The sequence below is a fragment of the Somniosus microcephalus genome, chromosome 8 (assembly GCF_052327205.1).
Source record: "Somniosus microcephalus isolate GS21.2 chromosome 8, FLI_Smic_1.0, whole genome shotgun sequence".
Lineage (NCBI taxonomy): Eukaryota > Metazoa > Chordata > Chondrichthyes > Squaliformes > Somniosidae > Somniosus > Somniosus microcephalus.
Window position 1 is genome coordinate 226,210,721 of NC_140994.1, and position 144,179 is coordinate 226,354,899.

Sequence of the window (144,179 nt, forward strand, 5' to 3'; positions counted from 1 at the left end):
GTCTCCACGGGTGAGTACGCACGGGGTACTCACGCGTGGGTCCGATGGAAGTGCCAGTTTCTTGCATGCACTGCGCATGCGCGGGAAACCGGCACTTCCGTTCCTCTGAACGAAGGGGTTCAGAGGTCGAACGCGTGCGCGCGGGAGTCTGCGCGTGCGCTTTGAACTTACGTTTTTTTTACAGGTTTTTCCATGAGGGTAAGTCTTTAGATTTTAGAAATGTAAAAACCAGGCGTAAGGCCTGCATTTTAAAAGGTAAGTGGTCAATTAATTAAAATTAAAACATTTTTTCCACAGGTTTATTATTTTTAAATACGTTAAAGCAAGGTAAGTTTATTTTTAGCCTCGTTTGAATATAAAATTATTTTTTTCAAAAATTTAAATTATTGTTTAAAATAGTTATTTAATGTAATTTATAGTTTATTTAAAAAGTGTGGTGATTTTTAAAAATTTATTTGAAGGTTTACTACTATTTTGGGGCCGTAGTATTTATAAGTTTTGACAGGTCTTCCTGTCACTACTTATGAATGGGCTTTTCCCTGCGCCGATTGGCTGCCCCTGGCCCACGTGATCCCAGGGGACGCATCGCACTAACTACGCCCCTGGGACACGCAAGCACAGCGCGCCGGCAACTGGGCCAGGCCCCGGAGCGGAATTCCACGGAGCCCTACAGCTCAACTGCCGGCGCGCAAGGTAAGTGCAGGTCGGGGGCTTCCACCGGCGGGAAGCCCCCGACCCGAATTTTTGGGCCACTATGTTTTGGAAGTCACATTCCCATGGTGACAACACCCCCTCCAGAGATCCAAGTATTACTGATTTGAGCGTTGAACTGATTCACACACTTAAAATATTCTAGATTTCAGTTACTTTTTCAATTTGAAAATCGAGCACTATTTTAGTTCTTGATGACACAATTTTGTGTTATGCTGTTACAGTTTTTCCATAATAAACACACAGGGTACAGATTTAACAATGTTACCTTGAAGTACATAGAAATTACAGCACAGCAATAGGTCATTTAGCCCAACTGGTCTCTGCTGGTGTTTATTCTCCACACTAGCCTCCTCCCACTTTACTTCATCTAACCCTATCAACATATCCTTCTATTCCTTTCTCCCTCATGTACTTATCCAGCTTCCCCTTAAATGCATCCATACTATTGGCCTCAACCGCTCCATGTGGTAGCAAGTTTCACATTCTAATCACACTCTGGGTAAATAAGTTTCTCCTGAATTCCTTACTGGATTTATTAGTGACTATCTTATATTTATGACCCCTAGTTTTGAACTTCTCCACAAGTGGAATCATTTTCTCTACCTACCCTATCAAATCCCTTCAAAATTAAAAAAAAACCTCTAATAGGTCAGCCCCTCCTTTTCTAGAGAAAAGGGCTCCCACATGTTCAGTCTTTCCTGATAGTTATTAGTAAAAGTGGCCCCAAAAGATGAAAACAGCGATGATGGGATATAACGATCTCAGTTTGGAAACACACCTATTCTGTTTAATTCAACATTTCACCGTGACTCGGGACTACAAATCCCAGAGCCCCATTCCAAGGCCGTCTCCTCCCTTTAGTTCTCACTTGCACGTAATATCTGATAATCTCTCCGGCAAACAAGCTCGTGTTCCGGAAATAACAGGTAGTGCAGGAGAGACAGGACTCGGAGGGGAGAAGGCAGCGTCGAGTCGAATCAGTTTGATGACAGCAGTTTCAGGGCAGCGCACTCCCTTTGCACAGAGAAGCGGAGGGGGGATCCCGTGGGGAATGGAGTGATTGCCAGCTGGAGGTTTTGTTTTCCATTAGCACAGGTGCAGGGAGAATGGAGCCAATGCTAAGCCAGGAGGTTGTGATCAAGTTTCTGGTGGAAGCTGGAGGCAAAGTGAAGAACTCCGAGCTGCTGTATAACTTCAGGAATGAGCTGGCGCAGAGCGATGCGCAGCGAAAGCGAGAAGCCCGAGAGCTCTTCAAAAGGTTTATTAATAACGTGGCCGTGGTGCGCGAAGAGGAAGGGGTCAAGTTTGTGGTTTTAAAGAAAAAATTGCAGCACCTGATAACTACTCAGCAGGCTCTCTCTCCAGCTGTGCGGCAAGAAAACGAGGAAATGAAGGCAACGAAGGCGTTGGGAAAGGTGGAGAGTTTGGAGAACTTGGTGGAAGCTGGCGAGGCTTTGGGGGGCTTCCACGAGAAGGGGGCTCGGCGGAACTCCGCGCCTTCTGCACTTACACCAAGCGAGGTCAGATCCCTGACCGGCTCGTCGGATCACCTGGAAAGCGAAAGCAACGTTGACACCGCGGCCGCCCTCCCTTCTCCAAAACATGGTGATTCAGTGGCGCAGGGGAGGGAGAGCTTGACCGAATCCCAGAGTCTGCCCCGTACCAACAGTGAGAGCCTTGAACAGATCACGGAGAAACAATATTTGAAATCCGAGAATCTCCCCTTGGAACAGCAAGATCCTGCTGGCGAGGGCTTATCGAGGGAGAATGTTTCAGTCTCTGCATGCCCTATCCAATCTGAAGAAGTGGAGTCTCTGACTGGTACAGGCAAGGGTAATGCTGTGCCTCCCGCTGACGTTGTTCCCGAACCTGAGCACTTGACTTCTCCTCCTCCTCCTCCTCCTCCAACAGAATGCAACCCCAGCGCTTTAAGTTTTGAACAAAAAATTGGAAACTATGAAGCCAAGTCCAATGATGTCAGTCCTCAAGGAGTTCCAAAGACAACATCAACTCGGAAGCCCAAACCATATATGTACCCACTCCGCCTGCCTCCAGACTCCAATAGATATGGCATTTGTCGCAGCCAGCAAGGCGATAAGAAGAAAGATTTGGAAGATGTTATTCAAATCCAAAATATGTGTCCATCAGTTTCAGGTGACCAAGATGCTCCTAAGATACCCAAAATGAAAAGGAGTCAGCCAACGGAGATAGGCGCCAGTTCACCTAATTTAAAGAGAGCTTCAAGGCTTTTGAAATTTCCTGAAGATGCTCGTTTCTCTGATCAAGTTCCCCTGGATCCTGTTGAACACGAGTGGATCGTGAAAACTGCCTTGGGCCACTGGACCCAAGTGTCCGGACTGCTGCTGAGAGACAGTTACTTGGCTGAGAAGAAGGACTTCATGTCCGGCTTCACAGCTATCCACTGGGCAGCGAAATCTGGCAACAGTGAAATTATGTGTTGGATCATTGATACCGCAGAGATAAATGGTATCAAAATGGATATCAACTCCAAAGCATATGGTGGTTACACTCCCCTGCACATAGCTGCTATACATGGCAAAGAGAATGTCATCGTTGAGCTGGTACTAAGCTATGGAGCAAAAACAACTCTCAGAGACTATAGTGGCAAGAGGCCATACCATTACTTGAATAAGGATAGCTCCTTCAAAGTGAGGCAATTGTTAGGGGACCCGGAGACTTTCATCAGTGAACCTGTTCCTCCTAAAAGGGGATCAAAGGTGGCTTCATCCATCCTGAGCAGCACTAACAATCTTCTGGGTGCATTAACTGATGATATAAACTTCCAAGAGTTTTCCAAATCATTGAAGAAACCAACTAATCTAAGCAAGTTCTTTACTGCTCCAACTGGACACAAGAAAAGAGCTAAAATGCGCATGTACTTTACTTCACTGAATGAAGAGCCAGAAGAAGAGAGAGAAGAGATTGTTCTAAAACCCCGACCGGTGACTGAAATATTCTTCTGAAGTTTTTTTTTGTAATTTAAAAAATGAACATAATGGACCAGTGGAGAGCTGTGTTAATGCATTAGGTGATCTTCTCTGGGAGATTTTGTGGGTCAAAATTTAATCTGATGCACTAACCAAGTTTTAAAAATTAATATAGTGCTGCTATATATGCGCAGCAGCTGATAATAAAATTGTTAATTTCTAGAATTTTTTTTTTTATGGTCAACTGGATACCTGATACATGTGAAAACCCCAGAGTAGGAATGCTGCTCCTGTGCGAGGGGGGTCAGAATTCTGGAGGTGTTACAGCAGAGAGGTTACAATGTAGCCCCACAAATTGCAGTCAAGGAGCAGCTGCTGCTTCCTAACCCCACTGCCATTATGGCCACAACTTGTATTTGGGCGTCTCTGGCATTGTTTCCAGGTGACCCTGGGAATTCCAACCAGCTCGTCCATTAGTCCCGGTAGGTCCCCAGCATGAGTTCTGCTGTGGGCCTCCTGAAGGCCACAATGATGGTAAGGACCCAAGGTAATCAATCCCAGAGTGACCTTACTTCTGGCCCACCATTCCTGGTGGGGAAATATTTTGTTAAAATTTAAATGTTCAGTTGAATAGCGACCTGTGCTCACCGCCCCAAATCCATTTGCAGCAGTACTGACGTGGCAAGGTGATTTAAGTTTCTGGTGGCAAAGTGGGCAAGCGCCCAGAATATTCAAATGAACATATCCCTACAGTTTGGGCTGGGAGAGTACACTGGTGGGCAGAAGTCGTCTCTTCCCCCCCCCCCCCCCCCCCCCCCCCGCTGCCTTTTCACCATCCTAAACGGTTTTGAGGAACTTCTAGCCTCCTATGTTTAAGAATCTTCAACTCAAAGCAATTGAGAAATCCACAAAGTAGAGTTTCAATTTATTTGATTCTGCGGTACACTCTCTCTCTGTCATTAGGGACACACCTGACTCACACAGGTCCAGAGAGCTTAGGTCCAAGTTGGCAATAGCCCAAACTTCTGGACCCCAGACATGCTCAGATGTAACTGCTGGTGTTTAACCAGGTAAAACCTCTCGGCTTACCAGCACAGAGCACTTGTGAGCTTCCTGCTGCTTGTCCAGTTAGGACCACCCTACCCCTTAGGTCATTGCTTGCAAGGTTATCCTGAGCTGAGTAGGAATAATTCTGGTCCCATTGATGAGTCAGTGCCCTGGAGTGCTGCGGATCAGCCTGGCTTGCATTGAATTACTGAACCCTCCAGAGAGCGTTGATTTAATTCCAATCTTCTGTTGTAAACTCTGTCATTTTGATGGTACCTTAATCCCAAAGAAGGATATGTATTAGACAATTGACAAGTGGAAATTAAAAGTGGAGCTTTTGCCTTTTAATGGTATGCACTGATTTTTGTATCATACCAAATACTTCTTTGAATACGTCCCACTCTTAGTCTGTGGGTTTATCCGTTAATAGTTCAGCCCAGTTTACTGTGGTCAATTTATTTCTCAAGCCTTCAAAGTTTACTTAAATTTAAAACCATGGTTTGTGACTCTCCTCCCTTCTGCCTCTCAAACCTAATATCAAATTCAATCATATTATGGTCATTATTTGAAAGATTCTCCCTTCCCGTCAGATTACTCACTAACTTTGGTTTGTTACTCATTGCTAAATCCAGTATGCTCTCCTGTTCCCTTGTCAGTTCTAAAACTTATTGTTTTAGAAAACATAGAAAAACTAGAGGACAAATTTTTAATTCAAATAAAGCTTACTTGTATTTTATTTAACAGTATGGCTGTGAATGTACGAGAGAGAGCCATAGAGAGAAATCCACTTCAGCTATGGCAGACAATGCATATTACATACTTGTGGCAGCTTTATTTGAATCCACTGAGAAAAGTGAAATTGTGTCTTTATTTTATTTGTTCCTGGGGATGTGGGTGTCGTCCTTGGATGAAGCAGGGTTAGAGGGCAGGGTGTAATTGTACCAGCATGTGTAGACATAATTCCCATTTTTAAATCATGCATTCCTCTATTTAGGAAAAATATTCCAGTGATGTAAGCCCCCAAAGTGTGGACTGAGTGATATACAAAGTCGACAACACTGGCTTGTTGTAAGAAAGACAGACCCAATAGTTGAAGTAAAAACGGTTTATTCAGGCCTGGGGAGCTATGGCTCTTGCGTCCCAACACAAGGCTCCAACTCCCCCGAATCTCTTGAGGTTTACACAGTTATACACATATTCCGAGACCTCCTACTCCAGAGGTCCAATCGATTTTAAAAGTCTATACATTAATCACTAACTAGGTGTGCCTAACTTCTACAAGGTAACCAATAACATAAGTTTCACTTTTCACTGTATGGGCCTGTGGCCCCTCTGATTTCTTGGAAATGAGTCATCAGGTCATGTGATTTCTGAGAAACAAGACCCTCTCTCTCTTGACCACTACTAAGTTTCGTTTTTCCAGAAAAGGGTTATGTCAGTGTCTCTTTTTGTAAGTTTCATCTCTCTAAACTGGTATGGTCATTTCTGCAATTAAACATACGAATAATTAGTACATTTCATCTTTAAACATTTTGCTGCGCAATTGCGTTCTACTAAACGTGCCCTGTTACGCTCATTTTTAAATCTTACTTCAGTCCCTCCTTTTGACCTTTTGGGCAATTGTTCCAAAACAGGTCAACATGTATTTCCACTGCCTGGTGTCTGCCAAAGCGTGCACTCCCTGGCCTTCTACCAGTCTAGGTTATACATGTATATGTCTTATTAATTTGGAGGCCGACTTCCCCCCTGTGGTATGGTGATCTTTCCTTTATGGTGGTCTTTCCTTTAGGGTGGGCTTTCCTTTATGCACTCCTTCCGGTGTAACCATTCCCGGGGCCCCTTAGACCCTGCACTAATGGTTGAGGCTTTTCTGCTCAAGCCTGTCCCTCATTCCCACGTGGGGTGTGTGACGTGCCAATTCGAGACTGTCATCACACACCAATCCTCATTCACCACCCTCCTGCCACCCTCCTTCTGCCACCTCCATCTTACGGTTGGCCGGCCCGGTCTTTCATTACCATGCCCAATTAATCCCATATAATTTCAGGGCTTCCCATCGCGTCTTACACCATTTGCCTTGGAGAGGCGGGGGAGTTGTCCATTCTTAACATCGCTACCTGCCCCTCCTCAGGCTCTACTTCCTTCACCGCACCAATTTCGGCCTTACTCGTTCTGGCACAAAGGCACTGGAGAAATAAAAATACACAATATATCAGAATAACAATCAAGAGGAATATCATTATGCCTTGTACCACCGAGGCGCCCAAAGTCCCCGACCATCCTGATCCCAATTATCAAAATATGAGGAAGTGGGTGAGTTTCCTCTAATGTTGTACTAATGTCTTTTTGTTGTTTCTTTAAGCCTTCTTCTATTTTATGATAGTACTTTAAAATTTCCTTCGTTTCCTGCCGTAACTTCTGGCAAGCTTCCTCTAACTTAGGAATTGCCTTGGGCTCTGGTATGACATAAGTTTCAACCCTTTTTAGTAAGTCTCATATTATCAAATGACCAGGTTTTCCTATCTGTGTAGGTATCTTTAGACCAAAACAACGGTTTGGTTGGGGAATGGTATAAGCCATATCTTGATATTCATATTTCTGTTCAATTGTGGTGACACAACAGGTCCCATTGTTCCTTGATGCTACCCAGGTCCGGTGTATCCCCTTGGGTGAACCTCGAGGGTGCAATTGGTAATTTTCGTAAATCCGTACTCGGATGTGTCTCCCTCGGTGGGGGGGTGTGTGCACACCCATGTCCTTCCCTTGTGGTGGCACCCGTCCACTACCACCCCCCTATAGGTTTCATTCTTCTGTTTATTATCTTCATCCCTTTCCCAAAGCACCTTGGTAGGGACATCATGATATTTAACCCACTTTCCCTTTGTACTTCTCCTATATTAATCACATCGTATCGGGGTTGTCCCCCTTCTGGGAATTGTGGGATGGCCAGTACAAAGCCAATCACCTTAGTCCATGGGGTCAGACAATCGCCTGCCCGGTATACTTGTCCCATTTTACATTCCTTACATAGGCTTTTATTTGTGTCAATCCTAGGTTCCAGATCCTTATTAGTAATCCAATCAGGGATCTGTCCATTATTTATTTGCCTCATGTTATGCTGAGCATTCGACAATATCCATGAGCCCTACGTGGCACATATTAGTTCCTTATCGGTTTGGCGAGAAGCATTATTAAGTCTATCAATAATTGTATTGATTGTTTCTGCATGGGGGGCTACTATCTCTTCCACCCCCGACAATTGCATTATTGTTTGGTTTCCCTGCCAGTGTCAATTGCCGGCTATTTCAAGTAGCTTGTTTTAGTAACTTCTCTATTTTTGCTTGTAATTCTTCTACTCCTTCGTTTACTCCTTCTATGTCCAAGCTATTAACTGTTGCTAACCCGGCCGCATACCCTGCTCCGGTCGTTTCCAATACTCCCCGTTTCTTACATCTTTGTAAGATAGATTTTTTTTCTGTGGATCCTCTAATTGTTTTACCCACAGGGAGTTCCAGGTTTGTTTTGTATCTCAAAAGTACTCATATTAATGGCAAGCTTAGTAACTCTATGTGCTACACTAAAATACACCTCATCCTGTGTTCTCCTTATTACTAATCCCCCTTGATAATGGCAATACTTATGTTCATCCCTAGAATCAAGGCGAGGACCCCCCATCTCATTCCGGACGTCCAATGTTCCTGTAATTACAAAAAGGGGCTGGTCGTCACCAGCCAGTTAGAATTATTCTGCTCTTATCCATTTTATCAGTTCAAAATGCTGTACATCTGGTTCATTTCTTGTTCTGTGGCTCTGTCCCCAGACATACCTGAAGATGCAAACTATGGCATATAATATTATCATCATACACAGCCTATTATCATCATACACAGCCCTATCATTGATATATGTAGTAACTCCCCTTCCCATTCTTTATATCTTCTAGTATACTCCTCACTCTGTCAAAAAGGGCACCATCTCTGGTTTACTCATTGTCTTTCTTATATATTTTTAACTGAGTCCAGTGTTTCCACCTTCCTTTACCCGTTCCAGACCCATCTACATGAGCACATGTGTCATTATTCATTAATACTTCATAAGGTCCTGACCATCTGGGTGCTAGCCCTGGTTTGGCTGGTATTATTTCTGCTATCACTTTGCTATCTATTGCTAAGACCTCCTTCTGGTCGTCCCGTGTATCCTGTTCTCGATCCTGTATAATCTGTTGGTCTTTGGCCTCATGTCTCTAACTATCTGTCCAGATTTATCTTTGGGTAACTGGACAGCCTCCCCAGCAGTCTCCCGGCCGTTTGAGACGGTGCTGCAATTAGTTTATAAGATAACTTCCATTTATCAAATCCTAATTTTCCTTCTATCACTGTGGGGAAATACTAACTCAACATTAAGAAATTTACATTTAATAATGTCCAATATCTTTTAAATTCTGTTCAGTAATACTGAAGTTGTTACTTGGTGAACTCAAACAGCTGTCAGTGGAAAGGGTTAACTCCTTCGCAGGCTTTTGAAGGTGGAGTTAAACATTATTGCGTCACTTCACGCAACCCAAAAAAAAACATCCCTGACTGAAAGACAGTTGTGGTTTCACACTTTGATTCAACATGAACATTTGGGCTTCATTGGTCAGATTCCCTCTCTCAATTGCTCGTTTAGCTGCCCATCCTCTTGTGTGCTTTAATTTATTATTATGCACTCTTTGGGTAGGAGAGAGAGGTTCCTACTAATTCCTTGGTTATATTCTTGTCTCTTACGGGTCTTCTCCTGGTGTCATATATCCCTGCCTACTCCCGCTATCATGTAATCAGACACCACCCCAAAGGCATTCCGACTATCTATATAGGTTTACACATTTTCCTTTGGCTACCCCCCTTTGATCAAATCCTGTATAGGCTGGGCCATTTCTACTTTGTTTCCCGGGCCTGCCTGTTTGTTTGACTTATAATCTGGGGGCCAGTACACTTCACTCGCTTTAGGGTCGACTAAAGCTCCTACTTCTCGCAGTATATCTATCCCTAGGATTGTTCCTTCGGTGTTCTCGCATACCCACAACTGTGTAGGTATTATTATACATCCAATTTCTAGTAAGACTGTTTCGCTCTTATAAGCCCTGATTCTTCGTCCACCGATTCCTGCTATACTAACTGAAAGTTTCGTTCGGGGCAAGGGTAAGTCTGTCAATGAGATTGTGGCTCCTGTGTCTATTAACATTTTGCCCTGTCGGCCCCCTACCAATGCATCAACAAACATCCTCGGATCCCCCTCCCCTCTCTGGCGCGGTCCCTTCCTGCTGCCATCCCGAGAAGCTTGCGAGCAATCAAAGCACGCAGCCAGTCCTAATGCCCCTCCCATCTGTTTTTGGGCATTTGTCTCTTCCCTTGTGTCACTATGTATCCTAGGTCGACTACTTCATCCTTCCCTACCTATACCTTTCTAAGGTTTAACTCTAGTCCCGCCTTCTATAAGGCTTCCAGTACCATAGTCAATTAAATATTGTAAAGGGACCTGCCGCTATCAGATATTCTTGCGGAGTGGAGTTATCTTATTCAATTCGGACTACACCAATTTACATCAACCAGAATTTCACTGTGGCCACAATGAAAGTCTGGTTTTAATAGGTTAATTTACCTCATAACTTCAAGGTTAGATCTTAGACTGAAACTTAATCTTTCATTAAACAAACTTTTTGTTGCTCTTCTCAGTTTTTACACTCCAGCTTAACTTAAATTGTAATAGGTTTTTTTCATTCTGAGGGCACAATCTTATTTGCACATTCTTAAACTTCCAAAATCCCCGACAAGACAAAGGGGTTAAATGCTTTTACTTTAACACAGAGAAGTGGGTGGAGCTACAACACACAGCAGACAGTTCTTTTTCTTAACGGACAGATTTTCAGACAAAGGAATATTGAATCCTCTTAAACATTCCTAATCAGGAAAACATCCACACTCACACATTTTTATACAAACTGTAATTTCAGCATATGTCTAAGGTTCCTTTCACTCAGCAAATCTCGTGTTTTACTTGTCTTGGTACAGATGCTAATAACTTCCATGTTGGTAAAGCTTTAAGTTTATCTTTTCCTTCCTTTTTAAATCTGTGACTCAACAGCTTTCCCTAGTTTCCAAATCCCTGTTTGTTTGTTTTTTTTTGCTGGGGTTTCAAATTGGTTCGCCTGCAAATTAGATCTTTTTCCTTCTTTATCTCTCCCTTCTGTTTCAATTCCTTACATTATCTGTTGCCTCTTTATCTTTAGCTCCTCCCCACCAAGCCTTTGGCTCTCTGCACTGTTTCTTTTTATTTTCCAGGAGTCGGGTTATAGAATCCAGGTCCCTTGAGGATTCTTCTTCCACCCTCTTAGTCATAACTAACTGCTACGTTTAATGCTTAATTCACGGTATTGGTGAATTAGGTTTGTACGCTACGTTGTTCGCCCCTATAGCGTCACCTTAGTTAGTTTCTTGCTTTCTGTTAGTCACTTCGTTTCGTTAGACACACACCAACCCTTTAGTCCCGAGGTTTCGGTACTGTGGGGTCTGTAGCTCCCGGTGTCCTATTTGATCCTGGCCGTCACGTGGGACTACTGTCCTCTTAATTCAGGCTAGGTGCTGGGGACAGACCTCACCCTTGTCCGTTCTAACCTCTTTATGACCGTAGGGTTTTATCTCATTCACTCACCACGGTGCACCCATTCATTCAATTGTTGAGATTTCGCCGTCTCACGGATAAAGAGGATTTCCCGCCTCCCCGGGGTAGGGGTCTTTCCGCCCCTGTCGGTTCGCCTACACACGGCTAAATGAGGACTTCTCTGCCTCCCGGGGTTTTTCCGCCCCTGTCGGTTCGCCTACCCACGGCTAAACATAGAAACATAGAAACATAGAGATAGGAACAGGAGTAGGCCATTCGGCCCTTCGAGCCTGCTCCGCCATTCAATGAGATCATGGCTGATCTTCGTCTGAGATCATAGCTGATCTTACCAGTTCAGTACCCCGTCCCCGCCTTTTCTCCGTAACCCTTAATCCCCTTAGCCTTCAGAAATATATCCAATTCTCTCTTGAAAATATTTATTGAATTAGCCTTCACAGCCCTCTGTGGCAGGGAATTCCACAGGCTCACCACTCTTTGAGTGAAGAAATTCTTCCTCATCTCTGTTTTAAATGATTTGCCCGCTATTTTTAGACTGTGGCCCCTGGTTCTGTGCTCCCCGGCCATTGGAAACATTCTCTCTGAATTCAGCCTGTCCAGGCCTGCCATAATTTTATATGTTTCGATGAGATCCCCTCTCAATCTTCTAAACTCCAGTGAGTACAAGCCCAAACTATTTAATCTTTCTTCGTAGGTCATTCCCGCCATTCCAGGTATCAGCCTGGTGAATCGCCGTTGCACTCTTTCCATGGCAAGAACATCCTTCCGCAGATGGGGCGACCAAAACTGTACACAATACTCCAGATGCGGTCTCACCAGCACCTTGTACAGCTGTAGTAAGGTATCCCTATTCCTATACTCGAACCCCCTTGATATTAAGGCCAACATACCATTTGCCTTCTTAATCGCCTGTTGCACCTGCATGCTCTCCTTCAGTGACTGGTGCACAAGAACACCCAGGTCCCTCTGCACTTCCCCATCTCCCAATCTATTGCCATTTAGATAATAATCTACCCTCCTGTTTTTACCCCCAAAGTGGATAACCTCGCATTTATCCACATTATAGTGCATCTGCCACGTATCCGCCCATTCCCCCAACCTGTCCAAATCGCACTGTAGCCTCCTGACATCCTCATCAGAGCCCACCCCTCCTCCTAGTTTAGTGTCGTCAGCGAATTTGGAAATATTGCATCCAATTCCCTGATCCAGATCATTTATATATATTGTGAACAGCTGGGGTCCCAGGACAGATCCTTGCAGCACCCCGCTGGTCACTGCCTGCCACTCCGAAAACGAGCCGTTTATTCCAACTCTCTGTTTTCTATCCGCCAGCCAGTTCTCTATCCACGTTAATACTTTGCCCCCAATCCCATGAGCCTTAATTTTGCATGATAATCTTTTGTGTGGAACCTTATCGAAGGCTTTCTGGAAGTCAAGGTACACCACATCCACTGGCTCTCCCCCATCTATTTTACCAGTTACTTCCTCAAAAAATTCCAGCAGATTAGTCAAACACGATTTACCCTTTGTAAATCCATGTTGACTCTGTCCGATCCTTTCCCCATTTGTCAAGTGCTCCGCTATTTTATCCTTAATAATGGACTCTAGCATTTTGCCCACAACCGATGTAAGGCTTACTGGTCTATAATTCCCTGCTTTCTCTCTACCCCCCTTTTTAAATATTGGGGTAACATTAGCTACCCTCCAATCCACGGGTACTGTTCCCGAGTCAATGGAGTTCCGGAAGATGATCCTTAGAGCATCTGCTATCTCCAGGGCCACCTCCTTAAGTACCCTAGGATGTAGTTTATCAGGCCCCGGGGATTTGTCGGCCTTCAGTCCCCTCAACTTACCCAACACCATATCCCTAGAGATACTAATTTCTGTCAGCTCCTCCCTCTCATTAGTCCCTATGTTTGTCGATATTCCTGGGAGGTTATTTGTGTCCTCCTTTGTGAATACAGAACCAAAGTATGAGTTTAATTGGTCTGCCATTTCCTTATTCTCCATTATATATTCTCCCGAATCGGACTGCAAGGGACCGACTTGGGATTTTACCAGTCTTTTCCTCCTGATATACCGATAAAAGCTTTTGCAGTCTGTCTTTATGTTTGCTGCAAGTTTACTTTCGTATTCTATTTTCCCCTTCCTGATTAATCCCTTTGTCCTCTTTTGCTGTATCCTGTACTGCCCCCAATCTTCCGGTCTGGTGCTTTTTTTTGCCAGTTGATATGCCCTTTTTTTTGATTTTATGCTGTCCCTAATTTCCCTCGTTATCCACGGTTGAGTCACCTTTTTAGGTTTATTTTTATGCCAAACCGGTATAAACATGTTCTGGAATTCTTCCATTCTATCTTTGAATGCTTGCCATTGTCTATCCACTGTCAATCCCCCCAGAAACACCACCCAATCAATCTTATCCAATTCCTGTCTCATACCCTCGTAATTCCCTTTATTTAAGTTCTGGACCTTAGTCTCTGATTCAATTTCCTCACTCTCCATCTCGACTGAGAGCTCGATCATATTATGATCGCTCTGACCCAAGGGGCCTCGTACAAGAAGATTGCTGATAAGTCCCTTCTCATTGCACAATACCCAGTCTAAAATGGCCTGATCTCGAGTCGGCTCCTCGACATATTGGTCCAGATAACCGTCCCGAAAACATTCCAGGAATTCCTCCTCCTCAGAATTTTTACTAATTTGGGTAGTCCAATCAATATGTAAATTAAAGTCACCCATGATGACAGCTGTGCTCTTATCGCACGCTTCTCTAATTTCCCTTTTTATGCCTTCCCTCACCTCCATATTACTATTTGGAGGCCTATATATCACACCCACTAACGTTTTCCTCCCCTTGCTATTTCTCATTTCTACCCATACAGATTCCGTTTCATCCGAGTTAATATCCTTCCTTTCCATTGCATTAATCCCCTCCTTTACCAGCAATGCTACCCCACCTCCCCTACCTTTTTGCCGATCCTTCCTAAATATTGTATATCCCTGGATGTTAAGTTCCCAGCCTTGCCCACCCTGCAGCCACGTTTCTGTAATCCCAATCAGATCATACTTGTTTACCTCTATTTCCACAACTAATTCATCCACCTTGTTCCTAATGCTTCTAGCATTAAGATACAAAGCCTTCAGGCTTGCTTTTTTCACACTCTCATTATGAATTAGTTTGGCCCTTTGTGTTTCTCTCCTTTGCTTATTGCTTCTCACCTTTCTACCATCTATTTCTAACTTCATATGACTTCCCTCTTTTCCACTACCTAGGTTCCCATCCCCCTGCCAAATTAGTTTAAATCCTCCCGAACCGCCCTAGAAAATATTACCCCGAGGACATCGGCTCCCTCACAGTTCAGGTGTAGACCGTCCCCTTGGTACAGGTCACTCCTCCCCAAGAACTGGTTCCAATGCCTCAAGAATTTAAATCCCTCTCCCTTGCACCACTGCTCAAGCCACGTATTTAGCTTATCTATCTTACTCTCTCTAAACTTATTAGCTCGTGGCACTGGTAGCAATCCAGAGATTACTACCTTTGAGGTCCTACTTTTCAATTTAGCTCCTAACTCCCTAAATTCAGCTTGTAGGACCTCCTCCCTCTTTTTACCTACATCGTTGGTACCTACATGTACCACGACAACTGGCTGATCCCCCTCCCCCTTCGGAATGCTCTGCACCCGCTCCGAGACATCCTTGACCCTTGCACCAAGGAGGCAACATACCATCTTGGAGTCTCGGTCTCGGCCACAGAAACTCCTATCTATCCCCCTTACAATTGAATCCCCTATCACTATAGCCCTATCCCTCTTTTTCCCGCCCTTCTGTGCAGCAGAGCCAGTCATGGTGCCCTGAACCTGGCTGCTGGTGCCTTCCCCTGATAAGTCATCTCCCCCAACAGTACCCAAAACGGTAAACCTGTTTTGGAGGGAGATGACCGCAGGTGACTCCTGCACTACCTTCCTGCCTTTACCCTGCCTTTTGGTCACCCATTTACTGTCTGAGCTAGCCTTTACCTGCGGTGTGACCAACTCACTGAATGTGCTATCCACAACATCCTCAGCATCGCGTATGCTCCAGAGTGAGTCCATTCGCAGCTCCAGCGCCGCCATGCGGTCCGCTAGGAGCTGCAGCTGGACACACTTCCTGCACACATAGTTGTCAGGGACAGTGTCCCTGATTTCCCACATGGCACAGGAGGAGCATGACACGGGTCCGAGCTGCCCTTCCATGACTTAACCCTTACAATACCCTTTTATTTACTACGATTTAGCTTAATTATTGAATTCTACTTAGAATAAGTTTGTGAAAGTACTCACCAACCAGTCACCTACCTGTTTTCTGGTGTTGTATTTTCACTGCCGCCTCCTGTCCTGGAACCTTTTCCACCTAGGTTAGGCTCCTGAAATAAAATAAATTGAACCCACCTTTTCAACTTCCCCTAACCCCTAAAAGGTTAGAGGAGGTGGAAGGGTGGGAGACACTACACTGTAGTGTTTCGGGTTTAGCAACAGCTCCACCTATATAAGAGTTACTGGCCTCCTGCTCTCCCGACTGCACCAGCTGCTCCCTGGTGACGTCACACACTAATTACTTTTTACCTCTCTCCTCTGCTGTTGATTTGGTACGCCTCGCAACTGCCGCCGGTTTTTAAGCCGGGCTCCTCCTCGCTGCTCCCTGCTGCTCCGAGTGGTCGGGCCTCGCAACTGCCGCCGGTTTTTAAGCCGGGCTCCTCCTCGCTGCTCCCTGCTGCTCCGAGTGGTCGGGCCTCGCAACTGCCGCCGGTTTTTAAGCCGGGCTCCTCCTCGCTGCTCCCTGCTGCTCTGAGTGGTCGGGCCTCGCAACTGCCGCCGGTTTTTAAGCCGGGCTCCTCCTCGCTGCTCCCTGCTGCTCCGAGTGGTCGGGCCTCGCAACTGCCGCCGGTTTTTAAGCCGGGCTCCTCCTCGCTGCTCCCTGCTGCTCCGAGTGGTCGGGCCTCGCAACTGCCGCCGGTTTTTAAGCCGGGCTCCTCCTCGCTGCTCCCTGCTGCTCCGAGTGGTCGGGCCTCGCAACTGCCGCCGGTTTTTAAGCCGGGCTCCTCCTCGCTGCTCCCTGCTGCTCCGAGTGAGGACTTCTCTGCCTCCCGGGGTTTTTCCGCCCCTGTCGGTTCGCCTACCCACGGCTAAATGAGGACTTCTCTGCCTCCCGGGGTTTTTCCGCCCCTGTCGGTTCGCCTACCCACGGCTAAATGAGGACTTCTCTGCCTCCCGGGGTTTTTCCGCCCCTGTCGGTTTGCTGCTATACGGCTTAGGGAACACCTTATCCCTATCTTTTTAACCGCCTTCAATTAAGGGTGTCTTTCTCCTTATAGTTCTTTTATACATCGATTCTGACTCAATGTCTCGCCAGCGATTAACCCCTAATTTTACAGGTGGTAATTAAAACATACTCACCCGTCTTAGGTTAACGCTGTCCGAGAGTCTGGTTCAGAACACGCATCCCATCCTCGTCGCCAATTGATGTAAGCCCCCAAAGTGTGGACTGAGTGATATACAAAGTCGACAACACTGGCTTGTTGTAAGAAAGACAGACCCAATAATTGAAGTAAAAACGGTTTATTCAGGCCTGGGGAGCTATGGCTCTTGCGTCCCAACACAAGGCTCCAACTCCCCCGAATCTCTTGAGGTTTACACAGTTATACACATATTCCGAGACCTCCTACTCCAGAGGTCCAATCGATTTAAAAGTCTATACATTAATCACTAACTAGGTGTGCCTAACTTCTACAAGGTAACCAATAACATAAGTTTCACTTTTCACTGTATGGGCCTGTGGCCCCTCTGATTTCTTGGAAATGAGTCATCAGGTCATGTGATTTCTGAGAAACAAGACCCTCTCTTGACCACTACTAAGTTTCGTTTTTCCAGAAAAGGGTTATGTCAGTGTCTCTTTTTGTAAGTTTCATCTCTCTAAACTGGTATGGTCATTTCTGCAATTAAACATACGAATAATTAGTACATTTCATCTTTAAACATTTTGCTGCGCAATTGCGTTCTACTAAACGTGCCCTGTTACGCTCATTTTTAAATCTTACTTCACCAGCAACACAGCTGACTGGTACTGATGCATCCTGGAAAATTAGGCACACCAAAATACTTAGACAACACAAAGAAAATTCAACTCACCAAGTTACAGCTCTAGGCAAAAAGTATGAACTATACCCAGGCTTTCAAGTAAAAACTATAACAAAGGAGCTAAAATACATGAGGGACAATACAATGGCTAAATTTAATCATGATTATGTAAAAAAAAAAGTATAATTTTTTTTGAACTTAGTCACTTTCAACATTAAAAAGGTGGGTCAGCTGTTAAATTTGCAATGATTGACGGCGGGCTGTAAACCCGCCGCGATCCCGCCTCCGTGTGAGTTTCCAAAGTGTTGGGTCTGCGATCTCAGAACAAACCCGCCACCAAGCGGCGGGTGAGGGATTTAAGACACTTAACTCTTTGTTAAGTGCTTGTTAAATGCTATTTTGACAGCCTTTTCCTATTTTGCTGCATTTTAAACGAGTTTCATGATTTTTGGAGATCACGGCGGGAGTAGTAGCGAGTTGCATAGTTCACAGCTGCAACTGCAGTATTAAAGTTGAACTCTCGCATCTGTTCACTTTTAAATGTCAGAGGTTGCTGATTTCAGGATTTGGAAGACATATTTGATCAGTCTGGAGGCTGTAAGTGTGTGGTGTTAACTCTATATGCACTGTCACCTCCTTGGAGCAAGCTCTCTCACCACTGACAGATTGCTTCTGCCATCTCAACTTCAGCTATCATCTATTCCAGCAACATCGGTGCCCTTGGAAAAAATCTCACCTTGGTTCTCTGAATCCCTACATGATCAGCCCCAACACCAACATCGCCAGGACCCCAGCAGGGCAGGCTTAACAAGGCCAATCTATGGAAAATCCTTTTCACAGAGCGGCTGCAGCCGGGAGCAGGACCAGAACCCGCCAATCAGCTCTCCTACCACCATCCCGCCTCCACTGGGAAAATCCTACCCTTAATGTGGCACACAGTATGACACCTTTAACATTGAAAAGGCCTATCACAGGAGTGTTTTTTTGATTATATTTCTGTGAAGCACTTTGGGTTGTTTTTTCTGTATTAAAGGTGCCCTATAAATGCAAGAAGTGGTAGTAGTTGTTGTGACAGGTACTGCAGGTTACTTAAGTTTTCAATGACAGGGTAGATGCAGGGAGGATGTTTCCCCTGGCTGGGGAGTCTAGAACCAGGGGTCACAGTCAAGGGGGGTGGCCATTTAGGACTGAGATGAGGAGAAATTTCTTCACTCACAGTTGTGAATCTTTGGAATTCTCTACCCCAGAGAGCTGTGGAGGCTCAGTCGTTGAGTATATTCAAGACAGAGTACGATAGATTTTTGGACTCTAGGGATTCAAGGGATATGGGGATAGTGCAGGAAAGTGGAGTTGAAGTAGAAGATCAGCCATGATCTTATTGAATGGCAGAGCAGGCTCAAGGGGCCAAATGGCCTACTCCTGCTCCTATTTTTTATGTTCTTATGAAATGCCAGCCCCCTGTTTCAAACTTAATATGTAATAGATGGATAGATATTGGTTTAATGTTTGACATGCTTTAGGACCAGGGCTTCTTTAGTTTAAATCTATTGATGAAACTGGTCTTTGCATGGAGGATAGGAATGTCACAGATCTTGTTTTTGGTTTCATATTTCTGGGTGTGCTCCTATTACTCTGCCTATACAAGCAGCACCAAAACACGTGATTGTACCCTGGAGACATCTTCAGTAGCTGTATACTTTCCAGGTATTTAATGGGCTGATAATCTCCATGGCAGTGAATTTAACATCAACCATTTGGATGATGTTTGATTTAAATGCAGCTCCGGCCCATGTAATATTTTCAGCAATCATTTTCTTTTCAATGCCAGACTCTTAATCTGGCTTTTCACTTTACAGGTGCTTAATATTTTGGGTGTAGCCCAGTCTTTTCACTTTAGGGATTTGCATTTCCAGCATTTGCAGTTTTTTCCCTCTCTTGTTGCCTCTTAAGGTAGTTTGCTTCTTGATCTGCCTATAATGTGTCTGAGAGAGCAACTAGGGATGGCCTATAAATGCAGCCTTACTAATATTCTGTGAACAAATAATTAAAAAAAAACACCTGGTCAGTTTAACCAATTCATTAAAATTGCATGTTTTACATCAAAGAGTCAGGAAGTTATGTTCAGAGCAGTAGACTGTAACCAAGTGCTGAGAAAGGTGCTCTCTACCTTTTGGACCACCTTCAATTCTGACAAAATTGCTGAATGGTTAAACTAATAAAAGATCGTAGTACAGTGTCAGAAAATGGTTCCATGGCATCAGAAGTCAGCCAATGAGAAGATTACAGTCAACCATCAGGCTCATGGAGGCACCAGAAGAAGCTCCGACACCCGCGGAAGACGCTGTGGCTCAACATTTTTTTTTCTTCTCCAGCTTCCCTTCCAAATAACCCCCCTTAACTCTCTTCTTCTGAAAGTGGCAACTCAGGCTGGAGCACAGTTCCATCAGCAGCCCTTTGGCCATTCTTCCTATATGAGGCTTAATGATGACTATTAGAGTGTGGGTGCCATCATACCCGAGCCCACTCATGTACATTTCCAGCAGGGGACACTGTTTAGAGCTGAGAAATGGAAACCAACACCAATTTCTCCCTCCCTAGATCAGTGACACTGATGTCTGGGTGACGATTGGCTAATTTAATATGACTAGGAATCAAACTGGGACCTTCTGGGTCTGTGCAGCTCAGTGTCACATCATGCAGTGCATTTGCCGACTGAGACATTGGAAAACTGACTAAAATTGAGACGAGGGTTTTGTTGAACACAAGGGTACAAAAGCTGCCAGCAAATGATGATAGTATCTATTATGTCCGTGTGTAATTGAGACACGGACTGCAGGAGCTGGTTACAACAGGTGTTTACTGAGTGGAGACAAAACTGGAACTACTATGCAAAGTTACTACACAGGCTTATATACAGGGGTGGTCACTACTGGTACTGCAGTATACAGGGGCTGCAGAATATAGTTCCTTCTGCAAGTACATACACTACAATTCCTCCCCCTTTAGCTAAACAGTACATAACATTCGATTAATAATTAAATAACATATTTACAATTACAGTTGCTAGATACATTAGCTGAAGTTAAGCAATTATAAGTTCAGTCTTTGAGGAGGCTTCCTGATTCTGTCTGGATAACGCCTCTTTGGGGTTTCAGGTTCTTCTGGCAAAGTTGATTCGGGATCAACGTCGTTGTTTGATTCGTCTGCTTCCAATATCACCGATTCTGAGGTAGATGCAATTGGTACTTCGGTTTCATCACCAGATGTATCGGATCGTGGTGTGGAATTGACGTTTTCCAGTGACTCTAGAATCTGGTCAGCATGGCATCTTACAATGCTCTCTCCAACATCCACGGTATACATTAGGGGTCCTTGCCGTGTGCAGATCGTTCCTGGCTGTCATTTCTCTGTGCGGTAGTCCCGGGCCAAAACTGGTTGACCTATCTTAAAACTCCTGGTCGGCCTTTCATTCATATTCTGAAACTGCCTGTTCTCCACATCTCTTCTGATGTTTGGCTTAACCAAATCCAAGCGGCATCGTAGTCTTCGATTGAAGAACATCATGGCTGGAGTTTGGTTGGTAACCGCATGTGTCGCATTCCGGTAGGCAAACAAGTTATCCACCTTGTGTTGTAGGGGTATGTCTTCATTACACATTGCCTTGATAGCCTTCTTGAATGTTTGAACGAACCTCTCAGCCAATCCATTGGTGGCTGGATGATATGGGGCGGATGTGTAATGCTTAACACCATTGTTCTTTAAGAACCTCCGGAACTCTTCAGACACAAACTGTGGTCCATTGTCGGAGCAAATCTGTTCAGGCAGCCCATTTCTGGTGAATATGGTTCGTAAGACTGTGATAGTTTTTTCTGTGGTGTTTGAGGACATTTTTATTACCTCTGGCCACTTTGAATGTGCATCCACCGCAATTAAAAACATCGAGTCCATAAATGGACCAGCAAAATCAATGTGCACCCTTTGCCATGGAGATGAGGGCCACTCCCATGGATGTAGAGGGGCTTGTGGTGGGGCGTTTTGGACCTTCTGGCATCCTGTACAGCTCTTGGTCATCTCTTCGATTTCTCTATCAATTCCCAGCCACCACACAAACGCTCTGGCTAAGTTCTTCATTTTTACCCCTCCCAGATGACCCTCATGAAGCTCATTGAGCACTCTATCCTTCAATTTGGTTGGAATTACTACTCTGGATCCACACATCAAGGTTCCTCTGCACACTGACAGCTGTTCTCTTCTCGGCGAGAATGCTGGCAACAGTGGTTCGCCATGTGCTGGCCATCCCTTCACCGTTAAATCATAGACCCTGGAGAGTGTCGGGTCATTTCGTGTTTCCTTTTCTATGTTTGCATTCGTCACAGGTAGACATTCGACTATGGTCGAGTGGAATATCTCCACAGGATCCACTGCAGGTGCTTCTTCCACCGTCGGCAACGGTAGGCGCGACAATCCATCAGCATTCCCATGCTGTTTAGTTCCTTTGTACTCGATGCCATATTGGTGTGCCCCTAGGAAAAGGGACCACCTCTGTAGCCATTGTGCTGTCATTATCGGGACGCCCTTCTGAGGGTTGAAAATGGAGACAAGAGGTTGATGATCAGTTAGTAGAGTAGATTTCTGACCGTGCAGGTAGTGATTGAACTTCTTCACCCCCCACACCAGGCTGAGGGCCTCTCTGTCAATCTGGGCGTAGTTACGCTCGGCTGAAGTTAACGAGCGTGACGCAAAAGCTATCGGCCTCTCTGAACCATCAAGGAGTTTATGTGACAGTACCGCTCCAATGCCGTAGGGAGACGCATCACACGCCAGTCTTATCGGTAGTGATGGGTTGTAGTGAGCCAATACTTCTCTTGAAGTGATTAGGTCCTTACTCTTCTGAAAGGCCCGCTTACATTCATCGCTCCATTTCCAAGCTACTCCAGTTTGTAGTAGGGCGTTCAGTGGGTGCAGAATTGTGGACAAATTCGGCAAAAACTTATGGTAGTAATTCACCAATCCTAGGAATGACCTCAGTTGCGACACACTTTCAGGCGCTGGAGCCTTAACTACCGCTTCAATTTTGTCAGGGGACTTATGTAACCCCTTTTCATCAATCACGTGGCCACAATACGATATCTGTTTCTTAAAAAACTCGCACTTGGGGCGATTGGCTCATAGCCCGTGTTCTCTTAGTCTAGTGAGCACCTGCTCTAGGTTGGCAAGGTGTTCACTGTCATTTTCACCTGTCACTAGGATGTCGTCCAAGTAACACTGGGTCCCTGGAATCCCTTGCAGGACTTGTTCCATCGCTCTTTGCCATATCGCCGGAGCTGATGCTACTCCGAATACCAGTTGATTATACTGGTAAAGACCTTTGTGTTTATCGTGAGATACTTCCTAGAGGATTCTTCAACCTCCATCTGCAAATATGCTTGTGCTAGGTCAATTTTTGTAAAACGCTTCCCGCCAGATAGTGAGGCGAAAATATCTTCTATCCTCGGAAGAGGATACTGTACTGTGTGAAGGACTGGGTTCACCATCACCTTGAAGTCCCCACAGATGCGAACCTTCCTTGGCTCCTCAGACTTATTGTTTAACGTTTTTTTCATGACAGGAACGATGGGTGTCGCCCACTCGCTCCAGTCTACCTTAGATAACACGCCTGCATTCTCCAGATTCTCCAGCTCTGCCTCGACAGCTAGGCGAATTGCATACGGTACCGGTCGTGCTTTGAAAAACTTGGGGATTGCGTTCTCTTCTATTTTTATCGAGGCGGTTACGCCTTTAAGACTTCCCAGTCCTTGATGAAATACCTCTTGTGGTAAACCACTGTTATTGTTACACTGTTGTTATCACCTACACAAGGTTACCTCTTGCCTCGCACGCTGTTATACCTAGGCATACCTCAGCTGACTCCGCCCATGGCTCCGCCTGCTTGCCCAGGTATAAAGGTGATTGCTTGGCTAGTATTCTTCCTTGCTGGAACCGATCACCCACGAGGGTGGGCTCTGTTATTTAGCCAATAAAAACCTATAGTTACTATCTTAACTCGTCGCTTTTCATGAAATGAATTGATAGGTATATCAATTTTATTGGCTAAATTTTGAAATGACTGACCAGCCCCAGCAGCCGACTTGGCTGCGAGCCCTCCGACCGCCGTACCTGGATCTAAATCCACAGGCAGCGAATTCAGCCCTCGACTTCGCTGACTGGCTGAGCTGCTTTGAATCCTACCTGGTAGCCTCCGGCGTGCCATCGGAAGCCGACAAACTAAGAGTTCTGACCGCCCAGGTGAGCCCTAAAGTATTTGCACTCATCCGGGACCTTACTACATACGAGGAGGCCCTCGACCTGCTAAAAGAGCAGTACCGGAGCCCAGTAAATTCAATGTATGCCAGACATCTCCTAAGATCCCGCTCGCAACAGCCAGGAGAGTCTGTAGATGAATTTTTACGGGCGCTACAAACACTCGGCAGGGACTGTGACTTTAAAGCTGTATCGGCTGCACAACATGCTGAAGGAAATATCCGGGATGCCTTCGTGAAAGGCCTTCGGTCCGACTACTCACGGCAAAGACTGCTTGAATCAAAGGACCTCGACTTGAAAGCAGCTACAGCCCTCGCTCGCTCCCTGGAAGTGGCCCATCGGGACCTCGAGGCGTACTCCGGGTACAGTGCTGCGCGACCGTGGGACTCGGGCCCGACTCCGGCCGCAATACCCCTCGCACCGCCGCCCCTGGGACCTACTACGGCGTCGGTGTCCCGGAATCGATCGGGACCGCCACCCCCGGGACCTGCTGCGGCAGCGGAGCCCCGCAATCGGGCCGCCAGCTGCTATTTCTGTGGCCAGGCGAGACATCAAAGGGTGCGCTGCCCTGCAAGGAACGCGACCTGCTCCGGCTGCAGAAAAAAAGGCCACTTCGTGAACGCCTGCAGAGGGAAAGCCACAGACGCCAGCAGTGCCTCATGTGAGTTGTGGGGGTGGCCATCTTTGATCAAGGCCACAGACGCCAGCAGTGCCTCATGTGAGTCGTGGGGGCGGCCATCTTTGATCAAGGCCACAGACGCCAGCAGTGCCTCATGTGAGTCGTGGGGGTGGCCATCTTTGATCAAGGCCACAGACGCCAGCAGTGCCTCGTGAGTCGTGGGGGCGGCCATCTTCTCCGCCATTTTGTTCGCCGCACTCGGCCGCCATGTTGTCTCCAGACCCGACCACCGCCTCACCTGCCGACGACAGCAGCACACTCAGCCATACACTGGCCTCCGTCACGCTTGACCAAGCTCTCCCGCATCATCTGTCCAGCTCCATGATGGACATCGAGGTCAACGGCCACACCACGACCTGCCTGTTTGACAGCGGGAGCACGGAGAGTTTTATTCACCCAGACACGGTGCGCTGCTACTCCCTCACTGTCCGGCCAACGCGCCATCGGATCTCGATGGCGTCGAAGTCCCATTCAACAGACGTCAGCGGATAGTGTGTGGTGACCCTGTCGGTTAGGGGCACGGAATATAAAAACTTTAAACTTCTCGTCCTGCCCCAGCTCTGCGCTGCCGTCCTACTAGGGCTGGATTTCCAATGCCACCTCCAAAGTGTCACTTTGGCATACGATGGATCCCTCCCCCCACTCACAGTCTACAACCAGCAGTTTTTAAACTGCCCGCCGCATACCACCTGCGGCCTCTCCACTCTCAAAGTCCCGCCCCCCTCCTTGTTCGCTAACCTCACCCGTGACTGTAAACCCGTTGCTACCAAGAGCAGGCGGTACAGCGCCGGGGACAGAGCTTTTATTAGCTCTGAGGTGCAGCGTCTCCTGAAGGAGGGCATCATCGAGGGGAGCACCAGCCCCTGGCGTGCCCAGGTCGTAGTCGTTAAGACTGGCAATAAAAACCGCCTGGTCATCGACTACAGCCAAACCATAAACCGGTACACCCAGCTGGACGCATACCCCCTTCCCCGCATATCTGACATGGTCAACCAGATTGCACAGTACCGGGTATTCTCCACCATCGACCTTAAGTCGGCCTATCACCAACTCCCTATCCGCCCTGAGGACCGCCAGTATACCGCCTTCGAGGCGAATGGCCGCCTCTACCACTTCCTTAGGGTTCCCTTCGGCGTCACCAACGGGGTTTCGGTCTTCCAAAGGGAGATGGACCGGATGGTTGACCAGAACGCGCTGCAGGCCACGTTTCCTTATCTAGATAACGTCACCATCTGCGGCCACGACCAGCAGGACCACGATGTTAATCTGGAGAAATTCCTCCGTACGGCCCAACGGCTGAATCTCACTTACAATAAGGAGAAATGTATATTTAACACCTCGCGCCTTGCCATCCTCGGCTGCGTAGTAGAGAACGGAGTCATCGGCCCCGACCCCGAAAGAATGCGCCCCCTCATGGAGCTTCCCCTTCCCCACTGTCAAAAGGCACTGAAGAGAACCCTGGGGCTCTTCGCTTACTATGCCCAATGGGTGCCCAATTATGCGGACAAAGCCAGACCCCTCATGAAGTCCACCTCCTTCCCCCTGACAGCAGAAGCATGCGCAGCCTTCTCCCTCATAAAAGGAGACATTGCGAAGGCCACAATGCACGCAGTGGATGAGTCCATCCCTTTCCAAGTGGAGAGCGATGCATCCGACTTCGCCCTAGCTGCAACCCTTAACCAGGCGGGGAGACCTGTGGCCTTCTTCTCAAGGACCCTCCAGGGCCCTGAGATCTGACACTCTTCTGTCGAGAAGGAGGCCCAGGCGATTGTGGAAGCGGTACGACGCTGGAGGCATTACCTGGCAGGCAAACGATTTACCCTCCTCACCGACCAGCGTTCGGTTGCTTTTATGTTTAATAACAAGCTGAGGGGCAAAATCAAGAACGACAAGATCTTGAGGTGGAGAATTGAGCTCTCCACCTACGAGTACGATATCTTGTACCGGCCTGGTAAACTCAACGAGCCCCCAGACGCTCTATCACGAGGTACATGCGCCAACGCGCAAGTTGATAGACTGCGGACCCTCCACAACGACCTCTGCCACCCCGGGGTCACTAGACTTTACCACTTCGTTAAGGCCCGCAACCTGCCCTACTCCATTGAGGAGGTCAGGACCATGACCAGGAACTGCCAAGTCTGTGCCGAATGCAAACCGCATTTCTATAGGCCGGACAGAGCAAGCCTGATCAAGGCCACCCGCCCCTTCGAGCGCTTGAGCATCGATTTTAAGGGACCGCTCCCGTCCTCTGACCGTAATGTGCACTTCCTCAACATTATTGACGAGTACTCCCGTTTCCCCTTTGCCATCCCCTGCCCAGACATGACCAGTACCACGGTCATCAAATGCCTGAACGACCTCTTCGCCTTGTTCGGGTTCCCGAACTATATACATAGCGACCGGGGCTCATCCTTCATGAGCGAGGAACTTCACCAGTTCCTGCTCGCGAGAGGTATTGCTGCGAGCAGGACCACCAGCTACAACCCCCGGGGGAACGGCCAGGTGGAAAGAGAGAACGCAACAGTTTGGAAGGCCGTCCTCTTAGCCCTAAAGTCTAAGGGCCTCCCAACCTCTCGCTGGCAGGAAGTCCTCCCGGCAGCACTCCATTCCATCCGGTCACTGCTTTGTACTGCCATTATCGCCACCCCTCATGAGCAAATGTTCGTTTTCCCCAGGAAGTTGACTATGGGAACCTTGCTACCAACATGGCTGACTTCTCCAGGGCCTGTCCTGCTGCGGAAGCACATGAGGACCCATAAAATGGACCCCCTGGTCGAGAGGGTGGCCCTCCTGCACGCCAACCCCCAGTATGCCTATGTGGAATACCCAGACGGGCGGGAGGACACAGTCTCCTTGCGAGACCTTGCACCCTCGGGCACCCGAGACACCACCGTTATCCCCCACCACTCCCCCAAATCCAGCTCCTGTAGGCGGCATGCCGGAACCCCAGGGGCCTTCGTCGACCACGCAGACACCAGCATTAACATCGGATACTGCACCACCGCCGCCGCTGCTGCACCGGTCAGAATGGCTTACGAGGCCTCCTGAAAGACTGACATACACGAACTAGTAGTACACTTCACCCCGCCGGACTCAATTTTAAACAAGGGGTGAATGTGGTAAACCACTGTTATTGTTACACTGTTGTTATCACCTACACAAGGTTACCTCTTGCCTCGCACGCTGTTATACCTAGGCATACCTGAGCTGACTCCGCCCATGGCTCCGCCTGCTTGCCCAGGTATAAAGGTGATTGCTTGGCTGGTATTCTTCCTTGCTGGAACCGATCACCCACGAGGGTGGGCTCTGTTATTTAGCCAATAAAAAGCTAAAGTTACTATCTTAACTCGTCGCTTTTCATGGAATGAATTGATAGGTATACCACCTCTTTAGCGTTAGCTAAAATTTTTGACAATCGTCCAGGTGTGACGTCGTCATCCTTTTTACCAGCCACAGTCAGTGCCTGAATGGAGTGCCAGTCTAAACTTATCTTTCTGATCCATTCACGTCCCAATAACAGTGGTCCACCATCTTGCAGTATGTACAGATACAATTTCTGTATTTCTTTGCCGTTGTATTCGACAGGCACCCTTATTTTCCCTCTGGGGTATACTTTCTGCCCCGTATATGTCTTCAAGACAATGGATGTGTCTTTCAAGGGTATGTGTGAGAATAGCCGCTCGTAGTCTCGTCGATTCATGACGGTCAGGGCTGATCCTGTATCCAATTCCATTTTGACTTGGGACCCTGCTATCGTGAGGGTGACCCAAATGGTTCGGTGATCCTCTTTTGCGATTACGTTGTGAAGTTTGAGACAGCTTAGTCTCTTGTTCCCGGATTCACTATCGCTCTTCTGGTCTTCGGAACTACTGTCCATCATCTTTTGTACTTTCCTGTACTGTTCCTTAGTAGCCTTTTTGTTGTCGTTAGTCTTCTTTCCAGACCTGCAAACTCGTGCAATGTGTCCCATCTTTCCGCATTGCCTGCATATTTTGTCCTTGGACCAGCAGTCCTTCTGGTCATGGGTTGTTCTGCCGCAGCGATAACATTTTTCAAATCCCCGTGTCATTTCATGGGTGCCGTATTCCTGTGGCTTTTGCTGTATTTCCACAGCTCCCCTTGCTGCTGCTTCGTACGATACTGCCAAGCTGAAAGCCTTATCCAGCGTCAGCTCTTTCTCTGAGAGTAACCTCTTCTGGGTTCCTTCACTCAGGAGTCCACAGACAAATTTGTCCCGTAGAGTGTCTGTCAGTCCTGCTCCGAACTGGCAGTGCTTTGATAGCTTGCGTAGTTCCGTAAGGTAATCAGCATTGCTCTCATCTTTATGCTGATTTCTCCTGTGGAATTTAAATCTTTCTGCTATCAGCAGCGGTGTAGGATTTAGGTGTTCCTGTAGGATATCAACAATTTTGTTAAAACTCTTCGCCATCGGTTTGGCTGGAGTGATCAGGTTCCGCAATAGGCCGTACGTTCTTGCGCCCATTAAGTTTAGTAGTACGGATGCCTTTTTCTCATCGGCTACTTCATTTGCCTTGCAATATACTTCGACTCTTTCCACATACGTGGTCCAGTCTTCTATTGCATTATCGAAGGCAGTGATATTGCCAGTCTTCGGCATCTTGGGAATCTAAGATGGCGCCTCCCGTGCTTTGCCTTCTTCCCCGATTTAACAAAATGGCGCCTCCCGCGCTTTGCCTTCTTCCCCGCTGGATTAAGATGGCGCCTCCTGCGCTTTCTGTCTTCTCCGCTGCTGCTAGCGCTGTTGCTGGCGTTTTTATGCCTTGATGGTGACGCCCTATGGTCTTCATGCACTCCCCCCCCCCGCGCTGCTAACGCCGCTCTCCGCGGTCCCCGTGGCAAACTGCAGCTCCTCGCGGCTTTCTGTGCTTCTAATTTCTTTTATTTTCCCGTCATCAGAGCAAACCCTACGGGACACTTTCCTCCCTCTTCTCGGGTCTGTACGCTGCCCGGCTTCGTAGCACCGGCCGCGCCCTGTGTGCTCCACCCTCTCTCTCTCTCTCCTCTTCCCGACAACGCTGCTCGGCCCCGTTGAAAAGCCACCTGATCGAGCTCTAGCCCGCCGCAGCCCAGGAAGGATCAGTGTACTACCTGCCACCAGCCCGATTAGCTGGAACACCATAGACAGGATAACCAAGCTCCGCTCTCGACAGCCTCTCCTTCAAATCCGATGAATCAGAGGCGGTTGCCCACGGTCGACGCTCATTTCTTGTTTTTTTTTTTCTTTTGTTCCTTCTTCCTTCTGGCCTCGACCTCTGACAACTTCACTTCAGGGATGGATCCCCATGAGGTGGTGCAGACTGTAGGTAAGTTCGGATCTGCTCGTCGCCAGTATTATGTCCGTGTGTAATTGAGACACGGACTGCAGGAGCTGGTTACAACAGGTGTTTACTGAGTGGAGACAAAACTGGAACTACTATGCAAAGTTATTACACAGGCTTATATACAGGGGTGGTCACTACTGGTACTGCAGTATACAGGGGCTGCAGAATATAGTTCCTTCTGCAAGTACATACACTACAGTATCAAGCAAGGATTTTTGGATCAAGTTGAAGCAGGTTATTGGTGGAGCAATTCCACGTCAGTTGATTATTAACTGGGATCTGACTGCCGCAAATACTGTTCCAATTTCTCAATGGATAAAGCCAAACAGAATTTGTGAGCTCGATGACAAGCAAGAAATGATCAACTTATTATGAATCACCATGGCTGATAATTTGCTGCCACTGCAAGTCCTCTGTGCAGGTAAAATAACAGCCCACCCCCACCCAAATTGCGTTTCCTGATAACTAGTGTATTGCACGTGAATAGAATGATTGGACTAATGAGACTATGATGAACAAATATATAATGACTTGATTCTATACATCAATAGGAAGTTAGAACAATTAGAAAACCAAAATCAGTCAGCTCTAGTAATTTTTGGTGCTTTGGCTGTTCTCAATACACAAGGCAGAGAAACCCACCTGGATTTCCAAATTCTTAGACAAGTCGGGTGGGATTGCGATGGAAACTGTCAGAAATTGTGGGCCTACCACTGCCTCACTGCCCTGACTGGGATTTCACCACCACTGCCCACTCGTTCCCCGTTCACCACATGCAAGTACAGCAGGGACCAGGTCCCACTGCAAAATTTCCTTCTCTCCACCCCAGTTATTGCTGCTTCCCTGGGCCGCAATAATGGAAGGCAACAGTACGGGCCCAGACTTTACCCAATGGAGGGAGAATGCCTTGTAGCGGCCTTCACTCTCTCCAGTCAGCCTCAGAGACTTACCTGTTTGAAGACCTTGGTCTCCACGAGGCCTTCATTTCAGATCTTTGGGGTGTTTCTGCTGGGATTCTCTGCTTTTGCACTGGCGGGCTCCCTTTTGTTAGCGGGAATCCCGCTGGGAGCCCAACGTGCATATTTAATGGGCCCCTTTATATTGGAGCTGAGGTGGATATGGCTCCACCGCAACTCTCCCACCAAAGAGGAGAAATCCCCTCCCAATCTTGCATATGTCAACACCATCACTCTGTTGTGGGTATGGGGTTACTATGAATAGCCTAGAAAAGGCAGAAGATAATCAAATACCAGTTGTAGATATAAAGTCCCAAATTCCTGAAAGTATTGTAAAAACATGTACAGGTTGCACCTGTTTAAAAGGCATAGTGATCTAAGGCTGTTCACATCTGTGCACAAATCAAACCCCCAGGTTTACAGGGAATTATAAGCACAAGAAACTATGCAGTGGAATTCACAGTAATTTCTCTCTTGTACGGACATGTACGTAAAATGATACACAAAGCAGACCTCCCAATTCACACTCATTTTAAGGATGACACCACATTTCAGAAAAACCACGCATACACCCATGTATTTATCTCATTATTGGGTATTTTCTATCAGAATAAATAAAGTTTGTAATATTTACTTATTATTTGATAAATGTTTTACTTTAGAACTTATTTGTTTCTTACATTTGTTCTTTTCACTGGTAACATGAACCTGATTTTTGTTTCCAAGCTGTTTCCTTTAATCCATTGCTTATTTTTGATTTCTTTGCTGTCAGTTTTTTTTAGAAGTGCTGTAACATGTGATTTGTGATTTTGGCTATCTAGCATCCATACAGGAAGCAAAAGAATGTGGTGGACCCATGAATATCCCAGCATCTATATCAATAGTATAAACAACAGGCTATATTGTTTTAAGAAGCTCACTAGTGATATGGTTCCATAACATTATTTTGCTCTCCAGTGAAAGAAAATCAGAGTTGGACGCACTTGTACCCATAGCAAGGTAGTTAGAGAAATAGATAAATGGTTAGCAAAGAAGGGGGGGGGGGAAGAGGTCAAGTGTGAAGAAAGGACTGAGAGGAGAAAATCAGAAAAAAAAGTAAAATTAGATAAAAAGGGAATGAAACAGCAGAGGACAGACAAATGTTACTATATGTTAATACTGGACTGGAGGCTGGAGTATTGGTTCAGTATTTACAGTGGTGCAAGTGGGATCCACATTTTCACTACCTGTTCATGGCTGCGAAGTTAGGGAAACCAAGGCTCCACAATGGGACTGAAATGGAGATCTGCTTGCTACCCTCCTACCTCCAGCATAACTTTTAATAATTGATTTGAACTGCCTATTTTTAGCTGTTTTGAATGAATAAAATATAAATAGTGGTGTGGCAGGCCACTGTAGTTTGTTCTAACTTTCAAAGCTTACTTTTTTGGCAAGGTGTCCCACCAAATTGCTTTTATGCCAATGACAATGGTTCCCATTGCAAGACTGCATCTTCCAGGTGATTTCCGATAGATTAGCTGCTCCTGTATGCATGTGGGTCACTCTAATTAGCTACATCACCAAAGCTGCTGAGGAGATGAACTGTAACTCTGCACGTGACGCAGCTACCTCCACGGTATGAGTTGCACAGTACACTCCAATGCCAAGTTCTTGAGAGTGAAAAAAAGTCAATAAAATCTTCGAGCCAAATTATTTTTGTATCTCTTCCCCTTTTCTCCTCTTCAGATTCTCATGTTTATGCTTTAAAATAAATGGAGAAAAAATTGCGGACCATCAGTTGGGCTGAAAAATGGTACTCAGTTATCTAACAATGCAGCTCAAAGTGCTCTCTCTGATGACTCTCTGTGTGATTTATTTCCCCCAGGACCAGCTATAAGTATGTGTGTGTACGTATGCGTGTGTGTGTTTTATGTTCTTCTGGACTGTCTATGACATGTGCCCAACTGTGGGGGCAAAGGGCGTGAAGGTTTGGGATGAATCCACATTTTGTCACTCTGAAGCACAGTCTGTGAGGACAAACCTTTTTAATTATCAATACCATCACCAAAACAATTGGAACCACTAAGACATTCCACATGCTTTATCAGCATGGTTTTCTTTTCCACTTAACCAGCAGCACTTCATTATCCTCCAGTCATGGGGCCATTAAATAAAACAGCAATCATTTTATCACAAGTCAGTTGTACGATATGGATTTTATCTTAAAACACAAATATACATATACTAAATTACACAACATCGGTGAAGAGCACAGTCTAGTAGGGTCCCTTTCTGTCAGTCTAGAGATAGAACTGATGTACTTCAAAATATCATAATCTTTGCAGAACTTTCTCTAACACAGATAATAGCAACTCATACAGTATCTCTCCCAAATGGATTTTAAAATTGTAAAGCATCACTACCACGGTCTTATTTTTCTCAGTCCACTTTCTTTCATCCTCTCCCCTCCTCTCTTGAAGGCTCCCCCTGATGGGTGTAGTTCTGGAAGTGAAAGTTGTCCTTCGGTTTCTTGTTCAAGTGGGCATTATTGATGTACAAGCCACGACTATATTGGCAAACTATTCAGCATGCGGGTCATCACTGCTGAACCTGATCTTGTCCTCACTTGACATCTCCACACAAAGGGGGTCAAATTTTGACTTTGTGTGATAGTGCAAAACGGGTGATAACGAATTGGCAGCTGATTCACTATCACCTGTTTTACACAATTGCACAAAGTCAAAATTATCCTCAAGCACTTTCAGAAAGGAAGACATTTATGTAGCGCCTTTCACGACCACTGGACATCCCAAAGCGCTTTACAGCCAATGAAGTACTCTTTGAAGTGTAATCACTGTTGTAATGTAGGAAACGCAGCAGCCAATTGCTCACAGCAAGCTCCCACAAACAGCAATGTGATAATGACCCAATAATCTGTTTTAGTGATGTTGGTTGAGGGATAAATATTGACCAGGACCCCAGGGCTAACTCCCCTGCTCTTCTTCGAAATAGTGCCATGGGATCTTTTACGTCCACCCGAGAGAGCAGACGGGGCCTCGGTTTAACATCTCATCTGAAAGACAGCACCTCCGACAGTGTAGCACTCCCTCAGTACTGCACTGGAGTGTCAGCATAGATTTTTGTTCTCAAGTCTCTGGAGTGGGACTTGAACCCACAACTTTCTGACTCAGAGGCAAGAGTGCTGCTACCCACTGAGCCACAGCTAACACCTGCAGGGCTCTCTGTATAGCAAACAGGAGTGGAAACTCTAACCAACTTTACTTTCCATAAGCCAGGGACCTAAGGCTCCCACCATTATCCTAACTGAGAGTACCTAACTTGGGGATTGAACATTGTCTCTACTGCTACATTGTCTCGACTGCTCAGTAACTAAACTCAGTGAGGCATTAGGGGAGACCCCCAGCATTCATTTTTGGTGAAACTGGTTAGTAGCAACGATTGGCATACATAAATTCCGGCTAGATGTTTGATAATTTTTTACAGATCAATTGGTAAATGTACTGAAACCGTACCATGCAGACCAAGAGGTTTCAGGCTTGATCTCCAGCTATGTTGTGTTAACTGCTCTCAGTTACAATGACAGCAATTGAATTCAGCACCCCTGAATTAGGGAACAGAAAATTCATCTACAGTTCTATCCCTTGATTGCTGTCCTGTGTGCCTTCTGCTGGAAAATGGATGTCAGATGGGGTCAGAAGAGGCCCAGCTATCTGATGTTCCTCCTCTCTCCCTGCCCATAGGAAAATCACCTACTAGATTTACTGTCAGACATGTGAAGAATGATTTTCCCTAGTTGCCCCATTATGTGGCTGAGCAATGAATCCCATGCAGAGGCCCAACGTTATCTATCATTGTAGTTGTTGCCTTGCTGCAGAATAAATGTATCTCCAATGAGGGAAGCATTAAGCAATGTTTGGCGTCACTGGTCCTTGAGAATCCACAGGCAACGTGGAGACAAAAATGATAAACTGTAACAAGTAAATAAAATCTGCTTACAATAACTGCCGTATTACTTCATTGTCCTTTCTTCCCTCCACATTTTCTCCCATTCTCTCCTGAAGGCATTGGGGTACAGTTTCACAAGCACTGGTCATACTCTCGTACCTCACCTAAGTGGACGTTCTTTACAGATGTGAAGAACGTACAATTAAGCTGTTGTAAGCAGGTTACGTTCTGCTTTTTTTTTAATTTACTTGTTACAATTTGTCATTTTTGGCTCCATGCTGCCTACGGATTCTCAAGGACCAGTGACGCCAAACACTGCTTTATGCTTCCCTCATTGGAGATGTGTTTATTGTGCAGCAAGGCAACAACTACAATGATAGATAATGTTGGGCCTCTGTATGGTAGTCAATGCTCAGCCACATATTGGGGCAACTTTGGGAAAATCACTCTGAACCTGGGTGGTACATTTAAATGTTGTGGACTACAGGGAATAAACCCCCATGCTGCATCAACATGCTGAACCAATAAGTCAATTAGAAGTTGTTTGATTCATTTTCTTTGAAATATACCTTCCACTGACTGACAAAGGAGGCTGTCTCTGTTAAAGGGGCACAGCCTTCTTCATAAAATATATGGCAAACCTGTTTTTTTTTTACTTGTTTGCCATTACACAGGAAGAATGATTGTTTGTGTGTCAGAACACATCATAACATCAAAAAATGTCACCCTATCACTGGCAAGTGCCATCATGACAGAATATGGTGAATGGTTTTTCAGCTCTTGTTGCTCAAAATAAGAGTGCCCCTTTAAGAAAACATCACTTAGTGCTGAAATATATGGATGTAAAATGTACTTTTACATATATATTACACTGTACAAAATTTAATTTATGACAGTATGATCGTTCAGTATTAGAAGATAATGCAAGAACAATAATTACTATGTACAACTTTTTTTACATTGATATAAAGGATAACAGATACCCAGAAGTAATTACAAGCCAGTAATTTGACTGCTAAATCAGTTTCTAACCTTCATCAAAACTCTGAGATGAGGTTACAGCTTTAAAATCACAGAGTATTTTTTATAACATGAACTTCATGAGGGTGTTTGATATATCATTTAAAACAGATTAGATTTCTGCTGTCTGTGAGATTGCACATTCACACGAGCCTCCATCTGCACAATAACAAATGAATATGCCCTTCTTTGTAATTGTGTGTAGTTTCTTTTGCGGGCCTGAAAAATACCGGCAGTTTACTAATGACATCTTCACAGCAGTAGACTCGACCATTATTTCCTGACTTCATGTCCCATTCGTTTCACTGGGGAGCAAGTGCACTGAGTTTGAAATGAGGCTCCACCTGGAGCTCCTACCTTCAGAACAATACAGCAACTACATGTGGTTCTAAACATACGGTGGAACCCTGCCATTAAAAACTCCTTTTTAATAAACAAGCTTCCCCTTCCCACCACCACTTCCAGCAGAAGCTCGATATCTGTTGAGCGAGGAGCTCAAACCTTGAGGAAAAGAATCCTTGGTAAAAATAATTACTTTGCTGCTGGTACCCTGTGATGCTATAATATATGAATGATCCGGACTGGTATGGGGGGGAACAGATGATACAAAAATAGTGAGTGTGATTAAAGTGTGAAAAGGAGTGTAAGTGACTTCAGGAGGATACAGATTAATTAGCACGTTGGGCAGATAGATGTCTGATGACATTTAGCAGAGAAATATGAGGCGATACAAGTTTGGAAGACATACATACTAAATGGTAAAACTTTAAAAGGTGTAGAGGAGCAAAAAGACTTAGGGGTTCAGATACATTGATGGGAGGACAAGTTGATAAAGCTGAAAAAAAATGAGAATTAAGATCTTATTAATTGGCACATAGGGGTAGAAATGTCCTCGCGTTTTCTGGACAAAAAACAGCAGCAAAAAAGATAAATTTTGGGGTGCAACATGCTGTGCCCGATCTGCGCCGGTGTTACAGGTGCTGCCATATTGGTAAAGGGAGCTTTACAGGCATTCTGGACAGCCACGAAAAACAGACATTAGGCCCCTTACATACATAAATGATTGAAATGAGGCCTGCAGACAAATTTAGCCCGGCCTTGGGCCTTCTGGTTGGCACATGCACTGCCTACGCAGCCCCGTTTCCCATTTCTACCCCATAGAATACAAAAGCAAAGAGGTAATGTTCAAGCTAAACAAAGCATTGGTTAGGCTGCAGTTAGTATATTGTGTCCCATTTTGGATGCTTTACTTTAGCAAGGATATCAAGGCTATGAAGACTGTGCAGAAGAGATTCACAGAGACAATTCCTAGGATGAGAGACTTTAGTTATAAGGGCAGATTAAAGATACAGGGGCTTTTCTCATTAGAACAAAGAAGGTTAAAAGGAGATGTGATACAGCTGTTCAAAATCATGAAGGGTTTTGAAAAGATACATTGAGGGGAAAAAAAGTGAGGTTGATTTTAAACCAGAGCTGGTTTTGGGCAGATGAGGAGCAGGGCGAGTGTGACTCGCTAGCCTAAGTTTCAAACCCGGGCTATTTCAACTCCCGGGCTTCATTTAAATGCCACTGCTCCATTTCCAAAGAGGATGCAGAGCGGTTGCCAGCAGGGAGAGTAGCGGGGAGGGGGTCTTGGGAGGCTGTCTCAGGAAGAAAGGGGAGAGGCCAGGGCAAGAGAGCCTATGACCTTCCTTGTGACAATGTAGCCATTCTACATTGAGATGCGAAAAGGAAATAAGCCAATTTAGATGTCACAACACAATTACCTGAGGGATTCAACTGGTCAAAAGATGAAAATAAAATGAATGAAGGGGGCGGGGTTTGAACTTTGAAATGTGCTTACTCCTGCTATTGGCCAGGCCAGTAAGTGGGGTAGGGGAGTGAAGATGGTTGTGGTCAGACCACTTGGATGGAGGAAAGGCACTTCCCGCTGGCAAAAGAAAAACATTGGAAGATTGGCCAACATTGGAGCACTTTCAGGCTGGTTACTATCTCTTGGTTGGGTGAATGGTGAGAGGGAGGGGCCATCCAGAAAACTAACAGATTATAAAAAATGAGTAAGAAAATAAATATCAGCAGATGAAGAATTTGGAGCAGTTCTGGGCAAGGATATATTGTATAGGCTTGCACCTATTAAATGTTAATAAGCTATATTGTGATTGTATACTAATGGGGAATTATTGCCACTTTGAGCAGAAATCAACCTAAAAGAGTTGGACATCAAGGTGATGTCACTGCAAAGGCATGTTGTGACGAACTTAATGTTTTTGCAATGAAAACAGTATCACATGATTATGAGTGATACTGTGTTTCATGTTCATCAACTTAAACAAAAAGCTTTTAGTTAATTATCCAGGAGCAACAATGTGCCATTAGCTGGTTCTATAATCCTAAAGAACCAGCTTCTATTACTACAACATAACCCCAATTCACTTTATGTAATTATCTATTTAAGTTACTTCACGTGCAAACAATAAGAAATGTACAGCTAACATTTGCTGGTTTTGGAATGATTGTTTTAACCCACCTTGTGACCTGAATTACTTAATCTATTTTAGACTTTAGAGGGGCCTTTTTGGGAAACCAAAGAACAGGTTTTTTTTTTAGAAAGAAAGCAAAATGAAATTACTATAACTGAAGGCTGTTTTCGAGAAATTCCAGTTGCTCCTCAGTCAGTCTGAGATTCTCTTCAAGTTCTTTTTGCTTGATTAATAAAGCTTTCTTCATTTGGACAAAGTGTTGACAGTGTTGAAGCTGCTTCTCAGTGAGGTAGTTTGTGAGGACACTGAAGGTCACTCGCTCCCGGTGGTCTTGATGTTCCTTCAGTCCTCTGGCATCTTCATGCTGGCGGGAGAGGGTCCTGTGTCTTTCATTCAATGATTGCTAAACAAAAAGAACATGTATTATAACTAGCAAGCCTTCTGTGACACTGAAGTCAGAGAATGCGCTATTTTATAAGGGCAGGAACATTATACCATGTAAAACACAAGGTATTATTCAGCCTTTAAAGAGTAGTTGTCTTAAAATTTGATGTCTCACTCGAAGACGGCACTGCTGACAATGTAGTACTCCCTCAGCACTGCGCTAATCCTGAATATTTACCAAACATATTGCTGTCAGAAGTTTGATAGTAGTTCACTGGGATTTCAGAAAATGGTGGGGGTTCCAAGGGTTTAGTAGCACTGCAGAGGGGGATTGAGGGCTTGGCAGAACAGGGGTTTGCAATGTGGGGTTGGGCTGATGACGAAGCTTCCTGGGGTCTGGAAGTACCGAGCCAGATGTTGAGATGTAGTAACACTAGGTGGGGTACCAGGGTATGGCAACACTGTGATGGAATCCCAGGATTTTTCCACTGTGCAATGGTTTCCTAGATTTTGGCAATATTGAGAAGGGACGTCCCAGATTCTTTCAGCATTGGCGAAGGTACTTGGATGTGGTCAAACTGGGGGGAGGCGTTCTCAGGGTTTGGCAATACGGGGTTTTCCAGTATTTGCACTCCATGCTCTTTAAAAAAAAGTGCCATGGAATCTTTTATGTCCATTTGAACAGATAGACCTTGTTTTAATGTCTCATCCAAAAAATGACATCTCTGACAATGCAACACTCTCTTAATACTGTACTAACGTTTGAATATTTACCAACCATATTGGTGATGTTGTAACTTTACCCACCATAGTCAGTGATCTGTGTTCTGAGATCTTCAAGAGTCTTAAATATAGTTTCTTCCAGCTGTGCAGCATATTACACCTGGATTGTTATAAACTTCAAGAATCTTTCAACTGAATCCCCAATTCTTAACACATATCTAATGTGCTGGCCAATGTGAGAAAGACCAGAAGTGCAATAATTGAATTTGAATTCAGTTTGTTTTACTTCTCATTTAGTCTTGTCATTAGATTTTCTGGTGATCAGCGGAATAAATTTATCATAAAAGGTTGACTAAAGAACTCAGATTTCCTCAGCCAGCATTTCTAAATTTGGCAATAGGCTCTGATTCGCATGAATCAAATCAGCTGATGAACTCTAAGCAGCCTAAGATTGTGCCACTTTAAGGTGACCTTTTTGTTCATTATTGCCATGGAATGTTAATCCCTTCTCTGCACAGTTGCTGCAACATAATTGAGATCTTTTCTCCACTAAGATTCAGCATTGTACTGTTCAATAAACTTAGGGGAATCAAAACATTCAGTTGGGTTTGATGATGAAATAGAAGCTTGTGCTGATTCAGCTTGAATATCACGTTCAACTCTGTCTAAACAAGTAATGATGGCAGCTTCCTCAGACATAGACGATGAACCATTATTTACTATCAAAAACCATCTATATTGCTCTTCTTTGTCATTTTCTTTTTCTTAATGTACTTTGCAGTTGCAGGTAGTTGGGGCTGAAGCATGTTTTCAGTTCAGCTAGAATGCAGGGGTAAAATTAATTTCTTAATAATTTAACAACTCATGTTCTTCATGTCCAACCATGGTAGCAGCCATGATTGATTTATTCAGTTGGTGTGACTTATGCCATTTGACTCATTAACTTCTTTTATACCATTATTGAATCTTCCAAGCGTGTGAAAGAGAAACATGTTATTTTAATCTTCTATGTTATATCTGCAATTTTTTTTATCATATCAGGACAAATGCTACTGTCATTTGTCACTTGCATGTATGAAACAATGAAAGTCCAATACTTTTCATATCTGCCATATGTTCATGTATTCTGCTGCATGCTCACATTGGCCCGGAATTTGCGGTCAGCGGCGAAGCAAAGACGTTCGCTGCTGGCCCCGATGTAAGCTTTGCATAAGGATCTCGCAATCCCTGTGTCGAGAGGTTTGGGTTTTCCAACGTTCAATTCAAGTCAATGGAGTATAGTGGGGATCCCCTAGTGCGATGCTGCTGTGACATCAACAAGCTGACTAAGCAGCCAATCAAAAGGCAGAATTCTCAGCGACTGCGAACAAGTGGGTAAGCTCTTAAAATTCTAACTTTTCGAAAATGTTAGAGAGAGTAAAACAAAAGTGGGGCTCTCACATGGGGAAAAGGCAAACCTGAAATAAAGGTAAACAAACTTTAAAAAAATTAATTTAAAAACAATTCTTAAATTAAGTTTTTGTTAAAATAGATAAATTTCACACTGCACAAAATTAAAATTAGCTTTTCAGGCCCATTACCTTTGTTTAGCAGTCAATACGCTGTTAAAACCCCAGTTACACCTAATCCCTTTGGGTCTAACTTTTAGTGGGGAATTTAACAGTGGTATTACTGCGGAGGAGCCGAAGTTTTTGTCAGTTTCCCTGATTTGAGAGATTTCACTGATTGCCGGCTCTGGCAGGGGGCATAGCACAGCCTGTGTCGGAGCAGTGAATGACAGACCGCAACTTCAGGATTTCTGCATGTGTTGCGCATGCGCCAAATCCCGAAGTTGCGGTCAGTTTCAAAGGCAGAATGACAGCGAACGCTGCCAGTTTGCCATCATCCTGACTGCAAATTATGGGCCAATATTTTTGGGAGGCTACAACATCCAGCCTGAAATGATTCCTAATTTACGTACCTACGGCAACAGAGTAACAAGTCTGACCACAATGAAAACCATACAAAATTGAAGTAAAGTTCTTTTTTCTCCAATAATCATTTCTACTTTTCTGTTGTTCTTGAAACATCAGCAAAAACATATATTTCAGTTATCTGTTGCGGGGTCACAAAGCACGAGAACCTTGTTGCAAAACCTGTCAGTGAGTGTGGGTGCAGTGCTTGCTGTAAATGATTAGCCAAACTCACATGATGAGAAGGCAAATTAAGATTAAAGTTCACAGTCTGTAAACACAGATTCCTGTAAAACCTCTGGATCCACACCTCCCATCAAATCTTGCAACCAAGGCAGAGGCAATGCAATGCAGCAGTGAAACCCGTCTTTTTCCTGCCCCCTCCCCAGAACTCATAAGGTAAAGTGCATTTCACAAAATCACAAGATAATTACAGATGAGGAAGGCCATTTGGCTCATTTTAATTCATTCATCCAGAAAAATCTAAAGTCCTCTCATTGTAGCATCCAATTGTTTCTTAAATAATTCCAAGGTTTTTGCCTCCACTAGCCTATCTGGAAGTCTATTCCAAATGTTAATCGCTCTTTGTGTGAAGAACATCCTGATATCAGTCCTAAACTTACCTTTTATAAGTTTGAACTCATGTCCCCTTGTCCTACTCTCACTATTTAATTTAAAATACTATTCTGGATTTACTTTTTCCATTCCCTTAACTATCTTATACTTCTCTATAAGATCAGATGTCAAATGCTTCCTTTCTAGGCTGAAAACCTGAAGTTTCTCCAAACTTTCCTCATAGTTCAGAGCTTTGACAATCGGGATCAGTCTCATGGCATATCTCTGAACTGCCTCCAGCGCTTGAAAGTTATGATGAACCTGTATAAAACACTGGTTCGGCCTCAGCTGGAGTATTGTGTCCAATTCTGGGCACCGCACTTTAGGAAGGATGTGAAGGCCTTAGAGAGGGCGCAGAAAAGATTTACAAGAATGGTTCCAGGGATGAAGGACTTCAGTTACGTGGATAGACTGGAGAAGCTGGGGTTGTTCTCCTTAGAGCAGAGAAGGTTGAGAGGAGATTTGATCGAGGTGTTCAAAATCATGAGGGGTCTGGACAGAGTAGATCAAGAGAAACTGGAGCCAGAGGACACAGATTTAAGGTGACTGGCAGAAGGACCAAAGGCAACATGAGGAAAAACTTTTTTATGCAGTGAGTGGTTAGAATCTGGAATGCACTGCCTGAGAGGGTGGTGGAGGTAGACTCAATTGTGGCTTTCAAAAGGGAGTTGGATAAGTACCTGAAACAAAACATTTTGCAGGGCTACGGGGAAAGGGCGGGGGAGTGGGACTAGCTGAAGTGCTCTTGCAGAGAGCTAGCATGGGCTCGACGAGCCAAATGGCCTCCTTCTGTGCTGTAACCATTCTGTGTTTCTATTCTACGAATGTCTGCCTTGTGTCTCAGTGACCAGAACCGGAGGCAGTATTCAAGATGCTATCTGACCAAAGCATTGTACAGTTTGATCAAAACTTCCTTTGACTTGTATTCTACTGATTCAGCTACAGAGTTATCATTCTATTTGCTTTGTTAATTGCTGCTCTATATTGGTTGGATATGTTTAGTATTGAGTTTACTAAGGCCCCTAGGTCTCTTTCCGCTTTATCCATAGCGATTGCAACACCATCCACATGTGTCACCTAATTTTCCTTCCTGCGTGCAGTACTTTGCTCCTGTCCACATTAAATCTGATCTGCCACTGTTCTGCTCACAGGGATATTTTGTCCAACACATTCTGAAATTTCGGAGTTCCCTATTCTGATTGCACTGTCCTGATTGCACTGTCCCGCCTAGTTTGGCATCAACCAAGAACTTGCATTTATATAGTGCCTTCTCATATCCTGAAAATGCCCCCTCATATCCTGAAAATGCCCCAACAGGCTTCAGGGCCAATGAATTAATGTTGTAGTGTAGTCAGTTTTTAAGTGAGCAAATGCAGCAGCCAATTTACACACAGCAATGTCCAACAAACAGCAAATGAGATGCATGGTCAATTGATTTATATTTTGCAAGTGTTGGTTGAAGCAGAATTGTTGGTGCTTTTCATGGCATCTTTTACGTCTACGTGAGCAGGTAGACCGGGCCTTAGTTTAACATTCAGAAGTGAGTGTGTTACCAACTAACGTTTGGGCTAAATTTAGCTATTGACAGTACACAGGAAATTCCTCTCAGGAATAAAACATTCTCTGTGATACACTGCTTCGTCCCCTATTTCCGGGGAGGAGGGGTGCTTCCGCACCTGAATGTTGTTTCCCTTTAAGTGCAGAATCCCTGGAAAGTTTTCTTCTTTTTTCCTAAAATGCAAGTCTGCATTAATGAGTAACAATTAGAATATTTTACACCCCCCCCCCCCCCACCCTGTTCTCTTCAGTAATGTCAGCACTGGAAAAGTGCCAAGCTGAATATAGCTGAATTATTGGAACAAACCTTCTCTTCCAAGTCAGTGGCATCGTTGACTTTACTCAGGGCACTTTCCACTCGCACCAGACGGCTTGATAGGCACAGCAGCAAGTTCATGACCTTGTCCAAATCCTCAATGAAGGTCTTGTATTTCTGGATTTCATTAGGTTTGCAGACATCATTGACCCAGGCCTCGATGTCTTCACCCAGCGTACTATTCATTTTGATATCTTCATTTAGGCCAGCTTTAGCTTCCTGAAGCTTCTGAAGCTTACACTTAATTGTGTTAATTAACTCCTTCTGGAAATTAAAGCAAAATAACCATCAGCTCCTTAACACACACATTGGCTGGAATTTTGCCGACCTCGGTGAGTCCGGTGTGGGCGGTCGGTGTGGCAGGTCGCGGCCCCGCTGCTGTCTCCATCCCGCTGCTGAAAAAGACTTTCCCTTAATAGGGCCTATTAAGCCCACCCAGCGCATTATCTGGCCAAATTAAATGGAGTGAGTCTGGTGACATCATTCAAGATGCGTTTTCAGCTTGGATCTTTAAAGGGACCGTGGCCACATTACATTTGACGTTTAATCTAACATAGTGCTGTCAGTGCACTACAGCATTGGAGTGCTGCAAACACTGACAATGATTGCACAGCAGCAGAGGGCTGCACCCAGGTTCTCCGATGACACACTCCATATGCTTATGGAGGGAGTCAGAGCATGCAGGGAGGTCCTCTTCCCTTCTGATGGGTGGAAGACACCTCCCAGGAGACCAAGACAGCCTGGTTGCAGATTGCAGAGGAGGCCACAAGCCGGGATGTGTTCAGGAGGACCTGGGTGCAGTGCCGCAAACGTTTCAATGATCTCATTAGATCAGGAAACGTTAGTACAAAGCCACACTCAACTGCATCCTGCTGTGCCTCTCATCACATCCCCATCACTCTGCCTTCCCTACCCTACTCCTGCACATCCTTACTCACACCAACATACCTTGCACCTCCACCCATCCCTCTCTCTCCAACTACATTATTACATCCCCATCTCACTAGCCACCCCTCAAACTCACCCTCATCCTAGTGCAATCATACCAACTAACAACACACAAGGGTAGCCAGTTGGGTGTTTTATCCAATGTTTATGTAAAGTTTCTGTTAAGGTAGTGTCAAACATAAAAATCTTTATTTTCAACACTTTCCAGTCTTGGACAGATTTGTGTGCCCCTTTGGAAGTGGCTTAGTGAGTTGCAGTGAATGGTGAGACATAACGGTACCCCCTGCAATGGTGATGAGTGTGAAAAGAATGGCTTGGGCATTGTAGGGATGCTATATGGTGTTGGTATGGGGTGGTGCCAACCTGATGCATCATGTGGCAGCCAGGGTGTACAGTGTCAAGTTAACTAAATCTGGCTATGATGAGGCCATCCCTGGCCTCCCGGGCAACAATGTGCTCGGGTGCTGATGCCCTCTGTCCTGTGCAGCATCAGGTGATTGCGGAGAAGTTTGGTGTTGTTGTTGGTACTGCTGGTGTGCCTGGTGCTGCTGGTGTTGGGGCTCATTGTGGTCCGATTCTGAGGATCAAGGTGAGCCAGTATAAATGGCACCCATGTTGATGGAATAGATGGCAGGTGAACTGGAGATGACAGAAACATTCTGTCAATGGTGAGAGAGTTCTTCCAATGAGGTGAGACTGGATGGAGACTTTGCTGGAAAGACTTGCAGCCTGCAGAATCTGTGCTGGAAATGGACTGAGCAACAGCTTCTGCCTGAGGAAAGTGAGCATCTGTCAGGTGGGAGCTTTTACTGAACATTTGATGCTGTCAAGCAATCAGTTGGAGCAATGGCCACAGAACTCCCGCCTCAGGTTGACAGACGTGGTTCCCGAGCTGCGTGAATCCCGTGGCCATGCAGGGAAATTTAAAATATAGGGGGGAAAAGGCTCTTAAGTGCCTGTAAACTACCTGATAGTGATTTCAATTGGGTCGCCCGCCGCTGCTGGTCGGGTCGGCTCAGCGATGACAGACGTGCCTGGGAGAAAGGCGCGTGGGGGCAGGATGACAGCAGTTTCCCGACCTACTGTCAAAAATAACAACTTTCCCACCCAACCCGCCACCGATCGCGTCCGCTACCACCCCGGAAAATTCCGGCTATGCTCTTTAAACACATTAGCAGTTTTATGTCTGCCTGAGAGTCGGCAGGCCCAATTTTAACTCGGGGCATAAGAGCGACATGGGGGGGCCAAGGCGGGCGGCGAACCGTGCGATTCCCGCCGTGTGAGGCCCAGGAGATTTTAACTCCCAGGCCTCATTTAAATGATCAAACTCTGACTCCTGCCTGAACCCGGCAGTTAAAATGACAGAGGGTGGGAATGCATCAGGAACGCAGCAGGAAGCACTCGGCCACCATTTCAACCACCCGCCTGCCCTGTTCCTGTCGGGTGGGCAGGGTTAAAATTGGGCCTTTTAAAGCACATCCCTGCAAGAGGCAATAATATTGGGTGAAGATGTCCTCTCTGTGTTATGTGTAACGCAATCATGAACCCACTTATAAAGAACAGATTTATGATTTTATTATACAAAGGATATCTTCTCTCACTGTTTGCAGCACACATTCAGGAGTGTGCTCATACTGCCCAATATTGAATTATACACATAGAAATACATAGGAATTGCAAGACAAAAAAAGACTACTATCGATTTAGTTCGCCTTCTACCAAACTGGAAGTCGCATGATACAATAATAATGGAATTGTTGGCTAATCATAGAAATCAATCTCTATTAATTAGTCTACAACAGACCCAGACATGACGCAAGGAAAAGCCCAGTGGAGGAGAGCTTTGGGAACCATAGATCCAAAGTCAGCTTTTTCCTCCCACGCTTGCTACTCTCGCCACATATCATGTCTCAAATTACTCATATACTGTAATAGCAGAAAATTTTATTTTCTGAAAGAAATCTAATTTTACATTGAATGAATCAATGCTAACTGCTTCCACTATCTCGCTAGGGAGTCTGTTCCATAGATTGTTCCATACGTAGAAGGCACAACATAGAAACAGGTTATTCGGCCCAGCCAGTCCATGTCGCTGTTTACCTTCCGTGTGAGCAAATAGTTTTAATCAAAAATACCTACACTGTACCCATGTTCTTTCAACTCCCCTTCCTTCATCCACCTATCCCATCTGATCTTGAATAGTTTGCGCCTCAGCCACTAACTCTGGAACTGACCTCCTGGACGCTGCTGCTGGCAACCCGGGAGAAAAGTGCTTTGTGCAGTCCGCACCTGCACGATTTGACTGTCTCTATAGCCTGTATTCTGAATTCCCGTCCCACACCTTTCTACCGGCCTCCCTGGCACTGTCCACCTCCAGCATCAGCCATTCCCTGCTGGAATTTCCTCACTGCTGGTCCTGCCCCACGTCAGTAAATTCGCCGAAAATGCAGCTTGCCGCACTCTGGTGAAGTCACTGTGGCGGAGCGGGACCAACCGTGAGGAAATTCTCTGTGCCTGTGCAGCCTGCTTTGATTTCTTTCTGATTGAGGGAATTCATTTTCAGAGCAATGGAGGAACTCTCATCTCTTGTGTAACCAGCTTGCGAGTGATAACTGATAGAAACTGTGCAATCCAGTATTGAGAGTATTTTGTTAGTATAGTGTATTGAGCAGTGGTGCATGTTGTTTTAAAAAAAAAAAGTACTCATGCATTATTAAATGCCTCAATGTTCATCAATGTGCAGGAGCTGTTTGGTGCATTTACTACTTTATACAGTCTGGAGTTCCAGTTTATTGCTTAATTGAGATTAGAAACTTCAGTGCTCGATTCCTTCTCGTTTCTTGTGATGAGAATTGCTGGGCCACCAGAGAGGTTGGTGTTCTATAATTAACTTGTTTTAAACTTTGGAAAACCAGGATTTAAGAAATGTCTACGGGTTACTAAAGTAGATTAGGTCTCTTGAGATCTGACATCTGTTAAGTGCTACAAGCCAAATAAGTTACTATCTTGGTATAATCCCAGCACTGATGAATGCACGGCACTTTATTTAGAATCTCCAACCCTGATAGACATGTATGAGAAATCTATAATCTTTTGAGTTGGAGGTCAAACTTTGAGGCAACATTGGGAAAATGTGCAATACTGTGGTGTTGCTGACCATGAGTATTATACATGCTTGTAGTAGTGGCATACATGAACTACTGTGAGGTAATGTTCCAAAGCAGGAAAAACACGTCGCAGTTGGCCTTTTTCTTTGTTATGCTGAAAATTCCTTGAGCGCTGAAAATCCAGTGCTGTCTAGAAATAAACTAGACCTATTGCCAAAGCTACAGTAAATGAGGAAGTTGTCGGGATACTGGATGAGATAAAAATATATAAAGAGGAGGTACTAGAAAGGCTGGAAGCACTTACAGTAGATAAGTCACCCAGTCCTGATGGGATTATTCTAGGTTGCTGAGGGAAGTAACAGCAGAAATTGTGGCGGTGCTGACCACAATCTTCCAATCCTCCTTAGATACAGGGGTGGTACCAGAGGCCTGGAGGATTGCAAATGTTATACCCTTGTTCAAAAAAGGATCCAAGCAGAGGACATATAATTTGGCCAGAAAAAGCAGCAAACCTGCGGATTGGGAGCAGTTTAGAATTCAGCAAAGGAGGACAAAGGGATTAATTAAGAGGGGGAAAATAGATTATGAGAGTAAGCTTTCAGGGAACATAAAAACTGACTGTAAAAGCTTCTATAGATATGTGAAGAGAAAAAGATTGGTGAAGTCAAGCTTAGGTCCCTTGCAGTCAGAATCAGGGAAATTTATAATGGGGAACAAAGAAATGGCTGACCAATTAAATACATACTTTGGTTCTGTCTTCACAAAGGAGGACACAAATAACCTCCCAGAGATGTCGGGGAACATAGCGTCTAATTGCTGGTCATCTTCTAAAATTCTACAGACTGTGGCACAGTTCCCATGGATTGGAGGGTAGCTAATGTAACCCCACTATTTAAAAAAGGTGGTAGAGAGAAAACGGGGAATTATAGACTAGTAAGCCTGACATCGGTAGTAGGGAAAATGCTAGAGTCCATTATAAAAGATGTAATAGCAGAGCACTTGGAAAACAGTGACAGGATCGGACAAAGTGAACATGGATTTACAAAAAGGTAAATCGTGCTTGACTAATCTACTGGAATTTTTTGAGGATGTAACTGGTAGAATAGATAAGGGAGAACCAGTGCATGTGGTGTATTTGGACTTTCAGAAGGCTTTCGATAAGGTCCCGCATAAGAGATTAGCGTGCAAAGTTAAAGCACATGGGATTGGGGGTAAGGTACTGACTTGGATAGAGAACTGGTTGGCAGACAGGAAGCAAAGGGTTGGAATAAACAGGTCTTTTTCCGAGTGGCAGGCAGTGACTAGTGGGGTACCGCAGGGATCGGTGCTAGGACCCCAGCTATTCACAATATATATTAATGATCTAGATGAGGGAACTAGATGTAATATCTCCAAGTTTGCAGACGACACAAAGCTGGGTGGGCGTGTGTGCTGCGAGGAGGATGCCAAGAAACTCCAGTATGATTTGGACAGGTTGGGTGATTGGGAGATGCATGGCAGATGCAGTATAATGTGGATAAATGCGAGGTTATCAACTTTGGTGGTGAAAACAGGAAGGCAGATTATTATCTGAATGGCAATAGATTGGGAGAAGGGGCAGTGCAACGAGACCGGGGTGTCCTTGTGCACCAGTCGCTGAAGGTAAGCATGCAGGTGCAGCAGGCGGTTAAGAAGGCAAATGGTATGTTGGCCTTCATAGCGAGAGGATTCGAGTACAGGAGCAAGGATGTCTTGCTGCAGTTGTACAGGGCCTTGGTGATACCACACCTTGAGTATTGTGTGCAGTTTTGGTCGCCTTATCTGAGGAAGGATGTTCTTGCCATGGAGGGAGTGCAGCAAAGATTCACCAGACTGATACCTGGGATGGCAGGAATGACGTATGAGGAGAGATTCGGTTGATTGGGCTTATATTCGCTGGAGTTTAGAAGAATGAGAGGGAATCTCATTGAAACTTATAAAATGCTAACAGGACTAGACAGACTAGATGCAGGAAGGATGTTCCCAATGGTGGGGGAGTCCAGAACCAGGGGTCATAGTCTAAAGATAAGGGGTAAGCCATTTAGGACAGAGATGAGGAGGAATTTCCCAGAGTGGTGAACCTGTGGAATTCTCTACCACAAAAGGCAGTTGAGGCCAATTCATTAAATATATTCAAGAAGGAGTTAGATATATTTCTTAAGGTTAAACGGATCAAGGGATATGGGGAGAAAGCAGGGACAGGGTACTGAATTTGGATGATCAGCCATGATCTCATTAAATGGCGGAGCAGGCGCGAGGGGCCGAATGGGCTACTCCTGCTCCTATCTTCTATGTTTCTATGAAATATCATGAACAAACTTAAAATAATTTTTTTTAAAGTTTTTTTTTAATTGTAATTTTTATCATAATGGAGGAATTTGACACTCCACAAATATAAAAATTGGTTTTGCAGGGCCAGAACATTTGTTTACCAGGCAATACGCTGTTAAAACCCCAGTTATACTTATTCCAACAAGATTTAACATTTAATAGGGTATATAACAGCGATATTACCGTGGCAAAGCCCAAATTTTCATCAGTTCCACTGATTTCACTGATTGCTGGCTATGCGGTGGGGTGGGGGGGAAGGGGTGGGGGGGAAGGGGCGGGGGGTGGGGGGGAAGGGGCGGGGGGTGGGGTGTTTCTATAACGCAGCCAGTGTCGGAGCAGTGAATGACTGACCGACTTCTGTTTTTCAATGCGCATGCGCTAAATCCTGAAGTTGCGGTCAGTTTCAGAGGAATATTACCCATCGCAAATTCGGGGCCAGAGAGTTGTGGTGAATGACTGTTTCTTGGACTGGAGGGAGGTATACAGTTGGTGTTCCCCAGGGTTCAGTACTTGGACCACTGCTGTTTTTGATATACATTAATGACTTGGACTTAGGGTTACAGGATACAATTTCAAAATTTGCAAATGACAAAACTTGGAAGTGTAAACAGTGAGGAAGATAGTAATAGACTTCAAGAGGGCAAAGGCAGGCTGGTGGAATGAATGAATACATACAGATTAAATTCAATGCAGGAAAGTGTGAGATGATACATTTTGGTAGGAAGAATGAGGAGAGACAATACAAGCTAAATGGAACAATTTTAAAGGGGGTGCAAGAACAGGGAGACCTGGGGGTGTTTGTGCACAAATCTTTGAAGGTGGCAGGACAGGTTAACAAAGCAGTTAATAAAGTATATGGGATCCTGGGCTTTATAAATAGAGTACAAAAGCCAGGAATTTGTGCTAATCCTGTATAAAACACTAGTTCGGCCTCAGCTAGAGTATTGTGTCCAATTCTTGGCTCCACACTTTAGGAAGGATGTGAAAGGCTTTGGAGAGGGTATAGAAGAGATTTACTAGAATGGTACCAGGGATGAGGGATTACAGTTAAGTGGATAGACTGGAGAAGCTGGGGTTGTTCTCCTTGGAGCAGAGAAGGCTAAGAGGAGATTTGATCGAGGAGTTTAAAATCATGAAGGGTTTAGATAAAAAAGAGCAATTGTTTCCAATGGCTGAAGGGTTGATACCAGAGGACACAGATTTAAGGTGATTGGCAACTGAACCAGAGGCAACATGAGGAAAAACCTTTATGAGAAAAGAAACAACGGGAAATGTCATGTGGTCAAATGTCACATGATTAAGCCTCCAGGAATATGTCCAACCAGAGTTGGCAATGCTATAACTTAGGGTTGTATCAATAGCACCCCCTTGTGGTCTGAATTGAATAGACACGTGCTTTTCCATACTTTCTGAAGGCAGACTGAGAAATACCTGGTAAGACAAGGCCAGGGACGGATTGTTAAGCTGCTTCATTTCACAAATGGCCAGTGATCATACAAAGTCACAGACAAAGAAAATTCCCCTTCACTCAATCTCACTTCTCTCCTCGCAAAATGGGAAAAATAATCCTGTTCCTTTCAGGGGCAGACTCACTTATTTTTTTTTCTCTAGGTAAATATCAACTGCAAAGCCTAACTTCCTGAATTGTTGACTTTGCAGTTCAGGGCCAAGAATGTGCCTGACAGTCCTATGTTCAAAACGCAACTACATAAGATTACTTAGGATATACGGCACAGAAACAGGCCATTCGGCCCAACCGTTTAGGCTCCACACGAGCCTCCTCCCGTCTTTCCTCATCTAAATCTATCACCATAACCCTCTATTCCCTTCTCCCTCATATGCTTGTCTATCCTCCCCTTAAATCCATCTATACTATTTGCTTCAACCACTCCCTGTGGTAGCGAGTTCCATATTCTCACCACTCTTTGGGTAAAGAAGTTTCTTCTGAATTCCCTATTGGATTTCTTGGTGACTATCTTATATTGATGGCCTCTAGTTATGCTCTTCCCCACAAGTGGAAACATTCTCTCTGTATCCACACTATCAAAATTTTTCATAATTTTAAAGACCTCTATTAGGTCACCCCACAGCCTTCGTTTTTCAAGAAAAAAGAGACCCAGCCTGTTCTTCCCGATATGTATACCCTCGCATTTCTGGTATCATAATTGTAAATCTCTCTGCACCCTCTCCAGTGCCTCTATATCCTTTTTATATATGGCGACCAGAACTGTACGCAGTACTCCAAGTGTGGTCTAACCAAGGTTCGATACAGGTTTAGCATAACTTCCCTACTTTCAATTCTATCCCTCTAGAAATAAACTCTAGTGCTTGACTTGCTTTTTTTATGGCCTTGCTAACCTGCATTGCAACTTTTAGTGATTTGTGTATTTGTACTCCTAGATCCCTTTGTTCCTCTACCCCACCTAGACTCGCACCCTCCAAGTGATAAGTGACCTCCCTATTCTTCCTACCAAAATGTAATACCTCACGTTTATCTGTGTTGAACTTCATTTGCCAATTATTTGCCCATTCTGCAAGTTTATTAATGTCCTCATGTAATTTGTTGCAGTCCTCCTCAGTATTGACTATCCACCCGAATTTGGTGTCATCCACAAATTTAGAAATTGTGTTTTTGATTCCAAAGTCTAAATCGTTAATGTAAATTGTGAACAGCAGTGGTCCCAGCACTGATCCTTGTGGAACACCACTACCCACCTTCTGCCACTGTGAATAGCTACCCTTTACCCCTACTCTCTGCTTTCTGTCCTGCAGCCAGCCAGCAATCCATTCTGCTACTTGTCCCCTGACCCCGCATTCTCTGACCTTGTTCATCAGCCTATTATGGGGTACCTTATCGAAGGCCTTTTGAAATCGAGATAAATTACATCTACTGCATTACCATTGTCTACTCTCTCTGTTACCTCTTCAAAAAATTCAATAAGGTTGGTCAAGCAAGACTTTCCCTTTTGAAATCCATGTTGGCTATTCATTATTGAGCCAGAAATTCGGGTCCCCATGGGTGAGTACGCGTTGTGTACTCACGCGTAGGGCCAACGAAAGTGCCGGTTTCATGCATGCACTGCGCATGCGCTGGAAACCGGAACTTTCGTTCCCTTGAAGGAAGGGGTTCACAGATCAAGGCCTGCTTTTAACAAGGTAAGTGGTGAATTAAGTAAAATTAAAACATTTTTTCCACAGGTTTATTATTTTTAAATACTTTAAAGAAAGGTAAGTTTATTTTTAGCCCCATTAAAAACTGTAATTATTTTTTTCAAAAATTTAAATTATTGTTTAAAATAGTTATTTTATGTCATTTATCGTTATTTTAAAAATGTGATGTTTTAAAAAAAATGTATTTGAAGTTTTAGTTATGTTTTGGGGCCGATCTCTATTCATAGATTTGACAGGTCTTCCTGTCAAATCTATGAATAGAGATTCCCTGCTATGATTGGCTCTCCATGGCCCACATGATCCCAGGGGACGCTTTGAACTAACTGCGCCCCTGGGATATGCAAGCACTGCGCGCTGGCAGCTGGAGGAGGCCCAGGATTGGAATCCCACGCAGGCCACAGCACAATGGCAGACGCGCTAGGTAAGTGCAGGTCGGGGGCTTGCACCCGCGGGAAGCCTCCGACCCGAATTTCTGGCCCATTATATTTTTGATTTCTAGATGTTCTTCTATTTTCTCCTTTAGTAGGGATTCCATTATTTTTCCTACCACCGATGCTAAGCTGGTCTATAATTCTCTGGACATGTTCTATCTCCCTTCTTAAATATCGGTATTACATTAGCTATCTGCCAGTCCTCTAGCACTATACCTTTTTCTAACGAATTATTAAATATGTGTAGTAATGCCTCTGCTATCTCTTCCCTAGATTCTTTTAAAATGCATGGATGCAATCCATCCGGACCAGGGGTTTCATCCTCTTTGAGTTTGATTAATTTATTTAATATATCCACTTTTTATTTTAAATGCACTTATCGCATTACTAATTTCATCATCCAATGTCACGTCCACCTGTTCTATCTCCCTGGTAAATACCGAAACAAAATAATTATTTAATATTTCTGCTATCTCTCTATCGTTACCTATGGTATTGTCCTGACTATCCCAACCTTCCTTTTTTTATTGATGTGCCTATAAAATATTTTACTATTTTGTTTTATGTTCCTTGATAATTTAATTTCATAGTTCCTCTTTGCCTCCCTAATTGTTTTTTTTTACTTCTCTCCTAATCTTTGTGTATTCTCTCTTATCATGCACTCCCCTGCTGTCTGTGTACTTAATGTATGCCTCGTTCCTTACCCTCAATTGTTCCCTTATGGCTTTATTAATCCATGGAGTCTCATTATTGTTTAGTTTGTTCTTTTCTTTTAGTGGAATATATTTTTCCTGCACTCTGTTGAACATCATTTTAAATGTTTCCCATTGCTGTTCTACATCATTGTTTGCCAATATTGTTGCCCATTTTTGTTTCACAAGTTCTATTCTCAGCCCCTCAAAATCAGCTTTTCTCCAATCTATTAACCTGGTTTTTGTCATACTTATGTCCTTCTCAATTATCATCTTAAAGCGTATTATATTATGGTCACTATTGCCTATATGTTTCCCTACCTTTACTTCTCTTATCTGCTCTGGTTCATTCCCCATTACTAGATCCAACAGCGAATCCTCCCTTGTTGAGCTTTTTACATATTGGGTTAGAAAGGAATCCTGTACACATTGTAGGAACTCCATTCCCTTATCCCCTTTACCTACCTCTTCTGTCCAATTAATATCACAACAATGGGTTTCCCTTCTAATTTCTGTTAATTCTGACCCCAGGAAGCAGGTGGTGTCTTTGCCATCTTCTCATGCAGGGATTCTTCAGCATCCCTGTCAACCAAACCAACTGCCCACTCTACCAGAAGTATATTCTCCACAAACACCTCAGGCCGTGGCCACATGAACAGAATTGTCCTCCTACAATGGTGGGAATACTTGTTAGCCATCTGGGATGAGATAACTAATTACTTAATGTCCCCGGTCATCCTGGTAATTGGACTATTAGAAAATAAATTAGAAATGAGAAAAAACTCAAAAAATAATAAATGTGACAATACCACGTCCCTGAAAGGGAGTAACAATGTGAAGATGTCCTCTGTGTGCAACAACATTTTAAGCCCATTTATAAAGAACACATTTATGATTTTGTTGCACAGAAGACATCTCTCTCACTGTTTATAGCATATTGTTGCAAGAGGCAGTAATACTGTTGCCTGAAAGAGGGCAGTAATATTGTATGCATTAGAATGTACCAACGTATCTCCCACTAGTAGGCCATTACACAGAAGCAGGGCATTGAAAGATTACCACCCGCTGAAAGGGCATTAGCCACTGTTGTGAAAATTCTTCTTAAGCACAGATGTGGGTAGTACATTTTCTTTAAAGCCATGGATTACAAAAAATAGCATGTTATATTGGAGATGGCAATAGTTAAAGTGCATTGAGCATATATGATACTGGAATACAGTGTAGAAAATGGGTTAACCAGTGCATGTAGAACCCCCAGCTGGCAGCTCACCCCCAAAGCTGGCTTTAGAGGAACTGAGCTGTACTGGGATCTTATCATTAAACAACAACAATGTGTATTTATATAGCGCCTTTAACGTAGTAAAATGTCTCAAGGTGCTGCACAGGAATATTTTAAGACAAAAAAAAAATTGACACCAATCCACATAAGGAGAAATTAGGGCAGATGACCAAAAGCTTGGTCAAAGAGGTAGGTTTTAAGGAGCGTCTTAAAGAAGGAAAGAGAGGTGGAGAGGTTTAGGCAGGGAATTTCAGAGCTTAGGACCTAGGCAACAGAAGGCACGGCCACCAAAGGTTGAGCGATTATAATCAGGGGTGCTCAAGAGGGCAGAATTAGAGGAGCGCAGATACCTCGAGGGGTTGTGGAGCTGAAGGAGATTACAGAGATAGGGAGGGGCGAGGCCATGGAGGGATTTGAAAACAAGGATGAGAATTTTGTAATTGAGGCGCTGCTTTACCAGGAGCCGATGTAGGTCAGTGAGCACAGGGGAGATGGGCGAACGGGACTTGGTGCGAGTTAGGACACGGGCAGCAGAGTTTTGGAATACTCACCTTCTTCTCTGTGACATCACTTGGAAACTCCGTTTCACTTTTGACGCTTTTTTGTGTCTGATTAATTTTGATTGGTATTTCAGATTGGGAATCTGCTTTTGGTGAGGATGTGAATTGAGTATCTTGCTTGTCTCTAATGAAAAGAAATGGAAAACAGAACAGAGATTACGTTTCCAGCGGGTTGTATTAACACTGCGGAATATCACAGCATCAACAAGACCAGCACTATTCCATTCATTCTTAATATGTGATTCTACCACTAGCAAACTACCATTTAAAATATATCAGTTGGAAAATAAGGGACTGGGTGATGCAGTGACTTAGCACAATACAACTCTGGGACCTGGGTTCAAATCCTGCTCAAACTGTGGCAACCATATATCCTCCCTCAGGGGACACAAGAGTCTCAGATTAAATAAATCTGAGGTAGTCCCAACCTAGTGTTTAATAGGTACGAGTCCACAGCATAAAACTGTTGGTGAGTCACCACAAATTCACAAAAAGAAATGCCACAGGCTGCATGTGGCCTGCCTGCTGGCCCATTCGCTCCCCAGTCAGCCCCTCGCTCCCCAGGACCTATAGCACTTAACCTGTGCTGCATATCATATCCCTGGATCCCCGACAGTGGACCCCTGCCGTTTGATTATAACAGCCGACTGCCCGGCCATTTTGGTCAGGAAGTCGGAAAGTGGAACGCTAATGAGCCCCGGCTTTTAAAATCGGCCGAGCCTCCCTGCTGCTGCTCAACCGGCCGTTCGCTTTGCTGCATCCCCATCTGGGAATTAAAATTGAGCCTGTAGTGTGAAATTGTAACATCACGTTAGTGCAGAGGGATGTACTCTTCTGGGGCTAAGGGCAAGGCACATTGCTGGGGTGGTGTTGAGAGTTTTACACTTTAGCCATTTTGCACTATATCTGACCTGAGAATGCTCTTTGATGACAACTGGTGCTAGAAAATGAAAAGCTGAAATCCTGTATCTTGACATTGAACTATACAAGCTCAAGAGTATATGGGAGGATATAACACTTTTTTATACAGTGCTCTGGTCTGACCACACCTTGACCTTTATATCCCTGTGACATAAAGGTGACATTCAAGCCCTGGAGATGATGCAGAAAAGAGTAAAGAGGCTGATCTCTAGCATCAGAGAACTGCATTATTACACAAAGATAAGTGCTACAAATTTAGAGTCTGGGTACAGCAGTGCCAGTCACCTCCATAAGTGGTCTGAATGTTCTATGTCCAGGAGTATGCCCAATATCTAATTTTATGATAGCAGATGTAACAGTAGGACCCCCTTGTGATTTGAACTGGATATCGTGTCTTTCACATGTGCTCTCACATGAACTTCTCCAATTTCAGAAGCCAGATTGAGAAACACTATAGCGAGACAAGGCCTGATGTGAATTGTTAAACTGCATTATGTTACAGACAGCAAGTGAATGTACAATGTGACAATTATAAACAAACCTAACTTTCTTCGCTCATTTTCACTTCTCCCTTCAAAAATTGAGAGAAAAATAAATAAACCGAGCTAATTCAGCCTGGAAAGGAAGCAACTTTGAGGGAACCTTGTAGGGGTATTTAAATAGTAAACAGGATGGGAAAGGTAGATCCAGAACACCACTTCAAGTTAAACCATGATAATAGGTCAGGGGGCTCAAGTGCTAGCTGGTAAAAGACAAATTTAGGACTAAGAAAAGGAAGCTCTTTTTTGCACAAAGATTGATCAATACAAGGAAGGGACTTCTGGGTAGGATAGTGGAGGCAAAAATCCTGGAATCATTTAACAAACAAATGTTGTGCTGAGGGATGAGTTATTTCTGGATGGATGAGATTAGATGAGCTAAATGGCCTTCCTCATCGGCATCTATCCTGCGAGTAGCCAAAAAATTCACTAAAGAATGATATATTTAAAATAGGATTGTCTGCTGGGGTGATCAGCAGACTGCAGCTGCATGTTTATGCCCACTTGTTGCAGCCTATTGCCTCGGCAGCATATCAGAGAGTGATACAATCAACCAGGTCAATGTCACATCTGTCTCTTCATTCACAGTGGAGCAAATTAAAGGAACACGGGGGAATTGCTGATGGATCCAAAAATCAATGGTATCTGACAGTTTTATATTAAATTCTTGACGTTAAATAAATCAGAATGTTTGTTATTACTCCTTGCTGTGCACCATTGTGTGAGTAGCATTTTTGCCACGTCTTTCCTCAAATGTATGTGATGCTATATGCCAAGTAGCACACAATATCACTGCTGGCTCCCCTCACCCCCACCACTGGGTCAGCCTGTTGCAGCAGCTGGTCTTTAGAGCAGTTGGGGCACCAAAGTACTATTTTTTCCAGTTGTTCCCTGGCTCACAATACATATTTCACTGTCACATTCGTAGTATTCAGAAAACAAAGTTCAGTGTAGAAGAGACAGTGTGAGGTTTTCTGTATGGCCCGGGGACTAATCAATAATCATTATGCATTTGAACAATTTCAATAGAATTTTTAACACTGGAACAAAAAAGGTGTTACCAGTATGAAAATTACTTAAAAATATAGCAGTACGCTTTTGCCAGGTGTTTACCAATTTCCATATCATACAAATATAAACTGCTGCTATTGGATGTCAGTGGTCATCCCAACTAGCCATTCTTATTCTGAACCCATTTTGTAATGCATCAATACATGTACCCACTGTGCCACTATGCCCCATGTATAGTTAGCCTCTTTCCTGCCCCCTGATCTTGATCTCACCCATGGCACTGTGAAGAGGTATCCAGTGGCACTTGACTATTTCCCCACAGAAAGGAAGTAAAAAAATTGGAAGGAGAATCATTCTTGCAAAGTTCAATGCAGCATCTCAGAATAAAATTAACAACTAAAACCTCTTTTCTGACTACATCAAGTATGATGGAATGTGTTCCAAAATCATTATTAACAGATTTTGAGACCTTAAAGATGTCACTTTGCTCATGTCACTTGTCAATTATCCTTCCACACTATTATTTATTGGCACAGTACCTGCGAACAATCCAGCAGAGTTTTGGTGTACTTTGTCTACTTACTTGTTCTCAGTTTCTGTCTTCATTGTCTGACTGTATATTTGCTTTATCCTCTGACAAGCCTCAAGCAGCAAGGTATCCTCTTGAAACAACCCTTCCACAAGATCCATTATAGTTTTCCTTGTGGGGCTGGGATCCAGGACATCTGCTAGCGATTGATCCTCATCTATAATCTCCTTCATAAGCTCCTCCATTCTTAGGTCTTCAGGAGACTTTGTCTTCCCCCTCAGGTGGACAGAGGTGGTCCCTGGGTCCGTTGAAAGCTGCTGAGATGTTTCTCTTCTGTTATCTTGGTGGTCTTTTACTGGCAACGTCTTACTGTTCTCACTTTTGCCCTCAACAGTCTTTGCAACTTGTGCCATGGAGGTTGGCACGGGCGTTTCAATACTGGTGTCTGAACAGTTTGGTGAAGAAGCCAATTCTATTGGCAGGTACCTGTTATGACGTTCCTCACTGTTTTCTGTGGGATTTATCTGAGCAAAGTCCCTTGTTGGCAGTGAATTCTTTCTACTAAAAAAGAAAAACATGGAGTCATATCTAATAGCTGTAGTTAAGAAGACATTTGAAAAGCATCTCAGATTCATAATAGGGGAGTGAACCTCCAGTTGGATTAGGAACCCCCTCCTCTCTACCAGCCACCCCCACCACCCAGTGTTTGCATCTCATTTTAAGCCACTATCTATAATTGGGAAAGAAAGGAAAAATGTACCAGGAGCAGCAGCAGCGGAGGTGAGCCCGGTATAAAAACCGGCGCCAAGGCAGAGGCATACCAAATCAACAGCAGAGGAGAGAGGTAAAAAGTAATCCAAGTGTGACGTCACCAGGGAGCAGGTAAGTGATTGGTTGGTGAGTATTTCTCTCTTTTCAATACAAGCTTGAATTCTGTGGTGTTACATTTCTGTGGTGTAGTGGGGACAGTTGGTAAATAAAGCGCCCTAGAGTATACCTGTAACTGGGGTATTGAATAAATTTTTTAATTAATTAAAGGAGTAAGTCATGGGAGGAGAGCTCAGACCCGTGTTCTGCTCCTCTTGCTCCATGTGGGAAATCAGGGAAGCTGCCAGTGTCCCTGACGACCATGTGTGCGGGAAATGCATCCAGCTGCAGCTACTTGCAGACCACATTGCGGCGCTCGAGCTGCAGGTGGATGAATTTTGGAGCATGCGCGATGCTGAGAGGCTCGTGGATAGCACGTTTAGCGAGTTGTTCACGCCTCAGGGCAGGGCAGCACAGGGGGTGACCATCAGGCGGAGCAACAAAGGCAGGCAGGTAGTGCAGGGAACCCCTGCGGGCATCCCCCTTTCAAACAAGTATACCGCTTTGGATACTGTTGAGGGGGATGACTCACCAGGGGAAGGCAGCAGCAGCCAACTTCCTGGCACTGGGGGTGCTCCTGCTGCCCAGGAAGGGGGGAAAAAGAGTGGGAGAGCAATAGTGGTAGGGGATTCTATAGTAAGGGGAACAGATAGGCGTTTCTGTGGCCGTAGACGTGAATCCAGGATGGTTTGTTGCCTCCCTGGTGCCAGGGTCAAGGATGTCACTGAGCGGCTGCAGGGCATTCTGGAGGGGGAGGGTGAACAGCCAATGGTCGTGGTCCACATTGGTACCAACGACATAGGTAAAAAGAGGGATGAGGTCCTGCATCAAGAATTTAGGGAGCTAGGTAACAGATTAAAGAGCAGGACCTCAAAGGTTGTAATCTCTGGATTACTCCCAGTGCCACGTGCTAGTAAGTATAGGAATGGGAGGATAGAGCAGATGAATGCGTGGCTAAAGAGTTGGTGTAGGGGGGAGGGTTTTACTTTCCTGGATCACTGGGCCTGCTTCTGGGAAAGGTGGGACTTGTACAAGTCGGACGGGTTGCACCTGAACCAGAGCGGGACAAATATCCTTGCGGGGAGGTTTGCTAGCACTGTTGGGGGGGGTTTAAACTAACTTGGCAGGGGGATGGGATACAGAGGGGAGCTGAAATAGGGGGGGGATGTGCTGCCAATTATAGAGAAAAAAACAAGTCAGCTTGGTAGACAGGGCAAATATATAAGGGCAAGGCTGGATGGCATCTATTTTAATGCAAGGAGTCTTGCGAATAAGGTGGATGAACTGAAGGTGTTGATAAACACATGGGAGTATGATATTGTTGCTATCACGGAGACATGGTTGAGGGAAGGGCAAAACTGGCAGCTCAATATTCCGGGGTACAGAATCTTCAGGCGAGACAGAGGGGGAGGTATAAGAGGAGGGGGTGTCGCAATATTAATTAAGGAGTCAATTACTGCAGTAAGGAGGGATGATATATTAGCAGGGTCCTCTAATGAGGCCATATGGGTGGAGCTTAAAAACAAAAAGGGGGCAAGCACTTTGTTGGGAGTGTACTATAGGCCTCCAAACAGTCAGGGGGAGATAGAGGAACAGATATGTAGGCAAATCTCAGAGAAATGTGCAAATAATAGGGTAATAATAATGGGGGATTTCAACTTCCCCAATATTAACTGGGATAGTCAGAGTGTGAAAGGCTCAGAGGGTGTAGAATTCTTAAAGTGCATCCAGGAGAGCTTTTTGAGCCAGCATGTAGAAAGTCCTACAAGAGAGGGGGCGGTACTGGACCTAATTCTAGGGAATGTGGCCGGCCAAGTGGAAAAAGTGCTAGTAGGTGAGCACTTTGGTGATAGTGACCATAATATGGTAAGATTTAAGGTGGCCATGGAAAAGGACAGGGATGGGCCGGAAATAAAGGTTCTAAATTGGGGGAAGGCCGATTTTAATAGGATAAGGCAGGATCTGGCCAAAATGGACTGGGATCAGCTACTTGTAGGAAAATCCGCATCGGAGCAATGGGAGGCTTTCAGAAGGGAGATTGAGATCATACAATGGCAACATGTTCCCGTAAAGGTCAAGGGTGGTTCCAAAAACCACAGGGAACCTTGGATGACAGGGGATATACGAGAATGGATTAGGAAAAAAAGGAGGGCTTTTGGTAGATACAAAAGGCTAAAGACGGAGGAAGCCCTAGAGGAGTACAAAAAGTGCAGGGGGATACTTAAAAAAGAAATTAGGAGATCAAGGAGGGGCCATGAAATAACACTGGCAAGCAAAATAAAGGAAAATCCGAAGATGTTTTATAAGTATATTAAGGGTAAGAGGATAACTAGGGAAAAAATAGGGCCCATTAGGGACAAAAGTGGCAATCTGTGTGTGGAGCCGGAAGATGTAGGAGGGGTTCTAAATGAATTTTTTGCATCTGTTTTCACTATGGAGAAGGACGATGTAGACATAGAAATAGGGCGGGGGGACTGTGATATGCTCGAACATATTAACATCGAGCGGGAGGAGGTATTGGCGGTTTTAGCTGGCCTAAAAATGGATAAATCCCCAGGCCCGGATGAAATGTATCCCAGGCTGCTGTGTGAGGCAAAGGAGGAGATTGCGGGGGCTCTAACACATATATTCAGGACCTCTCTGGCCACAGGGGATGTGCCAGAGGACTGGAGAACCGCTAATGTAGTACCATTATTCAAGAAGGGTAGTAGGGAAAAACCGGGGAACTACAGGCCAGTGAGCCTAACATCAGTGGTAGGAAAATTATTGGAAAAAATCCTGAGGGACAAAATTTGTCTCCACTTGGAGAGGCAAGGATTAATCAGGGATAGTCAACATGGCTTTGTCAAGGGAAGATCATGTCTGACTAATTTGATTGAATTTTTTGAGGGGGTGACTAGGTGTGTGGATGAGGGTAACGCAGTGGATGTGGTATACATGGATTTCAGTAAGGCCTTCGATAAAGTCCCGCACAGGAGACTGGTCAAGAAGGTAAGAGCCCATGGAATCCAGGGTGCCTTGGCACATTGGATACAAAACTGGCTTAGTGGCAGAAGGCAGAGGGTGATGGTCGAAGGTTGTTTTTGTGACTGGAAGCCTGTGGCCAGTGGGGTACCACAGGGATCGGTGCTGGGTCCCTTGCTGTTTGTGGTCTACATTAATGACTTGGATATGAATGTAAAGGGTATGATCAGTAAGTTCGCGGATGATACAAAAATTGGTAGGGTGGTAAATAGCGAGGAGGGTAGCCTCAGTCTGCAGGACGATATAGATGGGTTGGTCAGATGGGCGGAACAGTGGCAAATGGAATTTAACCCGGAAAAGTGCGAGGTGATGCACTTTGGGGGGACTAACAAGGCAAAGGAATACACAATGAATGGAAAGACCCTAGGCAAGACGGAGGGTCAGAGGGATCTGGGTGTGCAAGTACACAGATCCCTGAAGGCGGCGGAACAGGTGGATAAGGTGGTAAAAAAGGCATATGGGATACTTGCCTTCATTAGCCGAGGCATTGAATATAAGAGCAAGGAGGTTATGATGGAGCTGTATAAAACACTGGTTAGGCCACAGCTGGAATATTGTGTGCAGTTCTGGTCGCCACACTACAGGAAGGATGTGATCGCGTTAGAGAGGGTGCAGAGGAGGTTCACCAGGATGTTACCAGGGCTGGAGCGCTTCAGCTATGAAGAGAGACTGGGCAGGTTGGGTTTGTTTTCCTTGGAGCGGAGGAGGCTGAGGGGGGACATGATTGAGGTGTACAAAATTATGAGGGGCATAGATAGGATGGATGCTGAGGAGCTTTTTCCCTTAGTAGAGGGGTCAATAACTAGGGGGCATAGATTCAAGGTAAAGGGCGGGAGGTTTAGAGGGGATTTGAGAAAGAACTTTTTCACCCAGAGGGTGGTTGGAGTCTGGAACTCACTGCCTGAAAGGGTTGTGGAGGCAGAAACCCTCACAACATTTAAGAAGCATTTGGATGTGCACTTGAAATGCCATAGCATACAAGGCTACGGGCCAAATGCTGGAATATGGGATTAGATTAGACAGGGCTTGATGGCCGGCGCGGACACGATGGGCCGAAGGGCCTCTATCCGTGCTGTATTACTCTATGACTCTATGACAGGTATTTTCCAACATTATCCTTGCATTTCTCCTGGTGAGTCAATAAAGGACTGGTATTGATGAGAACAGTTGACAAATCCCTGGGACAACAGACTCCTATCAAGCAGGATTAGTGCATAAAAAATAAGAGAAAGTATTTAATATATTCAGAGAGCATTATAGGCTTGTACAGAAATGTAAATTGTTTCATAATTTTTATCTTATATCATCTCAAATAACAGAGACATTCCTCACAAATTGTACCTCAGATTGAGAAGGGGAAAAATTGGGTCGCACCCTCTTTGGGGCACTAACTTTGCCGGGGCGCTACCTGAAAAAGTTAGCAACCCCGCGCCCAAAATTGAATGGTAGCGCCCCAAACAGGAGGCACAGCGCCACGGGGTGCTTCCGGCTAGCGCTGCTGCTAACCTCCTACTGAATTTCGCAGGAGGAGTTAGCGGCGCCGCGCCCAGGCACTTTGCGTCCCATTACTGTCCCCTCAGGGCGCTAACGGGAGGCGTAAAGCAACCAAATTCTGCCCCCACCCCCCATAGTACCAAAATGAGGTGGAGGAACAGAGGGACCTCGGGGTACAGATGTACAAATCACTAAAAGTAGTGACACAGGTTAATAAGGCCATAAAAATCCAAACTGGAGGGATGGAATTGAAAAGCAAAGAAGTTATGTTAAACTTGTATAGAACCTCGGTTAGACCACACCTGGAATATTGCGACCAGTTCTGGTCTCCATTTTATAAAAAAGATATAGAGGCACTGGAGAAGGTACAAAAAAGGTTTACTAGAATGATACCAGAACTGAAAAGTTATACCTGTCAGGTAGAACAAAGACTGAGTGTAGTGATCAATAGCATGTCATTCTATAGTGGACACTAGGTGGAGCTGTGTAGAGCTGTATATAGCTGTATGTTTAAGACTACATTACCCATGAGGCACTAGGCTACCCAGAAGGCAACAGTCAAGATGGCAGCCTGCACACAGGAGCACACATGGAAGCCTCTACAGATACTGTACCTAGAGAATGTGTACTGAATAAATAACTAGCTAGACGCTAGCTGTGTTCATAATAAGAATGTCTAGTTATTAATGAACATAACATGGTACCAGGGTGGTGAAAATCTGCTGAAAATTGTGAAAAGCGACATGGAGAATTTGAAGCCACCAGGAGGTTTGAATCTTGAGGGAAATGTCGACTACAATTGGCGGATTTTTAAACAACAATTCGAACTCTACATTGCAGCCATCGGATTCGGTACGAAGCCAGACGCAAGGAAGATAGCGTTGCTGCTTACGGTTGCAGGCCCACAGGCGATAGAGGTATTTAATACATTTGTATTTAATCCAGCGGAGAACAGAGAAAAATTAGAAGATGTGCTAAAAAAAATTGATGCACATTGCTCTCCCAAAAAGAATGAGACGTATGAAAGATACATCTTCCGTTCTCGGACACAGCAACAAAATGAGACTTTTGTTAGCTTTATAACTGATCTGAAACTGAAAGCACAGACATGTAATTTCTCTGAGCTCAAAGCATCCATGATTCGTGACCAGATTGTGTTTGGTATTCATGATAAAAAAAGTCAGGGAACGTCAGTTGAGAGAAACCGAACTAAATTTGGAAAATGCAGTGAAAATATGCAAAGCCAGCGAGCTAGCTCGAAATCACGCGAAGACTTTCAGTGAAATCAATAATGATGCGAATGTAATGAGTGATAATGCTGCTGTCGGTGCTGTGTCCTACAAGGGGAAGAAATGTGGGCAGAACAGAAATGAAAAGCAATCGGAGGATGAAATTTTTAATTGTAAACGCTGTGGTTACAAACACCAGTTAAGACAATGCCCAGTGTTTGGAAAAATGTGCACAAAGTGTAATGGAAAGAATCACTTTGCCAAACAATGCTTTTCAAAAGTAAAAACGACAAAAGGGCAACGAGTTAATGTGATTGAGGACACTGATGTAAGTGAGACATTTTTTGTAGGAATGGTGTCATGTGACGATATCAAAAAAGATACAGAAAATGTGCAGCCCTCAGAAATAGACAATGCTGAACGTAAAGTTAATGCAGTAAAAGAGGACAAATGGATGATCCCACTGCAGATAAATGGAGCATTAGTTACATTGAAACTGGACACTGGGGCAAAAGCAAACTTAATCAGTATGAGTGACATTAACAATATGAAAGAAAAGCCCAAAATACAGAAAAAGTCAGTACTACTGAAGGACTATAATGGACAGAAAATAGATAGCTTAGGTGTATGCAGACTTAAAGTGACAGTCAAAGACAAAGTGCATCATCTCATGTTTTCTGTTGTGGCTGAAAGGCTTGATTCACTACTGGGTGACAAAGCTTGTGAAGACTTAGAACTGGTCAAAAGAGTCTACCGTATAAACTGTGCCATGAACAGACCAGATGACTCGGTGGATTCTGTAGTGAATAATTTCCAGGAGGTGTTCAAAGGATTTGGAGTTCTACCATTCACTTACAAGATCCAGCTAAAGCAGGATGCTCAGCCAGTGGTACATGCTCCACGAAGAGTTCCAGCACCCCTGCGTGACCGGCTCAAGAATGAACTGGACAGAATGACCACACTAGGAGTCATCAGGAAAGTCGAAGAGCCAACAGACTGGGTTAACTCCATGGTATGTGCAAAGAAAAAGAACAATGGATCCAAAGGACTTAAATGCAAACATAAAACGTGAACACTACCAGATTCCCAAGCGAGAAGAAATCACCAGTGAAATGTCAGGTGCCAGATACTTTACAAAGCTCGATGCCTCACAAGGATTTTGGCAACTAAAACTGGATGAAGAGAGCACCAAATACTGTACCTTCAACACACCATTTGGCAGGTATTGTTTCCTCAGAATGCCTTTCGGGATAATATCTGCATCTGAAATCTTTCATAGAGCGATGGAACACATAATTGAAGGTCTGGAAGGAGTTCGGGTCTATGTTGATGATATCATCATCTGGGGCTCCACACTGAAAGAACACAATGAGAGACTGACTAAAGTGCTACAGAGCATACGCCGGAATGGACTGAAGCTCAACAAAGCCAAGTGTCAGTTTGGCATCCAGGAAGTCACTTTCCTAGGAGATAATCTATCTGGTAAAGGAATAGAGCCAGATATGGAAAAAGTAAACGCCATACTCAAAATGCCCCGACCCACTGACAAAAAAGGAGTGCTACACATCATGGGGATGATAAACTTCATTGGAAAGTTCATTCCTAACTTGTCAGCCAAGACAGCCTGTCTGCGAGACCTGCTACATAAAACAAATGAGTTCGCATGGACAGAAAGACATGAACAAGAGTGGATAAACCTCAAAACAGTGCTGACAACCACACCTGTACTCACCTTCTTTGACCCAACCAAAAGAATCAAAGTGTCAACGGATGCATCAAAAGATGGCCTAGGTGCGGTCTTGCTACAAGCAGATGGTGAAGGTTGGAAGCCTGTTGCCTATGCCTCCAGGTCTATGACTGATACTGAGTGTCGATATGCCCAGATTGAAAAGGAATGTCTAGGCTTGGTAGTTGGACTAGAAAAGTTTCATGGCTACATATATGGACTTCCCACCTTCACAGTTGAGACAGACCACAGCCCTCTGGCTGCCATCATAAAAAAAAACCTGAATGAGATGTCTCCAAGGATTCAACGACTCATGATGAAGCTGGAAAGATATGACTTTGAACTGATCTACACACCAGGCAAATACATAGGGCCAGAAATTCCTAAACAGGGCTTGCAGCGCGTGCAAGCCCCGTATTTGCACTTACCCCGCGCTACTGCAGATCAGCTCCAGGGACGCCTGGACTTGGTGTTTGAAAAAGAAGATTCCCGGGCAGCGTTTGACGTCACGCCGCCCAGGAGTGCAGCCAGCGCGAAGCCAGGAGCGTGCAGTGCAAGTGAGACACGCCCCTTGAGGTCTCAGTTTCACTGGACACGCCCCCAATGTATCTGTCAAGCTGCTAAGCATTTTTACATGCAAAGCAGCAGTTTAAATAGGTTTTTGGAAGTTTTTTGAAGATTTTGGTAACTTTTATAAACTTTTTAAAAAGTTTACATTATTTTGAGTAATCTGAAGTAGTTTTAAAGAGAATTAAAGCAATTTAAAGACTTTTAAAAGCCCTAAAAGAATTTTTTAAATTCCATTTATTTATTTAGCAATGTCGTCGTCATACGTGTCTTCACACTGTTCCCTTTGGGGAACTGTATGAAGTGGTGGAAGGATTTATGGCCATGATTAACGCTCATTCCGTGACCGTAACCATCTTTGAACCAGCCATTAGGGCGGTTAGTCCTATGGCGGGAGGGTTTTACGGGCTCCCACAAGCTATACAAGGAGGGGGGGCCACGCACACCCACAGACGCAAATATCCCACTGGATGTCAACCCAGAATTTAGAGCCGGAGCTCCGACTCCACTTGCCGGGACTGTCTGGAGCGGGGTTCGAAACCCTACCCTGATCTGGCCCAGCGGCGGGGATCCTACCGCTATGACAAAGGCCCAATCCGATTAGCAACTTAAAATGGCAGCATAGGGCTCCAGTCACGGGGAGGGAAAAGGCGCAGGAAACGTATGGGTGTCACCTTTTGTGCGGAGTGGGCCTTTTGCGTAGCAGTAAGCATCCCCGCCGCTGGGCCAGAAGGAGTAGGGTTTTGAACCCCACTCCAGACAGTCCCGGCAAGTGGAGTCGAAGCTCCAACTTTAAATTCTGGGTGGACATCCAGCGGGATACTTGCGTCCGTGGGTGTTGGTGGCCCCCCCCCTCCTCAGATGGGTTGTGGGAGCCCGTAAAACCCTCCCGCCATAGGACTAACCACCCTAATGGCTGGTTCAAAGATGGTTACGGTCACGGAATGAGCGTTAATCACAGCCATAAATCCTTCCACCACTTCAAACAGTTCCCCAAAGGGAACAGTGTGAGGATACGTACGATGATGACCTATTGCGCAATGCACCTCCTTGGACCCTCAGTCGCAGATGCGAGGGGGCAAGTCGTGCAATTGTTAAATTTTTAATTTTATTGACATGTAATATGTTGGCCCAGTAATTCCCTTCCAAATGCGCTAGTACGGTCGGGGTACTTACGCATCTGGCCGGATGAAATGCCGGTTTTCAGCATGCACAGTGCATGTGGGGAAAACCGGCATTTCCTGTCCTCTGAACGAAGGTGTTCAGAGGCAGAACGCGTGCGACTGCACAGGCAGCGCGTGCGCAGTATAATTCGCTGCTTTCATTAATGCTTTCAGTGAGGTCAAGTCATTACAACTTACACATGAAAAAATCATGGGTACAGTTGCTGCAGAGGCTGCGGAGGAAGATATTTCTTATCGTGGAGCTTCTGAAAGTATGTATGTCTGTATATATTCCTTTGCGTGTTATGTATATTTTCCTTTACTTATGTGTATGAATGTATTATTTAATTATGACTTTCAGAGAAAGTAACTTATTGGAAAATCATAATTAAAAACATACATTCATACACATTAGTAAAGGAATATAAAACATACATACATATACGTAAAGGAATATATGTGGACATACATACATAACTCATTCTCACATTCCATTCACACAGCCACAATTGCTCCTTCTACCTACCGTTCTGAAAACCCTTCTTAAAAAAAAAATAATTTAACTTTAAAACTTACTTAAAATTTCTTAAAATAACTTCCCTCCCTTTCCCAAACAAAAATATTGCATTTCAGAAGCTCCACGATAAAATGTTTCTTCCTCCGCAGCCAATGAACCACTTTACACTTGCTTTTTTCAAGTGTAACTTCTGAGGACTTACCCTCACGGATTTCATGAATGAAATCTACGAAGTTCACTGCGCAAGCGCTGCCTGTGCAGTCGCACGCGCTCAAGGTCTGGAAATGCCGGCGTTCCCCGCATGCGCTGTTCATGCTGAACGCCGGCATTTCCAATGGCCAGATGCGTGAGTACCCCGAGTGCACTCACGCCTTTGGCCGCGAATTTCTGGCCCATTGTGTTAGCAGATGCACTATCCCGAGCACCCACAATGAGTCATGTGAGCTCTACTGAAGAAGACGTGGATGTTCATGTGAGTATGGTCACTGCTGCGCTGCCCGTGTCAGACACAAAATCAAAGCAAATAGCAGAAGAAACAGTAAAAGATACAGTATTACAAACAGTAATAGAGAACATTCATCATGGTTGGCCAAAAGGTTCCTGTCCAAAATATTTTCACACAAGGTCAGAATTGAGTGTCGCATGTGGGCTATTACTAAAACAGAACAGAATAGTCATTCCACAGGCTCTACGTCAAGACATGCTCAAAAGGATTCATGAGGGACACCTCGGAATTGAAAAATGCAAAAGGAGAGCAAGAGACACTGTTTATTGGCCTGGCATAAATAAGGACATTGAGAACATGATAGGCAAATGTGAGACATGTCAGAAACACCAAAGCAAACAAGTAAAGGAACCAATGATAGTAGCTGACATACCAACAGCAGCATGGCAAAAGGTTGGTATGGACCTTTTTCATTTAAATGGTAAAGACTATCTAATAGTGATTGACTACTATTCTAACTATCCTGAGATGGCACTGCTCTCAAGCACCACAGCAAGCAGTGTCATAATGCATGTGAAATCCATCTTCGCCAGACATGGAATTCCCAGGATTGCCGTTAGCGACAATGGTCTGTGCTTCAACTGTAAGGAGTGGCAACAGTTTGCAGCACATTATGACTTTCAGCACATCACATCCAGTCCTTTGTATGCTCAGTCAAATGGTAAAGCAGAGAAAGGTGTTCAAGTTCTCAAGCAGCTACTGAAGAAAGCAACAGAAAGCAAGTCTGATCCTTATCTCGCCCTGCTGAGCTACCGAGCCTCACCTTTAGACTGTGGTTCTTCACCTGCTGAACTACTAATGGGTCGCAAGTTGCGCACCACGCTACCCTGCTGTGCAAAAGAACAGCAAAGTGAGGAACTGAGACAGAGACTTCAACTGTTAAAGCTGAAACAGAAATCATACTATGACAAGTCATCCAAAACTCTAAAACCATTGACAAAGGATGATGTTGTCAGGATTGAGGATCCAGATGCATGGAACAGGAAAGCTACAGTTCTTGAGGAAGTAGGACCAAGGTCATACACTGTTAGAACTGAGGAAGGACAGATTCTCAGGAGGAACCGCCGTTCCCTCCTAAAAACACAAGAGGCTATTCAAGACCAGATTGATGACAATGCCGCAACTGCATCTTGTCATTCACCACCAGAACAATCTCATGAAGACACATCAGACTTACCCGTGTTGAGAAGATCCACACTTGAAGTAAAAGAGCCTGATAGACTTAATCTTTGAGTACAATGTAAAGCTTTGAAAATGTGTTGACTGTTTTGAAAATGTTTATGTCTATAGAGCACTAACAAAAGTGTTACTGATATTATCTTTATTGTTTTCTTGAAAGTTGATTGATATTGATTTTGTTAAACCTCAAAGAAAGGGGGATGTAGTGATCAATAGCATGTCATTCTATAGTGGACACTAGGTGGAGCTGTGTAGAGCTGTATATAGCTGTATGTTTAAGACTACATTACCCATGAGGCACTAGGCTACCCAGAAGGCAACAGTCAAGATGGCAGCCTGCACACAGGAGCACACATGGAAGCCTCTACAGATACTGTACCTAGAGAATGTGTACTGAATAAATAACTAGCTAGAAGCTAGCTGTGTTCATAATAAGAATGTCTAGTTATTAATGAACATAACACTGAGGACCTGATAGAGGTCTTTAAGATTATGAAAGGGTTTGATAGGGTAGACATAGAGAAGATGTCCTTCTGTGCTGTACTATTCTATGATTCTATGATGTTTCCACTTGCAGGGAGACCAGAACTAGGGGCCATAAATATAAGACAGTCATGAATAAATCCAACAGGAAATTCAAGAGGAACTTCTATACCCAGAGTGGTTAGAATGTGGAACTCATTACCAGAGGGAGTAGTTGAACCAAATAGAGTAGATACATTCAAGGGGAAGCTAGATAAACACATGAGGGGGAAAGGAATAGAAGGATATGTTGATGGGGTTAGATGAAGAGGGGTGGGAGGAGGCTCATGTGGAGCATTAAACACCGGCATGGACCTGTTGGGCCAATTGGCTTGTTTCTGAGCTGTAACTACTTTGTAATACTTCTCACTAACATCATGGTTGAGATTGATCCTTTAGGTTATAAAGGGAGCTAACTGTGCACTTATTGGCAGAGCCGCATTAAGAATTCTTGGGGCCCTGGGCATCAAGAGCATTGGGTGTCCGCTCTCATACAACGCGCACCCACCCCCACAACACCACCCCACCCCCCCGCCCCGCCCCCAACCACACTCCCCTCCTGCCATTGATTAAAACCTTTCAGCAGCACCAGTATCGACATTTGTCAAACTGGCACCTGGAGGAGTAGCATTTTTTGATGCCATGTTCACCCCTACACGGTCTTCATTAACTGTCATTTTCACAGGTGAAGCATGAAATGTAAGCAGTGAAGGAGACACCACGGTCACTTGCCCTGCTCAGAGGCTCCCACCACATATTCCCATCGCTGGAAGCACCAGTCGGCTGCAGGGTGCAGGCTCGACCAGTCTCCTTAGTACCAGGGTCTGAGAGTCCACTCTGGTAACAAAAAAACCAGCAGGCAACGCTGTTTAATAAAACCATCAGGCAGCACAGTTTAATAAAAACAGCAGGCAGCGCTGTTTAATAAAATCAGCAGGTAGCGCAGTTTAATAAAAACAGCAGGCCGCGCTGTTTAATAAAACCATCAGGCAGCACAGTTTAATAAAACCAGCAGGCAGCGCTGTTCAATAAAACCATCAGGCAGCACAGTTTAATAAAACCAGCAGGCAGCGCTGTTTAATAAAACCATCAGGCAGCGCTGTTTAATAAAACCATCAGGCAGCGCTGTTTAATAAAACCAGCGGGCAGCGCTGTTTAATAAAATCATCAGGCAGCACAGTTTAATACAACCAGCAGGCAGCGCTGTTTAATAAAACCATCAGGCAGCGCTTTTTAATAAAACCAGCGGGCAGCGCTGTTTAATTAAAGCATCAGGCAGCACAGTTTAATAAAACCAGCAGGCAGCGCTGTTTAATAAAACCCATTGATATACCTATCAATTCATTCCATGAAAAGCGACGAGTTAAGATAGTAACTATAGGTTTTTATTGGCTAAATAACAGAGCCCACCCTCGTGGGTGATCGGTTCCAACAAGGAAGAATACTAGCCAAGCGGTCACCTTTATACCTGGGCAAGTAGGCGGAGCCATGGGCGGAGTCAGCTGAGGTATGCCTAGGTATAACAGCGTGCGTGGCAAGAGGTAACCTTGTGTAGTGATAACAACAGTGTAAACAGTGATAACAACAGTGTAACAATAGTGAACGGTTGTGAACGGTAACAGTGGTTTACCACATTCACCCCTTGTTTAAAATTGAGTCCGGCGGGGTGAAGTGTACTACCAGTTCGTGTATGTCAGTCTCTCAGGAGGCCTCGTAAGCCTTTCTGATCGGCGCAGCAGATGCGGCGGTGGTGCAGTATCCGATGTTAATGCTGGTGTCTGCGTGGTCGACGAAGGCTCCTGGGGTTCCGGCATGCCGTCTACAGGAGCTGGATTTGGGGGAGTGGTGGGGGGTAATGGTGGTATCTCAGGGGTGCCCGAGGGTGCGAGGTCTCGCAAGGAGACAGTGTCCTCCCGCCCGTCTGGGTATGCCACATAGGCGTACTGGGGGTTGGCGTGCAGGAGGGCCACCCTCTCGACCAGGGGGTCCATTTTATGGGCCCTCACGTGCTTCCGCAGCAAGACGGGCCCCGGCGAAGTCAGCCATGTTGGTAGCGAGGTTCCCGTAGTCGACTTCCTGGGGAAAACAAACATTCGTTCGTGGGGGGTGGCGTTAATGGCAGTGCAAAGCAGTGACCGGATGGAATGGAGTGCTGCCGGGAGGACTTCCTGCCAGCGAGAGATTGGGAGGCCCTTAGACTTTAGGGCTAAGAGGACGGCCTTCCAAACTGTCGCGTTTTCTCTTTCCACCTGGCCGTTCCCCCGGGGGTTGTAGCTGGTGGTCCTGCTTGCAGCAATACCTCTCGCGAGCAGGAACTGGCGAAGTTCCTCGCTCATGAAGGATGCGCCCCGGTTGCTATGTATATAGTTCGGGAACCCGAACAAGGCGAAGAGGTCGTTCAGGCATTTGATGACCGTGGTACTAGTCATGTCTGGGCAGGGGATGGCAAAGGGGAAACGGGAGTACCCGTCAATAATGTTGAGGAAGTACACATTACGGTCAGAGGACGGGAGGGGCCCCTTAAAATCGATGCTCAAGCGCTCGAAGGGGCGGGTGGCCTTGATCAGGCTTGCTCTGTCCGGCCTATAGAAATGCGGTTTGCATTCGGCACAGGTTTGGCAGTTCCTGGTCATGGTCCTGACCTCCTCGATGGAGTAGGGCAGGTTGCGGGCCTTAATGAAGTGGTAAAGTCTGGTGACCCCGGGGTGGCAGAGGTCGTTGTGGAGGGTCCGTAGTCTATCAACTTGCGCGTTTGCGCAAGTACTTCGTGATAGAGCATCCGGGGGGTCGTTGAGTTTACCAGGCCGGTACAAGATATCGTAATCGTAGGTGGAGAGCTCAATTCTCCACCTCAAGATCTTGTCGTTCTTGATTTTGCTCTTCAGCTTGTTATTAAACATAAAAGCAACCGAACGCTGGTCGGTGAGGAGGGTAAATCGTTTGCCTGCCAGGTAATGCCTCCAGCGTCGTACCGCCTCCACAATCGCCTGGGCCTCCTTCTCGACAGACGAGTGTCGGATCTCAGGGCCCTGGAGGGTCCTTGAGAAGAAGGCCACAGGTCTCCCCGCCTGGTTAAGGGTTGCCGCTAGGGCGAAGTCGGAGGCATCGCTCTCCACTTGGAAAGGGATGGACTCATCCACAGCGTGCATTGTGACCTTCGCAATGTCTCCTTTTATGAGGGAGAAGGCTGCACCTGCTTCTGCTGTCAGGGGGAAGGAGGTGGACTTCATGAGGGGTCTGGCTTTGTCCGCATAATTCGGCACCCATTGGGCATAGTAAGCGAAGAGCCCCAGGGTTCTCTTCAGCGCCTTTGGACAGTGGGGGAGGGGAAGCTCCATGAGGGGGCGCATTCTTTCGGGGTCGGGGCCGATGACTCCGTTCTCTACTACGCAGCCGAGGATGGCCAGGCGCGAGGTATTAAACACACATTTCTCCTTATTGTAAGTGAGATTCAGCCGTTGGGCCGTACGGAGGAATTTCTCCAGATTAACATCATGGTCCTGCTGGTCGCGGCCGCAGATGGTGGCGTTATCTAGATAAGGGAACGTGGCCTGAAGCGCGTCCTGGTCGACCATCCGGTCCATCTCCCTTTGGAAGACCGAGACTCCGTTGGTGACGCCGAAGGGAACCCTAAGGAAGCGGTAGAGGCGGCCGTTCGCCTCGAAGGCGGTATACTGGCGGTCCTCAGGGCGGATAGGGAGTTGGTGATAGGCTGACTTGAGGTCGATGGTGGAGAATACCCGGTACTGTGCAATCTGGTTGACCATATCAGATATGCGGGGAAGAGGGTATGCGTCCAGCTGGGTGTACCGGTTTATGGTTTGGCTGTAGTCGATGACCAGGCGGTGTTTATCGCCGGTCTTAACGACTACGACCTGGGCACGCCAGGGGCTGGTGCTCCCCTCGATGATGCCCTCCTTCAGGAGTCGCTGCACCTCAGAGCTAATAAAAGCTCTGTCCCCGGCGCTGTACCGCCTGCTCTTGGTAGCGACGGGTTTACAGTCACGGGTGAGGTTAGCGAACAAGGAGGGGGGCGGGACTTTGAGGGTGGAGAGGCCGCAGGTGGTACGCGGTGGGCGGTTTAAAATTTGCTGGTTGTAGACTGTGAGTGGGGGGAGGGGTCCACCGTAAGCCAAAGTGACACTTTGAAGGTGGCATTGGAAATCCAGCCCTAGCAGGACGGCAGCGCAGAGCTGGGGCAGGACGAGAAGTTTAAAATGTTTATATTCCGTGCCCCTAACCAACAGGGTCACTACACAGTAGCCGCTAATGTCTGTTGAATGGGACTTCGCCGCCATCGAGATCCGATGGCGCGCTGGCCGGACAGTGAGGGAGTAGCAGCTCACCGTGTCTGGATGAATAAAACTCACCGTGCTTCCGCTGTCGAACAGGCAGGACGTGGCGTGGCCGTTTACTTCGATGTCCATCATGGACTTGGACAGATGATGCGGGAGAGCTTGGTCAAGCGTGACGGAGGCCAGTGTATGGCTGAGCGAGCTGCTGTAGTCTGCAGGCGAGGTGGTGGTCGGGTCTGGAGACAAAACGGCGGCCGAGTGCGGCGAACAAAATGGCGGCGCCCATGATGCGGGTCCCCACGAAGTTGGACAAAATGGCGGAGAAGATGGCCGCCCCCACAACTCACATGAGGCACTGCTGGCGTCTGTGGCCTTGATCAAAGATGGCTGCCCCCACGACCCACCTGAGGCAATGCTGGCGTCTGTGGCCTTGATCAAAGATGGCCGCCCCCCACAACTCACATGAGGCAATGCTGGCGTCTGTGGCTTTCCCCCTGCAGGCGTTTACAAAGTGGCCTTTCTTTTTGCAGCCGGAGCAGGTTGCGTTCCTTGCAGGGCAGCGCGCCCTTTGATGTCTCGCCTGGCCACAGAAGAAGCAGCTGGCGGCCCGATCGCGGAGGTCCGCTGCCACAGCGGGTCCCGGGGGTGGCGGTCCCGATCGATTCCGGGACACCGACGCCGTGGTGGGTCCCAGGGGTGGCGGTGCGAGGGGAATTGCAGCCGGAGTCAGGCCCGAGTCCCAGGGTCGCGCAGCACAGTACCTGGAGTACGCCTCGAGATCCCGATGGGCCACGTCCAGAGAGCGAGCGAGGGCTGCAGTTGTATTCAAGTCGAGGCCCTTTGATTCGAGCAGTCTTTGCCGTGAGTAGTCGGACCGAAGGCCTTTCACGAAGGCATCGCGGATATTTCCTTCAGTATTTTCTGCAGCCGTTACAGCTTTAAAGTCACAGTCCCTGCCGAGTGTTTGTAGCGCCCGTAAAAATTCATCTACAGACTCTCCTGGCTGTTGCGAGCGGGATCTTAGGAGATGTCTGGCATACATAGAATTTACAGGGCTCCGGTACTGCTCTTTTAGCAGGTTGAGGGCGTCCTCGTATGTAGCAAGGTCCCGGATGAATGCAAATACTTTAGGGCTCACCTGGGCGGTCAGAACTCTTAGTTTGGATCCCGGAGGCACACTGGATTCTCCCAGGTAGGATTCGAAACAGCTCAGCCAGTGTTCGAAGTCGAGGGCTGAGTTCACTGCCTGTGGGTTTAGATCCAGGTACGGCGGTCGGAGGGCTCGCAGCCAGGCCGGCTGCTGTGGCTGTTGTAGCTGGCCGTTTGGCTGCTCCGATCCACTCATTTCAAAATTTAGCCAATAAAATTGATATACCTGTCAATTCATTCCATGAAAAGCGACGAGTTAAGATAGTAACTATAGGTTTTTATTGGCTAAATAACAGAGCCCACCCTCATGGGTGATCGGTTCCAAAAAGGAAGAATACTAGCCAAGCGGTCACCTTTATACCTGGGCAAGCAGGCGGAGCCATGGGCGGAGTCAGCTGAGGTATGCCTAGGTATAACAGCGTGCGTGGCAAGAGGTAACCTTGTGTAGTGATAACAACAGTGTAACAATAGTGAACGGTTGTGAACGGTAACAGTGGTTTACCACACCCATCAGGCAGCACAGTTTAATAAAACCAGCAGGCAGCGCTGTTTAATAAAACCGGCAGGCAGCGCTGTTTAATAAAACCAGCAGGCAGCGCAGTTTAATAAAACCAGCAGGTAGCGCTATTTAATAAAGCCAGCAGGCAGCGCAGTTTAATAAAAGCAGCAGGCTGTGCTGTTTAATAAAACCAGCAGGCTGCGCTGTTTAATAAAAAAAGCAGGCAGCGCTGTTTAATAAAATCAGCAGGCAGCGCTGTTTAATAAAACCAGCAGGCAGCGCTGTTTAATAAAACCATCAGGCAGCACAGTTTAATAAAAACAGCAGGTAGCGCTGTTTAATAAAACCAGCAGGCAGCGTTGTTTAATAAAACCAGTAGGTAGCGCTGTTTAATACAACCATCAGGTAGCGCTGTTTAATACAACCAGCAGGCAGCGCAGTTTAATACAACCAGCAGGCAGCGCAGTTTAATACAACCAGCAGGAAGCGCTGTTTAATAAAACCAGCAGGCTGCGCTGCTTAATACAACCAGCAGGAAGCGCTGTTTAATAAAACCAGCAGGTAGCGCTGTTTAATACAACAAGCAGGTAGCGCAGTTTAATAAAATCAGCAGGTAGCGCAGTTTAATAAAACCGGCAGGCAGCGCTGTTTAATAAAACCGGCAGGCAGCGCTGTTTAATAAAACCAGCAGGTAGCGCAGTTTAATAAAACCAGCAGGTAGCGCTGTTTAATAAAACCAGCAGGCAGCGCAGTTTAATAAAACCAGCAGGCTGTGCTGTTTAATAAAACCAGCAGGCTGCACTGTTTAATAAAACCAGCAGGTAGTGCAGTTTAATAAAATCAGCAGGCAGCGCTGTTTAATAAAACCAGCAGGCAGCGCTGTTTAATAAAACCAGCAGGCAGCGCTGTTTAATAAAACCAGCAGGTAGCGCTGTTTAATAAAACCAGCAGGCTGCGCTGTTTAATAAAACCAGCAGGTAATGCTGTTTAATAAAACCAGCAGGCAGCGCTATTTAATAAAACCAGCAGGTAGTGCTGTTTAATAAAACCAGCAGGCTGCGCTGTTTAATAAAACCAGCAGGCTGCGCTGTTTAATAAAACCAGCAGGCTGCGCTGTTTAATAAAAACAGCAGGCAGCGCTGTTTAATAAAACCAGCAGGTAGCGCTGTTTAATAATACCAGCAAGCAGCGCAGTTTAATAAAACCAGCAGGTAGCGCAGTTTAATAATACCAGCAAGCAGCGCAGTTTAATAAAACCAGCAGGCAGCGCTGTTTAATACATCCAGCAGGCAGCGCAGTTTAATACAACCAGCAGGCAGCGCAGTTTAATAAAACCAGCAGCTAGCGCTGTTTAATACAATCAGCAGGTAGCGCTGTTTAATAAAACCAGCAGGTAGTGCTGCTTAATAAAATCAGCAGGCAGTGCTGTTTAATAAAACCAGCAGGCAGCGCTGTTTATTAAAACCAGCAGGCAGCGCTGTTTAATACAACCAGCAGGCTGCGCTGTTTAATAAAAACAGCAGGCAGCGCTGTTTAATAAAACCAGCAGGTAGTGCAGTTTAATAAAACCAGCAGGCAGCGCTGTTTAATAAAAGCAGCAGGCAGCGCAGTTTAATAAAACCATCAGGCTGTGCTGTTTAATAAAACCAGCAGGCTGCGCTGTTTAATAAAAACAGCAGGCAACGCTGTTTAATAAAACCAGCAGGCAGCGCTGTTTAATAAAACCAGCAGGCAGCGCTGTATAATAAAACCAGCAGGCAGCGCTGTTTAATAAAACCAGCAGGCAGCGCTGTTTAATACAACCAGCAGGTAGCGCTGTTTAATACAACCAGCAGGCAGCGCAGTTTAATACAACCAGCAGCAAGCGCTGCTTAATAAAACCAGCAGGAAGCGTTGTTTAATAAAACCAGCAGGTAGTGCTGTTTAATAAAACCAGCAGGTAGCGCAGTTTAATAAAACCAGCAGGTAGCGCAGTTTAATAATACCAGCAGGCAGCGCTGTTTAATTAAACCAGCAGGTAGTGCAGTTTAATAAAACCAGCAGGCAGCGCTGTTTAATAAAACCAGCAGGCAGCGCTGTTTAATAAAACCAGCAGGTAATGCTGTTCAATAAAACCAGCAGGCAGCGCTGTTTAATAATACCAGCAAGCAGCGCAGTTTAATAAAACCAGCAGGTAGCGCTGTTTAATAAGACCAGCAGGTAGCGCAGTTTAATTAAACCAGCAGGTAGCGCAGTTTAATAATACCAGCAGGTAGTGCTGTTTAATAAAATCAGCAGGCAGCGCTGTTTAATACAACCAGCAGGCAGCGCTGTTTAATACAACCAGCAGGCAGCGCAGTTTAATAAAACCAGCAGGTAGTGCTGTTTAATAAAACCAGCAGGCTGCGCTGTTTAATAAAACCAGCAGGTTGCGCTGCTAAATAAAACCAGCAGGCTGCGCTGTTTAATAAAACCAGCAGGCAGCGCTGTTTAATAAAAACAGCAGGCAGCGCTGTTTAATAAAACCAGCAGGTAGCGCTGTTTAATAATACCAGCAAGCAGCGCAGTTTAATAAAACCAGCAGGTAGCGCTGTTTAATAAAACCAGCAGGTAGCGCAGTTTAATAAAACCAGCAGGTAGCACAGTTTAATAATACCAGCAAGCAGCGCAGTTTAATAAAACCAGCAGGTAGCACTGTTTAATAAAACCAGCAGGCAGCGCTGTTTAATACAACCAGCAGGCAGCGCTGTTTAATACAACCAGCAGGCAGCGCAGTTTAATACAAACAGCAGGCTGCGCTGTTTAATAAATACAGCAGGCAGCGCTGTTTAATAAAACCAGCAGGTAGTGCAGTTTAATAAAACCAGCAGGCAGCGCAGTTTAATAAAACCAGCAGGCAGTGCTGTTTAATAAAACCAGCAGGTAGCGCTGTTGAATAAAACCAGCAGGCAGTGCTGTTTAATAAAACCTGCAGGCAGTGCTGTTTAATAAAACCTGCAGGCAGCGCTGTTTAATAAAACCAGCAGGTAATGCAGCTTAATAAAACCAGCAGGCAGCGATATTTAATAAAACCAGCAGGTAGTGCTGTTTAATAAAACCAGCAGGCTGCGCTGTTTAATAAAACCAGCAGGCTGCGCTGTTTAAATAAAACAGCAGGCAGCGCTGTTTAATAAAACCAGCATGAGCGCTGTTTAATAAAACCAGCAGGTAGCGCAGTTTAATAATACAAGCAAGCAGCGCAGTTTAATAAAACCAGCAGGTAGCGCTGTTTAATAAAACCAGCAGGTAGCGCAGTTTATTAAAACCAGCAGTTAGCGCAGTTTAATAATACCAGCAAGCAGGGCGGTTTAATAAAACCAGCGGGTAGTGCTGTTTAATACAACCAGCAGGCAGCGCAGTTCAATACAACCAGCAGGCAGCGCAGTTTAATAAAACCAGCAGGCAGCGCAGTTTAATAAAACCAGCAGCTAGCACTGTTTAATACAACCAGCAGGCAGTGCTGATTAATACATTCAGCAGGTAGCGCTGTTTAATAAAACCAGCAGGCTGCGCTGCTTAATACAACCAGCAGGAAGCGCTGTTTAATAAAACCAGCAGTGTTGTTTAATAAAACCATCAGGCAGCGCTGTTTAATAAAACCAGCAGGTAGTGCTGTTTAATAAAACCAGCAGCCAGTGCTGTTTAATAAAACCAGCAAGAAGCGCGCTGTTTAATACAACCAGCAGGGAGCGCAGTTTAATAAAACCAGCAGGCTGCGCTGTTTAATAAAACCAGCAGGCAGCGCTGCTTAATAAAACCAGCAGGTAGTGCTGTTTAATAAAACCAGCAGGCTGCGTGTTTAATAAAACCAGCAGGCGCGCTGTTTAATAAAACCAGCAGGCTGCGCTGTTTAATAAAACCAGCAGGTAGTGCTGTTTAATATAACCAGCAGGTAGCGCTGTTTAATAAAACCAGCAAGAAGCGCCGTTTAATACAACCAGCAGGCAGCGCAGTTTAATAAAACCAGCAGGTACCGCTGTTTAATAAAAGCAGCAGGCAGCGCTGTTTAATAAAACCAGCAGGTAGTGCTGCTTAATAAAACCAGCAGGCAGCATTAGTTAATAAAACCATCAGGCATCATTGGTTAATAAAACCAGCAGGCAGTGCTGTTTAATAAAACCAGCAGACAGTGTTGTTTAATAAAACCAGCAGGTAGCGCTGTTTAATAAAACCAGCAGGCAGCGCAGTTTAATAAAACCAGCAGGTACTGCTGTTTAATAAAACCAGCAGGTAGTGCTGTTTAATAAAACCAGCAGGTAGCGCTGTTTAATAAAACCATTAGGCAGCATTGGTTAATAAAACCAGCAGGTAGTGCTGTTTAATAAAACTAGCAGGCTGCGCTGTTTAATAAAACCAGCAGGCTGCGTTGTTTAATAAAACCAGCAGGCTGCGCTGTTTAAATAAAACAGCAGGCAGCGCTGTTTAATAAAACCAGCAGGTAGCGCTGTTTAATAATACCAGCAAGCAGCGCAGTTGAATAAAACCAGCAGGTAGCGCAGTTTAATAATACCAGCAAGCAGCGCAGTTTAATAAAACCAGCAGGCAGCGCTGTTTAATACAACCAGCAGGCAGCGCAGTTTAATACAACCAGCAGGCAGCGCAGTTTAATAAAACCAGCAGCTAGCGCTCTTTAATACAAACAGCAGGTAGTGCTGTTAAATGCATTCAGCAGGTAGCGCTGTTTAATAAAACCAGCAGATAGTGCTGCTTAATAAAATCAGCAGGCAGTGCTGTTTAATAAAACCAGCAGGCAGCGCTGTTTATTAAAACCAGCAGGCAGCGCTGTTTAATAAAACCAGCAGGTAGTGCAGTTTAATAAAACCAGCAGGCAGCGCTGCTTAATAAAAGCAGCAGGCAGCGCAGTTTAATAAAACCAGCAGGCTGTGTTGTTTAATAAAACCAGCAGGCTGCGCTGTTTAATAAAACCAGCAGGCAGCGCTGTTTAATAAAGCATCAGGCAGCACAGTTTAATAAAAACAACAGGTAGCGCTGTTTAATAAAACCAGCAGGCAGCGCTGTTTAATAAAACCAGTAGGTAGCGCTGTTTAATACAACCAGCAGGTAGCGCTGTTTAAGAAAACCAGCAGGTAGCGCTGTTTAATACAACCAGCAGGCAGCGCAGTTTAATACAACCAGCAGCAAGCGCTGTTTAATAAAACCAGCAGGCTGCGCTGCTTAATACAACCAGCAGGAAGCGTTGTTTAATAAAACCAGCAGGTAGCGCAGTTTAATAATACCAGCAGGCAGCGCTGTTTAATAAAACCGGCAGGCAGCGCTGTTTAATAAAACCAGCAGGTAGCACAGTTTAATAAAACCAGCAGGCTGTGCTGTTTAATAAAACCAGCAGGCTGCGCTGCTTAATAAAAACATCAGGCAGCGCTGTTTAATTAAACCAGCAGGTAGTGCAGTTTAATAAAACCAGCAGGCAGCGCTGTTTAATAAAACCAGCAGGCAGCGCTGCTTAATAAAACCAGCAGGTAATGCTGTTTAATAAAACCAGCAGGCAGCGCTGTTTAATAAAACCAGCAGGCAGCGCTATTTAATAAAACCAGCAGGTAATGCTGCTTAATAAAACCAGCAGGCAGCGCTATTTAATAAAACCAGCAGGCTGCGCTTTTTAATAAAAACAGCAGGCAGCGCTGTTTAATAAAACCAGCATGAAGCGCTGTTTAATAATACCAGCAAGCAGCGCAGTTTACTAAAACCAGCAGGTAGCGCAGTTTAATAATACCAGCAAGCAGGGCAGTTTAATAAAACCAGCAGGTAGCGCTGTTTAATAAAACCAGCAGGTAGCGCAGTTTATTAAAACCAGCAGTTAGCGCAGTTTAATAATACCAGCAAGCAGGGCGGTTTAATAAAACCAGCGGGTAGTGCTGTTTAATACAACCAGCAGGCAGCGCTGTTTAATACAACCAGCAGGCAGCGTAGTTCAATACAACCAGCAGGCAGCGCAGTTTCATAAAACCAGCAGGCAGCGCAGTTTAATAAAACCAGCAGCTAGCGCTGCTTAATACAACCAGCAGGCAGTGCTGTTTAATACATTCAGCAGGTAGGGCTGTTTAATAAAACCAGCAGGTAGTGCTGTTTAATACATTCAGCAGGTAGGGCTGTTTAATAAAACCAGCAGGTAGTGCTGTTTAAAAAAACCAGCAGGCAGCGCTGTTTAATAAAACCAGCAGACAGTGTTGTTTAATAAAGCCATCAGGCAGCGCTGTTTAATAAAACCAGCATGTAGTGCTGTTTAACAAAACCAGCAGCCAGTGCTGTTTAATAAAACCAGCAAGAAGCGCTGTTTAATACAACCAGCAGGGAGCGCAGTTTAATAAAACCAGCAGGCTGCGCTGTTTAATAAAACCAGCAGGCAGCGCTGCTTAATAAAACCAGTGGGTAATGCTGTTTAATAAAAACAGCAGGCAGCGCTGTTTAATAAAACCAGCAGGTAGTGCTGTTTAATAAAACCAGCAGGCTGCGCTGTTTAATAAAACCAGCAGGCGGCGCTGTTTAATAAAACCAGCAGGCTGCGCTGTTTAATAAAACCAGCAGGTAGTGCTGTTTAATATAACCAGCAGGTAGCGCTGTTTAATAAAACCAGCAAGAAGCGCTGTTTAATACAACCAGCAGGCAGCGCAGTTTAATAAAACCAGCAAGAAGCGCTGTTTAATACAACCAGCAGGCAGCGCAGTTTAATAAAACCAGCAGGCTGCGCTGTTTAATAAAAAAAACAGGCAGCGCTGTTTAATAAAACCAGCAGGTAGTGCAGTTTAATAAAACCAGCAGGCAGCGCCGTTTAATAAAAGCAGTAGGCAGCGCAGTTTAATAAAACCAGCAGGCTGTGCTGTTTAATAAAACCAGCAGGTAGCGCAGTTTAATAATACCAGCAAGCAGCGCAGTTTAATAAAACCAGCAGGTAGTGCAGTTTAATAAAACCAGCAGGTAGCGCAGTTTATTAAAACCAGCAGTTAGCGCAGTTTAATAATACCAGCAAGCAGGACGGTTTAATAAAACCAGCGGGTAGTGCTGTTTAATACAACCAGTAGGCAGCGCAGTTCAATACAACCAGCAGGCAGCGCAGTTTAATAAAACCAGCAGGCAGCGCAGTTTAATAAAACCAGCAGCTAGCGCTGTTTAATACAACCAGCAGGCAGTGCTGTTTAATACATTCAGCAGGTAGCACTGTTTAATAAAACCAGCAGGTAGTGCTGTTTAATAAAACCAGCAGGTAGCGCTGTTTAATAAAACCAGCAGACAGGGTTGTTTAATAAAACCATCAGGCAGCGCTGTTTAATAAAACCAGCAGGTAGTGCTGTTTAATAAAACCAGCAGCCAGTGCCGTTTAATAAAACCAGCAAGAAGCGCTGTTTAATACAACCAGCAGGGAGCGCAGTTTAATAAAACCAGCAGGTAGTGCTGTTTAATAAAACCAGCAGGCTGCGCTGTTTAATAAAACCAGCAGGCGGCGCTGTTTAATAAAACCAGCAGGCTGCGCTGTTTAATAAAACCAGCAGGTAGTGCTGTTTAATATAACCAGCAGGCAGCGCTGTTTAATAAAACCAGCAGGTAGTGCTGCTTAATAAAACCAGCAGGCAGCATTAGTTAATAAAACCATCAGGCAGCATTGGTTAATAAAACCAGCAGGCAGTGCTGTTTAATAAAACCAGCAAACAGTGTTGTTTAATAAAACCAGCAGGTAGAGCTGTTTAATAAAACCAGCAGGCAGCGCAGTTTAATAAAACCAGCAGGTAGCGCAGTTTGATAATACCAGCAAGCAGCGCAGTTTAATAAAGCCAGCAGGTACTGCTGTTTAATAAAACCAGCAGGTAGTGCTGTTTAATAAAACCATTAGGCAGCATTGGTTAATAAAACCAGCAGGCAGCGCTATTTAATAAAACCAGCAGGTAGTGCTGTTTAATAAAACTAGCAGGCTGCGCTGTTTAATAAAACCAGCAGGCTGCGCTGTTTAATAAAACCAGCAGGCTGCGCTGTTTAAATAAAACAGCAGGCAGCGCTGTTTAATAAAACCAGCAGGTAGCGCTGTTTAATAATACCAGCAAGCAGCGCAGTTGAATAAAACCAGCAGGTAGCACAGTTTAATAATACCAGCAAGCAGCGCAGTTTAATAAAACCAGCAGGTAGTGCTGTTTAATAAAACCAGCAGGTAGTGCTGCTTAATAAAATCAGCAGGCAGTGCTGTTTAATAAAACCAGCAGGCAGCGCTGTTTATTAAAACCAGCAGGCAGCGCTGTTTAATACAACCAGCAGGCTGCGCTGTTTAATAAAACCAGCAGCAAGCGCTGTTTAATAAAACCAGCAGGCTGCGCTGCTTAATACAACCAGCAGGAAGCGTTGTTTAATAAAACCAGCAGGTAGTGCTGTTTGATACAACCAGCTGGTAGCGCAGTTTAATAAAACCAGCAGGTAGCGCAGTTTAATAATACCAGCAGGCAGCGCTGTTTAATAAAACCGACAGGCAGCGCTGTTTAATAAAACCAGCAGGTAGCACAGTTTAATTAAACCAGCAGGTAGTGCAGTTTAATAATACCAGCAAGCAGCGCTGTTTATTAAAACCAGCAGGCAGCGCTGTTTAATACAACCAGCAGGCTGCGCTGTTTAATAAAACCAGCAGCAAGCGCTGTTTAATAAAACCAGCAGGCTGCGCTGCTTAATACAACCAGCAGGAAGCGTTGTTTAATAAAACCAGCAGGGAGTGCTGTTTGATACAACCAGCAGGTAGCGCAGTTTAATAAAACCAGCAGGTAGCGCAGTTTAATAATACCAGCAGGCAGCGCTGTTTAATAAAACCGACAGGCAGCGCTGTTTAATAAAACCAGCAGGTAGCACAGTTTAATTAAACCAGCAGGTAGTGCAGTTTAATAATACCAGCAAGCAGCGCAGTTTAATAATACCAGCAGGTAGCGTTGTTTAATAAAACCAGCAGGCAGCGCTGTTTAATACAACCAGCAGGCAGCGCTGTTTAATACAACCAGCAGGCAGCGCAGTTTAATACAAACAGCAGGCAGCGCAGTTTAATAAAACCAGCATTTAGTGCTGTTTAATAAAACCAGCAGGCTGCGCTGTTTAATAAAACCAGCAGGTTGTGATGCTAAATAAAACCAGCAGGCTGCGCTGTTTAATAAAACCAGCAGGTTGCTCTGTTTAATAAAAACAGCAGGCAGCACTGTTTAATAAAACCAGCAGGTAGCGCTGTTTAATATAACCAGCAGGTAGCGCAGTTTAATAAAACCAGCAGGTAGCGCAGTTTAATAATACCAGCAAGCAGCGCAGTTTAATAAAACCAGCAGGTAGCGCTGTTTAATAAAACCAGCAGGCAGCGCTGTTTAATACAACCAGCAGGCAGCGCTGTTTAATACAACCAGCAGGCAGCGCAGTTTAATACAAACAGCAGGCAGCGCAGTTTAATAAAACCAGCAGCTAGCGCTGTTTAATACAACCAGCAGGTAGTGCTGTTTAATACAATCACCAGGTAGCGCTGTTTAATAAAACCAGCAGGTAGTGCTGTTTAATAAAACCAGCAGCCAGCACAGTTTAATAAAACCAGCAGGCAGTGCTGTTTAATAAAACCAGCAGGCTGCGCTGTTTAATTAAAACAGCAGGCAGCGCTGTTTAATAAAACCAGCAGGTAGTGCAGTTTAATAAAACCAGCAGGCAGCGCAGTTTAATAAAACCAGCAGGCAGTGCTGTTTAATAAAACCAGCAGGTACTGCTGTTTAATAAAACCAGCAGGCAGCGCTGTTTAATAAAACCAGCAGGCAGCGCTGTTTAATAAAACCAGCAGGTAATGCTGCTTAATAAAACCAGCAGGCAACGATATTTAATAAAACCAGCAGGTAGTGCTGTTTAATAAAACCAGCAGGCTGCGCTGTTTAATAAAAACAGCAGCCAGCGCTGTTTAATAAAACCAGCATGAAGCGCTGTTTAATAATACCAGCAAGCAGCGCAGTTTAATAAAACCAGCAGGTAGCGCAGTTTAATAATACCAGCAAGCAGCGCAGTTTAATAAAACCAGCAGGTAGCGCTGTTTAATAAAACCAGCAGGTAGCGCAGTTTATTAAAACCAGCAGTTAGCGCAGTTTAATAATACCAGCAAGCAGGGCGGTTTAATAAAACCAGCGGGTAGTGCTGTTTAATACAACCAGCAGGCAGCGCAGTTCAATACAACCAGCAGGCAGCGCAGTTTAATAAAACCAGCAGGCAGCGCAGTTTAATAAAACCAGCAGCTAGCGCTGCTTAATACAACCAGCAGGCAGTGCTGTTTAATACATTCAGCAGGTAGCGCTGTTTAATAAAACCAGCAGGTAGTGCTGTTTAATAAAACCAGCAGGCAGCGCTGTTTAATAAAACCAGCAGACAGTGTTGTTTAATAAAACCAGCAAGAAGCACTGTTTAATACAACCAGCAGGGAGCGCAGTTTAATAAAACCAGCAGGCTGCGCTGTTTAATAAAACCAGCAGGTAGTGCTGTTTAATAAAACCAGCAGGCTGCGCTGTTTAATAAAACCAGCAGGCGGCGTTGTTTAATAAAACCAGCAGGCTGCGCTGTTTAATAAAACCAGCAGGTAGTGCTGTTTAATTTAACCAGCAGGTAGCGCTGTTTAATAAAACCAGCAAGAAGCGCCGTTTAATACAACCAGCAGGCAGCGCAGTTTAATAAAACCAGCAGGTAGCGCTGTTTAATAAAACCAGCAGGCAGCGCTGTTTAATAAAACCAGCAGGTAGTGCTGCTTAATAAAACCAGCAGGCAGCATTTGTTAATAAAATCATCAGGCAGCATTGGTTAATAAAACCAGCAGGCAGTGCTGTTTAATAAAACCAGCAGACAGTGTTGTTTAATAAAACCAGCAGGTAGCGCTGTTTAATAAAACCAGCAGGCAGCGCAGTTTAATAAAACCAGCAGGCAGTGCTGTTTAATAAAGGCAGCAGGCAGCGCTGTTTAAGAAAACCAGCAGGTACTGCTGTTTAATAAAACCAGCAGGTAGTGCTGTTTAATAAAACCATTAGGCAGCATTGGTTAATAATACCAGCAGGCAGCGCTATTTTATAAAACCAGCAGGTAGTGCTGTTTAATAAAACTAGCAGGCTGCGCTGTTTAATAAAACCAGCAGGCTGCGCTGTTTAATAAAACCAGCAGGCTGCGCTGTTGAAATAAAACAGCAGGCAGCGCTGTTTAATAAAACCAGCAGGTAGCGCTGTTTAATAATACCAGCAAGCAGCGCAGTTGAATAAAACCAGCAGGTAGCGCAGTTTAATAATACCAGCAAGCAGCGCAGTTTAATAAAACCAGCAGGCAGCGCTGTTTAATACAACCAGCAGGCAGCGCAGTTTAATACAACCAGCAGGCAGCGCAGTTTAATAAAACCAGCAGCTAGCGCTGTTTAATAAAACCAGCAGCTAGCGCTGTTTAATACCACCAGCAGGCAGTGCTGTTTAATACATTCAGCAGGTAGCGCTGTTTAATAAAACCAGCAGGTAGTGCTGTTTAATAAAACCAGCAGGCAGCGCTGTTTAATAAAACCAGCAGACAGTGTTGTTTAATAAAACCAGCAAGAAGCACTGTTTAATACAACCAGCAGGGAGCGCAGTTTAATAAAACCAGCAGGCTGCGCTGTTTAATAAAACCAGCAGGTAGTGCTGTTTAATAAAACCAGCAGGCTGCGCTGTTTAATAAAACCAGCAGGCGGCGTTGTTTAATAAAACCAGCAGGCTGCGCTGTTTAATAAAACCAGCAGGTAGTGCTGTTTAATTTAACCAGCAGGTAGCGCTGTTTAATAAAACCAGCAAGAAGCGCCGTTTAATACAACCAGCAGGCAGCGCAGTTTAATAAAACCAGCAGGTAGCGCTGTTTAATAAAACCAGCAGGCAGCGCTGTTTAATAAAACCAGCAGGTAGTGCTGCTTAATAAAACCAGCAGGCAGCATTTGTTAATAAAATCATCAGGCAGCATTGGTTAATAAAACCAGCAGGCAGTGCTGTTTAATAAAACCAGCAGACAGTGTTGTTTAATAAAACCAGCAGGTAGCGCTGTTTAATAAAACCAGCAGGCAGCGCAGTTTAATAAAACCAGCAGGCAGTGCTGTTTAATAAAGGCAGCAGGCAGCGCTGTTTAAGAAAACCAGCAGGTACTGCTGTTTAATAAAACCAGCAGGTAGTGCTGTTTAATAAAACCATTAGGCAGCATTGGTTAATAATACCAGCAGGCAGCGCTATTTTATAAAACCAGCAGGTAGTGCTGTTTAATAAAACTAGCAGGCTGCGCTGTTTAATAAAACCAGCAGGCTGCGCTGTTTAATAAAACCAGCAGGCTGCGCTGTTGAAATAAAACAGCAGGCAGCGCTGTTTAATAAAACCAGCAGGTAGCGCTGTTTAATAATACCAGCAAGCAGCGCAGTTGAATAAAACCAGCAGGTAGCGCAGTTTAATAATACCAGCAAGCAGCGCAGTTTAATAAAACCAGCAGGCAGCGCTGTTTAATACAACCAGCAGGCAGCGCAGTTTAATACAACCAGCAGGCAGCGCAGTTTAATAAAACCAGCAGCTAGCGCTGTTTAATAAAACCAGCAGCTAGCGCTGTTTAATACCACCAGCAGGCAGTGCTGTTTAATACATTCAGCAGGTAGGGCTGTTTAATAAAACCAGCAGGTAGTGCTGTTTAATAAAACCAGCAGGCAGCGCTGTTTAATAAAACCAGCAGACAGTGTTGTTTAATAAAACCATCAGGCAGCGCTGTTTAATAAAACCAGCAGGCAGTGCTGTTTAATAAAACCAGCAGCCAGTGCTGTTTAATAAAACCAGCAAGAAGCGCTGTTTAATACAACCAGCAGGGAGCGCAGTTTAATAAAACCAGCAGGCTGCGCTGTTTAATAAAACCAGCAGGCAGCGCTGCTTAATAAAACCAGCAGGTAATGCTGTTTAATAAAACCAGCAGGCAGCGCTGTTTAATAAAACCAGCAGGCGGCACTGTTTAATAAAACCAGCAGGCTGCGCTGTTTAATAAAACCAGCAGGTAGTGCTGTTTAATATAACCAGCAGGTAGCGCTGTTTTATAAAACCAGCAAGAAGCGCTGTTTAATACAACCAGCAGGCAGCGCAGTTTAATAAAACCAGCAGGTAGCGCTGTTTAATAAAACCAGCAGGCAGCGCTGTTTAATAAAACCAGCAGGTAGTGCTGCTTAATAAAAGCAGCAGGCAGCATTGGTTAATAAAACCATCAGGCAGCATTGGTTAATAAAACCAGCAGGCAGTGCTGTTTAATAAAACCAGCAGACAGTGTTGTTTAATAAAACCAGCAGGTAGCGCTGTTTAATAAAACCAGCAGGCAGCGCAGTTTAATAAAACCAGCAGGCAGCGCTGTTTAATAAAGGCAGCAGGCAGCGCTGTTTAATAAAACCAGCAGGTACTGCTGTTTAATAAAACCAGCAGGTAGTGCTGTTTAATAAAACCATTAGGCAGCATTGGTTAATAAAACCAGCAGGTAGTGCTGTTTAATAAAACTATCAAGCAACGCTGTTTAATAAAACCATCAGGTAGTGCTGTTAATACAACCAGCAGGCTGCGCTGTTTAATAAAACCAGCAGGCAGCACAGTTTAATAAAACCAGCAGGTAGCGATGTTTAATAAAACCAGCAGGTAGTGCTGTATAATAAAACAAGCAGGTAGTGCTGTTTAATAAAACTATCAAGCAACGCTGTTTAATAAAACCAGCAGGCAGCGCTGTTTAATAAAGGCAGCAGGCAGCGCTGTTTAATAAAACCAGCAGGCAGCGCTGTTTAATAAAACCAGCAGGCAGTGCTGTTTAATAAAACCAGCAGGCAGCGCTGTTTAATAAAACCAGCAGGCAGTGCTGTTTAATAAAACCAGCAGGCAGCGCTGTTTAATAAAACCAGCAGGTAGTGAGTTTAGTAAAACCAGCAGGCAGCGCTGTTTAATAAAACCAGCAGGCAGTGCTGTTTAATAAAACCAGCAGGTAGCGCTGTTTAATCAAACCAGCAGGCTGCGCTGTTTAATAAAACCAGCAGGCAGTGCTGTTTAATAAAACCAGCAGGTAGCGCTGTTTAATCAAACCAGCAGGCTGCGCTGTTTAATAAAACCAGCAGGCAGCGCTGTTTAATAATACCAGCAGGTAATGCTGTTTAATAAAACCAGCAGGCAGCGCTGTTTAACAAAACCAGCAGGTAGTGCTGTTTAATAAAACCAGCAGGTAGCGCTGTTTAATAAAACCAGCAGGCTGCATTGGTTAATAAAACCAGCAGGTAGCGCTGTTTAATAAAACCAGCAGGCAGTGCTGTTTAATAAAACCAGCAGGTAGCGATGTTTAATAAAACCAGCAGGTAGTGCTGTATAATAAAACCAGCAGGTAGTGCTGTTTAATAAAACCATCAGGCAGAATTGGTTAATAAAACCAGGAGGTAGTGCTGTTTAATACAATCAGCAGGTAGCGCTGTTTAATAAAACCAGCAGGTAGTGCTGTTTAATACAACCAGCAGGTAGCGCTGTTTAATGAAACCATCAGGCAGCATTGGTTAATAAAACCAGCAGGCAGCTCTGTCTAATAAAGGCAGCAGGCAGCGCTGTTTAATAAAACCAGCAGACAGTGTTGTTTAATAAAACCAGCAGGTAGCGCTGTTTAATAAAACCAGCAGGCAGCGCAGTTTAATAAAAACAGCAGGCAGTGCTGTTTAATAAAACCAGCAGGTAGCGCAGTTTAATAAAACCAGCAGGTAGCGCAGTTTAATAATACCAGCAAGCAGCGCAGTTTAATAAAACCAGCAGGTAGCACTGATTAATAAAACCAGCAGGCAGCGCTGTTTAGTACAACCAGCAGGCTGCGCTGTTTAATACAACCAGCAGGCAGCATTGTTTAATAAAACCAGCAGGCAGCGCAGTTTAATACAACCAGCTGGCAGCGCAGTTTAATAAAATCAGCAGGCAGCGCTGTTTAATAAAACCAGCAGGTAGCGCTGTTTAATAAAACCAGCAGACAGTGTTGTTTAATAAAACCAGCAGGTAGCGCTGTTTAATAAAACCAGCAGGCAGCGCAGTTTAATAAAATCAGCAGGCAGCGCTGTTTAATAAAACCAGCAGGCAGCGCTGTTTAATAAAACCAGCAGGTAGCGCAGTTTAATAAAACCAGCAGGTAGCGCAGTTTAATAATACCAGCAAGCAGCGCAGTTTAATAAAACCAGCAGGCAGCGTTGTTTAATAAAACCAGCAGGCAGCGCAGTTTAATACAACCAGCTGGCAGCGCAGTTTAATAAAATCAGCAGGTAGCGCTGTTTAATAAAACCAGCAGGTAGCACTGTTTAATACAACCAGCAGGCAGCGCTGTTTAATAAAACCAGCAGACAGTGTTGTTTAATAAAACCAGCAGGTAGCGCTGTTTAATAAAACCAGCAGGCAGCGCAGTTTAATACAACCAGCAGACTGCGCAGTTTAATAAAGGCAGCAGGCAGCGCTGTTTAATAAAACCAGCAGGTAGCGCAGTTTAATAAAACCAGCAGGTAGCGCAGTTTAATAATACCAGCAAGCAGCGCATTTTAACAAAAACCAGCAGGTAGCACGGTTTAATAAAACCAGCAGGCAGCGCTGTTTAATACAACCAGCAGGCTGCGCTGTTTAATACAACCAGCAGGCAGCGCTGTTTAATAAAACCAGCAGGCAGTGCAGTTTAATACAACCAGCAGGTAGCGCAGTTTAATAAAATCAGCAGGTAGCGCTGTTTAATAAAACCAGCAGGTAGCGCTGTTTAATACAACCAGCAGGCAGCGCTGTTTAATAAAACCAGCAGACAGTGTTGTTTAATAAAACCAGCAGGTAGCGCTGTTTAATAAAACCAGCAGGTAGCGCTGTATAATAAAACCAGCAGGCAGCGCTGTTTAATAAAACCAGCAGGCAGTGCTGCTTAATAAAACCAGCAGGCAGTGCTGCTTAATAAAACCAGCAGGCAGCATTGGTTAATAAAACCATCAGGCAGCATTGGTTAATAAAACCATCAGGCAGCACTGTTTAATAAAGGCAGCAGGCAGCGCTGTTTAATAAAACCAGCAGTTAGCGCTGTTTAATAAAACCAGCAGGCAGGACTGTTTAATAAAACCAGCAGGCAGCGCTGTTTAATAAAACCAGCAGGCAGTGCTGTTTAATAAAACCAGCAGGCAGCGCTGTTTAATAAAACCAGCAGGCAGCGCTGTTTAATAAAACCAGCAGGTAGTGCTGTTCAATAAAACCAGCAGGCAGTGCTGTTTAATAAAACCAGCAGGTAGCGCTGTTTAATCAAACCAGCGGGCTGCGCTGTTTAATAAAACCAGCAGGCAGCGCTGTTTAATAAAACCAGCAGGTAATGCTGTTTAATAAAACCAGCAGGCAGCGCTGTTTAATAAAACCAGCAGGTAATGCTGTTTAATAAAACCAGCAGGCAGCGCTGTTGAATAAAACCAGCAGGTAGTGAGTTTAATAAAACCAGCAGGCAGCGCTGTTTAATAAAACCAGCAGGCAGCGCTGTTTAATAAAACCAGCAGTTAGCGCTGTTTAATCAAACCAGCAGGCTGCGCTGTTTAATAAAACCAGCAGGTAGCGCTGTTTAATAAAACCAGCAGGTAATTCTGTTTAATAAAACCAGCAGGCAGCGCTGTTTAATAAAACCAGCAGGTAGTGCTGTTTAATAAAACCAGCAGGTAGCGCTGTTTAATAAAACCAGCAGGCTGCATTGGTTAATAAAACCAGCAGGTAGCGCTGTTTAATAAAACCAGCAGGCAGTGCTGTTTTATAAAACCAGCAGGTAGCGTTGTTTAATAAAACCAGCAGGTAGCGCTGTTTAACAGAACCATTAGGCAGCATTGGTTAATAAAACCAGCAGGTAGTGCTGTTTAATAAAACTAGCAGGCTGCGCTGTTTAATAAAACCATCAGGCAGCAGTGGTTAATAAAACCAGCTGGTAGCGTTGTTTAATAAAACCAGCAGGCTGCGCTGTTTAATAAAACCAGCAGACTGCGCTGTTTAATAAAACCAGCAGACTGCGCTGTCTATTACAACCAGCAGGCAGCATTGGTTAATAAATCCAGCAGGTAGCATTGGTTAATAAAACCAGCAGGTAGCATTGGTTAATAAAACCAGCAGGTAGCATTGGTTAATAAAACCAGCACGCTGCGCTGGTTAAGGTTGAGCTGTGTCCACTGGGCACCTGGCAGGGGCCCTTGGGCACAGGCTCCATAAGTTCATGCGTTAATGCTCCCCTGCTTACTGGTGACTTGCAGGCTTTCCTTGCTCTTGTGTTTTATGCTTTCAAACTGCTGGAACAAAACATTTTATTTAGAATTCTTCCTTCAGTGTTGTCATGAAGTTCCTCTCCACAGTTTCAAAGCGATTATGTGCATGATAACCAGAGCCATGTCCTAAAGCTTAGTGCCAATCCCAAAGTCAGGGACACCTTTGAATATATTCAATGGGGGCGTCTTGTCTCGAATACTGGGTTTTATATTTTTAGCAGAAACTTTGAAATACTTTCCCTGCACTATACCTTAGGCCGGGTTACATTGAGACATTTGACTTTTTACTACCGGCGCTGTTAGTTTATGTAATGTAAATATCAGAATATTAAAAAGGTGCAATACTCCAGAGGGAAACTAGTTTACAAAGAATAGTATGAATTTACTTTGAACCAAAAAAATGTGCTTTTGTTGCCTTACCTGGTCGTTTGCTCAATCACTTTGATTTCTTTGTTTGTTGATATTTCCATGGGCGAAGATTCGAATGTTTTTGACGGCTGCTGTTGTGCGAGGTTGAATCGAACAGAAACGTTTTCAGAAGCTGAGCAAAGATCCGTTTTACTGTTTTCTGATATTACAGAGGAATCCTCAAGAAACACATCATCTGCCCGGCAAGACAGGGAGGAAAGGGAATATGTCCGATCTCTTGACCTCCTGAGTGGCAACGGCATCCTGGAATGTGGAGATGGGGATCTAGGAGAAGGAGGTTCTGCACCAAAGGAACCTGTACGTGCCTTGGTCATGTTGGAACCTCTCTCAAACACACTGACAGCTGGAACCTGATTGGTTCCTAACTTAATAATGTCTTCCCTCTTCAATTTCATCCAGTTTTGTTTGGGAAAAGGCAATCCTGGTGGGTGTGGGGGTCCTCTTTTCAATGTCAGTGCTGCGTTATTCCAGTCAGTTTGAGTTCCACTGGCTCTTCCTTGAAATCCCAAAGTACCAGTTTCAGATACTGGTTCACCATCGGTCACTGAGTGGTGGAGCTGGTCAGAACTTCTGCTCAGTAGTGGGGGACTCCTGACTACAGATGACTCCAACTCATCCAAGGACTTTCCTCTTTGTCTCCCAAATCTGCTTTTGTTGGGTGCCATGTTATCACATTTGGTTTCATGACATTTTGAATAAGAAATCGGTTCAGTTACAGAATTGATTTTAGGAGTAATGGGCCTGAAAAAGAACATTTCAAATTGACATGATTTGGATTGTGAATGTAGAATTGGGGCACACAAATCACAAAATTAACAAGTTTTAAGCAAAACTGAAATTAGAAGAATTTCCCACCCCCACTCCCTACATAGGGTAGTGGGTAAGTGGCATAAAACTCCAGCTAAAGTAGTTAATGCTGTGTCCTTTAACATCTCCAAAAAGAGCTGGAAGAATAACTGGCTATGAGTCAAATTGTGATATATAAAAATAATTACAGGTAAAGAGGATTAAATACTACATGGAACATGATGATCCAATTTAAATGACCCACATCATGTTTCTAACAGGGATGTGTTCAGACAATGGAGAGTTCACAGCGTCCTCTGGTGGTGAATGAGTGAATTTCACCAGATCGCTGTAATTATCTTCTAATCTTGTGTTCCTTTACTGCAGCGAAGGAAGACCATTTGGCACATCTTAGATTTTCCAACCAGAAAGACTACAATTCCCCCACTGCAGCAACCAATTGTTTCTCAAATAACTCCGGGTCCCCCCTCCTCCACGACTCTATCCAGGAGACCATTCCGTGTGTTGATCACTTCCTGCTACAAGTCTCCAATTTACCTTTTAGTGGTTTGAACCGGTGTTCTCTTATCCTACCCTCACAGTTTAATTTTAAGTAATATTAAGGACTGACCTTTTCCATTCACTTAACTATTCTTGTATACCTCAACAAAATCAGTCTTTCTCCATAACTCAAACCTCTGACATTAGGGATCAACCTCTTGGCTCTTCTCTCCACTGCCTCAAACACTTGAACATTTCCCTAATTTTTCAGCAACCAGAACTGGACACAGAACTCAAAGAGCAGTCCGACCACAGCACGGTACAGTTTGATTATAATCTCCTCAGACTTGTATTTATGGATCATCAAAATCAGTTTTGATAAATTTCCAAGGGGGATAAATTCGGTTACTTTGCGCCAACGGGACACAAAGCAGCTAGCGCCCGGGCGTGGCGATGTTAGTGCCACTCGCGAAATTGAGCAGTCGTTTTGCGGCGGCGCTAAACACTACCGCCATGATCTCCTGCGCCCGCAGATCGTGATGTCAGTCGAGCGTGCAATGCCCCGGTAATGCCCCGGACCGGATATTGAGTCGCTCCCCCTGCCTTAGCGCCTGCCGCTGGAACGACAGGTAGAGGGGAACGTTTTCAAGTCGGGAAGGGACTGGAGGAGCGCTATTTAAAGGCGGGCGCTTCCTGCCTTTTCCTGTTGGCAAAATGTTTGGTTTTAACGCTGTCCTAAGGAGTTTTGGCCCTCAGCACCACTTCTGAGGTTCCTAAGCGCCGAGCTCATTCCCTGGGCCTATCCATTAGTGCTTCCAACACAATTGCTTTTGAGGTCTCTCCAGGCCGAGATTCAAGGCTGCAATGAGAAGGGAGTGGCTGGGCAGCAAGGTGGCCCCTCCCCTTTAAGAACTGGACGGCGCCCGTCTGTCTGGCTTCCACGGTAACTGACATCGCCTGAGCTTCGGTAGCGTTCTGAGGTAGCGCCTCGCTCCTCGACGTTTGCGCCTTAAGAGAGGTGTGTAGCGCCTGATTTAGCGCTCCAATCACCTCCAGGGGCGATAGAGGTGAATTTTGCAGTCAGAGGTGATAATTTGCAGCGCCCGGCCAATATTAGTGCCCCAAAATGGGCGATACCCAATTTTTCCCCCAAAATGTTTATCAGGTGTTGAATTGGCAAAAACAAATTTCCTCCTGAATTTCAGGTAAAACCCACCCCCCACCCCACCACCCCCCAAAAAAATTCCCATTGTTTTCTTACCAAAAGTCTGGAGATGCATGAAGAAGTCAGGTCCCCCTTCAGAAAGAATCTATAGCTGCCCCCAATGTCCCCCTTTGTAATGGCCCAAGTTTTAGCAGTAGTCTGCGGAATGGCTGTGGATTTTTGGGCCTGTATCCCTACACAGAAGAAACCATTGAATCACGCAGATGTCATTGTACGGTCTCTGTCTGTAGTCACTGCCTTAATAGGTTATAATCTTTTGGGAATATTTAGTATTGATATTTTCATCCTGTATCCATCGTACAATAAGAACGATGGCTGGTTATCCAAACGGTCCATGTATACAAAGAGCTTTTATGTTGTTTGAATTGTATTCTATTTCCAAACTAATAAGTGATGTAGAGATACTGGGCTAAAAATTCAGTTTGGGGTGCCAAGCTCGCCTGGGCGCCGGAATTACCGCTGCGTGCGGAGCCACTTGCGCCATCCGGATATTCAGTTTCTGCGCCCCAAATGGAAGCGGGCCGCTAAACGAGGCTTCCCGCGCCCCGCTTGGGGCGCTGAAACTGAATATCGGCGCGCTAAGGGCCGCAGCGCCACACGCTGCGGCACGGCACGCTGCGGTACTGCAGGCCTTCCTCCCAGTGTTGAGGGGGAGGTGCCTGCAACAGCGCGATCCCCGCTCGCGAGTGCCGGCAAATGAGCCCGGCACCAAGGAGGAGTGCCGGGCTCTCGGGAAACAGCCGGCAATGCCGCCGGGGGGGGGGTGGTGTAGGAGGCCGGGGACGGAGGTGCGGGCAGGCGGGCGCCGAAAAAGCGGCCGGCCGCACCTCCACCTTAACTAGCGCCACTACCGCCACAGGTAGGCCCCTGTGTACCGGTCGCTATTTGCGGCCGGCGCTGAGGAGGCGGGCGCGACCAAATATGGCCATCGGGGCGATAGCGGGGCGCTGCGCACACCGATGACGTCATCGGTGGTGGCGCAGCGCTACAGGCTAACGCCGCCATTAGCGCCCCGCTAAATATCGCGGTAGGTGTGGCCAGTGGCGCAAAAGCCACTGAGTGCCCTCTTTGGGCGCAAACTGGTGGCGCAGCCCACTGAATTTCTAGGCCTCTATCTTCAATTAAAGAGTGTTTGACAAGCTGTTTTCCATCAGCACATGACGTGATGATGTAAAAGCACATCAAGACAACTTATCATGTCGCTGATCATAACGTACCTATGCATTGGCTCTTCAACTCCTTGCTCTCCCCAACACCGGGATAGAATTTCCACTTCCTCCCCACTGATTTTATTGTTGGATCTCGAACAGGCGGAAGTGGAAAGCAACTTGGGGATGATCACCATTGCATGTGCGTCTGCCCACTGCTTTCTGCAGGCTGGTTCCATCAGCAGAAACTGTGCCCACCCATGAGACATACAAATGAGGCAAACAAGGCCTCCTGCAATAGTTCCTGCTATGTGCATTGCAACAGTGGACACAGGAACCACCTATTAGGTCTTAGAGGTCACTGTGGGGGAGGAGGGCAGCGGAACTGAACTGGAAGAGGGGCCTGTGTAAGTTCTCTCAGAGTGCTGCCATGCACAGGCGCCAGGAAGAACATTTGCATTTTAAAAATGTGAAAAGCTTTTTTTGCATCAGCAATGCTCTGGCTGCCTTCTCCTTGCCGCTATGGCAGGGTCTGGGGGGTGGGGGGTACCTGTTCCATCCCAAGACAGGCACAAATCCCTGGCGGAGGCCACAGAGCTGCCTCCCACATGGCAATCATCCTGAGGCTGGAAATACGGCCAGGTTCAGGAGGGCATCCCCGGGGCGGGGAGAAGTGCCCACTCATCTGAGTTCTGCCGGTGCAACTTTGGAGCTTAAAGCCCAGGACATCGTCTCTTTAAAGGTAATGGGGGAAAAATTCAGTATCACCCTGTTTGGGGCGCCATTATCGGCCGTGCGCAAAGTTTAGTGCCTGGTGCTAATTATCGCCTCTGACGGCAAACTTGGCTTTTTTCGCCCCTGGAGGTGATTGGAGCGCTAAATCAGGAGCTTCACACCAGTCTTAAGGCGCAAAGGCCGAGGAGCGAGGCGCTACCTCAGAGCGCTGGCGAAGCAAGGAAGTGCAAATCAAAATGAACCTGCAAAGTGCTGCTCAGTACCCAAATCTCCTTCACACAGTGTTGAATCTCTCCAGAAGTCTCTCTCTCTCTCAGAATGCGTGGTGCAAAAATGTCACCAACAAAAAAAAGGCAGGAAGCGGTCACCTTTAAATAGCGCTCCCCCAGTCCCTTTCTGACTGTAAAATGCGCCCCTCAACCTGTCCTTGCTAGCGGCAGGCGGTAAGGCAGGGGCGCCACTCAATATCCAGTCTGGGGTGCTACCGGGGCATTGCGCACTCGGCTGACATCACGATCTGCCGGCGCAGGAGATCGTGGCGGTAGTGTTTAGCGCCGCTGCAAAATGTCTAGTTAATTTCGCGAGCGGCGCAAACATCGCCGCGCCCGGGCGTTAGTTGCTTTGCGCCCCATTAGCGCCCTCTTAAGGCGCTAACGGAAGGCGCAAACCAACTTAATTTTCCCCCAAGGTGTTGCCACTCACCTGGAAGAGTTGCTGCCGTTATCCATTTGCCGCGATGATTCTGAGCCCAGACCAAGGGCTGAATCCGTCTGCAACAGAAAAAGACTGTTTAAAAACACCTGGCGTACTCTCTGATTTGTTTGATTTCAATTCAATGCATTTTAAAAGACATATGTTAAACTTGTATAGGACCCTGGTCAGACCGCACTTAGAGTAATGTGCACAGTTCTAGTCTCCATACTATAAAAAGGACATAGAAGCCCTGGAGAAAGTGCAAAAACGATTTACAAGGATGGTACCAGAACTGAGAGATTACTGCTATCGAGAAAGCTTGAACAAGTTGGGGCTTTTTTCTTTAGAAAAGAGAAGACTTAGAGGAGACCTGATAGAAGTCTTTAAAATTATGAATGGATTGGACAGGGTAGATGTGGAGAGAATGTTTCCACTTGTGGGAGAATCCAAAACTAAGGGCCATAAATACAAGATAGTTACTAGTAAATCCAATAGGGAAATAAGGAGAAATTTCTTTTCTCAGAGAGTGGTTAGAATGTGGAACTCGCTACCACAGGAAGTGGTTGAGGCAAATAGCTTAGATGCTTTCAAAAGGAAACTAGGCGAGTACATGAGAGAAAAGGGAATAGAAAGATATGCTGAAAGGAAGAAGAGGTAGATGGAATGGGAGGAGACTCGTGTGAAGTATAAACACCAGTACAGACTAGTTGAGCCGAGAGGCCAGTTTCTGTGCTGTATATTCTATCTAATGCTGTTGCCATGGTTGTACGCAAAAGGATTGTAACAGCACCTGCAATCCTTAACAAACCATGCAACCATCATATGTGCTACTAATTCTTTCTAAGCTCAGATTTTATGGTGGTTAAAAAATGAAAATGCAAAGCTAGTTTTGCAACAGAGACAGCAGTAGTTTCTCCTGAGGTTAACCTGGTGACAGAAGCTTTTGGACCTAGAGATTCCTGATTGTTTTAGTTACAGAACATCCCCAAAATCTCAATTTCTATATTCAAATCATTTTACATTCCTCAGCCATTGTTGCAAAAAAGCTCGCACTGTTTTCACAAGCCCTATCCTCTGCTTCTGACTCTCATGCCTATTCACATCATAAGGCCCAGAATCACAGGTGCCAGCCCACTTCAAACCAGAATGACTCAACCCCAGCTAACTTACTTTGGAAACATACCTGTGGAGGCAACGGCGATGACGTCGATCTCACACGCCCACCGAAGTGAACAGATTGCAGTTGGTCTAGCAAACTATCAGTGGAGGCAAACTTTCCAGAAATACTAACATTATCTGATGGCTTTCGAAAGTGTTGAATCTCAAACGGCTGGCTTACTAGGCACGTGGGAGATATGTTACTGCAGCGGGGAGGGATTGCCGCGGAATTATCCAAGGGCTCCCACAATATCTCTGCAGACTTGTGTCGAGATATGTTCTGTCCAGTGGCAGGGCTGAAGCTGGAACATGGATTGCAACTCCACTCCGAAAACCTCCTGTGCCGTATAGACCATGCCATTTGCCTTTGATCACAAATGAGTTCTGTGCTACAGGGTCGCTGGCTTTTCTTGCGGTCCATGTATTGAACCAAAGCCTCGTGCTGAATCTGCTTTAACCCCAACTGCGGCGCATTTGCTGGCAAGGAAGCCGTTTCAAACAGTTGTCGCCTTGAAGCCACAAAATTCCTCTCGCCGTGCGTGCTCGGGAAGTTGAAGGTCTTTTCCTGCTCCCACGAGGGAGTGCATTTCCTTGGACTACTCAGCACACCCAATTGATTTAACTTTTCAGGCTCTGAACAATACATTTTTTTCTCCTGCAGTGTCAGTCTTTTCCTGCTGCCTATCCGGCTGGCCTGGTGTTGGGCAGTCAGAGATTTGGCTCGTAAGTCCTCATGTAATACATGTGATGGCGGGGACGTGGTTGTTGAATCATCAGGGCTGTGGCTCGGGTCGGACAAAGAAACTGTTCGAAAATGCGTAATGCTTGGCCTCTCGGCGGGCTTCTGCTTAGCTCGGTTTGGCCAACTAAGCTGGAGGTCTCTGCGTTTAAAAGAGGTCTCCCTCAGGACCTTACTCTGTGCATGCTTTACTTGGTTTCTATAAGCAGTTTTAGAAGAATCAATCGATGAGCCTGTGGTGTCTGGGGATTCTTTATTCAATTGGTTGAGTTCAATAGATTCATCTACGAGCTGAGAAGAACTATTGTACTTTCGAAGCTGTGTCATTTTGTTCTGGAACCCCCTGCGTAGGCCCCATGTTCCTTCTCTCTGTCTCTGCACCTCCTTTGGCCTCTCAGAGAGGGGACTTTTCTGTTTAGCATTCACTGCTGCATTTTTCGCAGCATTCGTGCTTTCGAAGGTAAGACGATGCAACATTGGTGTATTTTCAGCAGTGATTACGCTATCAGTAGTTGACTCTCTCGCTGGCCTTGATAAGTGGTTCTCCAGAACATTGTAGTTAGTTCTTGCATCTGAACGTGGAATTAATCGATGTCCTACACTGTCTATGCTATTTCTCATTTGCCTTTCGCTTATATACTTGCTCTGCTTTGTTACCTGAGCAGGCTCTGGCACTGTAGCATGTGGTTTCGCGTTGTGAGAATTTGCACTGGGTCCGCAGTAGAAGACCTGGCTGCTGCTGGTGTTGTTATGCCCTCTAAATGCAAGTTCTCCACTCATAGGTTGGAAATCCAGACCAGGTGACTGAAGTACTAAATGTCTGCTGTTTGCCTCATTCAAAGATTCTTGCCTATCTTTGCAATCTCTAACTACAAGAAGTTTATAATCTACCTCAGAATTTTGTGGTTCTGTGGTATTCTCCAGGCCCTTGGCCTGGATAGGGCCTGGAAAGCCTTCTGCAGGCCTGGATTCCCTCGTAGATGTATGTGTACACGTGCTGGTGACGTAAAAACATGGTGCTGTTTTCTGGCTGCTTTCGTTAGCACTACTAAGATTTATTACAGGTGGTCGCTCCTGGCGTTGCGGGCTAACAGGAAGTGGTTTATTTCCGTGTGCCAATGGAAGACTGCAGACTTGTTTCTGTGATTCTACACAGTCGAGTGTGACATCAGAACTGCGATGGACAAAGGAAGTGGATGAGTCAGTTGAGTTGTTCTGAGGTGCCTTCTCACCCCTTTTGGAAGTAAAATTATCTGCGCCTTCAAGTGAGCGACTGCGTTTCTCTGGAATAATGCCAGTAACCTTTAAAGTAGGTCTCAACCAGGGAATCTGGGAATATGTTTGCCCAAGATTAGAAGGCTGTCTATCAAGGGGCAGGTTTGTTGTCTCTCTAGATTGATGATTACTTTCAATAGTCATCCCCTGTGTCTTGCTCTCAGTTGATGACCTCTCAGTCACATTCTGCGGATATGGCCCATCATAGCTGTAATAGTTGCCAAGACCATCATGCTGCCTGGTAGCCAGGAAACTATCAGAGCGTGTTGGTGGGAGAGGTGGGTTTGACCAATTACACTTCCCATCATGACCATTGCTATTGTAGTTTTCCATTGATAGGATCACGGGTCTCTCTTCAGTGCCCATAGCACCAGCATCACAGACTACTGATGTAGGCTTTGTGTCAGTGTGTTGCAGTGCCTCTGAATCAGGACCCTGGTAGAAAACCTTCCCTGACTGCCAGGGACTTTCACTGCAGTGAGCTAGAGGCAGGTACTCTGGAGCACTGAAAGGAGTAGAGAACGAGCTGTAACCGGAGTCCCCTTTGCCACGATAGTGGCTGAACTGGTCTATGTAACCAGTGAGCCTGTCAGGAAAGAAACGATGTGTGGAGTAGGCAGTTGTTATCTGATCCAACCTGTCCATGCTTCAACCGTTGTTCCGCGATCTGATCTTCATCTTTTCCAAATAAGGCCGCAAAGAGTAGTCTACTTGCTTTGGGTGAAACAGTTTCTGAAAGCAGATTAATTACAGTTAAAGCACTGACTACTGGAGCAAAGAAAGAACTTGCACAACCTTATCATAATGTTAGGACATCCCAAAGTGCTTCTAATGCTGTTATCATGTAGGCAAATGCAGCAGCCAATTTTGCATACAACAAGGTCCCACCGACAGCAAATGAGACTAATGACCAGTTAATCTGCAGTTAGTAGCATTGGTTGAGGGAAGAATGTTGGCCAGGATAAGAAGGGAGAGGAAGAAAATTTTGGCTTAAAAGGACATCCCCCTGCTTGCCATCGTATATGGGGGATGATATGTGGTGTAGGGAGACCAGACTATTATTTTCTCTCTACAGTCAGTCTCTACAGTCAGTGGTTTGACCAAGTATCTTTCCTTAGCTGAAGGAGCAGATTAGTTGCCTGGGTCAGCACCACTCAGAAACCAACTACTAATTTGAAATAAATGAAGGAAAACAGAAGAAAGAAAAAAATCCACAGATTCTTGTTTTATCGTTTAATTCACTGTGCATTATATTTCATTTCCCCCAATAATTTTACTATTTTCTCCTCCATTCTTTTAGGCCTCTGTTTTGTGTCCCCTTCCCCCCTCCCCCCCCCCCCCACCCTCCAACATAAAGTCAGGAAAAGATCTGGCTCTCACTGCAGGGGGATATAATGGACCTAATTCCACCTGCAATCACTCCAGTCTTAAAATAACAACTATGTGATTAAAAAAAGGGAAAAAAAACTAGACATACTTTGAAATGTCAGTAGCACAGGCTAGAATTTGGGCAACATCCATCAATACATATGAGGGAGAAGGGAATAGAGGGTTACGCTGATAGGCTCGAGTGGAACATAAACGCCGGCATGGACGGGTTGGGCCGAATGGCCTGTTTCTGTGCCGTATATCCTATGCAATACAATTCAATTCAGTCTTTTTGTTCCTCATTCATACAAGATAGTTCAGGATAAAACTAGTCAGAATTATTTACTCTGCGGCTTGTTCAAAGTTAATAAAAATGCCCACAGTTTACCCTGTTGATGAAGCAGAAGGTTTCCTCAAGCTGATATTTAAGTCTTACCAAACTCCTGCCCTCATTAATGGGGAAAAGGAGGAAAACTCAACTCCCATGTGAAGCTGGCAGTTTAATGTTGCCTGGTGCATAAACAGGACCAGGACTTAACCATAATGGGATCATTGAGGAGGAGGGGGGCTCCTATTAGAAGGGAATTCAGGCTGGGAATTTTTTTGATTCGGCCAGATCTACGTGAGAAGGGTAGCAGAGCAGACTTTACTTCCGACTGTGGTCAGGCTCGATTGCATGTTGGTGTCTGACTCCCGGTGCTAAGACTGCTTTTTCTGCTACTACATCTCCCACTTGAATGAATAACTTAGAGCAACATTTCAGTGCAAAACTGAGGGAGTGCTGCATTACTAGAGGTGATAGGGGAAAAATTTGGTTGATTTGCGCCTCCCATTAGCGCCCTAACAGGGTGCTAATGGGGTGCAATGCTGCTAACGGCTCCTGCGAAATTCAGCGGGAGGTTAGCGGCGGCGGTAACCATTAGCGCCCCGCGGCTCCGGTGATGACATCATCGCCGTGCACAGCACCCCGGCTGCAATCTTCAGCAGCGCCCCCTGACTTACTGCTGGACGCTATGTCCGACAGGGTCAGGGGGGGCATACGTGCGGCCAGGGCAGCGATAATTAAAGGGGAGGTGCCGGGGGCCATTTTTGTTGCTGGCCGCCTGCCAGCAACTGCCCCTGTTGCTGTCCCCGGCCTCCTGTGAAGCCCCTTTGTCGGGTGTCGGCTACGCTCCGTGAGCCTGACACACCTCTTGAGTGCCGGGCTCTTTTGCCGGCACTCCGATCCCTGGTGGCCCAGCTGGGCCCCGGGTTGCGCTGCGCTAGGCCTCTCCCCTTTAATAAGGGGAGGAAGGCCTGAAGTACCGCGGTGCGATGTGCCACAGCTCATGGTGCTGCTGCACGTAGCACCGCGATATTCACTCGCAGCGCCCCAAGAGGGAGGCGGGGCGCTTCCTCTTGGGGCGCTACCAGTGAATTTCAGGCACGGGGGTGCTAACTTTTTCAGGGCGCTAAAAGTAGCGAAGTTAGCACCCCAGAGAGGGCGTGACCCAATTTTGCCGCCAATGTCTTTCAGATGAGATGTTAAAAAACTGAGACCCTTCGGCCTGTCAAGGTTAAAGTAAATGTTCCCATATTTGGGTTGTCGTCGTACATGTCTTCACACTGTTCCCTTTGGGGAACTGTATGAAGTGGTGGGAGGATTTCTGGCCGCGATTAACGCTCCTTCCGTGACCGTAACCATCTTCGTACCAGCCATTAGGGTGGTTAGTCCTATGGCGGGAGGGTTTTACAGGCTCCCATAACCCATACGAGGGGGGCGGGCCACCCACACCCACGGACGCAAGTATCCCGCTGGATGTCAACCCAGAATTTAGAGCCCGAGCTCCGACTCCACTTGCCAGGACTGTCTGGAGCGGGGTTCGAAACCTTACGCCTTCTGGCCCAGCGGCGGGGATACTACCGCTACGCCAAAGGCCCACTCCTCCCATATTTGGATAAGCATATTCAAATGATAGGTTACTGAAAAAAACACAGATTCTTGTTTTATCATCTAATTCACTGCATTATATTTTATTTTCCCCTATAATTTTACTATTTTCTCCTCCACACTTGCCACACTACAGCAAAAAATTCATTGCTCTGGGGTTAATTGCACTAGGCAAGGTGGCCCTTAAATTCTTAAATCCCCTCAGTAATGCTGGATACCTGGAATCTCCTCTGAAAGACATCGGCCTCGATTTTCATTGGGCCGTGAGGTGGGCTTTTAGGCGTGCGGGGGTTAAAATCGCAAAACCTAGGGGTCGCGACCCCCCCCCCCGGCCTGGTTCCCGCCTCCACGCCATTTTAACCTCGGTGTGTCTGATTGACCCGAATCAGTCCCGCCTGCAACAGGCGGGACTGGTCTTTAGGGCCCTTAAGCAGCACTGACTAGCCTTTATAATCCCATTTTAACAGGCTCTTGCCTGTTTAACCCTTTTCCCACACAAAACGTGCCTGGTGGGGATGACGCCTGTGAAACCTGGCGTGAACACTATTGGCTTGCTGACTATCAGCTGCAGGTCCAACATTAAAGAGGATATTTGATCAGTCATCATTTGCAGGTGGCAGGACTTTGTTGTCTCAGGCCTGGGGGAACTTTTAGAAGGCATAACCACAGCTGTGGAAGTTTGGAGCCTCACACACTTTTCCAGTGTGACCTCCTGCGAGACCCCTCTCGCCACCCTCACTCAGCGCTTCCTCAACTGAGGCACCTACCAGAAGCATGGGAGGCCTTTTTTTCCTTCCCCTCTTGGCATTAGAGGACCTCCAGCCCCATTCGCGAAATGACACACGCCACAACTGCAGAAGTTGCCATCAGAAATTTTATTTACAATAACCAACTGATGGGCATTTTTTAAATAAACACAACATTTCACCCAAGTGACTACTCTTGTGACTATTAGTGCTTTATTTTCCCCTTACGCGTGCTCCTACGTAGTGTTTCCCCTGTGGCTTCAGCAGATGCGGAGGCCCCTTGCTCACTTTCCTGCTGCTCCTGTCTTGACACCTTTGGCGGGCGTCCTCTAGGATGGCGAGCCTGTGAGGGCTCGGCAGCAGTCTGCTGCTCCTGCGGCTGTGCAGGGGTTGAGACCTCTATCTCCGTTGGGTGTGGACTCCGGCGGGGCTCTGCAGTGGCATGGAAGTGTGAGCGCTTGGAGAGGAGCCCCACTTCCTCGAGGGCTGCTACCAACCTCCCTCTCATGGGTCAGGTCCCCCTCAGTGCCTGCAAGTGGCTTGAGAGCAGCTTGCTGCACATCAGGGGGTCCATGGGGACCTGTTTCTACAATGGCAGTCCTACTCAGTGGGCCTGCCATGAAGGTCTGGTTTCTCTGTTCAATAGCTGACCATCGCTCCTCCAGAGATGTCAGTCTATTCTGAACACTCACCATGTTTTCAACACTCTGGCGACTTAGCTCCTCCATGGCCATAGCCATCCTCTCCTCTACTGTAGCCATCCTTCCCACGGAGGTTGCCATCCTTTCCGTGGTGATGCGTTCATGTGCCAATGACTCCACAAAGGCTCTGCTCATGTTCGCTATGGACTCCTCCATTCGCTCCACACTCGCAGCGACTTTAGAGACAAAACCTGCCAGAGACTCCTGCATATGTTCCTGGAGTACCAGCACCACTGATCTTGTGGATGGACCCAGAGGCAGAGGGTCGACATGCAGCTGAGCCGAGCTGGCAGAGTCCTGCGACCTCCGACGAGGACTCTCCACTGCTGTCCCTGACTCCACAATCTGCTGATGCTCACTTGTGAGCTGTGATACACCAGGTGACAACTCTACTCTATGTCCCGAAGGTCCCCCCGAGGTGTGAGTGTCTGCGCTGGTGCTGGGTGCGCTTATTGCTGATGACGCTGCGCCCTCAGAGGTTGCAGATTCCTCTGAGGAGTCTGGCTGCTCAGGCTCTTCCTCCTGCAGAGTGGGGACGGGGGCTCTCGATGGTCCTGTGGGGGAGTCAAGGAAAAAGTTAGAGATGTGATGCCATGGTTACATGCACATTGCATTCTGCAAATGATCATAAGTCCATATGATGTAGCTTCAGAATCATTATCAGCGACTCATGCAATGCCAATGAGAGAGATGGAAAACTATTCTGTCACCAGCTTGCGGGGAGGCTCCTGCCTGTCCTTCCCCAATGTCCACATCTCGGTCAGCCCCAGCAATCTCCAGGACGCCTTCCTCCCAGGGGGTGAGCTGGGCTAATGAGGGTGGCCCTCCTCCTCACAGAAATCACAGAAACCCCACAGTGCAGATAGAGGCCATTTCGGCCCATCGAGCCTGCACCGACACATATCCCACCCGATCCCCGTAACCCCTACACCAACACATATCCCACCCTATCCCCGTAACCCCACGTATTTAATCCCCCTAACACTAAGGGTCAATTTATCATAGCCAATCATCCTAACCCGCACATCTTTGGACTGTGGGAGGAAACCGGAGCACCCGGAGGAAACCCACGCAAACACGGGGAGAATGTGCAAACTCCACACAGACAGTCACCTGAGGCCGGATTCGAACCTGGGTCCCTGGCGCTGTGAGGCAACAGTGCTAACCACTATGCCACCGTGCTGCCCGAGATGTGGACATTGGGGAAGGACAGGCAGGAGCCTCCCCGCAAGCTGGTGACAGAATAGTTTTCCATCTCTCTCATTGGCATTGCATGAGTCGCTGATAATGATTCCTGCCCTGGCTCGCTCTCTCCTGTTGTGAGCTCTCTTTTCCTGCAATGAGGGAGACAAGTGGAGGTTGAGTGAGAATGAAGGAGTGAGTGCAGAGATTGCATAGCATAGATACTTAGAAGGAGACAACGATGGAGTGAGGTTGCAAGACCAAGGGCCCTCCCTGTGTGTTGTCAGTTGTGTTCAAAGCATCAGAGTGAGAGGGAGTGTGAGGGCTGCATGGTCGAATAGTTATGTGAATGTGAGCATAGAGAGAGAGGGAATGGGTAAGGGTGCATGGATGTGAGTGTCTAGTGGGATGTGCAGGAAGAGATTGCTAAAGCTGAGTGCTGGTGAGGAAAGGCAATGGGGATCAGATTGAGGGTGATGGAAACATCATACAGTACTTACTTTTCCAGTGCGAAGAAGGTCATGGAATCTTTTCCTGCACTGCAACCACGTTCTTCGTGTTAGCCCCAAGGAGTTGACTTGACCTGCCACCTCTAGCCACACAGCCTTGGTCTAGCTGGGAGGCCTCTTCTTCCCTGACGAAGGGAAGAGGACCTCCCTGTGGGCCCTAGCACCATCCAATAATGCCTGTAGTGCAGCCTCATCAAATTTGGGCGCAGATCTGGCCTTCCCGCTGGCCATTCCTCCTGCAGGCTCCTGTGCCATCTTAATGTGGAAGGTTGGAAGCCTGCAGAGGAAGCAAGGCTTGCTGTGGACCTTAAAAGCAGCAGCAATGATGATGTCATAGTCTGCGACTTTCTGACTGGAAATACTCAATTGCCAAGGCTTCCCACACGCTGGAAATCAATTGGCCAATTGTGTTAAATTTGCATCAATCTCACAGACCCATTTACAATCGTGTCGGAATCACTAAATTCGGGGAAACCGCCAATTCCCCGCACCTGAACGAAAATCGAGCCCATCACCTCTAGTAATGCAGCACTCCCTCAGTTTTGCACTGAAATGTTGCTCCAGGTTATTCATTCCTGAAGTGAAGTTTAAACCCACAAGTTTCTAACTCAAAGGGATGTGTGCTACCATCCACAGCCAAGATGATACTTGGTGTAAGTCTACACAATACCTCAAAATAACCATCGAGGCATTACCAGAGCCTGATGTCACTTCTGATCAAAAATCCCAGAAGTGGTAATGATAACCAGGGAGCCGGAGGAACAACTGCATTTCACACACCCACCCTTCCCCCAAAATGGGTGAAAAAATATTGGAAAATCTAGAACCCTAATCATATGATGGTTGTCCTTTTCCTGGACAGAATTCTAAATCAGGAAAACACTGGTGATAGGTGGTGACTAGGATCCTTATATCAGTTACCTAGGGAAACTGGCTCCTAGGTTTCTGTAAATATATTACATTGTTAGCTGGAATGTGAGATTGGTTTAAGGAGTGCCAGCTTTACCATGAGACACTGGTGAGATGCCGACCTTTGTTTACACGTTGTAAATGATCAGAGCAGTGGTTACACCCGGGAACAGTGTAATGAATGATTTACAACTTTCATACACATATTAGAAATAGATTTATTTCATTTTATTTGCATCTGCAATGAAGGATAAGATTTGTTCTGTGCGCTATGTGTGACAAAATTGTAAACTTGTTTATAAAGAACATGATTTCACTACATTACACATAAAACACAATGGAAATCTTCTCCCTAGGTGGTCCAATAGTCCTCTTAGGTAACTACATAATACTCACCAGTGAGCAGTCAATAGTGGAAAGAAACTATTGGGTAGAGTAGGACTGCATAGCTCAAACAGAGTGACTTATATTGGTGAGACATGACTGATTTATTTTCTATAAATAAATATTCCGAGGGACTGCCTAAGAAGAAGATTTTCTATAAACCACAGCAATTGTGTTGTTTATATCATGTATACTTAAAAAAACAAACGCACCAGGATAAGAGTTAATTCCACGATCCCACGGCAGCAGAGAAGGTTAAGATGAATTTAATAGAGGTTTTCAATATTATGAAGGGTTTCGATAGGATGAATAGGGAAAGACTATTTCCTCTGGTTGGGGAATCAATAATGAGGAGTCATCAATTTAAAATGGTCACTGAGAGAGTTAGGATAGAGGGTGAGAGAAATTTATTTCCACAGAAGGTTGATGGAGCATGAAATGCTTTTCCACTAAGAGTGATTGAGCCAGAGACCATTGTATCTTTTAAGGGAAAACTGGAAAAGTACTTGAAGCAGAGGAAGATACAGAACTATGGGGAAGAGAGCAGGGCAATCCTTCTTCTTCTTAGGCAGTCCCTCGGTGCCGAGGATGACTTGCTTCCACATTAAAAATGAGCTCGCATGTGACTGATGAGTCCAATGCGGGACCTACAGTCTCTGTCACAGGTGGGGCAGACGGTGGTTGAAGGGGCGGGTGGGTGGGGTGCTTGGGTTGATGTGTGCTCTTTGCGCTGCCTGCGCTTGGCTTCCGCTTGCTCTAGCAAAGTGCACAGATACAATGGCCGGAATTTTCCTGTTGCCGAGCGTGCGGGTTTGGGGGCGGGTCAGTAGTAAAGATCCCTGATATTGCCAGTGCGTCGAGAACCCGCCATCATCCTGCCTCCTCACACAATTAACTCAGGTGCCTTTGAAGGCGCGTCACGGACCCGATCAGCAGAGGAGGGCGACCTCATTCAAGTAATTAACTGCTTGTTGAGAGACCCTCAAGAGGGTTTTTAACAGAAGCTTTTGATTTTACCTGCAGGAGCACGGGATTCATGCAGCTCGTGACCTTTGCCTGTGAAGGGGAGGCAGAGGCTAAGTCCATTGTGCAAGTCCATTCATTGAGAGCTGGGAAAAGCACATAAATAGGCTCACATTATACCTCATTACTTGCCTAATGGAAAGGCTGTTGCTGACTCCATTTTGTCCACAGAGAACGAGGGACATTATAATGAGAGCCACTTGTCCACCAGATGTGTCATAGAGCAAGCAATAAGCATGCTGAAGATGCGCTTCAGATGCCTTGACAGATCAGGAGGAGCCCTTCAGTATGCACCAGCCAGGGTCTCCAGAATCTTCGTTGTTTGCTGTGTGCTGCACAACATAGTGCAGCAGCAAGGATTGGAGCAGGAGCAAGGCGCAGAGATCGCAGCCTCTTCAGAGGAGGAGGAGGAACCTGACGTGGAGATGGCACCAGCAGTGGCACACATTGCTGCCGGGAGGCCCGGGATGGCCTCATAGTGGCCAGATTTATTTAACTTGCTCCAATGCACCCTTGTGGCTGCCACATGCTGTACTAAGTACCCCCCCTACCTGCTACCCACCCCAACAACACCATAAAGCAGCTCTACAATGACCAAGCCATTCCTCTCACCCAAACCCCCAGTGCTCAAGGTTAAGTAATGTCTCACCATTCACTCCAAGTGCCAAAGCCACTTCCAAGATAGCAGGCAAAAATGGTCAAGACCAGAAAGTGGTGCAAAGAAATAGGGGGGAAAAATTGGTTGCTTTGTGCCTCACGTTAGCGCCCTAGAGCGCTAACGTGGGGCGCAAAGCAACTAGCGCCTGGGCGCGGCGATGTATGCGCCGCTTGCGAAATTGACCAGACATTTTGTGGTGGCACTAAACACTACCGCCACGATCTGCTGCGCCCGCAGATCGTAATGTCAGTCGAGCGTGCAACGCTCCGGTAGCGCCCGGACTGGATATTGAGTGGCGCCCCCTGCCTTACTGCCTGCCACTAGCAACGACAGGTTGAGGGAAGCGTTTTACAGTCGGGAAGGGACTGGGGGAGCGCTATTTAAAGGCGACCGCTTCCTGCCTTTTTTTGTCGACGACGACTTCTGGAGAGATTCAACGCTGTGTGAAGGAGTTTTGGGTACTGAGCAGCACTTTGCAGGTTCATTTTCATTTGACCTTCCTTGCATCGATTTAGAAGAGACTATGGGGGCTGCACTTTGAGCTCTTTCCCTGGGCCTCTCCATTGTTCTTTCCAGCAGAATTGATGTACAGGTCTCTCCAGGCCGAGATTCAAGGCTGCAATGAGCAGGGTGTGGCAGGAGAGCAATATCGACTCTCCCCTTTAAGAACTGGCCAGTGCCTGTGTTCCATTCCTGACTGACATCACCTGAGTTTTGCCAGCGCTCTGAGGTAGCGTCTCGCTCCTCGGTGCCTTAAGAGAGGTGTGTAGTGCCTGATTTAGCGCTCCAATCACCTCCAGGGGTGATAGAAGCCAAATTTGCAGTCGGAGCCAATAATTAGCGCCAGGCGCTAAACTTTGTGCCCAGCCAATAATTGAGCCCCAAATGGGGCGATACTGAATTTCTCCCCCATACATTTATCTGTGTCATCAAGATAACTGAAACTTATCACTAACATTTTTTTCATACACCCGTGTGCATACTCTTATGCATTAACTTTTGTGTCTTTTTTCTTTTATGCGTGCATCTACGAGGTGCAACCCCTGTGGCTTTAGCAGAGGTAGAGGCAAGCTGCGCACTTCCCTGCTGTGACTGGTTAGACACTTTTGGCGGACGTCCTCTGGATTTTCGAGCCCGTGAGTGCCCCGCCAAAGACTCTTCCTCCTGCAACTGTGCAGGGGAAAACTCGGCCATCAGATCCAAGGACGCATGTGCAGCTCTGACTGAGGTGGAGGCAACGGGGGGAGAAGTGTGAGCGCTTTGAGAAGAGTCCACACTTCCATGTCCCCTCACCATCATCCCTCTCATGGGCCACCCATACTTCCCTGCTAGCAAGGAGCCGGAGAGCACAGCAGTGAGGCGATGAAGGTCCAAGTCTATGTTTATATCCCTCCTAGCAATCAGGTCCATGAGCGTCTACCATCTGTTGTCCACAGCTAGCATGTGCTCATGTGACTGGCACATTTGCTGCTCCATGCAGGTGGCCATCCTTTCCATGGAACAGCACATCATCATCATCACCTGGGAGATGGTGGTGCTCGGGTTACATATAGGATTACATAGGAAATACGGCACAGAAACAGGTCATTCGGCACAACTGTTGGAGATGGACTCTTCCATTCTCTGAACATTTGCAGACATCGCGGCTGCAAAAGCTGCCAGAGCCTCATTCAATTGTTGCTGCCCCTCCAAGATCACCCTCTTTCTCGATGGCCCCCGGGGCTCAGCATCTGCATGCAGCTCAGCAGAGCTTGGAGCATCCTGAGCCCTCCGGCAAGGCGTCCCCACTGCTGTCCCTGTCAACACCATCTGCTCTTGCTCACTTGTGAATTGTGAGACACCAGGTAACAACACTACACTATCTCACACAGGACCCACCGAGGTGTGCGTATCTGCGCTGGTGCTGGGTGCTCTTGGGTCTGCTGACGGTGCACCCTCAGAGAATGGAGCTTCCTCTGAGGACTCGTCTTCCTCCTCTGGCTGCACAGGGGGGAGGCAGTTGATGGATCTGTGGGAGAGTAAAGAGATGATTTAGAAGTGTTATATTAAGAATGGGTAAGGTTACCATTATGCACATGATGAAAATTCACTAGCTGTTGACATCAGTCACCATATGAGTGACTGTTGTATGTCATGTGGCTGTATGAGATGAAATTCTGTCACCAGGTTGCTGGGATGTCCCCCTCTCTCCGTCTCCCACCGCCAGCAGCTCTGCTACTCCAAAGATCTCCAGGGCCTCCTCCTCTGCTGGAGTCAATTGAATGAAGATTGGAGGGCCACTTCCGGTTCTCTGCCCTTCCCTATTGTTCTGGGCTCTTTTCTCCTGCAAGGAGGGAAAGAAGAGAACTTTGAATGAGAGTGATGGAATGAGTGTAAGGAATGGATGGGCTACATCTGTAAAGAGTGACTACGAGGGAGTGGCGTGACATTGCCAAATGGCTTCCTTCTGTGGTGTTATTTGCAATGATTGCATTAGGATGAGGGTGAGTATCAGGGGTGGTTAGTCAGATGGGGATGTGAGTAGGTACATAGAGAGGGATGGGTGGACCTGGAAGGTAGGTTGGTGTGAGGAATGATGGGCAGGAGTAGGCTTGGGAAGGCAGAGTGATGGGGATGTGGTGACAGGTACTTCAGGTTGAAGGTGAGTGTGGCATTGCACTCACCTTACCTGACCTCATGAGATCATTGAATCTTTTCCTGCACTGGATCCACGTTGTCTGACCACATCCCTGCTGCTGACCTCTGCTATCTCCAACCAGGCTCTTCTGGTGTCTTTGGGTGGTCTCTTGCACCTATCTGCAGGGAACAGAACCTTCCCACGTGCTCTCACTGCCTCCACCAGGATATGCAGGGATGCATCACGATATCTGGGTCCAGCCCTGTGCCTTTGTGTGTCCATCGTTTAATGTCCTTCAAATAAGTTGTGTTCAAGGCTGCTTTAAATATTGGCGCTGGAAACAAGTCATCGCTGACATCATCAGACCCACTCCATTTAATTGGGCCGGGAAACACGCATGACTAATTTAATGGCCCCACTTAAAGCAAAGTCGCACTGAACAATGCACTGAGCAAAACATCGCGTTCCCGACCCGACTCCAAGGTAAAAATTCCGGCCAATAAGTCAATTGGCCTCTTCCTGTGCTGTAAACATCTGTGGTTTCCAAATTCTGCCTTTATATTTCTACCAAAAATCACATTCAAGTGAGGGCAGTATGGTGACATAGCACATAGGTTGACTATTGTGACATGCCATTAAATGGTACAATAACTCTGTGCCTCTGATTAGCTACACAGATAGTTAGTTCCTATCTGAGACAGGGGAAAAATAACTAATCAAAATCAGGGAGCAAGTCAATCTAGACCCGAGCAGCTCTGGAAAAGGGAAAAAAGATTTTAAAAATGAATGTGCAGGGAAAGACTACAGTGTCTCAATTCACTGATTGAATTTGTAAATAAATTATTAAGTATCAGCCTTACCTCACAGGCAGCACTCTTGCCTCTGAGTCAGAATGTTGTGGGTTCAAATCCCACTTCAGAGACTTGATCACATAATCTAAGCTGACACTTCAGTGCAGTACTAAGGCAGTGCTGCCTTGTCAGAGGTGCCATATTTCAGATGAAACATTAAACAGAGGCCAAATCTGTTCTTTCAGGTGGACATAAAAGTTCCCATGACACTATTCAAAGAAATGCAGGGGAGTTTGCTTGTCAACATTTATTCCTCAGCCAACACCACAAAAAACAGATGACCCAATTGCTATTTGTGGATCCTGCTGTGTGTAAATTGGCTGCCTACATTACAACAGGTACACCGATTGCAGATGTGCGGCCCGTATAAGGTTCAGTCCAGGATTATAAAAAGGGAGCCATGCACCTACATGTTTTCCAGGGAAAATCGCCCCCCAAAGACTGTTGCAGCAAAGTGATTGTTTTTTTTAGCTCATTGTAGCATCAGTGTGGTGTGGTTTATTATTCTTCTAATTTACAAGTAGGGACTGAAGTTAACTTGTATTAAGGTGTGATTTGCTATATGACAATATAGAGCTACAGGGGTCATATTGGTTTGGAATTCCCTCAAACAAAATTTATGCCAATCTTGCTGTCGGCAACTTAAGCTGAAATTTCTGGTGAATCTCATTAGCATACACCTGAATGTAAAAAACCAGTGTAAAACAAGCAGTAATCAGCGTAAACAAGCAGGACGTGAAGAAAGCACAGAATTTATGCCTCATTCCTTCTCATGCATGAAAATTAAAAGTTTGAAACCATCAAACCATCCTTTATGCATATCAACCACACATGTCTAAGACAATGCAATTGTGGAAGTTTTGTAGTTTTTAATCCAACTCATTCTGATGCTCTAAAATGCATTCAAAAATCCAGAAAACACAATGTATGTCTCAGTGAGGAGAAATTGTTTAAAAAAATGCTTTAAAATTTGCCATAAAACACCAGAAATATGACTTTGGATCCTGCTGTGCCTAAAATTTCAGAACGGGTGTAAATGCAGGAAACTTGCATTTTCTAGGTTTTTTTGCACTGGAAAAATAAGCACCCAAAAAACTTACCAAACTGATGTCTCACATCATCTGCATCGTCAGGAATTATTATGGTGTGTTTCATTCAGCTGCATCCAGGTTGCAATATCATTATAAATATAGAGTATTATTAACAGGGATAATTTAATTCTGTTACTAAACTTGACCACAGAGTTTGAACCCCATGGATTTAAGTTCAGGGGCTACAGATCCAGCTGTAGTTTAAATAGTTTAATGCCAATTAGTGCCAAACTATGGGCAGTTTGTGTTGTGACTGACTGTGAAATAAGTTTAGGATTGCATGAGCACTGAATCTATTAGACATGAGAGAGCTGTGATTTTCATTGCATCAGTTTAAACTGCATTTGAACACACTGTGATGAAATATGCCATTCATCACTCATCTGTATTCTCTGTGTGATTGTGCCTGTGACTGTGGTTTAGTTTCAGTTTCATTTCCCTTACCTCAGTGCCGTTTCCTCACCTTGTATTGTATTGTGTGTAGGGCTCCGCCCATACCTGGCCCCTATGTAAGCAGGCTCAGCGTGCCTCACATCCAGTACTGCAGACCTCTGGATGGAAGACACCTCTCCACTGTGTGTTACCTTCTAAGTTAATAAAAGCCTTGTTTTGTTCCGCTAACATTGAGTCTCGGATTTATTGAGGCACATCAATTTTATTAACTTACTTTTCAACACAATGGATCAACTCTTGAAACCCGAACGTTTGGATTTGGACCAGCATGCTTCGGACGCATCGGCACGCTTCGGACACTGGTTTATGTGTATGGAATTCTTCCTGGACGATTCCGCAGCCGTCACAGGCGCTACGGATGCTGAAAGTATGAAACTCGGAATCCTGCGGAATTGGGTAAGCCACAGGGTTTACCCCTTCATCCAAGACGCCGACATGTACCCGGCCGCCTGCGACATCTTAAAGGCGCATTACCAGCAGCCTACGAATGAGGTGTATGCTAGGCATCTGCTCGCTACTCGCGCACAGCGACCTGGGGAATCGCTGGATGAGTTCCTAGTCACCCTGAAAACGCTTGGCAAAGACTGCAAGTGCCAAGATGTAAAAGCCGCAGTGTACACTGACGAGCTTGTTCGCGATGCCTTCATCACAGGCCTCAGCTCCACTTACATCCGGCAGAGACTGCTGGAAAAAACGGGATTGGACCTGAAACAGGCTGTGGACACTGCGCGATCCCTGGATGTGGCCCAGAGAAACTCGGACGCCTACTCTTCAGCCCGCGCCGCCCACGCCGCAACGTGTGCACCAAGGGCGCCGCCATCTTGGAAGGCATCTTCCCCGCCTGGCAGCCCGACACCGTCGGGGCCCCGCTCTCCCCCCAGAAGCCCTACGACAGCCGCGACGCGTCGGGGACCCAACTGCTACTTCTGCGGGCAGTCGAAGCACACCAGAAACCTGTGCCTGGCGAAAGGCACCACCTGCTTTAAGTGCGGTAAGAAGGGGCACTTCGGGAAGGTGTGCAGAGGGAACCCCGCCGGAAAACCCGCCACCGCCGCGTGTGCGCCGTGGGAGCGGCCATCTTGGACGCCATCTTGCCCGACCTCGTGGGGTCCACCATCTTGTGAGCAGACAGCGTGGACGCCATCATGTCTCGATCAGGGCCCTACAGTGGCATCGGTCACAGTGGACCAGACCAGGCCGCATCCGCTATCCAAATCAATGGTGGACATCGAGGTAAACGGGTGCGGGGTTAAATGTTTAATTGACAGTGGAAGCACGGAGAGTTTTATCCACCCTGAACTAGCACAACAACTCTCCCTAAAGGTGGTCCCTACTCGGGGTACCATCTCTATGGCTGATAAAACCCAGACATCGACCATTATGGGTTACTGCACGGTACAATTGTCCGTTAACGGAACTGTATACGATAATTTTAAAGTACTAATCATGAAGAATCTATGTGCGAGCGTGATCTTGGGCCTGGATTTCCAGTGCCACCACCAAAGCATCACGCTCAATTACGGTGGGTCCCAGCCGCCCCTCACAGTGTGCGGTCTGGCTACCCCGAAGGTAAAGCCGCCTTCGCTATTCGCGAACCTTACCCCTAACTGCCGGCCAATAGCGACCAAAAGCAGGAGGTACAGCTGGGAGGACAGGCGGTTTATCGCGACTGAGGTAGACAGGCTCCTGAAGGAGCGCATTATTGAACGCAGCAACAGCCCGTGGCGCGCCCAAGTGGTGGTGGTAAGGGGTAGCGAGAAGAAACGGATGGTGATCGACTATAGCCAAACGATCAACAGGTACACCCAACTAGACGCCTACCCGCTACCCCGCATATCAGAAATGGTGAACCAAATCGCCCAATACCGGGTGTTCTCCACCATCGACCTCAAGTCAGCGTACCACCAGCTCCCTATCAGACCAGAGGACCGCCCGTACACCGCCTTCGAGGCGAACGGACGCCTCTACCAATTCCTCAGAGTCCCCTTTGGGGTGACGAATGGGGTCTCGGTCTTCCAGAGGGAGATGGACCGCATGGTCGATGACCACCACTTGCAGGCAACCTTCCCCTACCTCGACAACGTCACCATCTGCGGTCACAACCAGCAGGATCACGACTCGAACCTCGAGAGGTTCCTGAAAACCGCACAAAAACTCAACCTCACTTACAACGAGGACAAGTGCGTTTACAACACCACGCGCCTCTGCATACTAGGCAGCGTGGTGGAGAATGGGGAAATCGGACCAGACCCCGACCGATTGAGCCCCCTACAGGAGCTGCCCCTGCCCAACACTCCCAAAGCCCTGAAAAGGTGCCTGGGGTTATTTTCTTATTATTCCCAATGGGTCCCCAACTACTCCGACAAAGCCCGCCCCCTCTTGAAAGCATCCTCTTTTCCGCTCTCTGCTGAGGCCCACGCCGCCTTCAAAAGCATTAAGCGGGATATTGAGCAGGCCACGCTACAGGCAGTGGACGAGAACACTCCCTTTCAAGTGGAAAGTGATACGTCTGACTTTGCCTTGGCGGCCACCCTCAACCAGGCGGGGCGGCCCGTAGCTTTCTTCTCGAGGACCCTCCAAGGGCCCGAGATCAGACACTCCTCCGTGGAAAAGGAGGCCCAAGCCATCGTGGAGGCAGTGCGCCACTGGCGCCACTACCTAGCCGGCAAACGCTTCACCCTACTTACCGACCAGCGGTCGGTAGCGTTTATGTTCAATAATAAACAGAGGGGGAAGATTAAAAATGATAAGATTCTTAGGTGGCGGATCGAGCTCTCCACCTTCGATTATGACATCATTTACCGGCCAGGGGCCCTTAACGAATCCCCCGACGCCCTCTCACGAGGGATGTGTGCCAGCGCCACCGGGGATCGGCTACAGAGCCTCCACAACGACCTCTGCCACCCAGGGGTCACGCAGCTGTTCCACTTCATAAAGTCCCGTAACTTACCCTACTCGATTGAGGAAGTTCGGTCTCTGACCAGGAACTGCCGCACTTGCGCTGAGTGCAAGCCTCGGTTCTACCGCCCAGATAGAGCCCACTTAATCAAAGCTACACGGCCCTTTGAGCGGCTCAGCTTAGACTTCAAGGGCCCCCTCCCGTCCGTCGACCTCAATGTTTACTTCCTGAACATTGTGGACGAATACTCCCGTTTCCCATTCGCCTTCCCCTGCCCAGACATGACCAGCGCCACGGTCATTAAATGCCTCAACAGCCTGTTCTGCCTGTTCGGTATGCCGAGCTACATCCATACGGATAGGGGGGCGTCCTTCATGAGTGAAGAGCTACGCCAGTACATGCTGTCCAGGGGGATCGCCACGAGCCGTACCACCAGCTACAACCCCCGGGGTAACGGTCAAGTGGAGCGAGAGAACGGGACAGTATGGAAAGCAGTCACTCTAGCTCTAAGGACCAAGGGCCTCCCTATCTCCCGCTGGCAGGAAGTCCTCTCAGATGTGCTCCATTCGATACAGTCGCTATTGTGTACTGCCACTAATGCCACGCCTCATGAACGAATGTTTGTCTTTCCCCGGAAATCCACCTCAGGCGTATCCATGCCGTCATGGCTCTCCACCCCAGGTCCGGTATTCGTGCGAAGGCATGTGAGGGGCCACAAGACGGACCCTCTCGTGGAGTCAGTGCACCTACTCCACGCCAACCCCCAATACGCGTATGTCCGGCACGCCGACGGAAGGGAGGACACCGTGTCCATAAAAGACGTCGCCCCAGCCGGTAACGACAACAACCACGACAACAGCAGCAACAACGATCACAGCAACTCTTACCCACCCACTACTCTTTCATCACCCCCGGAAGAACATCGACCAACGGTACCCCCACCAACTACCCCTTCAACAACCCTGGCGGCGCCCCCGGCAGAGACCCAGGAGGCCACCGGGGACACCCAGCCGACACCCGCGGCACCACAACAGCCACGTCGGTCACAGAGGACTATCAAACCCCCGAACAGACTAAATCTATAGAAGGGGTGAATGTGATGAAATATGCCATTCATCACTCATCTGTATTCTCTGTGTGATTGTGCCTGTGACTGTGGTTTAGTTTCAGTTTCATTTCCCTTACCTCAGTTCCGTTTCCTCACCTTGTATTGTATTGTGTGTAGGGCTCCGCCCATACCTGGCCCCTATGTAAGCAGGCTCAGCGTGCCTCACATCCAGTACTGCAGACCTCTGGATGGAAGACACCTCTCCACTGTGTGTTACCTTCTAAGTTAATAAAAGCCTTGTTTTGTTCCGCTAACATTGAGTCTCGGATTTATTGAGGCACATCACACACATCCCAACAGACAGGATTCCAACCACCCGCTCCATCTACCCCTTCATACCACAGTGCAGTTCTGAGGGAGTGCTGCATTGTGGGAAGTAGTGTCTTTCAGATGAGATGTTAAAGTGAGGCCATGTCCTTCTGTTCAGCTGGACGTAGAAGTTCCCATGGCATTAGTCAAAGAGCAGTCGGAAGTTCTCCGAGTGTCTTGATCAACGTTCATCCCTCAACACCACCATTTGCTGTTTGTGGCACCTTGATGGGTGCAATTGATTGCTGCTTTTTCCTACATAATAACAGTGACAATTTCAACAAGTACCTCATTGCCTGGGATGCACTTTGGGACATCCGACATAGGATTACATAGGATATACGGCACGGAAACAGGCCATTCGGCCCAACCAGTCCATGCCGCCATTTATGCTCCACTCGAGCCTCCTCCCAACTTTCCTCATCTAAATCTATCAGCATAACTTTCTCCCTCATATGTTTGTCCAGCCTTCCCTTAAATGGATCTCTACTATTCACTTCAACCACTCCCTGTGGTAGCGAGTTCCACATTCTCACCACTCTTTGGGTCAAGAAGTTTCTTCTGAATTCCCTATTGGATTTCTTGGTGACTATCTTATATTGATGGCCTCTAGTTATGCTCTTCCCCACAAGTGGAAACATTCTCTCTGTATCCACTCTATCAAAAGCTTTCATAATTTTAAATACCTCTATTAGGTCACCCCTCAGCCTTCTTTTTTCAAGAGAAAAGAGAGCCAGCCTGTTCATCCTTTCCTGATATGTATACCCTCCCATTTCTGGTATCATCCTTGTAAATCTTCTCTGCACCCTCTCCAGTGCCTCCTGAGGATATGAAAGGTGCTAAATAAGTGCAAGTCTTTCCTTCTTTCTTTCCCTGGCAAGATAAAACTGTGCTTTATCAGACATACTGGCACTTATGGCAGAACAGTCATTGGTATACAACCTCTGCGCTATCAGAGGTGGCACAACAAGAGTGCCACTACAGAAGTGATGATGCAATCATGAACATTTCTACCTTCTGCTTTTTTAATATATATATTTTAAAGTTTTAAATTAAGATAGTTTATAGCAAGACGGACTCAGCAGGGTGACAAAGTCTCATCGCTAGTCATGTTGTTGTGCCCTTCTCAAAGTATAAACATGGTAAAATTCCTTACGAGTTATTACCATGACAACACTGACCTTTAAAAATAAATGAACTGCAGTAAATGGCTCCTTTTTAGTTTCTTCAGAATCAGCTCATCTTCACATGTGGAACAATGTACCAATGTTTCTTAATAAAAGGTCATATTTTCCAATAAAGTACCTTCAAACAACTCCTACAAGTTCAATGCTCTTCACGTTGCAGCAATACGAACAGGTTTTTGCAAAGAATATCACTTTACCCTTATTTAAAAGAGTTAACTGCTGATGCGCAAGTTGCCAAATACGTCTCAGAACTGGGATGAGACCTTTTATTATAAAAGGTCAGTATACAAGGCTTGAGAATTACAGAACTTTGCGTCGGAGAAGAGCACACAGCAAATAAATAGAACCACATTCCAATCTGCAAACTATATTCATTACAACCGTAGGAAATTCTAATCACAGTTATTTTGGTAATTGAACATTTAATGCTGTAAGGAAAAGACAAAAAAACTCACCAGAATCTAGAGCTAAAGGACTGATACTGGTTAACAGTAGGTGCAATGGTGGCTTATAGAAAACTCAATGACGTGAGCCTTTGAATATCCACAGAGAACTAGCATGACATATTTCATTGCTGACATGGCTTATTTAACAAACAAAAAAAAAGACCCACATTCTTGTCTGACTTCAAAGCAGGACAGTCCTGGTACTGTTCAGCTGCAACTGGGGTGAAGATGGAGAGCAGCCAAACAGCAGCAGCATGTCAGATTATAAACAGAATTCCATCTGCAGTGATCCACTACACACACTGCGAGAAAGAATTCTAAAATAATCTTGGGAGTTTAGGACTCCAGCAGGAAGCATGGTGTGAAAAGTGAGATCACCGCCCCAAAGCAAGTCAAGAAGAGTTTCCTTCCTAATTATTTAAATGAATTAAATATTCTAAAGGCTGACTAAAAGCATGCTTTGATCTTAAACCTATATACTGGCAAATCGGAGGTATATTTGAGTTTCATTGCATCACCTTTTGATTGATGCAAATGCAGATTAAAGCTTATTTCATGTCGTCTCATTTGTAAGTCTCAGGGGCTGGTACTGAAAGTTAGCTTTAATGCTACCATACATAGCTCAATGCCCTTTCACTGGAACTGTTGACTGATTTATCCACTTTCTTCCCTGGCACTGCTGTTTCATTCTCTCCTGCATAGCCTATCTTCCATTAGCTTTGTCCTGTTATTCCCAGCCTCTCCATTTTACTTTTTCTTGATGATCCTTCCTCCCCCACTTTCTATTTAGCTGGGGTGGCAGTCGGGATATTGGAATTGATCTCAATGCCCCAATGTTAGGACTGGGAAGATCAGCTTGGATTCCTGCTCTTGGTTGATATTCATTGATCCCTGTTGCAAACTGTGCGCTGGTGAATACCTGGTAAGGACGGGGTGAGGCTCAGCTATGGTGCCCTTACCCATGGTAAAATAGTCTGCAAACACTCACTCACAGCTCACACAAGGAGATCCGCCACTTGGGCAAGGTACTGGAGGTTGACCAATACCTGTTGAATTGTACTCCAATGTGAAAGAATGCCTCCAGAAGGAGGAAGGCAGAACGAGGGCGAATACTAGCAAACAAAAACATTATTGAGTTTAGAATGCTTACGAGTTCATGCAATAAGAGAGTCTAATATGCCCATGACTCAAGCCTGTAGTTGTGGTTTTGAACATCAGTGCTGACTGGTGCGAAGCTCTATTGGAGGGCAGTTGTGAGTTCCATCAGTGGGAAGCTTGTGGGCCTCAATTTTAACTCCAGGTAGGTTCCCCACTCAGGCCAGAGTTAAATTTACAGTTGGGTCTCAATGATGTAATCGGGCCGCAACATGCATATGTAAAGAAGGACCCTGTTGGCTCCGGGCGCGTGCCCTTGCTGCCTGCTCAGGAGAGCAGGTTAAAATTGCAGATGTTGCGATCATGGCGGCTTTTGGGCAGGTAAGAGTCAGGGTGATGTTAACTGCCCACCCACCAGGTTTCTGCTGAGCGAGTAGGGTTAAAATCGCCCCCAAAATATGAGCATCCTTTCAGGCAGTGTGGAAAGGCAATAATATCAGCAATGCTCGCACCCTCACAGCTGAAGATGAAAGCATGGCAGACAAGGCAGGAAGAGCAGTTTGTGATAGGATGGGGGTTACATTAAAAACAAATGCCAGCACTGAAAAACCAACAGTGTGCTTGTACTTTGCAGCAACAGTTACCTTCATAGATCTAAGCCTACAAAGAGTTAATTGAGAACCTGCCCTTTGGTATCCCAATTTGTTTGGTATTTTAATACTTTGAAATGTTTTTAACACTGGATGAACTCAGCAGCATTTGTGCCAAGGGCAAGAGGCTATATTTCCATTCTGTTAAAACCCAATCTCAGTAAAATGATGCCATTGTTTTACTAAAGCTGCTATTGGCTAAGTAGTTGGATGGAATGTTGTCTCTGGTATATAATAAATGACTTGGCAACCCTGTATCGCATGGATTCTGGGACAGTTTGAACATTCCAACAGTACAGGTCACGTTGTCATTGTAATTCTTTTTGTTGCAATAGGGAAATAAATTAAAGTATGGCAAGGATTTGGGAAAGAGCTCCTCATGAAAGCAGGAGTAAGTGGAAATGAAAAATACTTACTATCTTTTCATGACTTTAATCCATTTACTCCTATTTAGTGAATTTTTAAGCATGAAGGAAGTAGCATATTATTATCTTTACTTACTGAGTTTTATCAAAGTAATAGTTCCACTTTATGATACATGTCCTACCCTGTTGACATTATCCCTCCCCCAGCATACCAACATTTGGGGAAACATTTTTCCTCAATGGAGTTCAGGCATAAATTTTCTTACAGGGTTGATCATCAAACTGTGCCTAAAATACCAAATAGGAGATAAACTACTTTGTCTCTTAGTCATTGGCTCCTTCACAGTCACTATTTTGTGACACTCCATGTGACTTGGGTCCTAAAATTTAATTACAAAAATCTAAATATTCCCAGGTCAAGTCATTAAGAGAGGTCAATAACCAGGGGGGCATAGATTTAAAGGCCGTGATTTCGCCAGTCGAGGCGGGAGAGTGGCGTGCGAGGTCACTGGCGGGTCCCGGTCCCGCTTCTGTCTCCATGCCGGCTTCCCACATGGCTTTCCCCTGATTGGGCTTGGTAAGCCCGCCCTGCGAGGTTCCTGCCCAATTAAAAGAAAGCAGGTCTGATGACGTCATCTGATGATGCGTCAACAGCCGGTTTCCTTAAAGGGGCCATGTCCACATTCATTTTGACAGTTGTTCTGTCAGTGTTCTGTAGCATTGAGGTGCTGCAAACACTGACAAGCACTGTATAAAGGTGCACGGCTGCACCCAGGCTCTCGCATGACTCCCTCCATATGCTTATGGAGGAAGTCACAGCATGCAGGGAGGTTCTCTTCCCTTCCAATGGACAGAAGAAACCTCCCCAGGACACCAACGCAGCCTGGTTGCACATTGCACAGGAGGGCACAAGCAGGCATGTCATCATGAGGACCTGGCTGCAGTGGGGCAAACCTTTCAATGATCTCAGTAGATCACGAAACGTTAGTACAAAGCCACACTCAACCTCATCCTGCTGTGCCACTCATCACATTCCCATCACTCTACCTTCCCTACCCTACTCCTGCACATCCTTAGTCACACCAACTTACCTTGCACCTCCACCCATCCCTCTCCAACTACATTATCCCTTCCCCATCTCACTAGCCACCCCTCACACACACGCTCATCCTAGTCCAATCATACCAACTAACAACACACAAGGGTAGGCACTTGGGTGTTTTAGCCAATGTTCATGTAAAGTTTCTGTTAATCTGTTGTCAAACATTAACATCTTTATTTTCAAAACTTTGCCTTCTTGGACAGCTCTGTGTTCACCTTTGGAAGTGTCTTAGTGAGTTCCAGTGAATGGTGAGACATAGGCCTAGATTTTCAGTGTGCCGTGAGGCGGGCTTTTAGGCGTGCGGGGGGCTAAAATCCCGAATTCGGGGGTCCCGACACCATCCCGTCCAAAACCCGCCTCCACGTAAGTTTCAAAGGAGGTGGGTACCCACCCCGCACTGGGACCCGCCGACCCGAGGCGGGAAGGGATTAGTGCCAATTAACTGCCTGTTAACAGGTAATTAACAGGCAGTTTTTAGCCTAATCCCTATTTTGAAGGGTGTCGTGTGGGATTCCCGACGGCTCCAAACCACGCCATGTTAGAGCAGGCGGGCCATCGGGTTGAAGGACTTGGAGGGGTCACGATGTCGGTTTTCAGGTGAGTGATGGGTGCATGAGTGCAAAGGTAAGTGTGTTTGGTGTGTCTAAAGTGTGTAAAGAAGTTTAAATTACCTGTACTTACCTTAACAGCCTTTCTTCCTCTAGGCGTCGGGAGTCCATCACTCAGCCGGCATTGAAAGCAGAATGGCTGCGATCTGTCAAAAGTGACAGCCTGCAGCTTTCAGTGCCGGTGAGAGTTCTAACTGAGTCTGCGTAGAAGGACTCAGGTTAGAAGTCTGACTGTCAGTGTTTGACAGCTTCAAACAGCTGTGAAACACTGATATTTCATCTGTCAACACGTCTTGACAGATGAAATTTCAGTCTGTGACGTCACCTGTTGTCGGGTGGCCCTTAATTAGCCTGCTGAGCCCACTGGGCGGGCTCAACAAGGTCAATCAAGGGAAAATCGCGTGGATTGGCCGGACGTCGATGGAGGCGGGACTAAAACCCGAAAGTTGTAGACCCGCCTCCTTCCCGACTGCTGAATGAAAATCCAGCACTTAACATCCCCCCCCCTCCAATGATGATTGTGAAAGGAATGGCTTGGTCATTGTAGGGGTGCTTTATGGTGCTGGTGTGGGGTGGTGTCAACCTCGTGCATCATGTGGTAGCCAGGGTGTACAGTGTCAAGTGAAGTAAACCTGGCCATGGTGAGGCCATTGCTGTCCTCCCAGGCAGCAATGTGGTCAGGTGCTGATGCCCTGTGTCCTTGATTGCGGAGAAGGTTGGTGTTGTTGTTGGTGCTGCTGGTGTGCCTGTGTTGGGGCTGATCATGGAGGGGTTCTGAGGACCAAGGTAAGAATTTTTCAAGGGCACCAATGCTGCTGGAATAGATGGCAGGTGAAGTAGAGATGACAGAAACGATCTGTCAATGGTAAGATAGGTTGTTCCAAGGAGGTGACAGTGGATAGAGAGTTTACTTCAAACACTTCCAAACTGCATACATCTTAAAAGTGCCTTCCAAATCCTGAAGGCTCAAGCTTCTGACATTGGAAAGTGAACAGCTGTGAAATGGTAGCTTTTATACCACTTTTGCAGCTGTCACCTATTCACAGCAATGGAGAGTCATTGAGAACCCGACACACTTACCTGACGTGATCCCCGAGCGACGGGAACCTCCTGAAAAAGTTGGGAAAATGGTAAGTAGCTGGTAAAATCCTGCTTAAATACCTTTAAACACCCTCTTAAGTATTTCAATTGGCTGAGGCGCCGCTTAGTGGCGGGTGTGTAAAGCGCAGGCAGAGCCGGCACTTGGAAAACTTACAAGGAGGTGGTTCAGAGCGGGATACCGCCCCGCTGTCAATCGTTTAGATTTTGACAGTGGACCCGCCTCCAAACCCGCCCTCTGAGCACCGGCAAAATCCAGCCCAAAGTAATTGGTAGAAGTATTAGAGGGGAGTTGAGGAGAACTTTTTTCACCCAGAGGGTGGTGGGGGTCTGGAACTCACTGCCTGAAAGGGTGGTAGTGGCAGAAACGCTCAGCGCATTGAAAAAGTACTTGGATATGCACTTGAAGTGCCGTAACCTACTGGGCTACAGACCAGGAGCTAGAAAGTGGGATTAGGCTGGATAGCTCTTTTTCAGCCGGCACAGACATAATGGGCCGAATGGCCTCTATCTGTGCCATAAATTTCTATGATTAACTACAAGGCTTGTGGCTGGTTTAATGTGGTGTTTGTAGCTCTGCCAGTTTCTTTAAGTTGGTTATTGACTTATGAAATCCCCCTATACTTAAACCAACAACACCAGCAGCAAATAAATCAAAGGAAAATTATTCAACCCATCAAGTTTGTCCTGGTGTTTAGGACAATGATCAGGACCCAATCAGGTTAGCTTCATCTCTCTCTTTCTTTGGTCCCATCTTGTATCCCTCCATTCTACATTAAATCAAGAATCTGTCCATTTATTTTGGTTTGCATACTTTAACCAAGGCTACACTCACTCTGCTTAGTAGCAGTCGACAACTCTAAAGGGGGCATTTACACTACAAGGTTGGCATTGGTACTATAGGCTGCATTTATACTATAATTGTGGCATTGGCCACCATATATATATTAATGACATGGATGAAAGGATAGAAAGTTGTATATCCAAGATTGTAGATGACACCAAGTTAGGAGGCAGAGTAAGTTGTGTGAATGGGAGATAAACAGACTAAGTGAATGGGAAAAACTATGGTGGACAGAGTTCAACACGGAGAAGTGTGAGGCCATCCACTTTAAATCTGAGAAAGACAAATCAGAATACTTTCTTAATGGTGACATTAGGAGCTGTGGAGAAGCAAAGGGATTTGAGTGTCCATGTACACAAATCACTAAAATCTAATGCATTCGTACAAAACATAATCAATAATGGAATCTTGACCATTATCTCAAGGGGGTTGCAATTCAAAAGTGAGGAAGTGATGCTTCAGTTGTACAGAGCCTTCGTCAGACCCCATCTGGAGTACTGCGCTCCATTACTGCACAGCAGGAAAGATATATTGGAAGGGGTATAGCACGGATTCACCAGAATTATATCAGGGTTTAAAGGGTTAAATTATGAGGACAGGTTGCACAAACTTGGCTTGAGTTTAGCAAGTTGAGAGGTGATCTAATCGAGGTACTTAAAATGATTAAGGAATTCGATAGGGAAACTATTTCCTCTGGTGGGAGAATCCACAAGAGGGCATAATCTTAAAGTTAGAGCTAGGCCAGTTGGGAGTGAGATCGAGAAGCATTTTTTCACACAAAGGGTAGTGGAAATGTGAAAATCGTTCCCCAAAAAAGCTGTGAATGCTGGGTCAGTTGAAATTTTGTTAGGTAAGGGCATCACGGGATAGGGAACAAAGGTGGGTAAATGGAGTTAAGGTACAGATCAGCCATGATCTAACTGAATGGCGGAAAAGGCTCAAGGGGCTGATTGGCCTACCCCAGTTCCTATGGTGCAAAGTGAAATCGCTTCGCACTGACACTAAAGTTGTAGTGTAAATACACCCTAATTGTCAAATAGTTATTCAATAAGTTGTCAGGGGGAGATCATGTCTAATCAATTTGATTGAATTTTTCGAGGGGGTGGCTAGGTGTGTGGATGAGGGTAGTGCAGTTGATGTAGTCTACATGGACTTCAATAAGGCTTTTGACAAAGTCCCGCATGGGAGACTGGTCAAGAAGGTAAGAGCCCATGGGATCCAGAGCAATTTGGCACATTGGATCCAAAATTGGCTTAGTGGCAGGAGGCAGAGGGTGATGGTCGAAGGTTGTTTTTGTGACTGGAAGCCTGTGTCCAGTGGTGTACCGCAGGGATCGGTGCTGGGTCCCTTGCTGTTTGTAGTGTACATTAATGATTTAGATATGAATGTAGGAGTTATGATCAGTAAGTTCGCAGATGACACAAAAATTGGTGGAGTGGTAAATAGCGAGGAGGGAAGCCTCAGGCTACAGGAAGATATAGACGGGTTGGTCAGATGGGCAGAACAGTGGCAAATGGAATTTAACTCTGAAAAGTGTGAGGTGATGCATTTTGGGAGGACTAACAAGGCAAGGGAATACACAATGAATGGTAGGACCCTAGGAAGGACAGAGGATCAGAGGGATCTTGGTGTGCATGTACATAGATCCCTGAAGGCAGCAGAACAGGTGGATAAGGTGGTTAAAAAGGCATATGGGATACTTGCCTTCATTAGCCGAAGCATAGAATATAAGAGCAGGGAGGTTATGATGGAGCTGTACAAAATGCTAGTTAGGCCACAGCTGGAATACTGTGTGCAGTTCTGGTCGCCACACTATAGGACGGATGTGATTGCATTGAAGAGGGTGCAGAGGAGATTCACCAGGATGTTACCTGGACTGGAGCGCTTCAGCTATGAAGAGAGACCGGACAGGCTGCGGTTGTTTTCCTTAGAGCAGAGAAGGCTGAGGGGGGACCTGATTGAGGTGTACAAAATTATGAGGGGCATAGATAGGGTAGATAGAAAGGAACTTTTCCCCTTAGTAGAGGAGTCAATAACCAAAGGGCATAGTTTCAAGGTAAGGGGCAGGAGGTTTAGAGGGGATTTGAGGAAAAACATATTCACCCAGAGGGTGGTTGGAATCTGGAACTCACTGCCTGAAAGGGTGGTAGGGGCAGGAACCCTCATAACATTCAAGAAGCATTTAGATGAGCACTTGAAACGCCATAGCATACAAGGCTATGGACCAAGTGCTGGAAAATGGGATTAGACTAAATAGGGCTTGATGGCTGGTGCAGACACGATGGGCTGAAGGGCCTCTTTCTGTGCTGTATAATGACTCTATGACTCCAAGTTAGATTTAGCTCAAAGTTTCCTTAACATATAATCGTGTCTCCTAATTCTATAGAAATAACTTTTCTGCATCTGCCTCGCTGATTAGCTTCATGGTTTCAATGCATATACTTAGCTTTTTATTCCCCTCAAAGAGAACAGGTTTACACTGCGTTCATAGCTTCATTATCTTACAGGGTCATTGTCAACCCTTTGGGTATGTTGCACTGTAATGCCACTGTTATGCAGCACATTATATAACTGTTCACAACTTAACCACAGTTCTCACACAGCAGAAATAGTAGTGTTAGGAGTTAGGCAAAAGTAGATCTGTCCAAGCAGGCAGTGGAGTTATGACATTTCAATATGTGAATCTCACTATCCTCTTTAGCACCCTTTCAGCTGTGTCACACCATATCAAATGTGCTCAGCATGCATAATGATAAAACAAGTCCAAAATAAATTTTTTCCTCTTAAATAAACTGCTGCATACACATTAAAGAATAATAAATGTTTCATAAACTAAACTAAATAGTGGGAGGGGGGGGGGGAGGATCCAGGTGAGCGGGAATTAAAAAAGTCAATGAGAAATGAGAAAGCAATAGAGCAGGATAGAGATGGGGGAAATAATAACCAGAGTGTGACAGGGAGGGACAGAATGTTAAAAAATAACAGAGCAACAGAAAATGGGGCCAAAACAAGGAGGAATGGTAAAAAGACAAAGTTAAAAGCTCTATATCTGAATGCACACAGCATTTGTAACAAGATAGATGAGTTGACGGCACAAATAGATACAAATGGGTATGATCTGATCGCCATTACAGAGACGGGGTTGCAAGGTGATCAGGGCTGGGAACTGAATATTCCAGGGTATTTGGCAATTCGGAAGGATGGACAGAAGGAAAGGGAGGTGGAGTGGCTTTGTTGGTAAAGGATGGGATCAGTGCAGTGGTAAGAAGTGATATTGGCTCAAAAGATCAAGATGTAGAATCGGTTTGGGTGGAGATAAAAAATAATAAAGGTAAAAAGTCTTTGGTGGGCGTAGTCTACAGGCCCCCAAACAGTAGCAATACTGTTGGACAGAGTATAAATCAACAAATAATGGAGGCCTGTAAAAAAGGTACGGTAATAATCATGGGTGATTTTAATCTCAATATTGATTGGACAAATCAAATTGGCCATGGTAGCCCTGAGGAGGAGTTCATAGAGTGCATCCAGGATGGTTTCCTAGAACAGTATGTAATGGAACCAACCAGGGAGCAGGCTGTCTTGGATCTGGTACTGTGTAATGAGACAGAATTAGTAAATCATCTCATAGTAAATAATCCTCTAGGAAAGAGTGATCATAGCATGGTTGAATTTCAAATTCAGCTGGAGGGTGAGAAAGTTGTATCTCAAACCAGTGTCCTGATCTTAAACAAAGGCAATTACAGTGGCATGAGGGCAGAACTGGCTAAAGTGGGCTGGAAAAATAAATTAAAGGGTAAGACAGTTGAAATGCAGTGGCGGACATTTAAGGAGATATTTCATAACTCTCAACAAAAATATATTCCAGTGAGAAAGAAAGATTTTAAGAGAAGGGAGCACCATCCGTGGCTAACTAAGGAAGAAAAGGATGGTATCAAATTGAAAACGAAGGCATACAATGTTGCCAAGATTGGTGGATTAGGAAATTTTTAAAAACCAGCAATGGATGACTAAAAAAATAATAGAGAGAAGATGAATTATGAGAGTAAACCAGCAAGAAACATTAAAACAGCTAGTAAGATCTTCTACAGGTATATAAAAGGGAAGAGGGTAACTAAAGTAAACGTTGGTCCCTTAGAGGATGAGACTGGGGAATTAATAATGGGGAACGGGGAAACGGCAGAGACTCTGAACAAATATTTTGTATCTGTCTTCACGGTAGAAGACACTAACAACATCCCAATAATGGATAATCAAGGGGCCACAGGGAGGGGGCACTAAAGACAATCACTATCACTAAGGAAATAGTACTTGGTAAAATAATGGGACTAAAAGATGACAAGTCCAGGATGATTTGGACAGGCTGGGTGATTGGGCAGAAGCATGGCAGATGCAATATAACGTGGATAAATGTGAGGTTATCCACATTGGTGGCAAAAACAGGAAGGCAGATTATTATCTGAATGGCAATAGATTGGGCGAAGGGCAATTGCAACGAGACCTGGGTGTCCTTGTGCACCAGTCGCTGAAGGTAAGCATGCAGGTTCAGCAGGCGGTTAAGAAGGCAAATGGTATGTTGGCCTTCGTAGCGAGAGGCTTTGAATACAGGAACAAGGATGTCTTGCTGCAGTTGTACAGGGCCTTGATGAAACCACATCTTGAGTATTGTGTGCAGTTTTGGTCGCCTTATCTGAGGAAGAATGTTCTTGCCATGGAAGGAGTTCAGCGAAGATTCACCAGGCTGATACCTGGGATGGCAGGAATGACGTATAAGGAGAGATTGGGTCGATTGGGCTTGTACTCGCTGGAGTTTAGAAGAATGAGAGGGGATCTCATTGAAACTTATAAAATTCTGACAGGACTGGACAGACTAGATGCAGGAAGGATGTTCCCGATGGCCGGGGAGTCCAGAACCAGGGGTCACAGTCTAAGGATAAAGGGTATGCCATTTAGGACAGAAATGAGGAGGAATTTCTTCACCCAGAGAGTGGTGAATCTGTGGCATTCTCTACCACAGAAGGCAGTAGAGGCCAATTCAGCTATCTATATATATAAAAGGATAGTGGTGTCTGTCCATCTGTCTGTCTGTCTGTCTGTATGTATGTCTGTCTGTCCGCTATACACTCAAAAGTTATAGAGCGTACCTGCACATATGTTATATCAAAAGAAAGCTGATGATCAGGAGAGTGTCATAGGTGTATTTACTTTTTGGTCAGACAAAAATAGTTTGGACAGTATACAAAAAACTTTCAAAAATCCGCTCATTAGCGGTTGACCAATCCTACTGCTCATTAGCATTGAGTGACGTGATGGTTGACCAATTGGGGGGGCGTTTCATGGCGTTTGTGGGCGGGGCTTAATCTTTCAAACTGCCGAGCGGTAGCTGAGCCGAGGTGAGTGGTGGCCATTAAAGACCAGCCGGGCCTGAAGCGCTGGCGGCCGCCCTTCTTCACCCGCAAAATCTCCCTCCAGCTCTCACCTTTTAGCGGGGGAGAGGCTGCTTTAAATTAGATCGTTCACTCAGTCGCGTATCTCTTCATCTCTTTTGTTTTTCTTCTCTCTGGCCGGCTGCGCGGGAAAACAGAGAACCACGCGGCCCGAGAGACAGCGAGCAGGGGAGCAGTGGCAAGGGCTCCGGCTCAGCGGATCGGGCGCTCATCAGAGGTCAGCCTGCAACACATTGACTGGAGGAGCGGTGGCTCTCTCTCTCCTTCCCCCCCCCTCTCTCTCTCTCTCTCTCCCGCCGACCTCACAAAATGGCGGCCGCCCTTCTTCACCCGCCGGGCTCTCGGACACGGGAGTCTGGAGCAAAAGGCCTTCGACTGCCGCCCGGGTCCAAAGGCCCGCCTGGTTAAACATGAGGAACCCCGGGCTTGCTTCTGAGCAATGGGCCACCCGGCCTCCCGGTGTCGGACTGACTCCGTTCTGGTACCGAGGTGAGTCGGAGGGAGAGGGAGAGAGAGGGAGGGAGAGAGAGAGAGCGGGGAGGGGAGGGAGGGAGAGAGGGAGGGGCAGGGAGGAGAGAGGGGCAGGGTGAGAGAGAGGGGGGAGAGAGAGAGGGAGGGAGGAGAGGGGGAGGGAGAGAGAGAGTGAGGGGAGGGAGGGTGAGGGAGAGAGAGAGGGGCAGGGAGAGTGAGAGGGGCAGGGAGAGAGAGAGGGGCAGGGAGAGAGAGTGGGGCAGGGAGAGAGAGTGGGGCAGGAGAGAGAGAGAGGGGCAGGGAGAGAGAGAGGGGCAAGGGAGAGAGAGAGGGGCAGGGAGGAGAGAGGGGCAGGGAGAGAGAGGGGCAGGAGAGAGAGAGAGGGGCAGGGAGAGAGAGGGGCAGGGAGGAGAGAGGGACAGGGAGAGAGAGGGGGCAGGGAGGAGAGAGGGGCAGGGAGAGAGAGAGGGGCAGGGGGAGAGAGAGAGGGGCAGGGAGAGAGGGGCAGGGAGAGAGACAGGTTGAGGGAGGGAAAGTGTGAAGGGGTGGGAGAGGGAGGGAGAGCTCACCTTCTTCCATCCTTCGGCCGCGCAAATTCAATCTTCCCGCCAACCTCACAAAATGGCGGCCGCCCTTCTTCACCCGCCGGGCTCTGAGTCCAGCCCCTTCCCCGGGGTGTCTTCCTCACTTCTCTATCTCCTTTCCCTCACTCTCTCCTTCCCTCTCTCTCTCTCTCTCTCTCTCCTCTCTCGCTCTCTCTCCTTCCCTCTCTTTCTCTGTCTCTCTCTCTCCTTCCCTCTCTCTCTCTCTCTCTCTCTCCTTCCTCTCTCTCTCTCTCTCCTTCCCTCTCTTTCTCTGTCTCTCTCTCCTTCCCCCCTCTCTCTCTCCTTCCCTCTCTCTGTCTCTCTCTCCGTCTCTCTCTCCTTCCCTCTCTCTCTGTCTCTTTCTCCTTCCCTCTCTCTCTCCTTCCTCCCTCCTTCCCTCTCTCTCACCTTCTCTCTCTCTCCTCTCTCTCTCTCCTTCCCTCCCTCATCCTCTCCCTCCTTCCCCCTCTCTCTCTCTGTCTCCCTCCTTCCCTCTCTCTCGCTCCTTCCCTCTCTCTCTCTCTCTCCTTCCTTCTCTCTCTCCTTCCTTCTCTCTCTCTCCCTCCTTCTCTCTCTCTCTCCTTCCCTCTCTCTCTCTCTCCTCCTCTCTCTCTCTCCTTCCCTCTCTCTCTCTCTCTCTTCCCTCTCTCTCCTTCCCTCTCTCTCTCTCTCCTCTCCCTCTCTCTCTCTCCTTCCCTCTCTCTCTCTCTCTCTCTCTCCTTCCCTCTCTCTCTCTCTGTCTCCTTCCCTCTCTCTGTCTCCTTCCCTCTCTCTCTCTGTCTCTCCCTCTCTCTCTCTCTGTCTCCTTCCCTCTCTCCTCTCTCTCTCTCTCCTTCCCTCTCTCTCTCTCTCCTTCCCTCTCTCTCTCTCCTCTCTTCCCTCTCTCACTCCTCTTCTCTCTCTCTCTCTCTTTCCCCTCTCTCTCTCTCTCCTTCCCACACAGACAGACAACTCATTTATATGCCCTCAAAAAACCCTCGGCTCAGCGGGCACTCCAGCTAGTTAAATATATCAAGAAGGAGTTGGATATATTTCTTAAGGCTAAAGGGATCAAGGGGTATGGGGAGAAAGCAGGGACTGGGTACTGAATTTGGATGATCAGCTATGATCACATTGAATGGCGGAGCAGGCTCAAGGGGCCGAATGGCCTACTCCTGCTCCTATCTTCTATGTTTCTATGTTTCTATGTTAAGTCCCCTGGACTAGATGGCCTGCATCCCAGGGTCTTAAAAGAAGTGGCTGCAGAGATAGTGGATGCATTGGTTGCAATATACCAAAATTCCCTGGACTCTGGAGAGGTCCCAGCGGATTGGAAAACCGCAAATGTAACACCCCTATTTAAGAAAGGAGGGAGACAGAAAGCAGGAAACTATAGACCAGTTAGCCTAACATCTGTCGTTGGGAAAATGCTGGAGTCCTTCATTAAGGAAGCAGTAGCAGGGCATTTGGAAAATCATAATTCAGTAAAGCAGAGTCAGCATGATTTTATGAAAGGGAAATCATGTTTAACAAACTTGCTGGAGTTCTTTGAGGAGGTAAAGAGCAGGGTGGACAAAGGTAAACCAGTGGATGTGGCATATTTGGATTTCCAGAAAGCATTCAATAAGGTGCCACATAAAAGTTTACTGCATAAGATAAAAGCTCACGGAATTGGGGATAATATATTAACATGGATAGAGAATTGGCTAACTAACAGAAAGCAGAGAGTCGGGATAAATGGGTCATTTTCCGGTTGGCAAACGGTAACTAGTGTGGTGCCACAGGGATCGGTGCTGGGGCCTCAACTATTTACAATCTACATTAATGACTGGGATGAAGGGACCGAGTGTAATGTAGCCAAGTTTGCAGATGATACAAAGATGGGTGGGAAAGCAAGTTGTGCAGAGGATTCAAAGAACCTGCAAAGGGATATAGACAGGCTAAGTGAGTGGGCAAACATTTGGCAGATGGAGTATAACGTGCGAAAGTGCGAGGTTATATACTTTGGCAGGAAAAATAAAAAAGCAAATTATTATTTAAATGGAGAGAGATTGCAAAATGCTACAGTTCAGAGGGACCTGTGGATCCTTGTGCATGAAACACAAAAAGTTAGCATGCAGGTACAGCAAGTAATCAAAAAGGCAAATGGAATGTTGGCCTTTATTTCAAAGGGGTTGGAGTATAAAAGCAGGGAAGTCCTGCTACAACTGTACAGGGTATTGGTGAGATCACACCTTGAGTACTGCGTACAATTTTGGTCTCCTTATTTAAGGAAGGATATACTTGCATTGGAGGCAGTTCAGAGATGATTCACTAGATTAATTCCAGAGATGAGGGGGTTGACTTATGAGGAAAGGTTGAGCAGGCTGGGCCTATACTCATTGGGATTTAGAAGAATGAGAGGTGATCTTATTGAAACATAAGATACTGAGTGTATAACCTCTCACTTTCCCACATTATACTCCATCTGCCAAAAGTTTGCCCACTCACTTAGCCTGTCTATATCCCTTTGCAGGTTCTTTGAATCCTCTGCAGAACTTGCTTTCCCACCCATCTTTGTATCATCTGCAAACTTGGCTACATTACACTCGGTCCCTTCATCCCAGTCATTAATGTAGATTGTAAATAGTTGAGGCCCCAGCACCGATCCCTGTGGCACCACACTAGTTACCGTTTGCCAAGGTAGATGCAGAGAGGGTGTTTCCCCTCGTGGGGAAATCTAGAACGCGGGGGCACAATTTTAGAATAAAGGGTCGCCCTTTTAAAACTGAGATGAGGAGGAATTTCTTCTCTGAGAGGGTTGTAAACCTGTGGAATTCTCTGCCCCAGAGAGCTGTGGAGGCTGGGTCATTAAATTCATTTAAGGTGGAGATAGACACATTTTTGCAAGATAAGGGAGTGAAGGGTTATGGGGAGCGGGTGGGGAAGTGGCTTTGAGCCCAAGATCAGCCATGATCTTATTGAATGGCGGAGCAGGCTCGAGGGGCCAAGTGGCCTAATCCTGCTCCTGTTTCTTATGTTCTTATGTTCTTATAGTGACTATAGGATAATAATTCAATATAATTTTTATGTTGACTTCTATAAATCACTTCAGCTTTGCTCTCATGGTTTATGATGCCGTCAGAACCACTTGCTATTATTATCTATGACTCGTGGCCAAAGAGTTTTAACACAATTCCTTTCCTTTGATGGCGTGGCTAAGATCAGAAATGTATAGAAGACAAATCTGCATTTTACCTGTTCATCAATCCATTCCTGTAAAAATGTTTTAACTTTTCATAATATTGAATCAGCTATCTATACAGTTTACTGGTAATTAGCTCTCAATTATGTTCTAGTGAATTTGCAAGGATTGCTTTATAATTTTAATCATTCAGTGAAGACACCACTCATCAGTTACATAATAACAACAGAAGACGCTGGAAAAACTCAGCAGGCCAGGCAACATCCGTAGAGAGAGAAATAGAGTCAACGTTTCAGGTCGAAACCCTTCTTCAGACTCTATGGGCAGGATTTTCATTGGGCCGTGGAGGCGGGATTGGAGGTGTGCGGGGGGGTTAAAGTCGCGAATTCAGGGCGCACGAACCCATCCCACCCCCAACCCGCCTCCATGCCTTTTTCAAAGGAGGCGGGTAACCGCCCCGTGCTGGGACCCACCTACCCGAGGCAGGAAGGGATTAGTGCCAATTAACAGGCAGTTTTTAGCCTAATCCCTATTTTTAATGCTGAAGTGTGGGATTCCCGACGGCTCCAAACCACGCCAAGTTTGCAAGGTGGGCCGTCGAGTTGAAGGACTTGGAGGGGTCGAGATGTCGGTGTTCAGGTGAGTGATGTGTGCATGAGTGCAAAGGTAAGTGTGTTTGGTGTGTCTAAAGTGTTTAAAGAAGTTTAAATTACCCTTTCTTAGCGTTACAGCCTTTCTTCCTTTAGGTCTCGGGAGTCCCTCATCTCACCGGCACAGAAAGCAGAATAGCTGCGAACTGTCAAAAGTGACAGCCTTCAGCTTTCTGTGCAGGAGAGATTTCTAACTGAGTCTGTGAAGATGGACTCAGGTTAGAAGTAAGACTGTCAGTGTTTGACAGCTTCAAACAGCTGTGAAACGCTGATATTCCATCTGTCAAAAGCTCTTGACAGATGAAATTTCAGTCTGTGATGTCAACTGTTGCCGGGTAGCCCTTAATTGGCCTGCTGAGCCCGCTGGGCTGGCTCAACAAGGTCAATCAAGTTAAAATCGTGTGGATTGGCCACTTCTCGATGGAGGCGGGACAACAACCCCAAAAGTTGTAGTCCCGCCTCCTCCCCGACTCCTGAATGAAAATCCAGCCCTATTTCTCTCTCCACAGATGTTGCCTAGCCTGCTGAGTTTTTCCAGCATCTTCTGTTGTTATTTCGGATTTCCAGCATCCGCAGTATTTTGCTATCAACTCATCAGTTACATGCAATGTTCTGGCTGTTGATTTCCACTACAACATGGGCCTCTGAGAATACAGAATAAAAATAAAATTGGCCTCAACAGATTCAGTGTTTATATCCTAAGAAAGAAGTTATGTGGGACTGATTACCAGGTAGTCTAATTTTGGGCTTTAGATGATGGTTATAATCCCTTCACATTGACTTTCAATCAGATTATTGGCAAGTAATTTCTGCCATGTATCAATTATTCGCCAGATACATTGTACAAAAATTATATATATGGAAGGTTGTTAAATTCTGGATTTCAGTCTATGTGTCACTTATAGACTCACAATTCTTTCCTGAATGCCTATTATTGTGCTCATTAAGGTGAAGGATGTCAGTTCTGGCAAATGGAACATTTTCCACTCTTTGCACCAGGCTTCGGTATCATGAACTCACTGGTCAGGCTAGAATCAAAGTAAAGCTTTTATTCTATCTCAACAACCCATTTTAACTCATTTTAAGCGGAAGCAACATGCTATAGACAGAGCTAAGCGATCCCACAATCAACGGATCAGATCAAAGCTCTGCGGTCCTGCCACATCCAATCATGAATGGTGGTAGACCATTAAACAACTAACGGGAGGAGGAGGCTCCATGAATATCCCCATCCTCAATGATGGTGGAGCCCAGCACGTGAGTGCAAAAGACAAGGCTGAAGCGTTTGCAACCATCGTCAGCCAAAAGTGCCAAGTGGATGATCCATATTGGCCTACTCCAGAGGTCCCCACCATTACAAAAGCCAGTCTTCAGCCAATTTGATTCACTCCACGTGATATCAATAAATGGCTGAGCGCACTGGATACAGCAAAGGCTATAGGCCCCGACAACATTCCGGCTATCGTGTTGAAGACTTGTGCTCCAGAACTAGCCGCTAGCCAAGCTGTTCCAGTACAGCTACAACACTGGCATCTATCCGACAATGTGGAAAACTGCCCAGGTATGTCCCGTCCACAAAAAGCAGGACAAATCCAACCCGGCCAATGACCCCCCCATCAGTCTACTCTCAATCATCAGCAAAGTGATGGAAGGTGTCATCGACAGTGCTATCAAGCGACACTTACTCGCCCCTAACCTGCTCACTGATGCCCAGTTTGGGTTCTGCCAAGACCACTTGGCTCCTGACCTCATTACAGCCTAAGGAGCTGAATTGCAGAGGTGAAGTGAAAGTGACTGCCCTTGACATCAAGGCAGCATTTGACAGAGTGTGGCATCAAGGAGCCCTGGTAAAACTGAAGTCAATGGGAATCGGGGGGAAACTCTCCACTGGCTGGAGTCATACCAAGCACAAAGGAAGATGGTTGTGGTGGTTGAAGGCCAATCATCACAGCCCCAGGACATCACTGCAGGAGTTCCTCAGGGTAGTGTCCTAGGCCCAACCATCTTCAGCTGCTTCATCAATGACCTTCCCTCCAACATAGTGTTCAGCGCCATTCACAACTCCTCAGATAATGAAACAGTCCATGCTCGCATGCAGCAAGACCTGGACGACGTTCACGCTTGGGCTGATAAGTGGCAGGTAACATTCGCGCCACAGAAGTGCCAGGTAATGACTATCTCCAACAAGCGAGAGTCTAACCACCTCCCCTTGACATTCAATGGCATTATCATCGCTGAATCCCCCACCATCAACATCCTGGGGGTCACCATTGACCAGAAACTTAACTGGACCAGCCACATAAATACTGTGGCAACAAGAGCAGGTCAGAGGCTAGGTATTCTGCAGCGAGTATCTCACCTCTTGATTCCACAAAGCCTTTCCACCATCTGCAAGGCACAAGTCAGGAGTGTGATGGAATACTCTCCACTTGCCTGGATGAGTGCAGCTCCAACAACACTCAAGAAGCTCGACACCATCCAGGACAAAGCAGCCCATTTGATTGGCACCCCATCCACCACCTTAAACATTCACTCCCTCCGCCACCGGTGTACCGTGGCTGCAGTGTGTACCATCAACAAGATGCACTGCAGCAACTCGCCAAGGCTTCTTCGGCAGCACATCCCAAACCCGCGACCTCTTCCACCTAGAAGGACAAGGGCAGCAGGTGCATGGGAACACCACCACCTCCAAGTTCCCCTCCAAGTCACACACCATCCTGACTTAGAAGTATATCGCCGATCCTTCACCGTCGCTGGGTCAAAATCCTGGAACTCTCTACCTAACAGCACTGTGGGAGTACCTTCACCACACGGACTGCAGCTGTTTAAGGCGGCTCACCACCACCTTCTCGAGGGCAACTAGGGATGGGCAATAAATGCTGGCCTTGCCAGCGATGCCCAGATCCCATAAGCGAATTTAAAAAAAACCTTAGAACAGCACACTCTGCTAAATTTCCTTTCTACCTCACAAGCTATCCTTGTGGCCTTGGAAATTCAATTTATATTATGTAACATTTTTATAATGGAACATTTTAATTATAGAACAGTTTCCACTGTAAGTAATTTTGTGATATTAGCAATAATGGACAACTGTCCATGTGTGAGATCTATGCTCATGCACCTGCACCTATTTTGCATATGTCTTTAATATAATTGCATATGAGCAAATTTCCCATGCACTGACATACTGCAATCTTGCAATTTCAGCCAAGGCTTCCTGATGTTGGGGAAGATGCACAGAAGCCAAATGTTGGTGAAGATGCATTGATGTACAGATGGTCGAGAGGTTAGCACCCATACCCAGGCACAAAATGCCAGGTGTGCCCTGCATTGAAAATAACTTTGTAAAGTGAATCAAACTATGATCAGTTATATGTTACGGACCAATGTACACCAGGGACTTGCGCTGAGATAGTACTAGCCTTATTTTGCTTAGGACATTTACAGTCAATGAATAGAGATTTCCGTTCTCATCAGTCAGGATGAATTCGAAGCCAGGGCTCAGAAGTGAAGGGCAGATCTGTAACTATCTCCTCCACCAAATTCCTTACTGATGATGTGTTCACTCTTTGCATGCAAGAGATGTAAATCTGCAAACTTCGTAATTGCATGCAAGAAGAGTGCTATTTATAGCACACCTGTGTAACCATCTCCCATTTGACAGATGTGTGACCTGGTCTAAAAACTGTTTGTCTAGGCTGTCAATGAGTACACAGAAATATCAGTAACTCTCA

At 45.9% G+C, this 144,179-nt stretch overlaps 2 protein-coding genes across 2 annotated transcripts; one reads left to right on the forward strand and one right to left on the reverse strand.

Annotated features, from left to right (window-relative positions):
• The first annotated feature begins 681 nt into the window (after positions 1–681).
• LOC147114130 (ankyrin repeat domain-containing protein SOWAHA-like) lies at positions 682–5,057 on the forward strand. Its single transcript, XM_085995752.1, has one exon. The coding sequence runs from the start codon at positions 1,821–1,823 to the stop codon at positions 3,696–3,698; it is 1,878 nt and encodes a 625-aa protein (XP_085851878.1). The 5' UTR covers positions 682–1,820; the 3' UTR covers positions 3,699–5,057.
• Positions 5,058–35,058: 30,001 nt separating this feature from the next.
• Positions 35,059–104,728, reverse strand: shroom1 (shroom family member 1). Its single transcript, XM_085995753.1, has 7 exons — positions 102,012–104,728; positions 100,838–100,905; positions 95,732–96,481; positions 59,340–59,846; positions 56,277–56,409; positions 43,740–44,012; positions 35,059–38,604 (listed from the first exon to the last, which is right to left on the reverse strand). The coding sequence occupies exons 1-7, from the start codon at positions 104,643–104,645 to the stop codon at positions 38,350–38,352; spliced, it is 4,620 nt and encodes a 1,539-aa protein (XP_085851879.1). The 5' UTR covers positions 104,646–104,728; the 3' UTR covers positions 35,059–38,349.
• Between the last annotated feature and the right edge of the window lie 39,451 nt (positions 104,729–144,179).

Bases quoted from the DNA above. Each gene is read 5' to 3' on its own strand.
- LOC147114130 (XM_085995752.1), top strand. From the start codon at position 1,821: ATGGAGCCAATGCTAAGCCAGGAGGTTGTGATCAAGTTTCTGGTGGAA.
- shroom1 (XM_085995753.1), bottom strand. From the start codon at position 104,645: ATGGACAGGTTGGATCAGATAACAACTGCCTACTCCACACATCGTTTC. The intron at 100,906-102,011 runs GTATGTTTCCAA...TTTCTGTTGCAG, and splicing joins CATCGCCGTTGCCTCCACAG to ACGGATTCAGCCCTTGGTCT. The intron at 59,847-95,731 runs GTAAGGCAACAA...TTTCTTTTTTAG, and splicing joins GTGATTGAGCAAACGACCAG to TAGAAAGAATTCACTGCCAA.